At 44.0% G+C, this 144,179-nt stretch overlaps 1 protein-coding gene across 2 annotated transcripts; it reads left to right on the top strand.

The window, feature by feature from the left end:
- Positions 1-62,186: 62,186 nt before the first annotated feature.
- Positions 62,187-133,758, top strand: MALT1 (MALT1 paracaspase). Of its 2 annotated transcripts, XM_014594107.3 has the most exons (17): positions 62,187-62,377; positions 64,340-64,506; positions 76,686-76,807; positions 78,493-78,643; positions 89,753-89,931; positions 90,603-90,699; positions 91,082-91,114; positions 92,621-92,647; positions 93,888-93,920; positions 101,956-102,159; positions 117,508-117,685; positions 119,113-119,187; positions 121,783-121,910; positions 123,670-123,819; positions 125,507-125,664; positions 125,853-125,978; positions 130,022-133,758. In XM_014594107.3, exons 1-17 carry the CDS (start codon positions 62,217-62,219, stop codon positions 130,484-130,486), a joined length of 2,454 nt encoding a protein of 817 aa, XP_014449593.1. In that variant the 5' UTR covers positions 62,187-62,216; the 3' UTR covers positions 130,487-133,758. The 2 variants fall into 2 exon arrangements, with proteins under 2 accessions (XP_014449593.1, XP_019351653.1); XM_019496108.2 differs by lacking the exon at positions 91,082-91,114.
- Positions 133,759-144,179: the final 10,421 nt, after the last annotated feature.

Raw genomic sequence — 144,179 nt, 5'->3', positions numbered from 1 at the left:
TGCAGGGACAGCTACACAGGGGCCCAGAAAGCTGGCATGGGGAGCATGTCCAGCACATCATCCCTGTTGATCCCTGGCTCTGCCCACATGCTCATACCCATCCTGAGTGCCCAGGCCCCCAACTGGACCTGCAAGGAGATACATGACCTTGTGCCACTTTGGGGCACAGCTGACGTCCAGAGGCAGTTCGCACAGGGTGGACACTTGAATACGCACATTTATGAGGCCATTTAAGCTGGGATACATGTGTGAGGCCACTCCCAGATGGCCTGGAAGTGCCACATGAAGGTCAAGGTCTTGCAGGCACAGTGAGTGGTCATGACCGACTTCATGTGCCTGTAAAACCATGCTCATCCCAAGGGAGCAAGCAGGGCTGGGGGTCTTGTCCAGCTGTCACCTGGGCCCAGCCCTGCCTGGACAGCTTACTATGGTCCCTGGGCACCCGTGCACAGCTGACCTTCAATCTGAGGCCAGGTAGCGCAGGGCCCCTGGTGCAGAGCATATTATCTCTGCAGTGTTGCAAATTCACACAAAAGGTTTCTGTCTCTTGGGATGGAGGTGCGGCTTCTGAGGGGAATAAAGGTTTTCATTACAAACATGTACGTATCCTGAAATGGTGCTGGGGGGCAGGCAGGGGTAGGGGGTGTGTGGGTGGTGGGGCAGACAGGTGCTGGCAGAAACAGCTGGGAGCTTCTCTGTGTCCTGGTGCTCCAAGTGGGGCTGGAGCTGGCACAGCAGGTCTTCAAAGGTGGCCTGGCTCATCCAGAATGTGTCAAGTGGGAAGAATTCCCCTTCCTGCAGCACAATGCACTGCCACCAGTTCTGACTGGCACGGCGTGCCCAGAGATAGTGGTGATGGCAGTCCCAGCAGTGGCATCCTGGAGTCCATGGTCCCTGGGGCTGGCAAGAGCAGCTGTGCAGCAGTGGGGGCCCTGGAAGGCCGTGTACCAGTCATCCAGAAGGTGGTTGGAGCAGGTGGGAGAGTTAGGAAGTGCTAGGTGGCCAAGTACCAGGCGCACAGAATAGCGGTGGGTAAGCAGGACAGCTGTAGCTGCCCTGAGGAGTGGAGGACCCTGTCCTTGAGCACCAGGTCCAGGACCTGGGGCAGCCAGGGCTGGGAAATGCAGCTGCAGCAGGAGCAGAGCAGGCGCGTGCTGCCTGCGTCTCTGCCATGCTGCTGCTCTGACACCAGAAGCGTCAGTCCAGAGGTCACAATGCAGAGGGTGTGCTTTTGAAATGGCTGCCAAGTGCCAACAGTTGGCTCTGGCTTTAGCATGGCTGCCAAGTGCTGTAGCTCCCTCCAGTGGCCACAGAACTCCCTCCAGTGGCAGGGCTGGACTGACTTGGGACTAAAGTTAGTCCCAAGTCCCACCACATGTAGACACCTGCCAAAAAATGCTTAATGTGCATTAAGCTAATGTGCATTAAATTTAAACCTGCTTAAATTCACATGTAGTTTAAATTTGGCCCAGTTGGTTTAAACTTGGTGTCTGAAGACATAGAAGGAGCTAAATAAACCTATTCTTTTTCTCTCTGTCTGTTCATTTATTATTATTTGAGCTTGGATGCCATGCTCCAATAACTGACTTTGAAATGTGTAGCTCAGAAAATGTGTGTCCTGACACTCTTAGCCATGTCAAGATTTTGGTTGGCAGCCAGTAGAGTGTGGATGTTTGGCCATCCATGATTTATACCAACTCCTAGTTAACAGATTTGTTCCTTTATTACTACTAAAAATATTAATTACTTTGCTGATATAAATGGCACATGTGATTTTGGTAGGTTATGGTCATGAGCAGGGATCTTAGTTTTCTGTTTGCCACAGAAAACCACAGAAAATCGTGGATATTTATGTTTTTAAGTGGAGATTTTTTGCTTTTTCCCATGGAAAACTAGGATCCCTGGTCATGAATTGGATCGGGCTACCAACTGCTATGTATGTACTGGAATTCCATGGTTTGTCATTCTTGCCAGCCGGTTTAAATTATGAATTAAGAAACTTAATTTTTCCAGTGTCAAAGGAAATTATAACCTGGATAAAATTAAGGAGCAATTTTGAAGTCCAACAACATGATCTACTCTGAACATTTTGTTTTTCTTATGAAATAGTGCATACTACCTTGCAAGTTATTGCTTATTATATTTCCCAAGAATGAGCTGCAGCTTATGCATATCCATGCCAACTGCCTCCTTTAACAAGAGAAGGTAACATTTTCCCCATGATTTTGTAAGACTCTGCCCCTTTGTGGGCTTTTTATTAATATTACTGAAATAATTTTCTGGTTATTATAGGAGACAGGTTAGAAGTAAAACTTTCAGACTGGAATTTAAGATTCACCCGTATTCTGACATGAGTGAATTTGGGCTTTTTAGCTTTACTCCAGCCATGAACCAAAAGGAAGTCACAGTTCCTTCTGATGGCCCACTCCAACCCATAATCCAACTGGCTATTAGTAAACTTGTGATGAGTACATGAGTAGACCTGGGAACTATAGGTTCATAGTGGGGAGAGATTTGGGTGTTAGTGCTAAGAGAGAAATCCCAGGAAAGTAAGGCTGAAAGGGACCTCATGAGGTCATAAAGGGTGTGTGTACATGAGCCAGGAGGCTACTCTGACGCACTGTAATTACGGCACATTGGTGCAGACATGATTAATCGAGTCTGCTGGAGCATGGTAATCATCACACTCCAGCCAGCCTCTGCAGCTCATGTATCAGTGTCCCTGCACTTCAAAATGGCAGTGGGCACTTTAAGTAAAACTCATTTGATGATACACAAGACACTCTGGGCACTTTAATTATAGCAGCTCTCAGCACTTTAATTAAAGCGTCACCCTCCTCTCCCCCAAGCACGTATAAAAACACCACTAGTCCTTAAACCAGGTTCATCCTTGACTAAGCCATCCCTACCAAGTGTCTATCTAACCTGCTCTTGAAAATTTCCAAGAATAGATGTTTCCCAGTTTCTCTAGGTAGCCTATTCCAATGCTTGACCATTCTTATAGTCAGAAAGTTCATCCTAATCTCCAATCTAAATTTCCTTTGCTTAACTTTGAGGCCATTGCTCCTACTTTTGTCCCCTATAGCCACAAAGAAAGCACATTTCCATCCTCTCTATAATCACCCTTCAGGTGTTTGAAGACTATAAAATCCCCCCTCAGTCTTCTCCTCTCCAAACTAATGAACCCCAATTCTTCCAGCCTCATAAATCTTGCTTTCCAGCCCCCTAATCATTTTTGTTGCTTTGTGCTGGACTATCCAAACTGTCCACATCCTTCCTGAAGTGTGAGGGCCCAAAACTGGACATAGTACTCCAGATAAGGCCTCACCAGTGCTGAATACAGAAGAAGAATCACTTCCTTTGATCTGCATGTGACACTCCTGTTAAAACAACCCAGGATGCTGTTGACTTTTTTTGCAACAAGATCCCACTACTGGCTCATATCCAGCTTCTAATCTACTGTAACCCCCAGGTCCTTCTTTTCAGCCTATCCAGTCATTCCCCAGTCTGTATTTGTGCATGTGGTTATCCCATCCCAAATACAGGATTTTACACTTGCCTCTGTTGAATCTCAACTGTTTGATTACAGGCCATTTCTCCAGGTCATTCTGGATCCTAGTCCTACCCTCTGGAGTATCTGCAAGTCCACACAACTTGGTGTCATTTGCAAATCTTCTGAGTGTGCATGCCATCCCATCTTCCAAATAATTAATAAAGATATTAAACAATATTGGACTCACGACAGACCTCTGTGGAACTCCACTTGATACCTCCTCCCAACTAGACATTGAGCCATTGAAGACTACTTGCTGAGTATGATGATCCAATCAATTATGTATCTACCTTATGGAGACTGGTGTGGGAGACCGTGTCATGAGCCTTGCAAAAGTCAAGGTATATCTACTACTCTATCCCCATCCTCAGACCCTGTCATCTTATAGAAATCAGATTGGTCAGGCATGACTTGCTTTCAGTGAATCCATGCTGGTTGTTCTTGATCGCCTGGTTCTCCTCTAGGTTTTCGCAATGTATTCCTTGAGGGGCTGCTCCATATCTTTCCAAGTATCAAAGTCAGGCTGACTGGGTAGCTCCCCAGATCCTTCTTATTTCCTTTCTTAAAGATGACCACTATATTTGCCCTTTTCCTATCATCTGGGACCTCACCTGACCTTCATGAGTTCTCAGAGAAGATAGCCAATGACTGTTAAATTACCTCAACCAATTACTCCAGTAAATTCCTTTAGAGTTTTCTCTGCCATTTCAGTTTTACTTTCAGCCTTCATGTGAGCATGATATTTGTTTTCCTATCACTTACAGCCACTGCAGCCTAAACCACAGCTAACCTTTTACTAATACCTGTGGAGTTCTTGCCAAATAAGTCTGACATCATAAGATCAGGCAACCCAAACCTCCTTTTGGTGTGAAATTGTAGAGACAGCTGTCTCCTGGCCACCAGAAGCCTATAAAAAATTACAGATTATTTGGAGAATCTTGCTATCCCTCTGTCTTTTCCTTGCATCTATGTGGGTATCTGCCTGTCTGGAGAATTTAAAGACATCCAGGATTGTGGTTTCTACACACCAGCTTTACATAAGACTTCTAATTGCCAGCAAGTATTATCATCAAAAGAGACCTTGTAACTGAAACTTTTGTGTTGCTTTTAATAAAATTAGAAGACTTGAAAGTAAAATACTGATTACAATTTTAATTGATTTCTAATGTACTGGTTCCAAGGGCATCTGATTAGCAACTGTATATTTTTAGAGACCATATATTTTTAAGTCCAGTCTCATACCTTGTAAGCAATTTGGGAAAGCATTTAAGTTTTTACCTTCAGTATTTTCTTGGATAATGCTTGTTTCACTTAGCAAAGTCTTAGAATTCTTATTCTTGATTTTTTTTTTTGCAGGGGGAGATTTCTACAGGCTATTGCCTACAATACATTCTAACAATTGCTTCAATTACTGCACTGTCTGCTTGGCTCTAGAAATGCAAAGGAATGCTACCAAACAGCAAATTTTAATTATGTGAACTCTGTAGCACAAGTTATTTTTTGTGTGAGAGTTATACTGCCTGGTGTTTGATGGTGGATAAAAGAAATATGACAATTCTGTATTCAGACTCCTATATGAAATAGAGTCCTTGTGGATTCATTTAAAAATATGGAGTGATAAAAAATCCTGACAAATAGACAAGTCAATGAAATAATCATTAAACAAAAAAAATATGGATTCAGCCACCCTAGAACTACCTCCAAGGAGCTGACTTTAAGATCAGCATGAAAGTGGGCACCTGGCTTTCCTACCCTTTTGACAAAACACCTCTTATCCAAAAGCCAGACATAAACATTTAAATGAAAGGGGAAGAGGGCACAAGAATGCTTTGCTTACAATTGAATTAGGGAATGAGGCAGGGGAGACATGAAAAAATGTAGAAAGTTTTTAAAAAATTGCTGCTTTTTCAGTCCCAAAGACCTCTCATGATCTGCAAAACATGTATAGCACAGGCTACTTATCCTCAGTATCTATGCCTGTTATCCTTGGCTTTTCTCATCAGCATGTGCCACATTTTCCCCAATATGGGCCACATGTGGTTCTGAATGAGTCTGTCCTTCCTTTTTGTGTCCTTGTAACAAGTTATGTATCGGAATTTGTAGCTTTGTTGGAATCTGACAGGCTATGCCATGGGCACTTCTGCTATAGCTTTGAACTTGCAACCTCTGGGCTGTCAGCCATGCACCTTAGCACCCAAGTCACCCCCATCTGAATGGAGCTGAGACCCACATGCTTCTTTCATATTGGCTGAGAAGAGCAAGAGATGGCATTACCAGGGCTGGAGGCCAACCTCTGAGCTGGAAGAAAGGATATATACTGTACTTTGTTACTGAAGCCATCCAGTTTTCTATTAGTTCATGGTTTAAAAGGTATCATCTAGTCGGCCTTTCTGTTGCTGAGGTGAAGTTCCTGTAACTAAATACTACCATGTGGATGGAGTAGACGCTGCTTTCCTTTCCTAGAAAATGTAGTACCAGATCTGAAGGCAATATAGATGTCTACTGTGGGATTTAGACAAAATGCAGGTATGGAGGTCCAAAACTGATTATCTAACTCCCAAGATGTTGCCTCACTTTGAAGCTCTCTAAACTTTGTTGGCACCTCCATTTTTCACAGTAATGGACCCTAGGATGTTAAAGGTCTGCTTCTGCACAGGGCCAGTCTTGATAGAGCAGAGCACCTTGCTCCTAGTTCACACCTGTTTGGGCTCTGTAGACAAGGCTATCCTCCATCTAGTTCCCCTGTGGTGCTTGATCTAGGAGGTGTGCTCTGTGGTATCTTAACTTTCATCATGCACTTTCATAGGGAGACTGCACTGTTTGTTATTCCAGGGCTCTGCCTTCCCCTTGAATGACCAAAGCACCTAAAACTTAGGCATTACTGCACTCATCTGTGCGCACATCTACATGTTTATTAATGCACTGTAATTACAGGTACTGACTTAATGCACCATAATTGGCACTAGTGTGCATTAGCACCAGCACTTGCCTTTTTGTGATGCTAATGCACAGTAGACTCATTCTAGTGCACATTAGCATGGGTTTTGCCTGCTGTGCTAATGCACAGTAGAATTAATCTACTGCACCTTTAGCATCTCTCGTAGACGTGCCCTGCATTGCATTTTTTTGTCTAGGCCTTCAGTTGTTGTTGTCAAGGGAAGGAGTAGTATGGGAAAAACTACTCCATTCTTTCCTATTTTAAAGTATGGTGCCAGGAAGTGCCAGGAGGAAGTGCTGATGGAATCATGTTGGCATACACCAGTTCTATACTTCCTGAACAGTTAAGGAGTAAGACAACCCAGATCATAATCACCCAGGGGGAAAAGTCATGGAAAGAGAGAATGTGGTCTTCTCAGAGAGAATCTGTGATGTTACAAGAGGGCAGAATAGTTTACTGTCATCTGCTAGAATAAATGCTAAATTTGTCCTAAAGAAAATAAACAGGAAGGAACACAATCAGGTGTTTACTAAAAAAGTTCATAAAAGGAAGTTTAAAGATGTATCCTGAATAGCTTGCAGCCTGTGGCACTCACTGATTAGACAAAATCTGGATTAGATGGAATGAGAATGCTAACAATCCTGTGGCATGTGCATGCTTGTTTGCCTTGTTCTGAACACGTCTTTTAGACAAAGTGCTTCTGCAACCCAATAGGCAGTGCAAAGGCTGAGACAGCATGTTGTTTCTGAATTAGTACCAGAGACTTTCTGGAGTTTGACCAATAGAGTGCTGCTGCATTGTCAATGGTGAGCCCTTTTACACATGATGGGGGTTTTGTCTTTTAGGGTTGCATTCTGTGCCCCCTAAATTGAAACGGTGGGTTTTAATCTTCCATCACTAAATCTCATAAAATGCTCAGTGCATTATTCACAGTACATTACTGCTGGGGGCACAGCATAACAATCCACCCCACTAGTCTCTTCATACTAAATTACAGCAGGGGGTGCTGCACACTGCTAATCCCCACTATAGACCAGTGATGTCTATAGCTCATAGACGTAGCTCACTAATATGTACAGATGACTGAAAGTGGTGTGATTTCATTAATAGAATTAATTCAATTGTCACTACATCAATCAATTAATTAATTAATTAAATTAATTGACACATTAATTTACACATATTTAATTTTTTGAATTTTTTACAACGATATTTTTAATTATTCTTATTTTATTCTTATTCTTTTCATTCCTATCTTTATTTTTATTCTTATCTTATTTTTTATTTTTCCATTTCTGTGTCATCAAGTAAACTTTATTTTGTGTTTAAATCCGCTTTTTTTTTTAAATTTCACTCAAACAACCAACTCTACGAACAGGGCACTGAAATTCTCTGAGCACTTATAATATGAGCATAAATCTGTGCCCCATTAATTTATTATATATATCTTTGCACGCTTATTGGAGTATTGTGGTGCACTAATTGGATCTCTGATAATGCACTCCCTGTATTATGTCACAGGGTGTCCCAATCCCGGAAGATGCCTGGAACCCCCCCTTCTGCATCCACATTCCTGCACTGTTGGGGAAATTGTTTTGTTCAGTGTTTCCCTCCCATCCCCAGACACTACTCACCACATCTCTGTTCAAGTTTCTGTTTCCATAGCCCTCCTCCCCCAAATCCCAGTTTCTTTGGACTGTCCCTCATGCTCTGCTCTACCTACCAAATTCAAATACACATACCAACCATCCAAGCTCCCCCCAGCATGCTAACAAGAGACCCTGGCCTTCTGACTGGATATAAAAGAGACAGGAACAGATTGCCGCTTCATAATTACTGAACAGGGTGCTGAAATTCTCCATGCATTTATGTGGATTTCTTATTTCTTTGTGTGCATATTGGGCGTCCAGTTAAACTGGGACCAGCAGTAGGTAATGCATTTTAATGTCCTTGCTGCATTTCACCCTGTACACACAAAGCAAAGGAAAACCTGTAGACTTCAACCTTCTCTGGCCTCCCCTTCCCCTACCGTCACCACAGCCTGCCCCGCCACTACAGACAATGAACATATGAGACAGACAGAAGTGTTGCAACAATTTTTTTTTATTGTATTTATGAAAACACTCAACGGTAACTGCTGAATGGTTTAGCTCTCAGTGCTGATTGATCGGTGGCCGCAGAGCACCCTCTCCATCTGCAGCAGCCAGAATGTGTGCAGCCAGGCATTCCCACACAGTGGCTCCTCAACCAGCATGTTCATGCTGATCGTAGGGAGCACTGTGCCCTGCCTGCCCATGTCTCTGTCTGGCCACTGCCTCCTGCACTTCCTCAGATTAGGACTTGCTGAATACATCCCCCCGGTCTTGCAAATATTGTGGAGCACACAGGCTGCCACAGTGAATGCTGTTATGTTTTCTGGCTCCACCTTGAGTCTGTAGTTCAGTGGCCTCCACCATGCTTTCAGATGGCCAAAGGCTCATTCAACAGTCGTCCGGTTTGCTGAGGAAGTAGATGAATACTGTCTTTGCCAGTCAGTTACTTGTCCTCCAAACGGCTTCAGGAGCCTGGGCAGAAGGGAGTAAGCCACATCCGGTTATGATAGCCTCACTTATGATAAGTGAGGGCACAGCACCACTCCAGATCACTGCATAGGGGAGCCTGGGCAAATATTGTCCTTTGTCCATCATGCCAGGCAGCGGTGAGCTTCAAAAGACATGTGCATCATGCGGGCTGCCTGCCCAGCCAGTATAAATGTTACTGAAGTGTCCTTGCTGATCAACTACAGCCTGAAGGATCACCAAGGCAAATCCATTCCTGTTGGTGAATGACCAGCTCCCCTAGGTTGGGGATAGGATGGGATGTGTGTGCTGTCCAATGGGGCTAGGGGGGGTGGTGGTGGTACAAATCTTGGGATGTTTTTAAATACCAAAGGTGATCTCCTACTTAAAAAGGTTGGAGACCACTGCACTAAGAGGATTAAATAGGTAGGGCTGTTGAATAGGGTCATGGGTGACTGTTGCCACCTTAGTCAGGGGGGGGGCACATGCACCCCAAGTGACCAGTCAGCGAGTGGGTGCGGGGTCCCCCTGCGGCTGATCCCACTGACCAGGGGAGGTGTCCCCTAAGGCTGATCCTGAGGTGACCGATTGCTCTGGCCAATTGCTGCTCACTGCAGCCGCTTCTGAGAGTGGCTGCAGCCACTTCTGGGAGCACAACAGTGCTCCACTCCCTAGCCAGCACTTGCAGGGGGGCACCGGCACTCCCACCTGCCCATCACCTAAGCTGCGAGTGCAGCTGGTCAGGGGGTGCACCGGCACCCTCAGGGGATGCACGTGCACCCTCTACGCATTGCCACAGAATAGGGTCATTAGCATTATAACAGCCCTGCTCTTTTCATGTCATTTCCTACACACCTTAGGCTCCTGTAACTGCCCCTCCTCTAAAAACTTGGGTTGTCCAATGACCCCAGAAACTTGTGATCCACCCAGGGCTGCAGATAATAGCACTTAGCAGAACAATGAATAGACCTGCCATGAAGTATCACCCCAGCAAACATCCCAACCTGACGGAAGTTGGGGAAGAAATGGGGGTGCGAGGTCCCCGCACTCTACTTGAATAGGTTCCATTAGCACATGAGCTATGCCAGATATCAAAGCACCAGAACCACCAAGTAATATTGCAGTTACAAATGTCTGAAATCTCCCTACACCTAGTTTTCAATGAGATGCACTTAGCAGAAAAAAGGCAGGTGCTGAGCAGAACACTGAAATGGCCGAACCCTGAATTAAGGGTTGTTGATGAGGGACATTAGCATTAACAGCATTAACAGCCCTGCTCTTTACTTTTCAATTTCTACAGACCCCAGCTTCCTGTAACCACCCCTCCTCCAAAAACTTGAGATCTTAGGTTTTTGGGGGGATTACCCCTGAAATCCATCAAGCATTCAGCAGAAAAAAGGCAGGGCCTGAGCAGAGTGAATGGACAAACCCCAAATTGCACCCCCTCTCCCCCCCACCGACCAAATAGACCCCCCAAGAGCACCGCTGAGCGATTGATAGGTTGCACAGTGTTGCCAGACAGGGGAGGGGAGGTGTGCTTAAAGGAACAGCTGCAGTCTCTTCAAGCCGCATCGCAAGCTGCCAGGCAAAGAATTTTGGGGGGGTGTGGCAGTGAGCCATGAACAACTATCTTTCTGGACAGTGGGTGATTTGGGGAACAATTTGGGGGAGGCTATGGATTTCTCCTCACCAAAATTGCCTTTTTTTTAAGAAGCTTTAATTATACACTCTTCAATACCACACTTCATCTCATAGTAAAAATTAGATATTTGGCTAAGTATACAGTGGCCTTCAGAGTCTAACTAGGTACCTGAGTGTGTGTAACTCATCGGTGACTTTTACATGTCCCCATTTTGTACCCAGTCCACAGAACGCATGAGTCTATATGTCAGCCCAGATATGGCTCTTTAGCTCCTGCTTTAGTACCTCAGTTCAATCTCTGGGGGTCTGTCATTCAGACCCCCAGTATGTCAGCCAAAATGGTGGTAATCCTATTAATACAGTCTAGGCTGTTTTGGTTTTTTTACTGTGTTATACCATCACATTGAATGCCGTGTCTTCTTTTATTGCCCGTGTTTAAGTCAGGACAGAACTTTATTAATCAAAGGAATCCCTTGCTTTCTCGTGATACAATACACTACAGTATTTATGTTGGCAGGTAGTTTTGGGGTGCCTCTTTTGTTTTGGAAGGGCCTTTTTCATCCGTGGGGTTGGGGGTGGGGGGTTGTTTTGGTTTGGTTTGGCTTGGTTTTTTTTATTAAGTTCAACTGGATGCCTTTCTGCTTTGATATTTGGCTTGCCTCAGGCCTATGGCATTTCCTTTTGTGCCAGACCCTTTTTCTGAGTTCTGACTGGCTGCACAAGTGGGCTGGTTGCATTTTCATCTTGATTGCTTTGCAGTATGCTGAGTTTATGGAAAAAGGGCAATACTACCTTTCACTCACTAGTATTAAATAAATATGCAATGGCAAATACATATTTAAGAAAACATTTGCGGGCACTGATGTCAAGAAAATATTGTGTATGTGGGCTATGCTTCAGCAGTTATTTTGGAGTGCATCTACACAGAATGAATGCAGTATGAAAAGCAGATGGCATGATTAATGGTATATTAAGAATAATGCTGACAGGTACTCAAGTTCCAGATTTCTGCATATGTTACAATTGCCCCAGAGGAGACTTCAGTTACATGATTTATATAAGTAAACATCAGTCTGTTGCAGCATGTACTAGTTTTTTAAATATTAAATAGCAAATGCTATTGCTTATGAAAAGTGTTGAATTAACATCTTTGAGTTCTCTGTGACAAGCCAAGGGTGGCAGCAAGGAGATACATAATAAAGCCCCAGGTAATGGTTCTGCACAGGGCAGTGACATGACCTTGGCTGCAGTAGTGGCTATTTTTGTGCCTCCCCCACCACCCAAAGGTGGCCCCTGTGGCCACTGCCCTGGTCACTCCCTGCCCTTCGTTACTGCCCCCAAGAGAAGCCTTTGGAGGAATTACTTCTACGAGGGTCAGAGAATCTGTTTATTATTCGCCTACAGCCACCAGTATATGGTTTCTCTAATGAGAGTCCACACAAGGCTGCATAGAATAGCTAACAGATGATGGTAATAAAGATGCTATGAGAACATAAATAGAATTGGATGGGATTAGACCGAAAGTTGTTCGTTATTATGTAAATATCTGACTATTAAGAGCTTCCTTCAATTTATCCAGAGGGTTAGCTGACACTGGGGCTGCTGTAAGGGCCTGATTTTATTTAACTTCGTTATTAGTCTGGAAAAAGGCATAGGTAGCACATTTGTGACTATAAGAAGTGATATTATTTTGGGACCATTAGTGAAGCCAGAGTACTTATATAAAGGGACCCACAGAAAATAGAAATATGAACAAGAAATAATATGAGACTGAACCTGGAAAAATGCAGGCCAATTCTTTGAGAGAAAAACAATCTTGAACCCCTATAAGTAAGAGGAGAATGTACCTGAGAAAGTTACAATGCTGATATGGACCTGAAGGTATCAATGGAGAACAACCTAACCCCAAGTGTACAAGATAGCAAGGGAGACCAATACAACCTAAGGGCAGCATTCAGAGACAGGAGGGAGAGGTAGGACTTCCTGGTGTCACTGGGAGTGCCTACACATGCAATTAATGTAACGGTAAACTCTGGTACAACTTGAAGTACAGTAAGTTAATCCTGACATCACTGTCTACGTGTGTGTTTAAGCACGGTGATTTACTCCATTGTCAGACAGTGCCATTAGACACAGGTACTATCTGACAGCATTATAAATTAGTTTACACCATCCAGTTGCCACATATTTGTAGACAGCGATGTTTTACTGGCCACATCTACATGAGATGCTGACTGCACAGTAGCCCATGACTACTGTGCAACAGTGCTGCATGGCAGAAAGTGTGGCACAACACTACTGAGCAGTAGTCTTGGGCTACTGTCAGTGGTAACACAGGGGGTGCACGGGGTTGCACATGCACCCCCTGAAAGTGCTGGTGCACCCCCTGACCGGCTGCACTCGCTGCTTAGGTGATGGGCAGGGGGGGCAGGCGGGAGCACTGGTGCCCGTCCTGCAAGAGCCATCCAATCACTGTGATCACTGCAGCCGCTTCTGAGAGTGGCTGCAGCAATTGGCCAGCGCTTGCTCCCAGAAGTGGCTGCAGCCACTCCCGGAAGTGGCTGCAGTGATTGCAGTGATCGGCCATAGCAATCGGCTGCCAGAGACCAACCCCACTGGGACTGGTCGCCGGGAGGGGGCATGTGCCCCCCTGACTAAGGCAGCACCAGTCGCCCACAGCTACTATGCAGTCAGTGTCATAAAAAAGGTCTTTGGCAATGCTACTACACAGTAACTCCGGTTACTGGACTGTCAAGTACTACATGACTGCGCAGTAATGACTACACAGTCAACATCTTGTGTAGAAACAGCCACTGCGCGGTAAATTAGTCTACTATGCAGTAAAGCACGTGTAGGCACTCCCACAGAAAATCACTACACAGACGTAACTACATTAAGATGGCATGAAAACTGAAAGTACACATCAACATTACTGCTCTGATTTCAACTGAAACCAACTTTAAACATCCCAAACTTTTCTGCTAAACACAATCCACATTTTTTGGCTAGCTGTATTTATCAGTAATTCTGGTTGCAAAGGTACTGAAGTTATCCCCCAAACAGGCATTATAAACCTATTATTCACAATTAAGATGAAACTTACAAAAAATCTAAGTGTATTATATGGGAAGGCACAGTTAATTAAGGAAACCAAAAACCACAACTCTGCCCCATTATGACAAACAGGCAAGTAAACATACAGTTACGAATGATATATTTTTTGTGCTTGTGGTTTAGATCAAACTGATAGCTTAAAATACACTAGATTTTTCCGCTCATGGGGTCTCTTTAGGGCAGGTGAGGTTGTTTGGATCCCTTAACCTCTTAGCTTTGTGGGGTTTTTTCTTTAAAGAGCACCATAGTTTTTGAGTATTGATTTCTTTGAGCCTAATGGACCTTTTGTAAACTGTTAGGTGCAGATATTTATACCATGGCAGAGAACTGATGAGTACAATAGATTTTTAAAATGTGTCAAGTATTTTATGTTGCACAACTGTTTCATATTTTAATCAGAAAGGCATATGAGCACAAAAATCAGAATCAAAGTCAACTTTCCCCAAGCTTTAAAGGAGTTAGCATTAAGATGCCGGTTCAGCTGAATTATAAATCGTGTTGTCAATGGATAGGTTTGTACCAGGAAAACAATTTTAACAAAGTTTGGAAATATGCAGGCTTATTTCCAAAGTCAATTTGGGGGATAGTATAAAATAGCAATCAACTCATGCTATTGTAGACAATGAATAAAACAAGGTGTGTGCAATCCTTATCTAATTATAGCAACTGGGAGTTTTGCCACTGAATTTAGTGGGGCCAGAATTTCATTTGATATGTTTCTCTCAAGAGTCAGCTCAAAGGTCCTCCTAAACCTAATGATCCATTTAGCTAGTGTGGCGAAAGCACACCAGGTTCTGTAGCCACTGGCACACATAGAAGCAATGTGTTTAGCTTCACATCTGGCCACCTTTTGCTCCCTCACTCAAACAAACATTTATTCATTTACAGCTGGGTCAGCTGGGAACAGGTTTTCACATAAGTCAGGCATTGGGCTAAGATGAACACCTTCAGAGAGGTAGCAAAAGACTCAGACTGCTCTACCACAAAAGATCATCTGTTTCTCTTGCCTACAAAGTATAGGCCCAAACTCTCAAATGGGGGTCTAAAGTTAGATGAAGATACCCAAGCAATTTTCTGAGTTTCAGAGGTTTTGAACATGTGAGACTTAAGCTAAAGCCAAAGGAGAATGGAGGGAGCTCAACATTGTGCAAAGCAGCCTGGTTCTAGTTCGAAGTCGAAATACAGACTTAGGTGCCTGCCTTTGGAAAATGTAGGCCAGGGCTGTCCAGCTGACAGCCTCCAGGCTGCATGTCATCTGTTAGCAATTAATTCACAGCCTGTGGCTTCCTGTGGAGGTGCTACTCCCTGCCCTTTCACCTTGCTACTGCTGCAGCTGGGATCTCCTCCCTCTTCCAGCTTCTTCTTCCTGCTATATCCCCCTGCGGCTGGACAGCCCATGGGGTTGGAGGCCCTATGGCCCTTGCAGCAGTAGGATCCTGGAGCCTGTATGGTGGAGGAGTGTGGGGGCCCTGAGGCTTGCATGGCAGAGGAGACCCTGCAGTGCCTGGCACCTGCATGGCTTGAGTCCCATGTCATGTACGGCCTCTGGCCACCCCAAAGTTAGACAGTCCTCATGTAAGCCATTGTGTTCAATGGCACATTTTGTTATGTGATATAGCATGTCTCTTTGTCCCTGTTGTCTCTAGGTGGCTTATACCTAAAAGTTATAGTGAATTATCAAAGCGGCAGAGAAATAAGCAATGTTTTTGCGTCTTCAGTCAATCGGAACATCAATGGAAACCAGCCTATCCTCTTACAGATTTTTCTGTGCTTGCCACTTGACCTCACATGTCTGCAGAATGAATTTTTCCACTGTGTTGAAAACCCTGTGGAAAACACAGTGCAGGGCAGGGCTGATCTTAGCGACTGCTCTGTGAAAGTGATGCTAACGGATTTCCTCCAGATAAAAGGCATGTAGTCTGTTATAGTGTGGAAAAATCTGTGGATGTCAATAACTACAACTGTTTTAAAAATATTGTACTTAACTACTTCCCATAAATCTATGAGGAGATTTACCATGCAGATAGGATGTGTTCATATATGGATTTATAAATTCTAGTGGACTATGAGAGGCACTTTTAGTTTTCTGGGACTGTGAGTGATCAAATGGTGGATGTAGCCAGGACTCATGAATTCCAATGGCAACTCTAACACTCACGTTCAGCGTGAATAAGTAATTTAACTTTGTCGTGCTTTAGTATTTCCATTTGTAAAATGTATGTAATAATGCTTTCCTACCTCATATGGTTTTTTTCAGGATTAATTACTATTGGTAAAATACTCTGATAAAACCACAGATGGAAGGTGTTGTGCAAATATAAAGTTATATCCAGCAGAATCATTTTTCTCTCCTCATTTTTAATTCATAATGAGTGGAGCTGCTTAGTTTGGTCCTGGTTGAATCAGGTGAAATGTATCTTTTCCTTTAAACTCTGATTCTTCAAATTTTGTTGCTCTCTCAAAGTATCTGTAACTGGTAGATTCAAGAACATTTTAAATCAAGCCTTTGCTGTCAGAAAGGTTAGTGGCTGCAAATGGTCTGCAGTACTCAGAAGTGGCCTGGTACACCTGTTCACTGCTACCTGAATTCCCTGCATGTCATTCACCACACTATTTTCCTCCATATCTTTAAATATCACATCTATAATCTAAATATAAACTATCATGATATGGCTTGGCTTTAAGTTCCAAAGTGATGTAAAGTATGGTGTGCATTACATGATGGAAAATCTCTGTGAACTAGTGTAATGTACAGATCAAGGGTGTGGAAGGGCAGTGAGGAGAAGAAAAAAAGCAAAGGGAAGTGAGCAAAATATACTCTTCATGAGATTACGACATGGAGATTCACAAGATTAGTAGGGGATGATACAGCATGGAACAGCTGGCATCCACTCCTGCCCCCTGCCCCTCCCATGTAATCAAGAAGCCAGGCCCCATGGAGTGCCAACAGCAAAACTTTTAGGGACCTCACAGAGGGACCACACAAGGATGCTGCTGAGCTGTAGTGTGCTGCTGCCGACATCAGGCTTGAGAGATGTCCTGACTTTCTATGGGGCAGAGGAATACAGCTGTGAGAATTAGGGATTTCTTGAGGAGCAGGGCCAATAGGATACTACAGACTTGCAGGAGGCTGAGATAGCAATTTAACTTGATGAGTCTCTCCTAAATGGTCTCCTCCTAGCAGAAAATGGTTGTGGTGGAAGGGGAGGAGGGAGTTACTTCAGAAGGCACTAGAGACACAGTCCCAATCAAGGCCATTTACTGGCTGAAGGAGTAGGCAGTGCACCATTACTGCACCACCATGTTGCAACCACATTGGCACACAATACAGTCAGCATTCATCAGCTATAGCTCTGCTAATTCTTATCCTGCTGAGGTTCTGGCCTAATTTACACTGACTGCTGCTTGTCCCCCAGCCAAATGAAGCACTTTTGTCTGGGGAACGTATTCAGTCATCACTGGGATGCAGAGGACGTAATTGGTGTAACTTCTGTACTGTGGATGACTGCTCTTTTGAATCTCCCTCTTTTTCATGGACAGGCCTAAAAGAATAGAAATAATGAGCACAGAATCATTTGGCTTTGCATCTGCATCTGTGTCCTCCTCAAAGTTCACAGCTCTTTGGAGCCAGGTTTGGGTTCAGCCTCTTCTCTAGTAAAAGAGATATGTGTAAATAGAAAATGTCCACCTACTGCCATATCTTGGCATCCCTGCCTCATTCCCATTCTTGTTCAGTGCCACCCAAATTCCTGTTTCTTAAAATAAAACCCTGGTTTAAATGGCACACCTGTCTTGGATTAGTTACAATAACTTAGTATCTGTATTTATTTCAGCTGCTTAGACAGGTGAAGACGATGACAGCAGCTATATTTTATCTTGCAAGAGCTTGCTAAAATGCAGACTGAGGAATGAGAAAAAGACGCAGCAGAGAAGAGCTATAGCACTTCAAATAGAAGAAAGCACAGCTTTTTCACCTTAAAGAATGACTCACAGAGATTGCCAAGGGTGGGCCTGTGCTGTGAAGTACTGTATGTAGTACGTGATCTAAACTTTCCAAACGATGTGTTTCAGGTTCAGTACAGACTGGAGTTGGCTGTAACACTGGTGTGAAAAACAGAATGGTTAGGCCCTGGATTATCTTTCCTGTCCCCGGCCGTATGACATGCATTACCAAAGGTTATAGACTGTCATGTCAAATGTCTGGGGTCAGGACCACTATCTTCCTGGGCTATTGTGATTCCAGACACAAACCTTTTAAAGACCAAGAGCAGAGCTGGCTTGGAAAATATTTTCTCCCATAATTTTCTTAAGAAAATGGAATGTTTTAATCCTTTCAAGAAAAGTTTTAATTATAGATATGTCCATTTAATGAAAAAAAATCTATTTTGATGGGAAATGGTTGAAGGAAAATATTTATCAGTTTCTGGTGGGGAATGTTTGGATTTGTGGTTTTGCTTAGCACTGAGAAAATCATTGATATTTTGCTTTGGTGGCTGAAACAAAAAAAAATGTTCATTTCCATTTGACTTGAAAGCAACATTTTCAACTATTGAAAAATGTTCATTTCTGAGTCAAATGAAATGTTTTGTTGCACATTAAATAAATGTTTTCTTTCATATATGTATATTTCTGAAGGAAAGCAAAGGGATGGATTCACAAAACTAGGGAGGAGATCCTGGACCTAAGCCTGAACCCAGACCTCCTACTTCTGAGGATAATTTCCTGATCATTATATTATACAATTTTTATGACCCTTTTATGATTCGTAGAGGGGCTATAACCAACATTGCTTACCTCCTAGGTGAGTGCCCTGACTCCTTGACTCAACAGTTACTCTTATTATCTGCTCCAATAAATATTTAAGTATTTTATACAAAAAGGAACAGCTTCAACAGAATGTGCTATAGTTCAGTGATGAGGGCACTCTCTTGAGGTTGAAAACCTGTAATCAGATCTCTGCTTTGACTTGAATCATTTCAGAAATGCTGAAGCAAACATTTTGGTATTTTCAAATTTTTTTCTTTGCTTTTTTTATTTCCCACCAAAACTGAATTTGTGAATAGTGTTGGGTCAACCCAAACCACATTCAACACCGAACAGTGTATTCACTGAAATATATACTCAGCCCTAGTTTTGATTTGATCCCATCACTATTAGAAACTTCTTTTTAGGATCTCAAAAGAAAAAAATCAGTTCTATAAGGGTGGTTTAAGAACTCACGTGCCTGATTTCCACCTAGGCCTCAGTCTAGCAGAGCGGTATTGTACTTCTAAGTTACTGCACTTGCTCTTTTGCAATCTCAATGAACTGCAGACTGCCTGCACAAATGCACAGAAAATCGCCAGTTAATATTTAGCTGTCTATTAACAGGCATAAGTCTTCTAGTGTATTAATGGCACAAAAATGCAGCACAAGCATTTGCAGGTGTGAATTTTGAACACACAAAAGGAGAAAGCACCCCTGGGGGGAAAAAAACCCTAAAGGAGCTGAAACAATGACCTATTTCTTCAGTTCATGGGAATTGAACAGAGGCCTTCTTGTTTCTTCCTTCTGAATCAGTGTGGTGAAAGTCATGAGTCGAAAGCAGAGATAAGGGGTGTTTTCACATGTGCTCCAGAGGTGGGAGGGGACTTTTAATTAGAGCAGCTCCAAGAACTATTCTAATGAAGGGTCTCGTGTATCAGCGTCCCCGTGCTTCAAAATGGCGGTGGGGGCACTTTATCGAAATTGTATCAAACGAGTTTTAGTTAAAGCTCCCCGCTGCCATCTTGAAGCGCAGGAACACTGATACACAGGACATGGAGCCCGGCTGAAGCACAGTAATTACTATGCTCCTGCAGACTCGATTAATCTAGTCTGTTCCAACACACTGCAATTATAGTTTGTTGGAGTAGCCTTCGGGCTCATGTACAGGCACCTAATGTGTTTTTCCAAATGTTGATGATGAAACTAAAAATGGCCCCAGTCATCCAGTTTTGGATTTTGTTAAGAATCAGGACATATACAGTAGAATTACTAATTTACTCCTGACGGACATCAGACCCATCATTTTACTTTGGAACTAGATGAAATTAGTACCGTGTTTCTCAAAGTGACATTTAATGCTTTAACAAAGGTTTGCTTTGAATTGTTCAAGCTCCTACCTCAAAGTGTGTGGGGAAAGACCAGGTGTCAGTCCTCCCTGGTTTGAAGCCAAAGAAAATAATTATGTTGCCGCCATTCACTGCTATCTGCAGAACTGTAGTTGAGAGTGCATTTTGTTCTACTCTTCTGTTTTTCTCCTTCAAAAGTTGATTCCAAATTTTAACACTTCACAGGCTTTAATTCAGGCCACCAGTGGTATTTCTTCAAACAGAAAGGTCACAATAAGAACCAGTTTGGAATGAAGGAAAGTTGAGGCAGGAACAGGCAGCAAATTTGAGTCTCATTTTGAAAACAATAACCACAAAAACAACCAAATGACAGGAAGGGATTTTTTGTCCTTGAATTACCCCAAATATTCATTCTTGCCAGCAACTCTTTGCTCATATGAGGACAAGAGGAATAGACATGTTTCAATAAATTTTCAATTTAAAGTAAAATTACAGACTGATTGAAAATGGCATATTGACTGTGCACAGTAATTCTGGCTTATTATTGCTTTTGAACAGAAGTCTGTACTCATTTTGTTTTCAGAAACAGTGATTAAGAAGTTTCCATCTGGCAGCTGGTTGTTGACTGATGTGAAAACAATTGTTGGGCTTGGTCTGATTTTTAGTGGACAGGTGTCTCCATAAAGGCTAATAATAACACCCCTATAATCAGATTCCTCTCTCATTATCCCTTTCTGTCTAACTCAAATCTTTCCTCTCCTCTTTCTTTTCCACCCTTTCCCCACACCTTTCTTTTGCTTGTTTCTCCCCAGCACAGTGCTCGCTCTCTCCGCTCTTCCTTCCCTAGGACTGGAGAACAGCTCATGCGCTTGGCCAGTTCTACCAGCTTTGGTCAAAATACTCCTACCTTCACTGCACATCAGGGAGCAGGCTGATGATCCTAAGAAAAGCAACACACATGGGGGTAGCACCACGGGACTTTAGATAGCATCGACATAATCCCTCCAACATGGACATCTGCCAAATTTTATGGCAGCTGAGGCAGGAATCAAGACATGTCTTAAGCAGATTAATGTTCATCAGTCAATGTTTCCCAACTATGTTTGTTATGTGGCTCATCTCAAAGTCTCACTTATTGTAAATTATAGAAATTTGGGGAATTTAAGTGAGGCTAGTTGAGGCAACTATCACTGGGGTTATTCCAACCTTAGCTAGAGCAAAGTAATGAAATGGAGGTTCTTCTGGTATTATGAGCTGTGGCCCCAGTCAGTAGGAAAAGTACTCTTCAGATACACCCATAACCTATGTCATTTTTCCATGGAGTGCCTAAGGCACAAGGTTAAGTTTTGTGTTCCTGTCCCAGAAACTCTTTGAACCGAACAGTTGCAGCAGCATTTCAGTGACACTGCTGGCATTTGGCAGCCTCCAGAAAGGGGGGCTGCAATTTAGGAATGAAGCCAGGTTTACTCCAGGCTTGTCACGCTGACTGAACATTTGACAACCACTTGCTCTTGAATGCAAGTATGTTATGAACTTGAAGCCTCCTAGTTTTCAGTAGCATATGCAACATCATGCCACTGGCACAATTGGCTTTTATTATCCGTTACAAATTAAGCTGCACTGAAATATTTAATAAAACATTTCTCTGCAAGCTACATTTGAGGTAAAGCCTTTTATGGGAGCGGATAAGGAGTTCCCACTGTGACTGGCTAATGGAAGTAAAGCCAATCCAGAAAAGCAGGTACTGCACCAGAGAAAAGACAGGGAGACTGCTTCAGAGCTGTTCCAGTTCAGGGTCAGCTTGCCAAAAGGGGACTGGGAAGGACAAGACACAGGGGCAATCAGGGTCTGTTTCCACTACTTGCTAGCAGAACTGGCCAACCACTCATGGGCTAGGGACAGACATTACACATAAACTGGTTTAAATGATCAGAAACTGGTTTAAACCTGCAACAGAACAGATGTTCAGTGCACATAAACCAGTTTGAGAATGGCTGAAACTGGTTTGAGATAAACCTGGTTGAATGTAATACCAGATTTAACCGATTTGGTTCAAACCGGTTTATGCAATGTCTGTCCCAGACCCCTTGCTGGTTTAAGATAAACCAGAGACCCCCAGCATCCCGGCATGCTCTCTGGGCTGGGCTCTGTGCTCCAGCCCAGCCAGGCTGGCCTCTCCCCTCTGCTCCCCAGCCAGAGCAGGGGCAGGCAGGGGCAGGGGTCTAGCCAGGGAGCGGTTTAAGTCCCCTCTCTATTCTACTGGCAGGGACCTGAGCCAGGTCTGCCCACCCTCACTGCAGCTCTCCCTTCCCCTCGCAGGGGCCCTGCCTGGCTGTGCCCCCACCCTGCTACTGCAGAGGGAGGAGGCAGGGCCCTTGTTGGGGGCAGCAGCCCCTGTCATAATGTGGGGGAGCGAGCCCCTTCCTGGTGCGGGTGCTGCGCTGCATGGCCAGCAGAGCCCTGCAAGCCCCCTGCAGCGCTGCCATGCTCTCCACCAGCTCTGCCTGCCCCGCAGAGTGGTCCCCGCCAGGAAGGAGCTCACGCTTTGCGAGCAGTCACGGGCTGCTGCCCATCACCGTCACTTGCTCGCCGCTCCAGCTTCTGGGCAGACCCCTCTGGGCAGGAGGAGGCTTATTCAGCCACTGGCCCCGACCACAGGCCCAGCAGTGGGCAGGCCAGGCCAGGCAGACCCCAATACGGTGCCCGTGGCCAGCATCTGAAGCGTCCTCCTGCCTGGAGGGGGCTTGCCCCAAGCACAGAGTGGCCGCTGGCACCATAGCAGGGTCTGCCTGGCCCAGCCACAGCTGCCACTCTGTGCTCGGGCCAGCCCCCTCCCAGCAGGAGAACACTTATTCAGACGCTGGCCTGGAGCACAGAGCGGTGGCTGCAGCCATGCTGGGCAGACCCCGCTGCAATGCTGGTGGCTGCTCTGTGCTTGAGGCAAGCCCCATCTGGGAAGGAGGAGGCTCATTTGGACAGTGACTGCTGGCCACTGGCATCGCATTGGGGTCTTCCTGGCACAGCTACAGCCACTGCTCCGTGCTCTGGGTCAGTCTCCTCCTGGCAGGAGACTTATTCAGCCGCTGACCCCAAGCACATGCCAAGCGGCAGCTGCAGCTGTGCCGGGAAGACCCCAATGCGATACCAGGGGCTAGCATCCAAATAAGCCTCCTCCTGCCCAGAGCGGGCTTGCCTCAAGCACAGAGATGCCCACTCTGGACCCCAGTGCTGCTGCAGCGCTGCCACCCATGCAGCGCAGCACCCCCACCAGGAAGGGGCTCACTCCCTCACATTATGGCAGGGGATGCTGCCCCCATCAAGGGCCCTGCCCCCTCCCCTGCAGTAGCAGGGTGGGGGCACAGCAAGGCAGGGCCCCTGCAAGGGGGGAGGGAGAGCTGCAGCGAGGATGGACAGATCTGGCTTGGGTCCCTGCCAGTAGCTAGAGACAGGGAATTAAACCCCTCCCTGGCCAGTTCAGCCCAGACTGCCCACGCCTCCCTACACAGCTTCCCTGCAGCTGAGGACCTGCTCTAGCACCCCCCCCATCACCAGCCCTGAGCAACTGCGGGCATGTGCCTGCACTGCCTCAGTCCAGAGCAAATGTTTTATCCTGTTACAAACCGGTTCAGCCTAGGCAGGGTAGACTAACCTGCAAAGGTTGAATCAAGCCAGGCTCCAGCTTTTTGAATGTCTGTCCCTACCCACGGAGATTAAGAAGAGCTATGTGAAAGGGGGAAGTGCCTTATGATGCTCCTGCTGGGGCTCAGAAACTTTGCAGTGGCCCAAATGCAAGGCTATGCCAAAGTTAGCCCTAAGCAGATCAGGTTGTTCATAGTGCATCAGGCTGGTTCTTGATCTCCATCCTGACTTTGCACTGGAAAAATACCATGGTATCATTAAAGATCTCATGAAGGACAATCCAAGGGAGAATGCATTCCAGCCTAAATTTCCCCAGGTTGCAGTCTTTGAGGCTGAGGCTTGAATTTGACTCAGTATTCAGACAGCAATGAGCTGAAATTATGAATTTAGGTACAACCCAGATCCAAGTAATTCATACAAGAGCATCTAAATCAAGGATTTGGTTGATTCTCATCCCTACTCTCTTTCTGAACGTGTTTGTTTCAGATATATCTGCAATGAAGCTTTGAAACACACCTACAATATACACATATGTGCACACATACTTGTATATACATGCAAGAGAAGCATGGGATCAGTGTAGTTAGAATATATCTAGCTAATCTGATTAACCCACCATACCTGTTCATGGAAAAACATCCATGAAATTTTAATGGCTTCACTCTGAATGGACTGGGGTTTAATGTCTGATCCAAATCATGACAATGCGTAATATCATGATATTCTTAGTAGATTAACCTGGCCAAGGGATATTTTACAACATAAGGGTGGGAGGCACACTTAAAATATTGTGGCCCTTTTAATGGATATGTAAGGAAAGAAAACTGGAATGCAGGTGCTATGGGCACCTTTCCATATGAGGTACTTTGGTTGGTTTTGATTGTTTAAAAAATTCCAATGACTTAATTCAAAGTTAAAGGATCAGTTTGAAATGGGAGCTTTTTTAAGCTGGAAAGACATAACAGAAGAAAGCATGTGGACCTGAAAGTACAGGATGGGTATGTGTATGTGTGTGTGTGCCCACTTAGTGTGAGCCCACACATGCCCAAATGCAGCTAACATTGATAAATGGAAGCACTTAATTCCAGCAGTCGGGGGATATCAGAATGAGATATCAGGGCTCTCCTGGTGAACGCAAAGGAACTCTCAGAGCAACAGCAGAGCTGTCATAGGGACAGAGAAAAAGAGGGAGAGGGGAAACATAGTTAGTTAAAACCTGTATTCTGGGTCAAAATATTGTATAAATGCCATGATTCTTGAATGCCATCTGCATTCAAATGATGGGCTGTTTGGTTACTGCCCATGTAATGGCTTGCTGTCATGCCCCACTGTAACCCTAAAGATTAAGGTGAATTGTGCAGAGAGTTTTCCAGTGTTTCTGCACTGACCACACAAAATGTGGTATTGAATTGATAAATTACTCCTTGCATGATGTTTATATTTCAAAAGCCTATTATCAGGCAGTCATGCTCTGGGGTAAAGTTATTCAGATCCCTTCCAGGTTAATAGGCACATTTATACATCCTTATTCAGGATACACCCTTACTAGTTTTCTCAAATAGATTTTCTAGTTCATTGTCACATGCTTTAAAATCCTTTAGTAAGTGAGTGAGAAAGGAACAGGATCTGCCTGATCTTTTAGGCTTTTGTTTTTTCTTTGCTTTTTACTACATGAAATAAAAAAAAAATATGGCCCCATTCACCTGCTGATGAAAACTGATGTGACTCCATTTAATTCGACTGTAATGAATCTAGGTATCAGCTGGTTATCTAGCTAAGAATCTATAATACAGAGGCATGAAGAAAGGATCTGGGGTTTCACTATCTTCACAAAGAGAAAGAAACTATTTTTTGCTAGAACATTTACATCTTTTATGCTTTTATTAGGAAGAATGTAAAGTGTCTCAAAGTCTCATCTCAGTTACATGGAGGGAAATCCAGGTAAGTCTCAACTGCTTTCAGTTGATTTATTTCAGATTTGCAGAAAGACAGCTGAGATCACAAGTTGCAGTAAGGTAACTGAGATCACTTTAATCATAGCTGGAAAAGAAAATAATATAAAATAGTCTCTGCTCACAACAGTGGCTGGAGAAACTTTCTTGGGAAAGAGAGAGCTCGAGAAGGAAAGACTGCTTGGATAAGACACATGCAGTAGTTTAAATATCAGATTTCCCTACCCAGCTGTCCACAGTCCCATTAGTGCCTCTTACTATTATCAGTCTCCCTCTATAATTAGGACAGCTTCTGGTTTATCTGGGCCTTTTTTCAAAACCAGATTTCCTTCACAGCAGTAGCTGTCATTCACAAGTGCTTGACTAGTATCTTTTGAAGTAATTTACATTTTACATTATTTTGCCACAAATAAGAAGAGAGAGCATTCAAGTCAGTGAAAAAACCCTTTATATTAAATGAGAAAATGCTTTACTTACTCTGGATGAGATGCTTTCATTTGGCACCTGAGTTTTCTCAGACAGGGTCCTGCTCCACTCCCCATCCCCAGGGCAGTTATTATCTGCCTTCTCTGTAGGACATAAACCAGTCTGGATTTGCAGGCTGTCTATCTCTTGAGGTCTTTGTGTTGAAGTAACACCTTCTTGACCAGGAAACAGTACACTGGAATCCATAACCCCAACTACAGTTTGAGCAGATTCTCCTGTGACAGTTAGATATTTGCAGAGCTCTTTGGGGTTTAGCAGCTTCAAAAGGTCTCTTCTGAGTCTTTCTATCAGATTCAATACAACATCCTTAGATTTTTCCTCTGCCCGTTTTCTCTTCACTTCATCTAACTCCTGTGAGCTTTTATTTAGCATGCCTCCATCCAGGCTATTTGCTGTCATTGTCTTAGAAGCCTGATTTGTCAAAGAGCCACCTAAGCCAGAAGAGGCTGGCTCCATATCTGCAAGTACGTGATCCACATCCTGTGATCTGTCAGTGGGGAAATTTGCAGCTGAATAGTTACCTGTGGTATTTTCTTCTTCAATTCTAAGGCAATCATTTTCAATTGCTGTAAAAGCAATGGGAAGCATATACTTGATTTTGTCTTTCATTGTGGTAGTTTTATCTTGGTGGTGTCCAACAGTAAGGGTCATCCCTGTTCGCAAAGTTGACTGACTGTATGTAGAGAGATCTCTCCTTACAGCTACTTCTTTGGATTTTGACTGATGACCACAGAAGCCAATGGTGGTATCCATAGGCACAGTGTTATCTGACACTTGAAACACATGAGGCATTTCACTGAGGAAATAATCACACCCATAACAATCCTCACCCCGTTTTATATCTTCTTCATCATCACTTTCTAATAAAAATTGCAGTTTCTTTTCCCAGATTTCATTTTCATGAGCTGTCATCACATCAGAACATTCCAGGTACTCAAGTTTATTGTCAGAAAGTTCATCAACTGTGATCAGATTTGTGTCTGGATGAAGCTTAGTGTCACAGTTGTTAGAGGCATCTTCTACAAAGCAGTTATGTTTTCCTATAGGAATATTTGCTTGATCATCAGACAGTGTATTCTTGGCAAGGGGCTTATTGAGGATACTTTGTTCACATGCCTTGGCATCTTCAGGGGTCTGACAAGAAGTTAAGACATCAGCATAAAAACAATGGTTGTCGTTGTGATTAGTGATCAGATTGGTTGCTTTGGGATTTACATTGCTGTAGCATTTGCCTGCTTTTTCAGCAGTCTCATTAGCTACAGTGTTAACATAAACTGAGTCTCCTGTATTTTCTGACATGTACTTTGTGCAGCCGTGGTTGCCTTGAGGTTTAAGTGTGTTTGTGACATCCATATTGTCTTGCAGACTATTTATGTTTCTGTAATGATCTTCTAATAAGGATGATGCCTCTGCTTTTCCAGGTTCCTCAATAGACAAACCGCTGCTTTCTTTAGAGGCAGAATCTGTTGAAATTAAAGTGGAAATGTCCTTATAGGATTAATTGTTCTATGCTAAAGATTTCTCATTCTGCCCAGCTGGTTTTGAACTTTCCCACTGAGATGATGTGTCTGTTGTTTTTGCTAGCTCCGATATTGTTAGTCAGGTCAGAAAGTAACTTTTGGTGAGTTTGGGGTTTTGGTTCTGATCTCACTTCAACAATAGCCGAACACTGAATCACCCCAAAGCAACTTATAGCAACCGTCTGATAAAGTGTGGCATCTTGCTCTATGCACCTGTGAATAAAAAATTTGTAGTTAGAACAGATTTTTAAAAGGTTAAAGGCTTTATTTAATTCATAAATGCTGGGAGTTCTCACAATTATAGTATTTTATGTAGCTGTCAATGTTTTGTACTTTTTAGGGAAGCAGGGATATTCTTACAGGATTTGGAAAGACAGCAACTGCTAATTATAATGGCTAAAAACTTCTATAAACAGCTGATCAGTGACTTTTGATCAGTATGCACATTAGTTGCAGAAGTGCGCATAGTTTTAGCAGCACAATACTGTGCATGCCTGCATGTGATTTGGCTACATCCACTTGCTAACAGGGATCTGGATTTGGATGTGTAAACATTTCCTGGGGGAAATAAATCATCTGCTCTGTTGACTTTCTAATAATAGTTGTTCATTGATGTGGCAGTGCCAGGGTAGAAATCCCATGCCCTTGCATTGATCTAGGATTTTGAAAAGGGGGGTGGAGGTGCTGTGGCACTTTATCACACAAAGCACAACGCATTTTTTCTCCAGCTAAAGTGAAACTAGAAGCTCTAGTAATATGTCCATTTAAAATCAAAGCAAAAACAAATACAGCTATTGAAATGTGCACTACTTTGCTAGAGTACATACAAAGTTAAAAAAACCACAAGAAACTGGTAAAAAACTCAAAAGATATTGCATCATTAGTCCTGTAGTTATTATAGCTAAATGTGCATGTCTTATTCAGATTCATAAAGCAAAGTCTAGCCTTCTGGAGCATCCTGACAGTGGCCCTGTAAAAGAGGCACTGTACTTATGGCTCTGTTGATAACAAGAGAGCTATTCTTCAATCAAAATACTCCCTACTCAGCTTAAGATAAGGTGGCAGAGCTTCAGGTGAATGCAGTGGTCATGAAAGATGACAAATGAACAGCCCTGGAAGTATAAAGTCCTATATTTATTCCTAGAACAGGTGTGGGGAGCAACAGTAACATCTTTCTTGCACTATCTTGCTAACGACAACTTGATGGGATGAACCGCTCTAAAGCAGTAGGCTCTCTGTGAACCTTCTCTTTTAAATTATCATCCTTCCTCTTGCTAGCCCTTTGGTGCTGTTTCTCAAGCCTGTTCCTGTCCCTGCGTGCCAGGCCCCACCATTGCCCTTCCCAGCTGGCTGCTGCTTGTTCAGCTGCATTTACCTTGCTGCCGTCAGAACTCAAGCAGAGCAGTTACTTGCACGCTCAGCAGCACTCTGTTTGTCACAACTTACTTTAGGAACTGATCCAAGTCAGTCAGCATGATGAGACACGGGGAGCTAGATTAGCACTTTATGAGCATGTATTGGCTTGCTCAATCTGAATCTCTCTCATAAACAACCTGTCGCACCTCTGTTAGTTTCCTTTTCTCAGGGGAGATCCTGCCGCGTCTTCGTCAGAGGTGCCTTGAGCAGAGGAAATCCTAAGACTCCATTGCATCCCTTATAAGCCAAAGCCTGCTAGAATTTACTACATTGATCATTTTACTAAAGGACTTTTGATAATTTAATGGAGTATTACGCCACTGATTTAGAATTTGTATGGTAGAGTATAGCAGAGAATCTCATTCTCTAGGGAATTCTGTCTAGGGTTACCATACGTCCAGGTTTCCCAGACATGTCCTTTTTTTGGATCCTCAGATCTCTACCCAGGTGGGTTTTTTTAAATATGATCAAATGTCCAGGATTTTGGTCAGGCCAGCTTTGAAGTTTTTCTCAGCTTGACCTAGCAAGGAGCAGCTTGGGGCTGGGGGGAGCATGGGGAGGGCGATCGGAGGCAGGGCACAAACACACAGGGCCGGCATGCAGCCAAGGAGCGGGGTGGGAGCAGCCCCAGAGCTGCATAAAAGTAAGTCTGTGTGGGAGGGGGGTTGGAGGGCCAGGGCTTTGGGACTATCCATGGAGCTGGGGGTGGGGGTGCTCACACATGTGTGTGTATGTGTGAAAGGGGTGTGTGGAGGTGATGGGTGTGTGAGGGGTGCAGGTGCCTGCTGGCACTGGGGGAAGCTGTCCAGGCACCAGGGCTGTGGCAGGGCAGGGGGGGTGGAAGGGATGTGCCTGCCCCTCCAGCAGGGGAAGGGAGAGGGGGAAGGGGGCAGGGAGACCCTGCAGGGGCAGCAGGGAGTTGCATGGCCCAGACAGCAGCATTGAGTCCGGTGCATTTGCTTGCCAGGGCGGTGCAGCCAGGAGCTGCTGCAGGGCTGAGGGGGGCAGGGGGCTGTGGTTGGGGAGTGAGGGGCACCAGCAGGGCTGGGGTGGGCTGTGGCTTGGGAGTGAGTGGCACCAAAATGAGAAGGGGCAGGGCATTGGCATATTACTGCCCCCTACAATCATATACCTCCTTTCTCCCATGACAGGTGTTCTCTTTTTTAGACCTGGATATATGGCAACCCTAATCCTATCAGATTTTCCTAAAATTCTCAATAACCTCAAAAGAGACATAGTCTCTCTGAGTTTTCCATAGATTCATACAGAGGTCAAGTGTTTTAAGGCATTATTAAATGCTTATCAGATGCTAAGAAATTAGGGTGAAGACTTGGAATAGGAATCTGAATAGAATAGATATGCCCTACCTTGAATTTTGTTCCCTCTGAGGACACTTCTCAGCTGGCCCAGAGCAAAATCTTTTAGTCTCCTTAAACCCTAGGTTTCCTGTATAGTATCATAAAGTTTAATTATCCAGTTCTCATGTTATCCTAGCACTGCAGCGATATTCTTTCTCCTGCTTTATACTTATTCTTTGTATTAAGTTAGCATCTGAGAGCATGAGACAGGACCTCATTGTGCTAGGTGCTATATAAACACAGAACAAAGAGATACTCCCTGCCCCTAAGAGTTGCATTCTTAAAAAAGGACAATACATGGATACAGCCAGATAAGTAAGTAGAAGGAAACAGTGGAACTGTGCAGTTAATTCAACACATCCAACACACCTTAACCATTGACAATATTTTAGATGTCAGGAAAAGGATGTTCTAAGGTGGAGTCAGAGGTGTGATAGTACATTTGTTTTGTCAATAAGGAAGCTTCTTTAGGTGTGAGGGAAGCATTGGAGAAAGCAAGAAGGTGCTCATTTAAAAATTTTACAGGTGGGTAATGGAGGCTGGCATTGTGGTATGACTGGAGGTGGTATAAGCTGACATCTCAGTAATGACTGAGAAGTGAGATGTAAGAAGGGGATATGTGAGCATAAATAGATTATTCCTGGTGTGAGAGAGGAAAAGGCTTATGATGGAAATAGAAGGGGCAATCAAAGTGATAGGCAAGGCAAACAATCTTGGCAGCAGCATTCTGAATGGGTAACCATTTGACAAGATTGCATTTGTGTAGGCGAGACAAAAGAATATTGCAATAATTGTGACACCAGATGTGAATTTTGGAATCTGGATGTGAATTGTAGCAGTGTAGTTTGGAGCATATAAATTAGACACTTGAACAATACCTCAGGTGTTTTTTTTAAACTTCCACCAGGATAAGTGGTTGCCCCTGCTTCCACTAGCAGAGTTCACGTATAACAGTGCTATCCATACATCCACAGGCCAGACCTCCTTTTTCTCCAACTATGGATTCCATCCCTAGTTCCAGCCAGCACCACTTACCTTCCCACCGGTTCCTGCAGTGAATGACCTTATACTGTGCCTCCAACAAGTCCAGCAGGAACTAAAAGCTAGTCTAGACACTATCAAGAATGCATATAAAGACTAGGCAGACCAACACTACAGCCCAGCCCCACTACTTTGGTTGGCAACAAAGTCTGGCTTTCATCATAGAATATTAAGATCCAAAGACTATTGGCCAAACTGGATCATCAATACCTTAGCCCAGGTAATGAAACAAATTAACCCCATGGCTTTCAAGCTTCAGCTACTAAAGACATTGAGGATATACCCCATTCTTCATGTATCCTTACTCAAACCTTTAATTGAAAACCCTTTTCCTGACTGAATGAACCCCCCTCCCACTCCCTTTCCCCCCAACCTATGATAGTGGAATATCATGAAGAGTATATTGTTAAGCAGGTCTTAGATGTCAAACGTGTCTGAGGCAAGCTTCACTATTTGATCAATTGAGAGGGCTATGGTCCCAAAGAATGGTCCTGAAAACTGGCTGACTATGTTCATATCCCCAAATTAGTGCAAGACTTCTACCAGAGGTATCCAGAAAAGCCCAGTCCCAGGCCATCTGTAAGACAGCCCCATGGGGTTGTGGAGAGGGGGGTGGTATTGTCAGGGCCTCTGGCCAGTCAGGCATGGCTAGGCTGAGCTCTTGAGCTTGCACACCTGAGTTGATCCCTTCCAATATAGCTGCCCCAGTTCTCTGTAACTAGATTGATTGTTCAGAACACCATTCGGCCTTTCTAAGTACACCTGCAGCCTCAGGCTGTAGGCATGCCTTGACAGCAGACTCAGTCTGCTCTGGCAAGCCTGGTATTCGCTGCTGTCTCTGGTTCTCCTGGCTCTTGACTCGGCTTTGGCTGTCCCTGGCCCTGTTACTGGATTGTCCCTGGAACTCTGTACTGGCTCTCTGATTACTATGGCTCCTGATTTGGCTTCAGCTTTCCTGACCCAGCTCTTGGATCCTCCCCGGCACGTGGCACCCAGCTCTCTGATTCTCCTGGCTTTTGACCTTAGCTTGCACCCCTGACTATGTCTCTTGGATCTCCACTTCACTGACCCCAACCCTGCCCTGATACCTTGGTAACCTGCACCCCCATCCAGCTGACCTCTTGGTTGTACTTCAGGAGCCTATCTGCAAGTCTAGGCTAAACCCTCACAGTGAAAGCTGCCTAGTGAGAGTCAGGGACCCCAGGGGTAGAGCAGTGCACAAGCTGCCTAGAGGGGGTCAGGAACCTCAGGTGCTGCCGCAAGATACCAGGCCAGGGGCCCAGAGCGCAAGAGCACAAGACAGGGCTGGAGCCCAGAAGCTGAGGTCCAGGATAAATAGACCTGGGTTGGAGGCCCCAGCTAGAGGAAAGGGATTGAAAACAAGAAGGTGGACACCCCAACAAAGGTTCAAGGCTTGAAGGGCCAAGTGTGTACTCAGGGCCAGGCTCCCCCCTCTAAAATACTGAGATTGATATTTGCAAGGCACGGGCGTGTGACAGCACAACACTGAAAGTACAGCAGTCATGCCAGGTACAAAGTTGGCAATGAGAGGTAATGCATTAATCAGAATTATGAGTCAGCTGAAGGTTATGACTAAAACCCCTAGGGCAACCAAGGTCCTCTTAAAGCGGAGTACATCTGTGGAGAGAGAGGTAACAGGCACCAAGGAGTAGGCCATCCTGGCTTCCATAGATAGCTTCCTCTTTTATACATATTTAGTGGCAAGTCATTGCAGGTGAGAGAGAAGAGACGAAGGAGGTCAGGGAACATAGACAGGCCAGTAAAGGTGCCAGGCTCTGGGGAAGGAGATTATCTGAGTCTGTCACAAGGGGCAAACGGAGGGCTTAGAGGAGAAGAGGAGACAAGAATGTACCATATCTGGGATAGGGGAGAAAGGGAAAGGAGAAGGTGAGCTGTGGGGAGTGGGAAGTCCATGCGTCTGTGCACAGTGAGACAATGAGGCAGAAGGTTTATGCGGGCGTGTTGAGGAGAGAGACACATGTTCCAGAAAAGTGCACACGAGAGTATTCATGGGATTCAGTAGCCAGAAAAATTAAATCATTTAGTTTGGAATATATCAGAAGTGCAGGAGGAGAGGTACAAATTTACAGCAGACAACATCAGCCTGGACACAGCAGTTCTGCCAGAGACACTCTGTGGTGTGAGAGCAGGAGCTAAGGAAACAGGCATTTTGAGTAAAAGGCATTTCTGAGAATGACAGGTTGCTAATGGACACCTTGAATCAATCCCATGCAATAATCTGAAATAGGCATCTGGGGTGCAATCTTTCTCAGCCTGCCTCCCTTTGCTCTGAAGTGACCGCTTGAAAGGGTCAGAGCCCATTCAATTGCTGGACTTTGCTGAGAATGACAGCAAGGCATCAAGTAGTGCACATTGTAAATGGTATTTTTTTTTTAATGATGTAGGCACTTGTCTCCCAGGAATCAGGCCAATACCATACAGTCGCTTCACATAGGCCACTGAGCAGTAATGAGTTTTAGACACCAGCTACTTGGGCCATCTTTGAATTGATAACCAAGAGGGAAAATACTTCATATACTATTACCTGAAATCATTCAATCCTGGAGCCACATATTCCTTTCCATTTCCACTTTAGGAAGAGCAAAAACTCAGCAGGTAAAAATGGAGAGGAAAAGTTGAATCATACCTTCCTGTATTAATTACAATAGCCTGAACATGAAGATATCCCACCCACTCATCCATTCCCACTCTGTGCTGATTCTTCTTAAATTCCCCCACAGGATGTTTTTTCTATATGAATCTGTCTTTATCTTTTCTTTTAAAAAATCATCTGTATTGGATCTCTTTGAAGAGATTTAAGTTATTTAAAAAAACCAAAAAACAGTAATTATCCCAGATGAAAAACTGAGCCCTGGTAACTATTTTTGATGCAGAATAAACTCATGAATACCCTTTACTGAAAGCAACCTTACCATACAGTTATCATTATAATAGTTCAGCTGCATCTTGCTATCAAGTGGGGAAGAGCTGACAGATTTCTTGATATGAAAATAGGATTGGATTGCTGTACATTTTGGCAGATACCACAATGGGAGTTAAAGAAAAATACTTATCATTCAAAAAACTGCTATAAACTCTATTTTTCAAGCTGAAAAAACATAGCTCTCTTTTAGGGGGTAAAAAGGAATACATTAGATATGATCATAACTGAAATTATTACATCTAGATGTAGATTGGAAAAAAATAATAAAAAAATTTCTGCAGTCTTAGCTTCTTCAGGAAATATGTGGAACAGGGTGGGCAGTTATACATGAATCAAGGCCACTGAAATCATGATAATTTAGTTACCACTGACCATTAATAAATACTATTGTCCAAGTTGACATTATTAATTGGCTTTAATGTGGAACAGAGGAGAAAAATACTAACTCCATTAAAGCGTGAAGGGTTTTGTCATTTGAGGTGTCTTGGCTACTGCAATCTAAGGGTACCTATACACGTGCTGGATGTCTGCTCCGCCCCATGCTAGTTAGCATGGGTCAGAGCAGATTCACTTAATTAGCATGCTCCAGCAGCCTCTGTGTCGCATGCATTCAGCCACCCTACACTTCAAAATGGAGGTGGGGGCACTTTACCTAGAGGTCATTGAACAAGCTGTCCCCCCCACCATATTGAACCACAGGAAGTGTGAATACACATGATCCTGTGGGTGCTTTAATTAGACTGGCTCTTGGAGCTGCTCTAATTAAAGCACCCCCTCTCCTCCCCAGAACACGTGTAAAGACACCATTAATGTTTACTCTGAAAAACAACAAGGTTACTCAGGGAGTAGATAACTACTCTTTGGGTGTGTCTACACATGACACTACTGCCCAATAGCATAGTTTACTATGCAGTAAGTATGTGTGTCTATACGTGCACACACTTACTGCACAGTAAACCTCACTAATCATGAGTAAATTTGCTACCTACAAATGCAAGTAGAAAATTTACTTGCAAATACTTACTGTGCAGTAGTGCTCATATAGATGCGTGACCAGGAGCAAATCTGTTCCTGGTCAGCTGGCCACAAGGGGGACAGAAGGAGCTGCCTGCTTTCAGGAAGGGCTCTGCCACCAGAGCCCGGGCAGAGACTATGTCCCCCTGTGGTGGCAGCAGGGAGCTCCAAGCGCCCCCTTCCCCTGCGCTCCCAGGTCGCAATCGGGGAGCAGGGCTTAAGAGATCCTTATCTCCCAGTGCCAGCTCCATGACTGGGGAACTCAGGCTGGGAGGTGAGGATCTCCCAACACCAGCCCTGCGGTTGCGGAGCTGGGAGATAAGAATCATGTAGTGCTGGCCCTGTTGTCATGGAGTTGGTGCTGGGAGCTCTCTGTTGGTGGGGGCTGGGGGGCAATTGCAGAGCTGAGCAGAGAACAGGCTCTCTAGCCTCTGCCCCATGATCATGGAGCAGGGGTGGGAACTATCCCAGTCAGAGGCAGGTCCCAGCCCCATGCCTTAATTGGGTGATCAAGACACAGGGCTTGGAAAGTGCTGCAGGGGTGGGGTAGGTCCCAGCCACCTGTCCCCATCTGCCGCTGGGGCAGCTAGCAGTGAGCTAACTGCTAGTCATGGGTGACCGGTGCCACTTGAGTCAGGGGGGCACATGCCCCCACAGTGGCCAATCTCACTGACCTGGGAGCAACCGGGAGGGGGTCCCCCCATGGTCAATTGTGCTGACAGGGAAGCACAAGCAGTGCTCTCAGAAGTGCCAGCGGTGCTTCACCTGGTGCACCCATTACCTAGTCAGCGCTCGCAGCTGGGGCACCAGCGCTCCCACCTGTTCCCCCTGTCCGTCACCTAAGTGGGGAGTGCTGCCTGTCAGGGGGTGTACCACCACCCCCATGCACCCCCTATGCATCGCCACTGCTGCTAGCTGTCCCACCAGTGGATTTGAGGCAGGGGGCTGGGACCTGCCCCTCCCATGCAGTTCTTTCCAAGTGTCCCCCCACCCCCAGTCAGGGAGCCAGGGCCAGGATCTCCCTACTGCCAGGGCAGGAGGACATTCTCCCCACCCCAGCAGCAGGCAGCACCTTGGGGGCAGGGAGAGTGCTCCCTGCCAGCTCCTGGACTGGCACCTGGGGGAGCATAGAGCTCCCCCTGGTAGCAGCAGGAGCCCATTACAGCAAGCCCAGAAGCAAGAGCAGTTTGCTGCCATTAGCAGCATATCTGCTCCTGTATCCCTGCACATGTGGACGCCTGCCTGGGAGCATTTACTCGCAACTAGTTTACTACTCCAAAAATAATAAATCCTCCATTAAAATCCAATGTGTAGTCAGGGCTCAAGCAAGAAGACTTGGGGTGGTTGATTGCTTCGGTTGCTATAGTTGGAACGACTCGTAATTCTGATTAATGCATTACCTCTCATTGCCAACTTTGTACCTGACATGACTGCTGTACTTTCAGTGTCATGCTGTTGGCATTAAGTGCCAAAGCTGAATTTCATGGAGCTGAGGATAAGGAAAGATAGAGACTGGTGGTAAAATAAAAATGACAAACTGAGAAAAATAATTAGAAATGATTTGGGATAGGCATTTAGTATAGCTATGATGGACAGAGCTGGAATAATTGAAAGAGCAGAACAGCAATATGCAATCAGGTTTCTTAGGAATTCTCCAATAAAAATATTCTCAGTAGAAAAAGTTGATTTGCAGAAAACATTTTTGGCAACGGCAAGTTTCAACACATCTTCTAATCTGAAACCTTTAAAAAAGTATTTTTAAAATTGTTTAAATAGCCCATGTTGATATTTTCTGAATTAAAACAATGTTTTCCAGTTTGAAATGACATTGGTTTTCAACTGTTAGAGAATTTATAGTAAAAATAAATAAACAAATAAAAAATGAAGAGGTTTAATACATAAAAAGGTTGAAATCAAAATGAAATTATTTGAATTATAAGCATAAAACTATTCCGAATGTTTACACAGAATATTTGCCTGATACAGAATGTTCTTCAAATTTTCAGGTTGTGAAAATTATTCTTGTAGGTTTTGTATTTTGCTTCCCAATTTCAAATGGTGATAAAAGATCAAAAGTTCAAACTCCTGCATTATGAGAAAAGCATTTCCTGACCAACTTTAAAAAACAATCATTACAGTAAGAAGTTCAGTATTTGACAGTGATTTTAAACTGTCAAGGAACAGCTGAACAATAATATCACTTAAATCTATCAGCACAGAAACGTAGCCAAAGAGTTTCAGCTATCCCATAATTTTGGAATGGAAACCTGATTTGCTCCATCTACTCAGATGACAAAGGAAGCTTTTGTTATTGAAATTTGACTCTCTCTCTGTTTGTTCTTTGCCTCGCTCTCTCCCCAGGGGTGGTTTATTATTACCACATCAACATTTCAATATATCTAAACCAGTGGTGGATTGTGGAGCCTCTGCCAGTGGATCTGAGGCTGGGGGTGCTGAGCGCATACGCACATGAGCGTATGTGCCCCCCCACCTAACCCCCAGCCCAGAAGGTCAGTCTGTGGAGGAGGAAAGGGGCAGGGGTCAGATCAAGGTGAGGGAGGGAGTGCGGCACAGACAGGGGTAGGGGGATAAATGGGGTCCCAGCTGGGCCAGGCAGGGGGAGGATCGGAGCCTGGGCTGCTCATCCAGGGGCATGGGGGATTCCTGCCGCTATGCACACCTCAGCGGAGGCCTGGGGGGCACATGCCCCCACATCTGTGCATAGGGCATAGGCGGTTGCCACTGTTTGCTGCACTTTGCGCTTCAAGCCCCTCTGCAGCTGGCCTAGGAGTCACCCAACGCCACGTGCCACTGGGCTGAGCCTCAACCCCTGCTCACCTGGTGGTGGGACACATGACATTGGGCCCTAGCCCAACTGGAATCTGGGATCAGCTCATCCAGGGGCGTATGGAGGTGCTTCTGCCACTGTGCACACCCCAGTGGAAGCCCAGGGGCATGTGCCCCCCTTATCTGTATGTGGAGTGGAGACAGCTGCTGCTGCGCACTGCACTTTGCACCCTGAGCCCCACTGCAGCTGCCCCAGGAGCAGCGGGATGCACACGGCATCGCACCATCCCAGGCCAGCTGCAGTGGGGCTTGGGGCACAAAGCACAGTAGCAGCCACCTCCGCCCCGTGCACAGATCAGGAGGGCATGTGCTCCCCAGGCCTTTGCCGGGGTGCGCACAGCTGTGGGAGCGTTCCTGCACACCTGGATGAGCTACCTGGGCTCCAACCCTCCCACCACCCAGCCTGGCCAGGGCCCCACTCACCGCTGCCTCTGCCTCTACCCCTCTCTCTCCCTCACCACAGGGGCAGTGAGATCACTTTTTAAATTAAAGTGCAACCCAGGATCTAGTGTGTGCCACCCCGCCTACCTCTTTCCTTCCCCACAGACTGACCTGCTGGGCTGGGGGGAGGGGAGAGTGGTGCGCAGTAGATCCTAGGTTGCACTTTAATTTTAAAAGTGATTTCATATTTAAAAAGCTCAGAAACCACTGATCTAAACTCTTCATGAAAACTATCACCAGGGCCGCTTCAAATGACTAATTTTTTTTACAGAAAATTTATGGAACAATGTTCATTTCAGGAAAAAAAATTGTCATCATGAAATGGAACATTTCATTTAAAACAAGTGTTGAAATAACCTTTGGTTTTGAAATGTTCATTCAAGCTGAAAAGATGGTATTGAAATGACAATTTAAAGTAAAAAAATAATTTGAATATGTCTAACTTGTCAGAAAAATGTCACATTCCATTTCTGACAAAGACAACCAAGGGCAGATTCGGGGAGAGGGAGTGGGCAAGGGGGAGTTATCCACCAGTATTTCATATCTTGACATTTCCCTCAGTCCACTAATATTGTGCTGTTGTGGTTGTGGGTGTAGGAGATGGTGATGGAAACCCTGGTTGAGATTAGGGCTAGTCACTATAGACATGCATAATAAGACATGCAGACAGTCTCTGCCCCAAACACCGTACAAACTACGAAGAGAAGTTTGGGAGAAGGTATGATTATCCCTATTATATACGTCATACAATTGTATAATTATACTTATATACAATTATATATTATAATAATAACGTATTACACTACTTATTATTATAATTTAGTATGATATATCATTAAGATATTGTATATCACTTAAGTTATCATAATATTATATTTAGTATAATACATAGTTATATATAAATATCAAACTAATACAGTTAATATATACAGTAAAATCTCTGTTATCCAGCATGAGTGGGGAATGGGAGGTGCTGGTTATCTAAAAATTCCAGTTATCTGAAAGTTACACTCAAGGAAGATAGTGCCATACTCATAGTGCAAATTTCAAAGAATTAGTGTACAATACATTACAGTATAACATACTGTATAAAGAATAAAATAGTATACAGATGAAAATGTCATAATAGCCAGCCAACCCAAACTCCAGGGCAGCCTGGCCTGAGGCTGCTGCAGCAGGGGGGAGGGTCACACACACTGAGATACCTTGCGCGGGTATCCTCAAAGCGGTGCAGCAGGCCGCAAAGTGGCACAGCGTCGTGTGCATCCCACCACTGAAATTCTGGTTAATTAAGTATAAGGTAAGTTCAATATTATTGAAAATAATTAAGTATTTGGTAAGTTCAATAACCTACCAAATAACAGGATATATAACTCCAGATAACAGAGATTTTACTGTAATATAGTAATATAGTAGTATCATAGTAGTAATATAGTAGTACCATGGTACTAAGGGAAAAATGACACTAAGGGAAAAAAAAAATTAACATCTTGTAGACACCTAAATGGGACAGAATGAGATTTTAAGTCCCTTAATTCAAGAAAGTGATCCAGATTGGCTCTGTTCTAATAACCGCAAAACTCATTACATTTATTCAGTACTGTAATTTTGTACTGTAAAGATTTTAGTTGGTTCTGTAGGTGCCTACACTTAAGCAATGCAATGGCAACTAGTATTATGGCTCAGCCGAGTGATTCAGCCTGACCAGATCAGGTGGCTAGGTGTCAATGAATAGACCTGAATGCCTATAAAAGCAGTTCAGGTGCTTTTCACTCTGTACCAGAAGTATACCTGGGTGTACTTCTGCACCCTGGTGGCATGCTGATCAGTTTAGACATAGCCGGTGAGGGAATGAATGCTGACAAAACTCACCCACTATTCATAAAGCAGGTGTGCTTAACACTCATGATCGGGCTCACAAAACTCCACTATCGGATTTACGTAAAACCAGTGAGTGAATTAATGGCATTAGGGGGACAATTACAGCTCAGTCAGCTGAAAAGGGATGTTTTAGAGGTGCATGGTGGAGGAGTGCAGGGGTTCCTCACAGCTGTTGCTGGACAAAGTCTGGGAATTTTTGCTGTGTCCGCAAGACTTAGCCTCTGTTTCTGTTGCAAGTTTTGGTGCCAGTCAGTGGTATTCACCTGGCACATGCTGGCACCAGGCAGGGTCAAGGCAGGAAGGAGAGGCTCTGTCTGCACCAGTGGCAACTTTTTATGTCTTATGAGCATGCTTGTTCTGGACGTGTTTTAGCCCTGCTAGGTCATTTAGCCCTGTGTATGCCATGGCTCCAGCTATCTCTGAACTGTTGAGCAGTTCAGAGATAGCCAGTGAGGGAATGAATACTGACAGAACTCACCCGCAGGCACGCTTACTGTTCATGTGGGCTGGTCAGCTGCATTCACCAGGGCTCCCCCCTTGTGACCTAAAACATTAATTACACACAAATACATGCAAACTGTAATGACACAGTGGACAAAGGAGCTCACTACACATCATTCAGTGAATTACTATGTACATATGACAGATTAATGGCTGCACCTTTGCAAACTAAACTACATCGGGATGTGGATTAGTTTAGGACGACGCAACTCAATAAAAAGTGCCCAAAACTCACGTACATGTAAAGTGTGATACCATTAAGCCACACAAAAGGGTGGCTTAATTTTCATCACGTGTACTAGCACCCGATGTCACATGTATAAGTGCCCTGACTATCTATTTAGATCACCGCCCTTGGATTAGGTAACTATTTTTTAGACATTGCAGTCTCAAGTGCAGGTGCTAAAGTGTCCAATCTGACTTTTTTCTGGTTTGTACAGGAAGTCTGTGGCAGGCCTGGAAAATAAAATCAGGTCTCCTGAGTCCCGGTTCAGCATTTTAACTGCAGCCCACCTCTTGAGGGCAGGAAAGTGAGAAGAAATTGATGGGATTGTCACAATGAATTTCAGCAAGGCTCTATTTCATAGACTTCCTATGAAACATTTATGAAAAAAACAACTTTAAATGAAAAATTCAAAGGTACAAGAACATTATAGAAAATTTCACAGGCAATGTGCTTTTACAGTAATTGACACTACCTTATAACACCATTGCAGAATGCAGTCTTAACTCTGGAGTCATACCCAGTAACTCCTCTCTACCATTCTTTCATTGCCAATATAACTATGCCTATTAACTGAATGTTACACATGAAGCATTTATTATTAGCCATTCACTTATTGGGTTATTATAATCGTAGCTATACAAAATACAAATAAACTATCAAGTGAACTATTTTTGGCATGTAGAAAACATCATAAATAAAAATGTCAAGGTATTTAGGGAAATTCTCATTATGCTCATTCTATTACATGTCAAGAAGGGTTCACAGGATGGATCCTTCTTATAAGTTTGTTTGCATTTGATAGACTTGTTATTTGTGCAGCACTGAAATAGTGTATTGACAGTTATGGGCAAAATAAGCAAAATTTTGTACCACTGACTTTAGGTCCAAGGTAACTCTTTCCAGGAGCTTACAACCTAAATATGTTCTTTAAATTTATGCATGAGTAATCTTACTGACTTCAAAGTGACTGCTTGTGTATATGTATTTCACTGAATCACAGCCCAAGTTTAAATAATGAGAAAAGAGATTGAAGATTAGGGCATGCTTTAGGAACACCATTTTTCATGATAAAATTGCTGCATTGTTGATTTCTGATTAGGACTCATCATGTGGTGCAATGGGAGAAGAGGATACTAGCACCTTGAAGGAATCTATGAGCATGGTGCAAACTTGGAGCCTTGAATGTGCTTATTACTTCATAGTTAACGCTACAGTGAAAAGTTAGAATTTAGAGGCCTGATAAAAGAGGTTAATTTTAAGATTTTTTTAATAAAAAGTGGTCACTAGATTTACAGTATCTGGAAAGCTGTTTCAGTTACATGAAACAGAATGGAAGAAGGTAACTTTTATATTAGCTGAAGGAAAACATATGTAGCATGCTGTTTTAGTTGACACAGCACAGTTATTTGTGCACACAACTGAGGGTACACATTGGTATCTGTCAGAGCCAGCTCCCTGCTCTATTGAAGTGAATGGGAGTGTTTCCATTGACTTCCATGTATCGGGTCCTCACTCAGTTAATTATCTATCCTTTGGGTCTCAGTGACGGAACAACTAAATAACATCAATGCATTTATATTGTATGAATGCTTCTTTGAAAATGATATAACATTTTAAATATTACATTTAAAAACAGAACTTTTATTTAAATATTTTATATGCCACGGCACTGATGACAGTCTTAAAAGCAATAAAGAGTTCTACCTCCCAGTTCTACCTGTGGCTGCATCTACACAAGATGCTTTACTGTGCAGTAGAGCAGTTTACCTTGCAGTAAGCGAGCACATCTACATGTGAACACGCTTACTGCTCAGTAAACTGCTTTAATCACGAGTAAATTTGCTACCAGCGAATGCAAATAGCAAATTTACTTGTGATAGTTACTGCACAGTAGCGCTTGTATAGATGCCTGACCGGGAATAAATGTGCTCCTGGTCATCCAGGCAGCAGGGGTGGGAGATTACTCTGACCCGGGAGCTGCCTGCTGCTGGGGTGGGCTTTGCCAATGGAGCCTGGGCAGGGACAACGTCCCACTGCCCTGGAAGCAGGGAGCTTGGGCTGAGCTGAGCTAAGGATCTCCCAGCCCTCCCACTCCCCAATCATGGAGTTGGGGCTGGGAGCTCCCTGCTGGCAGGGGTTAGGGAGCCTGTTCCCTGCCCATATCTATGATCACAGAGCTGGGTAGAGCTGGGTAGAGAACAAACTCTCGAGCCCCTGCCCCACAATCGTGGAACAGGGGCTGGAAACTGTCCCAGTCAGGGGCAGGGGGACAGTGTCCCTGCCCCAGCAGCAGGCAGCCTCCCAGAGGCAGGGAGCAATGTCCCAGCCCAGGCCAAGAGACAGTTGTCTCCTGGCCCGGTACTCCCTGCCAGCTCCTGGGCTAGCACCCAGGGGGAGCGTAGAGCTGCCCCAGTGGGAGCAGGGGCCCATTGCCAGGCCCCAAGAAGCAGAAGCAGTTTTCTGCCATTAGCAGCAAATCTTCTCCTGTGCAGCAAATCTGATCTTGCTTCCCTGCACGTGTAGACACCTGCCTGGGAACATTTACTCACGAGTAGTTTACTCATGAGTAAACTGCTCCCAGATCTAATGCCCATGTAGATACACCCAGTATAACAGAGATGTGGATTAGTTCTTTCTATCACACTAGTTCTATCACATTTATTATTATAATAAACAATATTATGTAAGTAAATAGCAAAATTGGCTAAAAGAAAACCTTATTATTAATAGCCACATAATAAGTCATCTACTTTACATAAAGAAACAGTTTTACACAATTGCCAAAAAACCCTCTGATATATTTGTCTCTTCTCTATGCCTGGGTACAAAAGGCAGTCAGTACTGTTGAAAATGCCTTCATTACTCCTTTTAGAAACTTTTAAATTATCTAACCCTTTAAAAAACAAACTTACTTCTAACATCATAAATGCCTGAAAACTACAGAGTACCCTCAGGTTTTTTATTGCTTCTCACCCCAGGACACTACTCTCACCATATATCTGAGAGACTTACATGAAAAATTCATAGCAATAACAAAGTTCCTAATGGACGATGTAGAGTATCTGGCACTTTCCCTCATTTTAGAGTCAAAATTATTTTAAAGATAGGATTTCATATTTATTATTAATGATTTCCTTTTTTATTTTTGGTCATGCCTTAGGGATAGAAGAGAATGTCAATGCTGTATGCTGTTCTGGGGTGGAAAGCCTTTGGTTCTTTTTGGTGAAAAGGAAGATTTTACCTTAAATACTTAGCTGAACAGAAGCATATTGACCTACCTGGAACTTTGGGAAAGATTTTGTCACAGCCAGATGCAACATCTGCCCTTGTGTGCGTTGTATGTGTATGAATAATACAGCCTGTTCTTTATCGTGTGCAAGCCCCCCCAGCTGGCTAAAACCCAATGTATGCAGCTATATAGCATTTGCACAGAGATTTCATTGTTTGCCCTGAGTTGAAAGGCTACAGTGGTCACACCCTCCTTCCACCACCGCCATCACTGCCATCCCTGGCTGACCTGGGTGCAGGGGAAGCCCTAGAGCTGTTCTTGTCCCACTCCAGCCACAGATGGCAGTTTGGTGGGGTGCTGGGCTCAGCAGGGGATAGTGGCAGCAGTGGGCAAGTTGCCTCTTCCTGCACATGCTCCCTGCTGTCTTCCCCATGTCCCCCACTATCTGGGAGCAGGTGCTGGAAGGAGGATACAAGCTCTTAGGGTAGAGGCGATATTTTTTATTAGACCAGTGCCTGTTGCTGGCCAGTGGGGGAAACAAAGGGGAGAGGGGCCAGTAGGGAGCAGGCTCTGGAAGGAGGAGCCTGACACTGCCACTGTGCCTGGCAAGATTGGCTCTCCGCACAGCCTGTGTCTGGTCAAGCCCAGCTCCCCACACAACTACTTTCTGCATCTGGAGCAGAGCAGGAATGGCTCTGAGGATCCCCACATGCCTGTCAGCCCCGGGACAGCAGCAACATGCAGGCTACAGATCGCAGCTCTGCCCTGGCCCCAACCAAGCTGCCTCTGCCACAAGATCCCAGAGGCTCGGGAGCTGCCCCTTGCCCTGCCCTGCTGTGTGCCCTTCCAGCACAGCTGGGGCTGGTCTCCATGACAACCCCAGCCTTGCACTATCACAGCACAGCTGTGCCTGTGGTCTCCATGGAGCCTGGTCTCAGCCATGCGGGCAGGGGCTACTGGGAAATGGAGTCCACTGCCAGCCAGATCTGGCCCGTGAGTTGGATTTTGCTCACTCCTACTCTAGCACTTGCTATGAAACCCATTCCTGTAATAACCAAACTTTTAGCAATCAGCTGGTCATGCAATACCTTTTAGCAAACCTTTTTGTTACATTTACTTGACCACGGCTAGAGTTACATCACACTGAAGTTGGGAGATGTAACCATCCCCCTTCACACTCAGGAGGAATGCAAGAAAGAGAAAAGCTCGTTTTGTGGAAGAGGTATTAGAAACAATAGCAGTCACCACCCAAAGTACAGACCAGGATGGTCAGAAATCTGTGCTATGTGAGCAGAGGGATTGCTAAGTATTTTTTTGAGGGGGAAATATGGTGTGTGAAACAGAACAGCAGAAGAAACAAACTGAGAAACAGCTAGGGAGCCCAGATACACCTAGAGAAATACTAGTGGCACAATCCTGAGGAACACTGTTTTATGTGGTTTTTTTTCCAATAAAACAGATTGAATCACACTCTGTCCTCATTCCCCTCCTACTTTGCATTTTGGCTAATTATCCAGGTCATAAAGGGTCGCAGAGGGCATATAATGATTTTTTGTTGCCATAAAGTTGTTCCTTCTTTTCATAATTTTGACTCTCTATGGTTAAAGTACAGCTACTCCTCACTTAACATCGTAGTTACGTTGTTGAAAAATGCGGCTTTTAGCAAAATGATGTTAAGCGAATCCAATTACATCACAGTAGTTAGGTACTAGTAGGCGGCAGCCAAACAACGTTATGACCAAACATTGCACGACTTTAAACAAGTATGTTCTCTAATAGATCAGCGACGTAAAAACGAAACAACGTTAACCTGGACGACGTTAAGTGAGGAGTACCTGTATCTCATTAGGTATCTCACTGTATATCAATTAGTTCATCGAGGGCAGGCATTTTATCCTGCTTGTACCCTTTAGTCTAGTTCCACAGGTGGTAAAATCAGTCTGCAAAGCTGTGGGAGTAACAGATGGAAAATAAATGTAGTTGCAGAAAATATTTCTGTTCCCAGTTCTATACCATAAATAAAGAGTCAAATGTGTAACAGACAACTGGAATAGATTTAAAACATATACATCAACAGTAATACTAACAATCATTTTAGGTTAAAAAAAATTCCAAAAATAACCAAATAACATGACTTGCAATATTGCTTTTTCTTTCTTTTTTTTTTTTAATAAGCAAAAGATGCTTTAAGGCTGCTGTTGCATCTTTTTCTAGGAATTCTTTTGGAAACTATGTCCTAATATCCTTGCAAACTGCAAGTGGCCAGCACAATAACCCACATTTTTATATTAAATATAAACTTTCCTCCATCAAAGAGTTCTTCTCACCAACTTGCCTAGAGGCATTTTGCCAAGTGCTAGCAGACAGGTTCTTGAAACATAAGTATTGTATTATGCTTTCCCTTCTACGCAGTTCTGAACAAAAGAGCTGGGCAGAAATCTGATTTCTCACTTTGTGATAAATTCTACATTTTCAAAACTTTTCTTATGCTGAAATGAGACAAAAACAGATATTTGAAGCTGCCCAGGAAAAAAAATGTTATAGTCAACTGAAACATTTCACTGAGATAAAATATAAATATTTTCTTCCAATGTACATTTTTGAACATTCATTTACTGTTTTATGTGGAATCAATGAAATAATGGAGTCATATGGAATAAAACATCAAGCGCAAAATAACATAAAAATGGAAAATTCAAACTTTCCATTTCAGAAAGTGCTCTAGGAAATATTTTGACCTTACTGAACTGGGATCTTTTTTTTTTTCTTTTGAAGCAAATTTAACCAAAATCAATACATTTCTGACACATTTAGCTTTCAATGAATTGGCATTTTCCAGTGGAATAATCCTTTTATCAGATCATTTCCAATCCCTCAATTGTAAAGAAACATTTTTTGTCTTCAGAATGCAGGAGCATTAAAAAACTGATTGTGCCAGACATAAATAGAATACTTTACAAAAACTATTTTTATTAAAGCATAGATGATTTGGTGTTTTGTTTAGTGAACTGTCCAATGTAACATGTTCTTAGTGTAGATCGTTTTTATCTGGAAATGGTTACAATGCTTTTGTTTTTTATTTGTCCCATGCCTAGTGTAATTGGTCCTAGTCTCTAAGCACTAAAGTAATACAAATAATAAACTATAATATTATTTATACAAATAATAAACTAATAATATCATAAACATTTAAGGGGACTATAACCGAACTAAAAATCCACTGCAGTTTATTTTGAGGATGCTTAATAAAACTATATTAACAGGCTATATTAACAGGCAAGTCAATAACATGCATTCCAGACATCTGCTTTTAAATGGCTTTATGCTGTCACTAACATTTTTATCCTCCATTTTTTAAATTCTATTTATGTATATAACTGTGTTTCCAATAGATTATTATTCCTGTAGTTTAATTAATAATGTTTTAGTCAGAAAAATCATTTTCAACAGACCCTTATGCTGCACATACATTAAGCAAAATACTTGTACAAAGAAATCACTAGGACTCAGATTCATTCTTTGACCCTGACAAGAATAAACGATTGGCCATGCATACCTTTAATTAAAGAGCTTACGTAAAGTAATTAAAGTAAGGCATCACAACAGCGGCACTTAATGCTGATCCTGCCTTAATCTATTTTTATATGTTTGTCAAGTAATAGTATCTGACACTGTAAACATGCAATTTCTTGAGCCTAATTTTATAGATATTTATATGCTAACAAAAGGACTGTATTATTTTCTTGGAATTACAATGTAATGAGTAGGAATAAGGCTATGAACAAAAAATACAATATTTATTTAGAAAAAGGGTATCAAATAGCTCTTCACATCATGGGGCAGGAAATTTGTCCTTTCATGAAACTTGTAAAGTGTCTTTATCCCAGTGACACCAATAGAAATGCTACTTGAGTTAAGACTTCAGCATCTGGTCCAAAATAGTCCAATAAATGCAAAGTATAGCAATGTAGCAAGCCAAACAAAAATAATTAAATATTAACACAAGCAAATAACAAACAGTACCTATATGTAGGAATATGTACCACAGTATAAATACTTATGTAATGAAAAAAGCAAGCTCCACTTCACCATTTGTTTTCTCTTTTATGCCCATGCACCCTGTTCTCACAGAAGAGAAACAAGCAGCTAAGTTAACCTAAAAGTGTAAATAACCCAGGGTCTTAAAGATGTGTACTTACACGCGTTCTTTAAGGTTTGTTAGAGCAGGATCTTATGCTACCAGGCAGACTGACAAATAGAGTGTGTATTTGATTCCCAGTGCTCCAACGCTAGTTGAAAGTTTCAATGTCATTTCTCAGGCCTGATCATACTACTGCATGCCTTTTAAGAGAGACTATTTCATTACAAGCAGCTGATGCCTCTTCCCAGGAAAACCATGGTAAGACACTGTTGATATGTTTTTGTGATAAGAAGCCAGATTTTACTTGCATAGAAATCCATGGATCTCAGAGGGAGCAAGGGTTGCACTTAGGTTTTCATGCTAAGGCACTGGATTGCTATTAAAGCCCTTTAAACATATTTAAATGCTTTGCTAAGTATGCATGGAGGCCCTCAAATGCATATAGTTCAATAGAAATGATTTGCTGAACAAAGGCACTGATCCATAAAGAACCTATAGGGATTTTGATGTGATATCAATGAGAAAACTAGGCAAATGGGGCAGACAAAATGGAAACAGTCAATGGAAAAAACTCTGGTTTCTGTTATGACATGGATCACATGTGAGTGTTCATATAAAACTGAGAATCCTTATAGTCCGTCCTTACAGGTACGAATCTAAATGCATCTAGTGAGTTGTAATAAGCGATGTCTAACACTGCATTTTCTTCAAGGGAAACAATTAACAAATCCATCATTTTGTGAATCTGATCTCAATTTTTGGAAAGAGTTCCACATAGATAGATAGCTGTACTTGCAAAGAGGCTGGTTGTGTTTGATGGTGCTCCTCCTAGCCAAAAGGGGCACAAGGGCTTGACCAGTTAATTTCTGTGCCCATTTTATTCTTGACTTTTCCACTGAGACTACAGTTGCGTCTCTGATTACAGTGAGCTTTAACTCAGTCACTGAGATATGTAGCTACTTAATTAGTACTGTTTCAGTATGTTCTACACTTAGGCTCAAATCCAGCCTCTCCTTTAGCAGAGTTAAAGAGCTAACTTTAGCTGCATAAATGGCATTTTGGCCCATGTATAGATTTTAGATCCTCCTACTCCTGTGCAATTCACCTCTCCCTTCTGAGCATGGGAAGGGACCCACTCTGGCCACTTAAATGCTCTGTTGTGATCCTACTCCCCTAAGGTATGTCATTTGTATGTAAGTACCTGTTAATTACAGAGGCCAGGGCCAGGTGTCACCTTTGTGCCACCATAAAAATTGTTATGACAGCACAAAGACCAAGCAAATGGACGTCCATGCCCATTGTTGCTCCACAAATGCCCACAATTTCTGACTGTGACATAAATGGCATAAATTAGTGCTGCTTTTTTGTGGCAGATGTTGACTAGTGACCACAAGACGATTACGTTCAAGATCCTGAGGAAAGGAAGGATGGAGAGCAGCAAAGTAAGCACCCTGCATTTCAGAAAAGCAGACTTCAACTCACTCAAGGAACTCATGAGCAGGATCCCCTGGGAAGCCAGTCTGAAGGGGAGAGGAGCCCAGGAGAGCTGGCTGTACTTTAAAGAAGCCTTACTGAGAGTGCAGGAACAAACCATCCCGATACACAGAAAGACTAGCAAGTATGGCAGAAGACCAGCTTGGCTTAGCAGGAACTCTTCAGTAAACTAAATAACAAAAAAAAAGCTTATAAAAAGTAGAAAATTGGACAAATAACTAGGGAAGAATATAAGAACATTGCTTGGGCATGCAGGGATGAAGTCAGGAAGGCCAAAGCCCAATAGGAGTTGAAGTTAGAAAGGAATGTGAAGGGTAACGAGAAGGGTTTCTACAAGTATGTCAGTAGCAAGAAGAAGATCAGGGAAGGTGCGGGTCTCTTTCTGAATGGGGGAGGCAACCTAGTGACAGAGGATGCAGAAAAGGCTGAAGTGCTCAATGCCCTTTTCACCTCAGTCTTCACAGGCAAGGCCAGCTCCCAGACTGTTGGCTACAAATGTCAACTCGGGATCCTTAAAATTCTGGTTTATTAGGCGGATTGAAACACTGTAATGAGTTAAATCATAAACCTTGGGGCTGGTCCTTCCACACACACACACACACACACACACACACACACACACAGTAGCAAGCTACAAGAGTCAGGTATACTTATCCCACAGGCGCTGGAGTCTGCCGTTGAGGCTTCTTTCAGCGTGGTGTTATCTTCCAGAAGGGGGTCGCCAGCTGGTCCTTCTGGCTGGACAGGTCGGGTACTGGTCAAGTTGGAGATCAAGAAGGCACCACTGAGGGTCACTTTTCACTGCTTTTTATCTGTCCTTGGCAGACTTTGGTGACTCCCCAGTTTTCAGGTTTGTCCAATCCAGGGGTCGTTGACCCTTGTGGGATTTCCCCCCTCGGTGGCTACTGGATGGCATCTGTCAGCCCCAGGGGGTTGTCCACATGTACATGCAGGTTTGGGAGTCCATTGATGAATTTTGAATAGGGCTCTGGGAGCGGTCGATTTGGAGATATTCAGCCCTGGCATTGATTAACTCAGGCCAGGCCTTCTAGCCCTTGATCAGTGACATTTAGAGAAGTCCCAGTTGCTACATTGTCTTCTATTGAGTTCTTCCGTTGGTTGATCTGCAGTTTCCTTAGGTGTTAATTGCTGCCTGCTACCGTGTTACATATTCAATCACTGATTCACTCGCTCTTTCAGGGGCCAGCCTGATACAGGGAAGGGCAATTTGATTCCTGCCCTTGTTAACATTGTTACAATGTATAACTTACTTATGAAACTAAACATATTTAGTTGAAAGTTGAAAGGTGAGGAGTATAAAATATAAGCTACAAAAGTAATGCCATGGCACACAAATAGATAAAAATATCAAAATACAAGGGGAGATACAAAATGCGCACACACACATTTCAAAACACAATTCCTTATCTTAAAGTGAAAGAAAGAGGAAGGAAGAAAAGGTAGAAGAGGAAAAACATATCCAAGGAGGGGAGAGCAACTGCAGGCAAGAGGAAAAAGGGCTTTCTGCTATAAGACTACTGCACCAGGCAGCACAGTTTGGGGAGGAGGTGAACAGCCAACAGTGGCAAAAGAACAGGTTAGGGACTATTTAGAAAAGCTGTACGTATACAAGTCCATGGGGCCAGATGGGATGCACCCAAGGGTGCTGAGGGAGTTGGCTGATGAGATTGCAAAGCCACTGGCCATAATCTTTGAAAACTCATGGCTATCAGGAGAGGTCCCAGATGATTGGAAAAGGGCGAACATAGTGCCCATATTTTAAAAAGGGAAGAAGGAGGATCCAGGAAACTACAGACCAGTCAGCCTCACCTGGAAAAATCATGGAGCAGATCCTCAAAGAATCCATTTCTAAGCACTTGGAGGAGAAGAAGGTGATTAGGAACAGTCAGCATGGATTTACCAAGTGCAAGTTATGCTTGACCAACCTGACTGCCTTCTATGATGAGGTGATTCACTCTGTGGATGCAGGGAGACCAGCGGATGGTGGTGTACCTTGATTTTAGCAAGGTTTTTGATAGGGTCTCCCACAACATACTCGCAGGCAAGCTAAGGAAGTACGGGCTGGATGAGTGGACTGTAAGGTGGATAGAAAACTGGCTGGAGCATCGGGAACAGAGCTTAGTAATAAATGGCTCAATGTCTAGTTGGCAGCCGTTATCAAGTGGAGTGCCCCAGGGGTCAGTCCTGGGGCTGGTTGTGTTCAATATCTTCATTAATGATCTAGAAGATGGCATAAAGTGCACCCTCAGCAAGTTTGCAGATGACATCAAGGTGGGGGGAGCAGTAGATACACTGGAGGGTAGGGCTAGGATTCAGAGTGACCTAGACAAAGTGGAGGATTGGCCAAAAGGAATCTCATGAGGTTCAACAAGGGCAAGTGCAAAGTCCTGCACTTAGAATGGAAAATCCCATGCCTTAGTACAGGCTGGGGGCTTACTGGCTGGGAAGCAGCTCTGCAGAAAAGTACTTGGGGGTTACAGTGGACAATAAGCTGAACAGGAGCCAGCTGTATGTCCTTGTTGCCAAGAGGCTTACGGCATCCGGGGCTGCATTGGTAGGTGTGTTGCCAGCATGTCAAAGGAAGTGATTATTTCCCTCTATTCAGCACTGGTGAGACCACATCTGGAGTACTGTGTTCAGTTTTGGGCCCCCCACTACAGAAAGGATATGGACAAATTGGAGAGAGTACAGTGGAGGGCAACAAAAATTGTGAGAGGGCTGGGGCACATGACTTATGAGCAAAAATTGAGGGAACTAGGCTTATTTAGTTTGGAGAAGAGAAGACTGAGAGGGGATTTAATAGCAGCCTTCAACTACCTGAAGGGAAGTTTGAAAGAGGATGGAGATGGACTGTTCTTAGTGGTGGCAGATGACAGAACAAGGAGCAATGGTCTCAAGTTGCAGGAAGTGAAGTTGAGGTTAGATATTAGGAAGAATTTTCTCACGAGGAGGGTAGTAAAACACTGGAACAGGCTACCCAGAGAGGTGGTGGACTCTCCATCCCTGGAGGTTTTCAAGACCTGCTAGACAAAGCTTTGGCTGGGATGATCTAGTTGGGGATGGTCCTACTTTGAGCAGGCAATTGGACTAGATGACTTCCAGAAGTCCCTTTCAACCCTAATTTTCTATGATTCTGCTTTATAATGGGAGCCCATGGACAGCCTGCAGGGGCCCACATCCCTAGCTGCCCCTGGGCAGGTTCTCTTGGGGCTTTAGGGTCCTGATTCCTAGGACCTAGAATAGGAACTACTGGGGTGTTCAGGATTGGGTCCCTGAAGTCCTAGGAGTGCTTGCCCTATGTCCCCATTTGCAGAGGCATGCTCAGGGATTCTGACTTGTAGCATATCTGCAAATGAGGAAACCCCAGGTTTCCCCGCATGCAGAGGCACACCCAGGGATTCTGTCTTGGGGCACATCTCTGCTTCTGACTTGCAGAGTTTGCCAGGTCCAAAAAACTCATCCTTACCAGTATTTTAGAGGTAATAAATGTCTCAACCAAATTAAGTAGTGCCCATGTCACAAACAAGTAATAACCATTTAAAACAGTTTTTTCTGCACTAGGTTAACTAAGGGTTAACAATAATGATAGTAACCGCTTTTTTCTGCGCATGTCAAAAAGAAATTTATTGCTGCGCCACTAACAGAGATAAAAACTTTTGCCTTCTTTGCTTTATATAAATCATTATAATTGGTCAAAAAAACCAGGGAGTAACCCTATGATAACACCCTAGTGAAGACCGCTAGATAATTGGCGATTCTAATTAGATTTATGACGTGGCGAAAAACAATTGCCTATCATACAGACAAAACCCGCTTACATTTTTTGCAAAGTCGAAGACAACTCTGCCCACACCTTGGAGTAAATCTGACAATTTGATCAGTTGTCAGCGTCTTCCTGCCGCGACCTCCCTGGCGTACCCTTGCCCCGCATGCCCGATAAGCCGACCGCTGGCCCGTATATATATATATCTGCAGAATAACTAAACAACGATCTCTAACCTGTAACTAACTAAGTATCTCTAACCTCCGTCTTACACCACCTTGACGTGAGTAAACAATCTTGCTTTGCAACCGATAAGCATCTGCCTAATTAATTCCACTCCTCACGTCACAAGTACCCGCCTAACGGCCTTCTAAGGCCCCGGACCCTTATCTGCCCGGGTGGGAGTCAGGGAGAGCTGCTGGCCGGCTGCCCTGGGTCCCAACATGGCGTCACGAACAGGATCAAAAAAAAATGTAATAAAGGTGGAATTAATTAAAAACTGCCCCTGGTGTAGTGGGGGGCGCCGCGTAAATAACGCGGATAAATTATGGGCCCACATCGCTTATCACCAAGCGAGCGGAGCGAAGCCAGGGTGCGTCAGCGGCTACTTCTTGCTGAGAGAAAAGAAGAAAGTTGAAAAGGAGTGGGCAAACTCTGAGTAAAACAAAACAAAAAAAATTAATGTAGTGTCACTCCTACTGTGTGAAAACGCAAACTTAAAAACCCAGTTAGCTACAGTCAGCAAAGCTGCTGCGGAGATGGCAGCGTGCCAAAACCCTCCGTTGCCACCAAAAAATGGCACCAAAAAAAATATGAGCTGCCCGAAAAACCCGGAAAAGAAGGGCGGAGCCACAAAAAAATAGGCAAAACTCCACCCTGCTACCCTGCCCCAGGAGATAAATTCGCTCCCAACGGCCCCACCTCCGTCCCACAGGGAGGGGGCAACGAGCAAAAATCCGATCCTCCCATCAAACACAGTAACAACTACAGCTGCCGCTCATCCTGTAACAATAACCAAGCAAGTAACCAACCCAAAGGGTGCAACCACCACCACCACCCTTAACGTCATCAAAGCATGCATAAAAATTTATGAAAAAGAGGATACCATCAACCTTCGCCTTCTCCTCAACCTGCTCGTTACTCAGCCAGCAAAAAATCTTTTAAGTCAACTTTCACAACTGCAAGCCCTTATAAAGTCAGCAACCGCAAACTCAGCCATTGCCCTAAGCTATCTTACTGCATATCCAGTCAAACATCAAAAGCCAAAACATTCCCAATTCAACTTACGAAAGGAATCAAAACTGCCACCCCAGAGGACACCACAGAAAAAAGCCATGTTTGGGTTCCTCCTAAACCACTTCACGCTTACCAAACAACGGCTACACGTCCTAAAAAATGCGAAATAACAACAACTGGCACATATACTAGGCTACCAATCTCAACCGATCCTGCCAACTGGTCCAGGCCCCGGAGGCACCCACGCCTAACAGCACACTCCGGATAACACCGCAGCCTGCCCTAACAAAAAACTACTTGAAGGGGGCATCTATGAACTAGCGCTTCAAAAGCCCCAACCATAAAAGCCAAAGCTCACCCGTAAACACCACACCATCGTCAACCACATCCGCGAGTGCACAAAAAAGTCATCTGCAAACCCAAGCAGTATCCTGGCTCCTACTCTGTGCTCCTAAAAGGCGATCAAACTTGGTCGCTCATCATAGCTCATCACAACTGGCTAACTCGCCGCCATGCTGTTCACCGAGTATGGCCACCCTTTTCTTCGTTTGTTTGTCTGTTCGTCTGTTTTGTCCCCTTACAGGCCCAGCAAAAATGAAAAAGCAATCTGTAACTGCCTAATCGCAAAAATCACCAACCACCAACCTGCAACACACCCGGGTCAACGCCACAATGGCTGCCTGCTCATATGTCACAAAGCAGGGTCGTCGCTCTATTCCTGCAGTTACCAACAAATTTCTCGGCGAACAAAGCTAACTTCAAAACCTCCAACTCGGTCCTAAACCTTTTGTCATTGTAGGCCAAAAACACAAGTAACGATTCATTTTATGGTTTTTCTTTTCCTGTTAATAATCTTGTACATATTTGTTTTGTTTTAAAGCCTGTTCAAAACTTTATGCAGTGAAGCCAAGTCATAATGTTTTGAGTGGAAAGCTCTGAATTATTAAAAAAACCCAGCATTAATAATCTGAAGGTTTGGGGGATGTCGCAAAAAGGTCGAGTGTAAACAAAAGCATTAAATGAAAGAGAAAAAAAAATTTGCCTTTTTAGTTTGGTTTCTTAACTAAAACACGAGAGAGCACAAAAAACAAATGTAAAGGCTTATTATATGTCGTAGGTGGATGAAGGACAGGAAGTGTCAAATCGTTAAAAAAAAAGCAAGTAGTAATGTATAACAAGGTTAATGCGTTTCAACAGTCTTAAACAAAAAAATAAAAAAAATTGCAAAAAACGCCAAACCAACTCTCGGGTATAGGCCAAAGTTGGCTATCAAACCTCTTCCGTTGGTTTGGGTGTAACACGTGATCATGGTTCCTCAACTTGTTAATACCCTTCATTATGCTTTTGTTATCAATTGCTATATTTGTGTGTTTTAGCTGTTGAAATTTACAATATCTCAAAACAAAGTTAACCATGCTTTTTGCTTTTGTATACACCCGCTTGCCAAATACTAACAATGATAAACAAAATGGTCTGTACATAAACATGATGTTACTTGCTGTGCCATGGGCAAGAGGGCATGTCTCAACCAAATTAAGTAGTGCCCATGTCACAAACAAGTAATAACCATTTAAAAAAGTTTTTTCTGCACTAGGTTAACTAAGGGTTAACAATAATGATAGTAACCGCTTTTTTCTGCGCATGTCAAAAAGAAATTTATTGCTGCGCCACTAACAGAGAGAAAAACTTTTGCCTTCTTTGCTTTATATAAATCATTATAATTGGTCAAAGAAAACAAGGAGTAACCCTGTGAAAATAACACCCTAGCAAAGACCGCTAGATAATTGGCGATTCTAATTAGATTTATGACGTGGCGAAAAACAATTGGCTATCATACAAACAAAACCCGCTTACATTTTTCGCAAAGTCGAAAACAACTCTGCCCACACCTTGGAGTAAATCTGACAATTTGATCAGTTGTCAGCGTCTTCCCGCCGCGACCTCCCTGGCATACCCTTGCCCCGCATGCCCAATAAGCCGACCGCCGGCCCGTATATATATATCTGCAGAATAACTAAACAACGATCTCTAAGCTGTAACTAACTAAGTATCTCTAACCTCCGTCTTACATCACCTTGACGTAAGTAAACAATCTTGCTTTGCAACCGATAAGCGTCTGCCTAATTAATTCCACTCCACGCATCACAAGTACCCGCCTAACGGCCTTCTAAGGCCCCGAACCCTTATCTGCTCGGGTGGGAGTCAGGGAAAGCTGCTGGCCGGCTGCCCTGGGTCCCAACAATATACAATCCAAAACAATGTGATTACCCCCCAGGAGAGAATACAGTAACTAAATGGACTCTACTCCAACACTGAAGTGCTTTCAGTCCAGTATCAAAACACATAAGGTGCACATTTTCACAGGAGCTGACATGAGTGATCATGATCTTCTCATATTGCCAATAATGATCAAACTCAAGAGGAAACCCCAGCAAGAAATCCCAGGTTAAAAGCATGATCTGGGCAAGCTACAGGACAGTCTGACCCAGGGGTGGGCAAGATGCAGCCCGTGGGCCAGATGTGATCCACCAGGTGGTCCTCTCTGGCCCACAGGGCCCCTAAAAATTTCAGAAAATAAATATTTATCTGCCCCTGGCTGCCTGTCATGTGGCCCTCGATGGCTTGCCAAAACTCAGTAAGTGGCCCTCTGCCCAAAATAACTGCCTGTCCCTGGTCTGACCTGAGCCGAGTTTCTAGACAAATTAAGATAAGAGTTGCCTGTCTCGATGGTGGAAGATTTCAAGGAAACAACAGCTGGCTTCAGGTAATATCTAAACCAAATTGTGCAAGTTCTAGGAAGACCAGAGAAGACAAGGCAGCCATGGGGTATCCTCTAGATCTATGAGATTAGAGAAGGGAACTAAAACCTAAATGCTACTGTTGAAGAAAGGAAGCAGAGAATTAGAGCCTGACTAGCAATATCATACAAAAATTTTGCAGAGTAAAGGAAAACCGAATAAACAGATGGAGTCAAAACACTGAATACAACTGATTGAAAAACAACATTAACAGGGTACATGGTATAATAAACGAATAGACTATGAAACAGGAAAAAGCATCTGTGACTAAAGACAAAAATAGGCATCTTCAGACAGAGGCGAAAGTAGTTGCAGACAGATGGCAGGAGCACAGTGAGGACCTATACAGACACAGTCTACATATTGTTCCTAACATCTGCAACAGTCTAGCAAGTGAATAACACAGAGAAGAGGATTTGTCCATATTCAGAAAAGCCAAAGAAGTTTGAAATCTTAAAATGGTAAGTCAGGATGAATAGACACTATATCTGCTGAAATGCAAAAAAAGGGGAGAGATGCCATTGTTGTAAAATTGTTACAAATTTTTACAATTTTGTAAAATTGTTACAATATATGCAGCATGATCAGGCAGTCAGAGAGGTGACCAGTGGGCCACCTATGGAAATCATTCCATGTTCCCCAGGGAACCTTCAAATGTGAAAAAATACACTACAAACGTAGATGCCAAGTATTACCATGCATCCTTCTAAACAAGCTAGGTTTCAAGTAGAAATCTTACCTGGAGAACAATAAGCATGTTTCAGAGCTGAACAACAGGAAATATCTTCTCCTTAAGAGCACAGAGTGAAACATACGTAGAACACCATAGACTCCAAGAAGTATGGAGTCCATCCATAGCAAGGGGTATTATGGGTAAGAAGCAAAACATCAGCAAACGAATAGTGACAGCCCACTGCAACAATGCAGTCATTGCAGATTAGCACACCAAGTGACTGGTTCCATGCAACAGTTGGAATCAGACAGGGATTTTGCTTATTGCTATGTTTGTTCAACTCTGCCCAGAATGTATTGTGTCAGAAGTCATCAAAGAATTTGAAAGGGACAGCTAACAGTAGGAAGAAGATGTGTAACTTCAATTTTGCAAATGATGTTGATTTGATAAGAACAGAACTACAACTAGTAAAGCCAACAGGAAGCCTAGATAATCCTGCATGAAAGTTAGCACAGATGCAAGCTTCTTAATGTTTGTGGGAAATTCTATATTCAATCAGAAATTTACTCCAAAGGTAAGAAAATCAAACCAGTGGATGTATTCAAGTACATCAGAACTTCTATAACAAAAGATAGAAAATGGAAAGCGGAATTGCTGTTATGACTGTAGCACTAACAAAACTGAAAGAAAGCTTGAGAGACAAAAACATATGAAATGCATCTAGACAGAACTTCTTAAAATGACTGAGTTCTCAAAAGGATTGAAAACGTGGATTCTTACAGCAGCAACAGGATAATGAATTCAAGGTTTTGAATTCTGTTGTCTCCAAAGAGTTCTGTAGATACCATATAGCATATCTATGGACTAAGAACTCTATTAGAGAAGCAGCAATTCAATAATTGAATTATTTGAGCTCCTAGTTGCAACAGTAGGAAGACAGGACTGCTCTGGCCACACGACCAGAATAGCAGTCCTAGCAAACACAATTCTTCAGGGAACAACTGAAGAGGAAAGGAAGAGAGGTCACTCAGACATAACCGGGCACAAAAATATCACCTTCTAATGGGATTCACAGGCAAAGCCTCTCAAAGCCGTTGAAGAGTAGCTTGAGATTACAATTAGTGTTGTAGATTCATGCCCCACTGACCGAGTCACTCACAGGATAGAGAAGAAAGGTTGTCATTTCTCCTAACAGTAGGGGCCAGAGGTATAAATGCTTAATAGTGGTCTAAACCAGAGTTTCTCAACCTGTGGGTCGCGACATAAAAGTGGATTGCAATATATGAAAGGGTCACAGACAAACTTTAAAAATGGATTCTCCTTTAAAGGAGAAAAACATGGGAAACCATGGGTTTCCCCATGCAGGCTGGCAGAGTTCCAGCCTGCAAGGGACTGCTTTGGGCTGGGGGGAGTGAAAGGAGGGTGATCAGACAGGGGCATTATGTGCGTATGTGTGCACAGGCATGCACATGGGAGCCAGGCAGTGTGGAGAGCAGCTCCCGTAGCTTCCCACAGGTCAGTCTATGGGGCAGAGGGCAGGGGACGGGACATAGACGGCACATCGGGGAGACAGGGGGAGCAGAGGTGACACATAAGAGAGGCATGGGTGGGCACATGCTCTCCCCCCTGCCCCGGATTTGTACACCCACAACAGGCATGGGGCTGCAGACTTGCTGGACTGGCACAAGGAGAGCCACCTCTGTGGCCCAGTGGACAGGACCCAGAGTGGTGAAGCAGAGTGGGGTAGTGAGACTTGTTATTGCTGCCACCACTGCTGGGCCCCCCATACCAGCCATGCTGCCAGCAGCATAAGGACTAACAGACTTGGGGGCTGCACTGCCCTCACCTCCTCTCACTGCCAGCCGCTCGGGCGCCAGATCCTGGCTCTATCTTGCTGTCATGGCCTGGCCACTGCCACTGTGGCTCTACCCCGGAGGGGAAGTGGGGTGGTGGACAGCATGGGTGGCCTGAGGGAAGCTGCAGGAGCGGTGGTCAGGGCCTGGCAGCTGGGTAGAGTAGAGGCCCGGCCTGAGAGTGGGTGGTGGTGGGAGGAGGTGAGGTGTGTGTCCGTCCCATCCATTACTCCTTGCATTGCTTGTGCCATGACTGGTTCAGGAGTCCCGGTGGCAGTGGAGGCTTCAGTGAGTTTCACCATCCCACTCTGTTTTCCCACATAGAGTCCCACCAGGGCAGCTCCTGCCAATGCCAGTCTGGCCAGGCTGTAGCCCCATGCCTGCCGTGGGTGCACAAATCTGAGGAGAAATGTGCCCCCCCTGCCCCCCCTCCCCCACACACTGGGGAACTGGAGCCTGGGAGCAGTGGGTCAGGAGTGAGGGGCACCAGCAGGGCTGGGGCAGTGGGGGGGTGATGGACACTGGCAGGGCCAGGCAGTTGTTTTCTACTTAAACTATTTACTGAGTTGGGACTGGCCATCAATATTTACAAATGGGTCTCGATACAAGAAAGGTTGAGAACCACAGCTCTAAACCATAAAGTTAATTTTCCCTGGTTTATGTCCCCGAGATGACTCTGCCTTTCCTTTCTTTTTTGCAGGCCAAATGCTTGTCCCACATTTTAGATATTTCTATCGTCACAAAATGCACAAGAAATGCTATTATTTGCTCCAGGCCTATGCAAAGCAAGAGTGGCTGTTGTTTTTTCACTTCCATATATGCTTCTAAACTCCCTTTCTGTTTTACTGTGGGGATGCCACAAACCCTGTGAGTCTTATCAATTTCTTTTATTTTATTAGATTATTAACAGTTCCTCGACAGATTAAAATTCTGATATGCCTAACAGCAAAAACCTTTCAAATACATTTGCATGTCTGCCGTAGTCTTGGAGGGAAGCTGCAGTTCTAGAGTTTCGCATTTCTTTTTGAATGCAGTGCATTCTTCTTCAGGTCTCCTGCATTTGAAAGCTTGTCTCTCCCAACCATGCAGTTAGTCCAGTAAAACGTATCACCCACAAAAATCCTTGCCTCTGTGCCTGTCTGTATGCTTCATCTCCATGTCGGTGCTGCTCCTTGCTGGTAACCTAGGAGAGTTTTACAGCTCTGGAGCATGGCTGGAGTTTTACAGCTCTTCCTCCCCTAAATACCTGGGCCAGTGGCTGTCAACCTTCAAGGCTAGGTTGGAGACAGCCCTCAGAAGATGCTGGTTCTTCTTCCACTACAGAAAAGTAACAGAGCAGCGGTTCCCAAACTCACCACCCATTTAAAAGGATACAAAGTACCACCAGCAATTTTTTCAGTTCAATCTGAAGTACCACCAGCAAATGTTTGTCGTATGAAGTAATTATAATAAAGCTGTTAATATAATTATATGTTATAATATAATACCGCAGATGGGGAACCGCTGTACTTGTGCCATTCTATTGCAAAGCACTTAGAAAAAGCAGAATGTTTTTGGCACTGAAATCTCTCTGGCTTTCTCTTGTGAATCAGATCTGCCCGGCTCCCCTTGCCAACAGGCTGAGCACCCTTGACAGGATCTCCAGGCCCCGCAGGCGTCCCCTGCTCGGGTCTCAGCGCGCTAGGCGACGAGGGGCGGGGCTGGGGCGGGGCGGGCACACGTGGGGGCCTCCTCGGGCAATCCCCCCACGTTCCTTCCGGGTTCGGGCCCCGCCCCTCGCTTGTGACGTCACAGGAGTCCCAGGGCTCCGGCCGGGTGCGCTGCGATGTCGCTGCTGCCGGGCGCCGCGGCGGGGTCCCTGCCCCTCGGCCGCCTCGGGGAGCCGCTGCTGCGGCGGCTCAGCGCCCTGCTGGACCGCGCCGCGCCGGGCAAGGGCTGGAGGGACCTGGCGCAGCGGGCGGGGACCCACGGCAGGGTCCGGCTCAGGTGAGGCGCGGGCGGAGCGAGGGGCCACCTCGCCTCGTCCTCATTTCTGGTGGGCCAGCGAGCCCCAGGCGCTTCCGGCCCCCAGGGAGGGTTGTCTGGCTTGCGCTCTGAAACCCTCCAGGGGCTGAGGTCCGGCGGTGGTCCCTTTCCAGGGCTGCCTCCTTACAGGTTGTTTTCCTAACGTCTGACCTAACTCCCCCTTGCTGCCGATTCAGTTTCTTCCCCTCCTTCCTGGTAGCGGGCGTGGAGAGCAGCTGGTCTTTTACCTCTTGGATCATTGTTATCTTCCCCCGAAAGGGGACTCAGGGGGGCGTGGGGGGAAGGTTGTCCCTGCTCCTCACACTCCAGTCATGGGGGGATGGTTGTTGTCCCTCCCACATCTGCCCTTTTCTAGACTCCCCAACCCCAGTTCCTGCAGCCTCCCCCCATGGATCACGCTGTGTACTTCTTGTTACTCTCCTCCAGCTAGTTTCTTTATATCTTGCTTGCCTGGTGGTGCCCTCCAAAACAGGAGTCCTGGTGGCAGTGGAGGCTTCAATGAGTTTCACCATCCCACTCCAGGGTCAGCACAAAGTAAAGTGAACATGTCTCCTTTGAAGCATGTGCACATATGTTAAAGAGCCACAGCTTTGAGCTATAATTACTGTTCTCGAGTCTCCAGCCACAGTAGTGTGGTTGTACTGAAGGAAGCGCCTTATCTGTTAATGCACAAAAATGGAAATGAATTGTACTTGGGTAGAAGAACTTTCAGTGAAACTTTCTTGTGGTGACATGTGACTCGATATAATCTTTCCATCAATATGTTCCTCCTCTAGTTCTTTGTGTTTTGAAAATTGTTGTTACAGTCCTGTCTCTGATTAGAAAGAGCTCTGTGGGCCTAAAAACAAAGGTTAAATGTATGAGTCTCTTTACATCCGGCTTTACAGATTTACAGTAGGACGGAGTTGCATATTGGCAAGTGGCAAACATTGACTGAATTTACTCTTAAGCTATTGAACATCTTAAAGATCTTACCATCAGCACAGAAATGCAAAGTCTTCCTGGAACCATAGGTGAAATCCTGAGTGGGTGACTCATTCTTTACTTGTTTCTGAAGTAGGTGTGCCGTAAATGGAAAGGTAGTCTGTGATCACTTTTTAAATTCTCATCCGAAAAACTGAAGTCCTGCCTACATGTTTAGGAGCCTACCTGATGTATTTGGTTAGAATTTTAAGATACACAGATCCCTTGTGCTTTGTTAACTGGTTCATTTAGTTTCCACCTTCTACTTCAAGTGGTTTCATTTAAGCCACAGTATGTGATTTATACACAGATTACAACTGCTTTGAAATCCGATTGGGATTGGGATAAATCGGGGGCATTAGAGATATGGCTGGTGGGCTGGATCTGGTCTGCAGAGCCATATCATCCGGCCTGTAGGGCTCCTGGGAATTCAGGGGCATGGGGCCCACTGCTGAATTCCAGGGTATAGAGGTTTGTTGGGGACTCCTGTCAGTCGTGGTGGAGTGAGTGACAGCTAAATTAATCCCCGTACCTTCCTGAATTGACAGTCTTGCTTGCACAATGCCTCTATTGCTCGTCCAGTCACTAGAGATGAGTCCATGGTCTTCCTGCTTTACCTGTGGGTAGGTTAGGGTGTTATGTCTCATAGTTGGGCCAGGGCTGACTGTAGTTTTGCTCATGGGCTAGAGAATGAATTGTATAAAATGGCTTGGATGGGAATGATCTTGCTTCAAGCAGAGTATGAACTAGATGACATCTGGAGGTCCCTTCCAGCCTTACTTTTCTATGATTCACCTTGAAAGGAGCCCTGGGGCCCAGATGAATTTAACACCCCTGCTCAGCATGCTTCCAGAAGACGTAAATGATTTCCCAATGGGTTATAATTCACTTCTTAAAGAGGATTAGAAATGTACATTGAGAAGACCCTTTACGTAATTGGTTTCTTTTTCATGCTTGCAGTTCTCTGGATTTGGAACAATGCTCTCTCAAAGTCCTGGAGCCAGAAGGAAGCCCGAGCTGGAGTCTTCTGAGACTAATGGGTGAAAGGGGCTGCACTGTGCTGGAGTTGGTGGAATTCTTGCAGGCCCTGGAACACACAGAAGCTCTCCAGTGCCTTAATCCCCCAGGTCAGTTCTGGTTTTTCAATTCATCACTTGCCTTTGCTGGAAATCATCTTGAGATGTGTGTGTGTTCCTTGTGGGGAGTAGAAGAATTTCTAGTTAAACGTTGTAACAACTACAGATGAGTTTCTAGTTAAACACTACAAACATTTCTGATTTGGAAATCAAATCAGCTTCCATAATCAGTGTGTTTCATTCATTAAGTGTCTTTTGAAGTTATTTTTTAAATAGAAGATCCAGAGTGATTAACTTGCTTGGAACAGAGGAAGCAAAACAGGGTTGGAAAAAATCTGTTGTGAAGTGTGTGTGTGTGTGCACGTGCACGCACGTGCTTTGAGAGCAGAGATAGTCAGTTTGCTTACTTATTTATCTTAAAAGTTGGCTTTTACTACTGCAGTTAGAGCCACACACAGCTTTGGGAAGTTGGTTTCTTCTTGTGTTATATGAAGGAGATCCAACCTGGGTTGTAACGTCCTGCCCCCATGCACGTTGTTTTTGCTGGGGTGTATATGAGTTTTGAACCCAGACTTCCTTTTTTGAGTACTGTAAAATCAAGGACTCAGAAAAGAATATATACCCTAATGTAATTTCATTAATTCTGAATGCTGATCATAAGTTACACTGGAACTGGGAATGGCCAGGGGAGCAGCTGTTTTGGAATAGTTTACAGAGTAGGTGGCTGTAGCTGTGCCTTGGCACTGTATGGGGGAGCAAGCCCTGGCCTGCTGGCTTGTGTCAGATGGCTATCCTGTGATGCGCTTGGGTAGATGAAACCTAAGGTGGTGGTATTTACATTGATTCCTAGGTAAATGCTCACTGGGTTGGATGGCTCTTCTGTTTTAGGAGCTTGTCAGCTGTCTATTGTTGTTTTTTTCACACTTGTGTAACACTGATTACACTGCTTTAAATGTTTCATCTGCCTGTGCTCAGTCACTTACCACTTACTAAGTGGTATTTAATCTAGTTTTCTGTCTATGCTGCTGGCATGACCTTCTCATTGAATCATACCTTTGCCTTCTCAGGGTGAGAAGGTACTACTAAAATGTTTCATGCCTTCTACCTGCTTTCAGTTGCAGAAATGGATGTTGCTTTAATGTAGATGGCTGGAACAGGTCGTGATTCTGTGCTGTATCCATGCTTTGGCAACAGCTGGAACAGTAACTGTTGAAAAACATGAGAAGCATGCAGAGGCAGAATTACTTTTGTTAACTGAGTTTTTTAGGCTGAGGGTCTTTTCACGTAGACCCCTGGAAAAGCAGAAAAGTTGGCCAAAAATTTGCTGTGAAACAGTTAGTAGAGCAGCACAACTTGGTGCAATGCTAAGAACAAAGCAATCTTAGTGTCTACCCCATGTTAGAGCAGTACCAGTGTGAACATGCCTAAGTGGATATGACGTGGGAATACCTTAGCAGTGTAGATGCTCATGCCCTGCTTAGCTAAGTGAGGTGTCTGGGTTCAGGTGAAATCTGCAGTTACCCTAAGTTGCATGTAGATGGCCAGTGGTGTTTTCAAATAAGTGACTAAAAATAGGCAGTTGATTAGTCATGTGATCAGTCATGTTAGTCTGAAATTGGGCAGGGTGGCACCTGGGACTAACTGGTTCTGAGAGGCATGAGTTTTCCTAGGGAACAGCTACCTTGAGATGCTAGGAATTGTCCGTTTCCTCTAAGGTGCAGCCCTGCCCTGCCCTGCCCTAGCTTTTACCAGTTATTCGCTCAGTTATGCATTTAAATCAGCAGTGAGACAGGCTACGCCAGCAGTCAGCAACCTTTTAAGGCTGTGTGCTGGATTGATTTTGACACAGTTTGGACCAGAAGAGGCTGCTGATGCTTTTCCCAGTGGCAACAAGTGGAGAACAACTGCTGCCGAAGCCCTTATGTCCAGGGATCAAATGGCTCTGTTAACTGGATCCCATGGGCCATAGGCTTCCAACCCCTGGGTTAAGCTGAGGACAGTTTGAGGGAGTCGTCATTGCACACGTGAAACTGAATTCAGTGTTTGTGAAGAATCTTTGTGATCCTGGTGGTTTTTCTGACCTAGTGGCACACTGGTTGTTTGCTGGTGGCAGCTGAGAGGCTGCTGCTTTGAGCACAGCTGGCTTTACCATGTAAAGGGACTTGACTGTTCCTTCTGTCTTGAAAATGAAAAAGAGCTGTTGTACCATCCTTGGTTTCACTGAGGTCTGTGATTGTTTTGGGTTCTGCAATTCCTCTGATGGCTGCTATTAGCACCATCTAGCATTTCATCATTTTGTAATCTAGCAAGAACCCTCTACCCATCACAGCAGTTTAGGCTGCCTGTTGATCTACTGGGGCACTTGTACACATGATGGAGTTTAATCCTCATTAAATTAAATTAAATGGACTCTGGCACCTCTATTGTTGTGATGCATGGCAAATTCTCAGTGTTACCATTTATAAAGCTTTGCCACCATTTCCTCTTTTAAATTCATCTTTGGAACCTTCTCTGATGCCAGCAAATCATTCACGTCCAACCAGGACTTCTGCTTTCCTGCTAAATTATATCCTTTTGTTACCTCGTTTTACTAGTATATCTCTGCCCTGTTCATATGTTATGCCTGTTGTTTTCTGTGCGACCTGCAGATAATCTTGCTCCAGAGAACTCATGATCTTCATTGTATTGTAGATCTTGTACAGTAGGTAACAATGGGCTACTTACCGAGTCTCCATTTGTATTCCTAGGTGCTATAGAACTAATGGGCTTTTTGTGCTTTTAAAATAGGAAAATTAAGATGGAGGCTTAAATTGAGTCTATTGAATCCAACCGTATTTTATGGTATCGAGTACCAAATCATAGAATTAGCTACTTTACCACTGGGAAAAATAATATAATAGCAATAGTGAGGAAAATCAGAGGTGAACTTTTACCTTCTAACTTGTAAGGTAAAATGGGTTTTCTATAATACTTTTGAAAAATACTGGGCCCAGTTCTGTTTTCTTAGGTAAATTGGTCAGTTGTGTGTTGCCTTAATATCTCAAGTCCTTAAACATGAGAGAAACACTTGCACAAAGAATGATAATACTATCTAAATAAAAACGAATCTAATTGAATTACCCTGCGCTGCTGCTTAAATCGGCTGCAATGGAATAATTGTGACATAGTAGACTTACTGGCTGCTTACAGATGTAAAAAAACAAAACAAAATGGCCCTTTACTTTTAACTCGGCGTGCTCCTTCCCTGAGCCCAGCACACGCCCAGAAGGGGCATCACGTTAGTTGGACCTGGCTCACCCAACATCTGTATAGATCGGGCACTTCAGCAGGGCTTTGGTGGCACTTTTATCTAACAGCTGATTGAATCAGCTGTTAGATAAGTGCCACCAAAGCCCTGCTGAAGTGCCCGATCTATACAGATGCTGCGGGGCCGGGATCAAACTAACGTGCTGCTTTTTCTGGTAAAGTGCATTTTGGGGGGGTTTTTCACATCTGTCAGAAGCCACTGTGTGTAGGTTTTTACAACCTGTTTTATTTTTTGCCAACATATCTATTTTTAAAGCAGAACTACTTACTGTATCCAAAAGAAAGGTAAGGTGAAGTGTGTAAGAAGATAATTGAGTTTTCATAAGAGTTTAAAGGAATTTGGGGTGCTGAATGAACACACCAAAGTTTGGTTTATGCCAGAAATTGTCAGTGGACACCGCTCTGTAGTAATATTGTAGATTCCTGAAACTTTTCTGTGCTGGTAAAAAACCTTAATGTAAGTGCAATTGTAGTGGCACAAAAGTGCCTTTTAGTATTAATAATTTTGCTTATCAAACTGGTAAATGTCTTCTTACCAAATGCACTTTTTGGATGGTATAAGCTACTTTCACACTTGAAGGCTGTATTTATACCTGCAAATCTTTTCTGCTTAACCTCTGGACTGAGTGAAGGACAGTGTGAAGTAGTGAGTAGACAACAAAATGGGTGGTTTAATTTTTAAAGGAGAAGGAATATCAGTTCTGTGATTGTGGGAACAGACAATAAATTGTGGTCTGCTTATACTTAGGGGTCTGCTTAAGTCACAGAGAAACTAAACAATTTTTGCAGATTGGTCATGATATAAATAGTAAATTTCATGGATATTTCCTGGATGTGCTCATAAAAGATATACAACAAAATAAATTATATGTAGAATTGTATGAAAAGTTTAGAAATATTGATTTATGGTCCTGTCCTCCAAATTTATGCTCCCCCCGCCCCCGGGCAGGCTGTGAGGCTGTCCTCCAGTGACAGCCCGGACCTCTGGTTACCACTGGGACACCAGCATTTTATCTTTATTAATTTTTCTTTTTTTTTTAATTGATTTTTGTGGACAATCCCATTTTTTGCATTTTCTGCTGAATTGCAAATTGAGTAGACCCTTACTTCTATAAACTAAAACAGTTATATTAGGAACAAATTAATGTGCCTATAAGAGATGATTTTGCCTGTACATATTAGACAAAAGTAGGCATGTAAAGCTGCATTTGCTGCATTTCTTTCTCAGGATTACTGCTGCAAGGCCATGAGATGTTTGGTCATGAGTAGACATGAACGCTAAATAAACTTAAGTTTCTTAGGAATGTGCACTTAGGTAAGAATCATAAATCAGTAGCTTACCACATTGCCTGGGGTTTCCCAGCCTTATGGTCTCAGCCCCTTGTTTGTTCTCCTGTTTTTTTGCACAAGAAACAGTGGAGCAGGGCCCAGTTGTCGTTTCCAAGAGGTTCTGTTTGAAACGCACCATATCAAGAGTATACTTCTGGTACCGGAGCTAGGAAGCAACAAAAAATATGTGACCGATCCTGATGCTTTTGGATAGAAGTGAATGAAACCCCCCAAAAGACTCTCTCCTGTGTCTGCCCTGCCAGTTGAACCATTGCCCTGTCTGGCTGAAGAGGAGCTCGCTGGGGAGGAACTTGCAGACAGTGGTAAGATGCAGTCCAGCCCTCCCTGTCACCTCAGTAAGTCATACTGTTTGAAACAGCAAAGAGGTAGTTCCCCACTTCAAGACAGTTCCTTCTCCTTGGCAGTGTAAACAGCTGAGTTTGAACAATTTCAAAGCTGACTGCAGAAATGATTGAGGGAAGGTCCTATTTGAATGCATAACCCAAGTGCATAGAAGTCATTATGAGCAGACAAACACAGAAATTGTAAAATAGCAATTTTTGTCGTCAGAGTAAAAACCACTCTTTAATAAGACTTCTGCATTTCTTCTTTCAGAAAAGGTCACAGAAACACAGCTTTTTAAGCCAACCTGAAAATAGAACCAAAAGTTCTACAACTTGTATAATATGAGCATGAGAACAACCATCCTAATAAGCAGGGCAGTCAAACAATTAAGAAATGTGATCATGATTAGTTGCGTGGTTACAAAAATTAGTTGCAGTTAATCGTGATTTTAATCGCACAGGTAAAAAAATCAGAATTACTACTGCCACCGGTGGCCTGCTGAACAACCCCTGCAAAGCCAGCAGGCCAAGGCACTTAAGGGAGCCCACCCCTGCCCCAGCCCTGGTACAATCTGTGGGCAAGGCAAGAGCCCTCAAGGAGACTCTTGCCTGCCTGTACACAAATGCCAGGAGCTTGGGGAATAAGCAGGAGGAACTCGTCCTCCTGCTTAATGCAAATAATTACAACGTCATAGGGATAACAGAGAGCTGGTGGGACTCCACCCATGACTGAACCATGGGTATACATGGCTATACCCTGTACAGGAGCGATCGAGTAGATAAAAGGGGTGGGGGTATAACTCTCTATGTTAAGGAAAGCTATGCGTCCCTGCAAGCTGATGTCGGTGACCAGGGTGGATGACTGGAGATCCTCTGGGTTAAAATCCATGGGGAACACAGCACAGAGGACACAACGGTGGGAGTCTACTATAGACCTCCCACCCAAAGTCCTGAGCTTGACCAGGAGTTTGCCTGGGAACTGGCTGAGGCCGCATGCTCCAGGACCATGGGTGACTTCAACTACCCAGACATCTTGTGGGAGGATCACTCAGCAAAATCCGAGCAGTTGCAAAGCTTCCTCTCGTGCGTGGATGACCTCTACCTGACTCAAGAAGTCTACGGGCCAACAAGAGGTAAAGCGCTGCTCGACCTGGTACTGGCTACTGGGGATGACCTAATCGGTGACCTAGTGATTGATGGGAAACTGGGTGACAGCAACCACGAGCTGATCACCTTCACCATCCGCTATAAAGCTGGCAAGTCAGTCAGCAACACTGAAATCCTTGACTTCAGGAAAGCCGACTTTGACAAGCTCAGGAGGCTTGTCAGTGAGGTCCTAAGGGGCCATGACCCCAGGGGGAGGGGAGGGGAGTTCAGGAAGAGTGGTTGCTCCTCAAGGGAGCGATCCTCAATGCACAAGCTAATTCTATTCCATCTCGGAGGAAAGGCAGCAAGAGGGCGCAGCAGCCCCGTTGGCTTTCCAGGGATCTAACAGACCTCCTGTGGCTAAAAAGAAGGGCCTACAAAGGATGGAGGATGGGATTCGCCTCCAAGAAGGAATATTCTGCACTGGTCCGGTTCTGCAGGGATCGAACCAGGAAAGCCAGGGCTGCAACTGAACTCCAACTAGCTTCTAGTATCAATGACAATAAAAAGTCCTTTTTTAGATATGTGGGGAGCCGGAGGCAAAGCAAGGGCAACATTGGACCCCTACTGAACCAGATGGGATAGCTGACAGCTGATGCCCAGGAAAAAGCCAACCTATTAAATGGGTACTTTGCATTGCTCTTTCATCAGTCCTATGGCACGCCCATGCCCACTATGGGGCATGGAGGTCCGGGTGAGGGAGATCCCCTGCCCTCCATCAATGCTGACCTCATGAAGGAACACCTTGAGAGGCTGGATACCTTCAAGTCAGCCGGCCCTGACAATCTACACCCCAGGGTACTCAAGGAGCTGGCGAGTATCGTAGCCCAGCCTCTGGCATGGATCTTTGAAAACTCCTGGCACTCTGGTGTAGTGCCCGAAGACTAGAAGAAGGCCAATGTGGTGCCTATCTTCAAGAAAGAGAGGAAAGTGGATCCGGCAAACTATAAGCGTGTCAGCCTGACTTCTATCCTGGGGAAGATCTTAGAAAAGTTTATTAAAGAGGCCATCCTTAATGGACTGGCCGACGCCAACATCCTGAGGAATAGCCAGCATGGGTTTGTAGCGGGTAAGTCTTGCCTGACCAATCTCATTTCCTTCTATGACCTGGTGACCTATCACCTGGACAAAGGAGAAGAGATTGATGTCATATATCTTGACTTCAGAAAAGCCTTTGATCTGGTATCCCATGATCACCTCTTGGTGAAACTGACCAATTGTGGCCTTGGGTCCACCACGATCCTCTGGCTGGTAAATTAGCTCCGTGGTCAGACCCAGAGGGTAGTAATTGACGGAACTCAATCGTCATGGTGCCCTGTGACCAGTGGGGTCCCCCAAGGCTCTGTCCTTGAACCCATATTATTCAACATCTTCATTACTGATGTGGATATTGGAGTTGGAAGCGGACTGGCCAAGTTCGCTGATGACACCAAACTTTGGGGTAAAGCATCCACACCAGAAGACGGGGGCGATCCAGGCTGACAGCAAATGGGTGGATGAAAACCTGATGGTGTTTAACACTGAAAAATGCAAGGTTCTCCACCTTGGGAGGAAAAACCTGCAGCATCCTTATAGGCTTGGCAGTGCTACACTGGTTAGCACTACGGAAGAAAGAGACTTGGGGGTCATGATTGACCACAAGATGAACATGAGCCTGCAATGCGATGCTGCACCTAGTAAAGTGACCAACATGCTGACTTGCATCCATAGATGCTTCTCAAGCAAATCCCAGGATGTCATTCTCCCCTTGTACTCAGCCTTGGTGAGGCCACAGCTGGAGTACTGCATCCAGTTTTGGGCTCCACAATTCAAAAAGGATGTGGAGGAGCTTGAGAGAGTGCAGAGGAGAGCCACTGGCATGATCAGAGGTCAGGAAAGCAGACCTTACGACGACAGGCTGAGAGCCATGGGGCTCTTTAGCCTGGAAAAGTGCAGGCTCAGGGGTGATCTGATGGCCACCTATAAGTTTATCAGGGGTGACCACCAGTATCTGGGGGAATGTTTGTTCACCAGAGCGCCCCAAGGGATGATGAGGTCGAAAGGTTTTAAATTACTGCAAGGCTGTGTCAGGCTGGACATAAGGAAGATTTTCTTTACTGTCCGAGACCCCAAGGTTTGGAACAGCCTGCCATTGGAGGTGGTTCAAGCACCTACATTGAACACCTTCAAGAGTAAATTGGATGCTTATGTTGCTGGGATCCTATGACCACAGCTGACTTCCTGCCCTTGGGCAGGGGGCTGGACTCGATGATCTTCCGAGGTCCCTTCCAGCCCTAATGTCTATGAAAATCTATGAAAATTATGCACAGAAAAACTCAAAATTATGCAGGTACTTTGTAGGGTTGGGGAGTGGATGTGGGGTGGGTGTGGGGGGGAATTTGTGAAGGGGTGTGTGTGTGTGGGATTTGAAGGCTGGGGAGGGGGCAGTCCCCACAGTGGGGTCTAATGCTCAGTGTAGGGGGACCCCCATGTGCCCTGGCAGAATGTGGGGTACTATGGGTTAGGAGTGAGCAGAAGCAGCAGGGCTGGGAGGGCTGTGGCTTGGGAGTGAGGGGCAGGGACAGGGCATGAGCATATCACTGCTCCCCCCACAATTGAATTACACCCGCCCCCGCACCCCTGGATAAGCCTCCTTCAGCTCTGTCCCATGATCTGCCCCAGCCCCAGCCCCAGAGTCCCATTCACCCCTGCCTCACTGCCTCCATCAATGTGGGGACCTCAGTCTGCCCCCCACCATCCCTTCCCTCTCTCCCCATCACTTCCCCTTCCTCTCCACAGACTTACCTGTTGGCCATTGCTCTATACTGCATTCCTGGCTGCATGCATGATGTGGCTGTGTGCTTGCATTTGGCATCCTGATCTGGCACCATTATATTGGTGCCCCTCTAGAGAGAGTGTGCATCTGTGTGTGTTACCCCCTACCCCTCTGCCTTCCTGCTATAGTAGCCCGGAGCCAATGCCTGGGCTGCCCTGCAGATCCTCTGCACTGTCACTACTGCCCCGCAAGGTGGCCCAGCGGTGGCGGTGATTGCAGCGGAGCCCAAAATGTGTGATTAATTCATTAAAAAAATATTAATGTGTTAAGTGGTTGTTGCGTTAATAAAGCACGTTAAAGGTGATTGATAGCCTTATTAATTAGCCCATCCATGATGATGCTTATTTGTGTGCACCCACTGGCTCTTCAAGACAGCTATGCTGCATCCATCTTTGGGTCAGTGCATGCAGAGTGAGCATGCCTGGCTTTCCTGTAAGGTCTAGAACAGTTGTTTTCAACAATTTTTTAAAACTCTGGGGATACTGATAGACATGTAGGTCCCCACTGTAACTCATGGCATTTCACATAAAGTGCTATGAGTTAGAATGACCCTCCTCCCCCAAACCCAGTAGAAATTCGCTGTTGGGTCAGTGCAGGGAGGGGTGGAAATAAGCTTCACTTTGAAGCCAATCCAGCAGAGGACCCTGCCTGAATCCTCTCTCCCCTTGCCTCCCCTCTCCTCCTATCTCCCTCCCCCCCCCCCCCCCCCCCCAGCTCCAGCTCCAGTACTGTCTGCAGGAAGGGAGGGAGAGGGAGCTGCAGGCAGGGGGTTGCCTGACATGAGCTGGAAGAGGAAGGGGCTAGGGGAGGGATGTGTCGAGTGTTGGCTTAGAAACGGTATTTAAAGGCCTGTTTTTTGGGAATTGGCTTAGAGGTATAGATGTGTGCATTATAAGGGGTCAAGATGGGCAGTAGGGGTTAAATGGATTTCTAAAGAGCTTGGGAGATACAAACACAGCTTCTTAAGGCCCCGAAAGCAGATGGGTTGCCTAGCACAACAAGACCAATGGGTGGAGACACAGCCTGAGAATTTTGGGGGGCATGGCATAACACAAGATCACAGCCTTCAAGGTTACCTAACACAACAAGGACACGTAGCCTGGGAACCAACCAAGTATGTACCATACTGTCCCATAACACAAGATAAGTGACACCAGCAACAAGGCCTCAGATCAGGGGGGTCTAAGTCCCAGTTTTGGGGGAACAGACCAAATTAGGAGAAGGTCTGGAAGGCTACGTGGACCAGTGACCACAGAGCGATGACCAACCAGAGAGAGCCACAAGTGGCCTACGACTGACGAGTCGTTAGGAGTCATCAAGGGAGAAGAAGAATACAAAAGCAGAGACTTGAGATTAACAAAGGGTCCCACCCGTCCCTCCTCTTCCTCCCAGTCCCTCCCTTTGTCCCATCCCTCCCTGGTCCTTCTTGTCCCTCCTTCTCTTCCTCCCTGTTCCTCCCCAGTTTATTCCCTGAGAAGGGTCCCCATCCCTATCCCCGTCCCCTGGGAAGGGTCCCCAAGGCCACCATGGACGGAGGGCATACCAGCAGCCCATCTCATTCACCTCACTGGAGTGGGCCTAGGCACTCCCACCTGGCTGTGGGCCTTGGCATCCCACCTCTAGACTGCTGACATGACACGGCTACAACCTAAACCCCGGCAACATGACATACTGACATCTGACACCTAAGAGCGAGCCTCAGAGTGGAGCCTGCATCCTGACCAGCTGTACTTTGACTCTGATGACAGCTCTAGGATCGGTAGATATAGAATTGTTTGATTGATTGTTTTTATTGTTGGTTTTTTGTTATTACGCTGTATCAATAAATTTGTCTATTATCAACTGGCAGGTATTGTGGGCAGTCTGAGGGTTGTGCTTGCCTGGAACAAAGATATAGGGGCTGAGTTCCTAAAATCCAGTGTCAACAGTGAGGTGGGGGGCTCTAATCCCAGTGTGAATTGGGCAAACCCTAGCCTGCATCTTGCCCTCCCTTTTCCCCCTCCCATTCCTGCAGACAGCACCCGGGACTGACCCTAGGGAAGCCAAGTCCCTTAAGGTGCTCCACTTTGGATTGATTGTTGATTGTTCATTAGATGAGGGTTAATTCATTGTGTGATCTGCCTCTTAAAGTGCTCTGCAGCCATGTGCATGTGTCACAGCATGGCTATAGATCACTTTCAGAAGGCTGACTGTGCGACAAGTGTCACTTCTGTCAGCAAAATCCTTGTCAGACTCAAAGCACCTCTCCATAACTTTATGGAGCGTTTCATTTCAAAAACTTTTTTTTTTTAAATTACAGCTCTTATTTCCTTGTGGAGGGGGCAGACAAGTGGGGGTGGGGGAGCAGCTAGCCAGGCAAAACCTGAGCCTGTCCTTATCTGCCTATTTTCTCATACCTGAAGCCCGAGCCTTCCTTTATCTGCTTCTCACACTTTGCTTATCTCCTCACACTTTCTGTTGCACCCTTCCAATGATCTTAGGGCACTTCAGGATACCTCTCATCCTGGTTGAGAGTTTACTCATAAAGTTTACTCTTAAATATTTTACTGTGACCTGTGTGGCAAACTCACATGTAACTGTTTCTTAGCAGTCTCTACCCAGAGTGAAACTGCCTTGCACAAAAGAAAGTGATAGCCAAAGTGATAGTTGGCAAAAGAAAGTGATAGCCAAAAGAGGACAGCTGGGGACCTGGAAGGGCTTTTGTACATCCAGTTTACAACACTGTGACACAAGTGGCATTTTCCTCTTTGCCTTGTTACCTGCCTATCTGTTTTCTGTTGGAAGAAGAAACAGTATCAGTATAAGAGCAGTCTCTTACCATTGACTTCTTTCCAAAAGGAGACTTCTGATGCCTCTTAAAATTTGCTGTGTAAATAGAGAGCAGGAAGAGATAAAGGAGTCAGCTGAACTTACAGTGTTGTAGGTTGTTTCACCCAAAGCACCCAAGTTGATCTTAACGTTTAAATAAGTAAACTAAGACTAACTTTTTGTACACTAAGAAAGTCCTGCCTTTGGCAAGAGAGTCTTCACTTCAAGATTCTGTTAAACTTGTGGGTAACAAATACAGTAACTTTATGATATTTGATATCCAGAACCCTTATTTAATCCTCACAACATACCATTTATACCCAACGATAAGAGCTCTATGGAAAATAAAGTATTTGAACTATTGTGGAGGGCAATCTGTTCACTGCAAAACTATAATGAGATACATGAGTGTAAAAAAAGATAGTTTAACACAAATTGATTCTTCTAAGATGACTTATAACCTTTTCTTTTTTTTTCTTTAGGTATAAAGATTGTTGTACAACCAGACCCTATGGCAGTATTATCTGGCCAGATAGTTAAGCTGTGCTGTTGGGCAACTGGGCACCCATTTGTGCATTATCAGTGGTTCAAACAGGAAAAAGAGGTAAAGAAGTGCCAAAAAGTGGGTAAAAGAAATGTCGGCTTGCAGCATATCAGTATTTCTAACATTAAAGCAGTTAAAGAGAGTTCACCTTCTCTTTTCCAATGTCTTGAAGATATGCCTAAGGCTATTTGATTTGTTCTAGAAGTTTCCATATTGGCAATCTTAAATGTCCCACTCTTTAGTCATAGAAATAATAAAAATAAGTTATATTAAAGTTCTCTTATGTCTCATCAAAGTAGTTCAGTTGTAATTCATTTTACGTGGCCATAAAATATGAGGACTCTAATCCTGCAAGAATGGTGTCAGTCATGAGCACCTGGGATATCTTTTATTAAGGATTTGAGTAATTCCATTTTGCATGGAAGCAAAGGTCAGGATGTGCCCGTTGCTGTGGCACTAGGACCATCTACAGTTTGCCATAACTGCAATTGTTACATTGGCACAGCTTTGTCACAAATATCAGCAATGACCTAGGTGAGGGGTTGGCAACTTGTGGTATGCAGAACCATGGATTTTGGCTTGCAGATGCGTGTCTTTGGCTGCAGGCACTTGTGCCCATGTTGCCACAGGGGTGGGTCACTTTGGCCAGCATCTGTAAAAGTTTTCTTACCCCTATCCTAGACTGAAAGCAGATAAAAATTTATTCCAGTGGACTCTGGGTGGCATTCCCCAGGAAAATAATTTTGCCCTTCTGTACTTAGTTATCTTGGGGCATATTTCTGGTTTGGTTTGGTTTGGTTTGGTTTGGTTTGGTTTTGGTTTTTAATACACCTATATATGGTTAACAGTGGTATAAAAGGCCATATTAAAAAGTCATTTTAGATAATTGTTAGGCCTTGAGGGATGCATTGAATTAATTTGTCCCCATGTTTCTAAACTGAATGTAGTAATCTCTATATGATCAACCCATGTATTATTTCTAAATCTCCTCTTGGCTGTGGATCCAAAAAATGTAAATTATTTTCATGTGTAGCCTTTTCCTGCCACTCAGAATTAATTCTAACAGTTTCCTGTACATAGCTGAGTAAATCTGCTTATGGTAAAAACATGGGAGCTGGCTTGAATAATTCTTTGGGAATTGTTTCCAGTTGTTTGTGGGAAGGAGAAAGACTCTAAACTGAATTCCTGAAACAGCCCATACTCAAGAAAAGTGGCTTTAGAAATTGCTGCACAGAGCAATGCCAATTTGCACATGAACAAAAAATTACTTTTAAGCCATTAAATGCTTTTTCAGGCTTTTCTCTTTTGACAGTTTCAGATGGTCTAAAGCAGTGGTTCTCAACCTTTTTTGTACCAGGACCCATTTGTAAACATTGATGGGCAATCCCGACCCAGTGCCCCTCACTCCTAACCTGCTGCTTCCCACTCCCAGGCCCCAGACCCCCAGTGTGGCCCCAAGCAGCCCCTTGCAGGCTGGAACTCTGCCAGCCTGCAAGGGAAAACCCATGGTTTCCCACATTTTTCTCCTTTAAAGGAGAATCCATTTTTAAAGTTTGTTCACAACCTTTTCATTTATTCTTGTGACCTATTTTTGGGTCACAACTCATGGGTTGAGAAACGCTGCTCTAAAGAACTGAGAGCAAGATTCAGTATTCCTGGCTGTGAGTAATAAATCCACAAATGTTTATTGTAAACTAGAATCAATCAGTCAAAGTTCAGTTTTTTCTGTGGCTCTCATGACACAGGTTCCACGTGGGAATTCCCCTGAGCTGGTTTTTAATCCCGTGAATGCAAGTGATTCTGGGTTTTACATCTGTCGAGTGAACAGCGACACTTCCTTTGCATTCAGTCGGTGGGCACAGCTGGATGTCTGTGATCTCCAAGGAGCATCTTATGGTGAGTTGCAAATGTTTTCCACTACAGGCCCTTCTGTGCAGGTGTGGGGCTGGGAAAGGTGAGTGAGATTGGTTTGAGCTGCTTACAGTAAATACATCTCTAACAAATGCACATCTTTTGTGAGTGTCCCTCTTTGGCTTGTCATAATACTTAATTAACTACAGTTCATATGTGGCCATAACACTGTAAAGTAGTAAAGGGATGTATCACACTTCAGTGTTTTGTGCTGGCTAAATTGGGAAATTAGGAAGGAAAGTTGGCTCTGCAGAGCTCCTATAAGCAAGGTTTTCCATTTATCGTCTCCATTAGGTAGAAAAGAATGGAGAATGGGCATAGCCTTGACTCCATCCAGTGCTTTAAAGAGGGCCTCTGATTAAGAAAATGAAGTTTCTAAACAACAGGAGGGTTTTTGAGGTGTGTGCACACTTCCTGGGGACATAATCCCCTCTGGCTGCCTACTCCACTGTCTGAGCTTCAAGAGAGGAGGAGCCAATCAGGACTGGTCCCAGAGGCAAGTCTTTGCCCCTTTTGTGAGCAATAGATACAGCTTCTCTGCCCCATCCTATCCAAGCAATGCTCAGTCAGAGGAGGGAGAAGGGCGTGAAGAATCCCTGGAGCTTTCCTTTCCCTTTCTGTCCCTCCCTCTCCTCTTCTTAGCCTGGAGGGAGTAAAAAGGCACTTGTTCCACTTGGGTCTGGGAGATGAAGGTAGCTCTGCCTGGAGCCTCTGCAGGGATCCCATGGAAGCTTAATATACCTTGCAGAAGAAACAGTGCTTTAACAGGTACTGGAAAATGAATATGCCCTAGGTTCCTGGAGGGTTTGTACTATGGTTAAAATGTGTGCTAGCAAAGCCCATGCTGCCACATTTTCACTGCCGCATGGTTTGATTAAGGCAGCAGGCCACAGCAGGAGCACGCACAGCACAGCCCTGTCAGATTCCAGTGAATCTGCAAATTCTGCTGAATACCTTGTCACAAGGACATGAAGAATAACGGATTAAGGCAGTATGGTATAGACTCCAGTCACACCTTCTCTTTTTTTTGTGGGTATAGGTGTACCCATTGAGTTGCAAGCCTCCCTCTCTATTGCTCCACAGGCAGTACTGCCCCTTTGCTGTGGTTAAATTGTTAACTCATCACCTAGCCCTAATGTATAATAAGGGAGTGCTATTTCAGCTAATAAGGAGTTCATGTAGATCAACTTTTTTCTGCATCCATTCTTTTAAGCCAAGAAAAAGAAGCAACACTTCTTTTATTTATAAGTAAATGACTAGAGTGTAGTGACCTGTATTGGATAAGCTTTTGTGAGCGCAGAAAGAAAGAAATAAAATGGAAGGAGAAAATTAATATTTTAAAAGAGAACTTCAGTAGCCTTGCTAGCATTGACTCAGCTGCTTAGAAGAACTAGTAGTGTGCAGTAAATCTGCTATTTGTACTTTACTTGTGCCAACACCGTGCATTACTTCTAGTTTCTAAGGTTACGAGAAACAGTTTAATTTCTCTTAAGTGACTTGAAAGTTTATGAACTATTTTGCTGCCCTATTGATAGATAGATGAGATGGAATTCAAGAAGTTAAAAAGCAGCAAAATGATCTTCAGTCAAAAAAAAAAAAAAAAAAGCTTATTTTCCTGTACTGTGTAGCTCATTCAAGGCACTTCAATATAGGTTTATAAGCCGTTACAGTAGCATTTTGCTTCAGGCAAGAGAAGGGTACAAGGATACAACCCTTTTGCTAAAATTGCAAGGATGACTGCTATAGCAGTTTGAAATCTTTTTGCATCAGAAATTTAAAAAATTACTCGGTTTGATATTATCAGAACAATAATCCTGTCTTCCCCAATCTAATTTTATTCAGTGAATAGTAGCACTTCTAGAGCAATTGAATTCTTAAATCATCCTGATCTTGTCGTCATGTTCCCTGTGCTGACTGAATCATGAATGTTTTAAGACCTCACAGAGAAAGTATAAAGAATGTTTCATCTGATTCTCATGATTAAAGGGCATTTGGGATGCATCCAGATATAAAGCACCACACCTCATCACTGACAACAAAGCATCTCTGCACTGCCAGTAATAACAACTGTGTAATGCAGGGGCGGGAAATTATTTCGGGCAGAGGGCCGTTTACCCAGTTTTGGCAAGCTGTCGAGGGCTGCATGGGTAGCCCCGCCCCTTGACAGGTGCCCCGCCCCCTGGTTACCATCTTGGTAACAATGTCCCAATGTCTTGGGACCAATGTCTTGGGGCCAGCACTGGTGGGGCCTAGAGTGGGGCACAGGTTGGCAGGGGTCTGTGGAGCTGGGCTGGGCTGCACCAGCAGGGAGAGGGGGGAGCTGGCCCGGCTCTATAGAGCTGCTGCCAGCCGGGACCCTGTATCACTGCCATCCTGCTCTGGGCCCTGCTGGCGCTGGCCCCGGGACACCGGTGTGGGCCCCGTGCACCTGCTCACTCCCAGTACCCCCCAGCCCCACAGTACAGGTGGGGGGCAGCGTGCAGCCCCGACCCCCTGCTTGCCGGCAAGGAAGGAGCTGGTGCTGAGTGCGGAGAAAAGCAGCCCCCTCCCCTGCCCTGTGGCCGGCGCTCCCTGCTGCAGCTGCTCACAGCTGTCCTAAGCAGGCACAGGCAGCCCCAAGTGGGCTGCGAGTGGCTGCAGCGTGGGGTGCTGGCCATGGGGTGGGTGAGGGGCTGCTTTTTCCTTGCGCCCAGCACCAGCTTGTAACCCACCCCAGCTGCCAGCCTGGGCCCCGCACCAGCTCCAGGCTTGCCCATTGGGGCTGCACCACAACGGCAGCAGCTGCGGCCCCCCCATTTGCCATGCCAGGCAGTGTTTGCCACCATTGCCTCTGGGCTGCCCAGCGCGCAAGCTCCGGGTGGGCAGCAGCAAACACTGCCCAGTGCAGCAAGTGGGGGGACCGCAACTACTGCCGCTGCGGTGCAGCCCTGACAGGCGAGCCCAGAGCCGGCGCTGGGCCCAGGCTGGCAGCAGGGGTGGGTTACAAGCTGGTGCTAATTGCGGGGGAAAAGCGACCCCACCCCTGCCCCATGGCCAGCGCCCCGCACTGCAGCCACTCGCAGCCCGCATGGGGCTGCCTGTGCCTGCTCAGGACAGCCCTGCGTGGGCTGCCAGGGAGCACTGGCTAAGATAGCGGGGAGTGCTGGCCACAGGGCGGGGGAAGGGTCACTTTGCTCCAGGCTCCATCCCTGCCTGGAGTCCTCCCCTCCCCTGCCCTGCCCTGCCCTTCCCTCCCCTCCCCTTACCTGAGGTTCCCGCCCCGGGGCAGCCACATGGTCCCAAGCCAGAAGCCCCTGCTGGGGCTTCCAGGGGGGGAGGGAGGGCTGGGGGGGATGGGGTCCTTGCTGTTGTGGGAGCCTGCCGGGCTTCCCCTGGGTCCTACTGCCCCTGGTTCCTATAATTTTTTTTACAGGAACCAAAGACAGATAAATATTAACTTTCTAAAATTTTTAGGGGCACCGCAGACTGGATAGAATGGCTGCGTGGGCTGGATCCAGCCTGCAGGCCATATTTTGCCCACCTGTGGTCTAATTGGTCTTCCCTAATTGTGAACTCACTTGCATTAACTTATAACAATTAAGTTTAATGGAAGGCAGATGACAAGACTGAATACATCTACATAAAAATGTCTTAAGTTCTGTGTTTATATTATAATAGGTAAACAAGAGGAAAATAAAATGGGAAATAAATTAGTATGTTGACAATTAGACTGAGCTGGACAAAATTTTGAGATGGGGCTATGCCATGAATTATTCCTCCTTTTTTGGAGTCCTTAATAAACCATCTACATGACATGGTAACCAGCCCATGGTTCTGAGCATACATGTTAGTGAAGCCTCACAGCAAGCCCTCCTGGCATACATGATTGCAGTATTACTGTTTCTGCATTTGTCCATGTGTTTCTGGTGGAATATCTGATGGGTCTTTGTGCTGAGATGCTCTAGGTTTCTTTTTCCCATACAGTTGTGAGAGAACATGTATGACACTAAACTGTGAGAAGGGCACAGGAGAGCCATTAGAAGTGACCTTGCCTGCATCCTCACTGCAGAGAGGTCAAGTTCTGTGCTACCTAAAGTCGAACTCTGGCTTTAATTCATACCGCAGCCAGACAAGCAAGGTCAGGATCAAAGTGCAAATAAGCATGTATTTGAAGATATTGTGTGTAGATGGTGGTGTGGACAGGAGGTTGAACACCATATTCTTGCCAGGGAGCACTGGCTAAGATACCAGCATAGATGGTGTGTGACTTTCTCAACCATCTCATTCTATTGAAACCTACTCAGCATGTTTCTCAGCTCCTTCCCAATTAAAACTGTAGTGAAAACAGAAAGTGCCTCTAAGAAGAGGGAAGGATAAAGCTAGGGTGAAATGGGGGAGGTATGTTTTTGTCACATGTAAGCAGTAGTGTAACTAGGGTGGAGTGTCAGGGGCAACAGCCTGGGGCACTGGCATGTGTGACCACACTGGCAGCATGGCAGCAGCTGGAAGTTTCTGCTGCCCCCATGAATCCCTCTGCCCCAGGCACCCAGCTGCCTTGCTACACTTCTGGTAGTAAGGCTTAAGGAGTCAGTAAACTGAGCACTTGGTGATGGGGAGAAATGTATCTAGGGATCCTTTATAACTAATTAGAAGAGCAACATCGCAGAATTCAAGGGATCTTCTTTCAGCCTCTTTATCTAATGCTATGTGTGTACATAGTTTGTTACTCAGAACATAAACTGCTGAACTTAAACTTGCCAGCTGCAATTTTTTTTAAAGTCAGTTGGAGCTGGACATCAAACTTCCTTAGGTCTGTTTAAAAAAAATCACAGCTGCCAACATTAGATAAAAATGGCCTTCTACTTATCCCTAACCCTATTCCACTGAAGGCTAGAAAGTGCAAGCCTGGTACTGCTGCTGTTGTAAGCATGGGGAACTAATTAAATGCAAATAATGCAACCAAAGAAGAAAGTAGCAACTTTGAGATAACCTGGGGGAGGGTGGGGAGATTCACTGTTCTCCTGCTTCTTCTGTTGAATCATCAAGCAGGACAGAAGTGACACTAACCCCGCTGACAGTTAATTCTTTGGCTGGTTTGACAGGTTGTTTGACTGAGAATAGGATTCTTATGGCATTTCTGCAGCTGCAGTAATCCGGTGTCATGAGCACGATAAAATTACTTTACCTTGTGTCATCTACCCAAAGAGAGAGAGGATTTACAATCTGTATCAAGCTGAAGAATTTGCTAAAGTATAAACTTCTGAGAGGCCAAAAGTGACCATATTTTACCAAAAAAAAAAAAAAAAAAGTGTAAAAAACCAAAAGCTAGAAACTGGTTCTTTGTTTTTTGGCTTTTTTTGGTTCAGTTTCCTCATGAATGGGAGTGTAGCCAGGCAGTTCATTACTAATCTTGGCCCCAGGTTGAAATCTGGTTGTATTAGAGCTTCTGGATTTTTTTCAATGGCTCAATTTCTTTCTTTATGAAGCTCCAATGAGCCTTGCATGGAAATCTGCTAAACTACAGTAAGATGTGCAGAATAAGGGGAAACCAATCTTCCTCCACTGCGATTAAGAGTTATGTAGTGACAGATCTCATATATAGCCTATCACCAAGCAAGAAATTGGATGTGAGCAAGGGTTTCTCCAGCAGTTGTGCCCACCCAATAGATCGAGACAATAGTTCTGAGTTTCATAAGTGACCTGGAAAGAAGCTATAATTTAGATCTCCTTACCTCCTTTTTGCTTTTGCAAAGCAAAAATGGCTTGAAGATGTGTATAGATTAAAAGCTTTTGTACTGCATTTCAGAAATATCTATTCCTACATCCTCTGTTTTCCTGGACTTCTAAGTGGATCTGGACGTTTTCTCAACCCTTGAATATGTATTAGGGGTGTGTGAAACGGGCCCTATTCAGTTCGGATTCGCATTCAGGGACAGTGATTCAATCCATTGATTTGGATCACTGTCCCTGATTCGGTACGGCTGAATCCGAATCTGATGAGTCAGTGGACACAGGCACAGCTTTAAAAGATTTTTCTATATACCTTCAGGTAGCAGGCACGGTCCATGAATGCTGCGGTGCTGGGGCACGTGGAGTGTCCCACAGCAGCACAGGGGCCTCTTCAGCGTGCTCGGCAGCGAACCTGGACGTGGACTCTAAGTACTTCCAGTCCACGTCCGGGTCTGCTGAGGAGTGTGCGGGTGGGCTCCTCTGTGCCCTCCTGGACTGGCAGTCTGCTGCAGGGGGACTCTGGGTGCCTACCCAGACCCAGGAGGCACCAGTTACCAAGCCGGGGGATGGTGCGGGGCGGGGGGCCCCGGCACATTCCCTGGTGGATCTGGAAGTGCTTCTGGTCCACTTTTGGGTCTGCTGCCGAGCGTGCTGGGGAGTCCCCCGCGCTTCTGTGGCACCCTCCATCTGCCCCAGCACCGCAGCCTTCAGAGCCCCTGCTACCTAGAGGTATGTCAAAAAAACATATAAAGCTGTATCTATTTCTGAATCACTGAATCTGTCCAAATGTCTCCGAATCAATTCGGAGGGTTCTGAATCAATTCAGAGAAATTAAAGGGTCCTCTGATTTGATTCGGATTTGGAGATTTGGGCACTGAGTTGGGCCGAATCTCCACTGAATCTTATCAGGGACCGAAGCTTCACACAGTCCTAATATGTATGTCAAGCATCTGAGAAACTGCTTTTATGATTTTGTTCATCTAACTAGAAATATCTTCCCTGACAATTGTGTGGGATTCACCTCTTGTCAAAAAACAGAATTTCTACCCTGTGGGATATTCAAAGACTTCAGTGTGTTGTTTCATCCTAGATTTGGGAAGAAAATCAAGTGACACTATAAAAAAAGGCTAAAATTAAACATTTTCACCTTGAGTAAAATGAAATGTTTAATTAATTCCATATAAAAAATTTTAAGTGCTGCATTCTCGTAAAACATTTCTGTTTTGTCCAGTCAATTATATCTAATGTGGCACTGCTTTGTTGGGAAATTTTTAAGCCAGTGGTGTTGTCTTTGTACCATTTGAAATCATAATTCTACTTGCTCTGTAATTATTCAGAGGTGTAACTAGTTTTTGTTTTAGGGCAAGAAGAAATAGTTGCTGCTGCCAGGGGAGGTGTCAGCATGGCCAACAGCTATGCGTTAACACAGTATCCGCTGGGTATCTGAACCCTTTCTCACCCTCCTACTGCAGCCACTGCAATTCCTGTTCTGAGCAGCAGTGTGAAACACTGACTTTGATGGTGAGAAAAATGGCTGTGGAACATGCGAGAGGGCACTCAGAGGGGGCAAGCTTTGCTTTCCTCTGATGATCGCCTTTAAGGAACAAGGTTGGAGGGCCTGACTTAATCCCTCAAACATGCAGTTTAGTCAAAGCTTCCATTTTTATTTTTTTCTCTCACCCTATCTCTGTGGAACTGAGACAGACCTCATGTACTTGCAGGCATTACAACCTGCTGTACGTGCTGTGATGCTCGAATACTGGGGAAAGGGGGAGTCAGGATCAAAGGGAGACGAACATATTGCTGTCAGCCCTTAATCCTCACATCACTGACATCATTGACAGGCCCAATGCCAACATACATAACTGCATATTCTGGACCTTTAGTACCTACATGAGTGACTAATAGCCTAGCTGAAAGCTTTGTGCGATGTATACTTTCAAGGAAAGGCTGAACTTTATAGAGTATATTAATGGTACCACATATCCTATGAATGTTTTACATTTTTTCAATCAAGTAACTACCGTGTGTACACTAGGAATATTTTAGCCTAAATATTGTAGTTTTTGCATTATTGCAGCTTAATCCACTTGGGGATATGCATTAGTCATCTTTCAGAAATGCTGTCATGTCTAGCAGTTAGATGAAGAGGCAGTGACTGGTTACTATAAAGCATGTTTGGTTATATAGAAAATCTTTTCACTCTTTACATATATTAGGCATCACACTTCATTTTTGGAATTAGAGAAGCAGTGACTTTCTGTAGGGGAGTAAACAGAGTAGTGATAGGAAAACTAATGCATTCACACTCCTGAAGACAGGTCATGGGGCTACAGTGCAGTCTTCTACAGCCATGATTCTTAGTAGCTGTTGCTAGCTAGTTGGCCCCATTGCAGGAATTAGTATTTTGAAGCTGGTGCATGCGATGTCTGCCCCACCCTGTAGTCCAGCTGACAGGTGTAAGTGGTACAAAACAGACTTGTGTACTCTCTTCTGGGTTAACTTCCATTCGTACACTTGGTGAAAGAAGGAGGGGGAAAAAACCTGCTTGCTCAAAAATGGGAGGTTTAACTTTCATTGAAACCACTTTCTGCGTGTGTGCACATGTATGCGTGTACACATGTACCACTTCAATTAAACTTGTGATGACTAATTTTAGGAATGTACAATAAGAATGTGAAAAGGAATTCATTTTTATACGTCTTCCCAGAAAAGAACATTAAAATGGGTCATCTATGTACACTCATTTAAAAATGAGACATCTCATTTCAGCTGTGGATGGAGTAATATATCCAGTGGATTATATAATTAGCCAGAAAGCTTTTCAAATGATCTGAAAGGCTTAAGCCTCACTAGATCCCTGATTGTTGTTAGGCAGTAGCAGTGAACAGGATGATTCTTTGCTGCCTGATCAAGAGGTTGCACTTTCTTTTCTTAAATCCTGCTCTTACAGCAACAAGGGTAGGAATACGTGAGGTTGAGTGCCAAACACTCCATGGAGCTATCCCTCTCTAAACCATTTTGGAAACCGAAGATTTACTCTGAGTGTAATGGCACACAAGAATGATTACGCATCTGGCAGTGAGCACGTGTTGCAGAATCCTCTGACTACCTTTTTAAGTTTCAGTTGTAGGTCACAATTTTGGCTTGGACTTAACCCCCTAAATATCTTAATACTAGGCCTGTGCGAAGCGGCTAGGATTCGCTTCGGATTTGGCCAGTTCGGGGGACGGTGATTCAATTTGGTGATTTAAATCACTGTCCCAAATCTATTCAGCTGAATCTCCGAATCACAGATTCATAGATTCATAGATAGATTCATAGATGTTAGGGTCGGAAGGGACCTCAATAGATCATCGAGTCCAACCCCCTGCATAAGCAGGAAAGAGTGCTGGGTCTAGATGACCCCAGCTAGATACTCATCCAACCTCCTCTTGAAGACCCCCAGGGTAGGGGAGAGCACCACCTCCCTTGGGAGCCCGTTCCAGACCCTGGCCACTCTAACTGTGAAGAAGTTCTTCCTAATGTCTAGTCTAAATCTGCTCTCTGCTAGCTTGTGGCCATTGTTTCTTGTAACCCCCGGGGGCGCCTTGGTGAATAAATACTCACCAATTCCCTTCTGTGCCCCCGTGATGAACTTAAAGGCAGCCACAAGGTCGCCTCTCAACCTTCTCTTGCGGAGGCTGAAAAGGTCCAGTTTCTCTAGTCTCTCCTTGTAGGGCTTGGTCTGCAGGCCCTTGATCATACGAGTTGCCCTTCTCTGGACCCTCTCCAGGTTATCCGCATCCTTCTTGAAGTGTGGCGCCCAGAATTGCACGCAGTACTCCAACTGCGGTCTGACCAGCGCCCGATAGAGGGGAAGTATCACCTCCCTGGACCTATTCGTCATGCATCTGCTGATGCACGATAAAGTGCCATTGGCTTTTCTGATGGCTTCGTCACACTGCCGGCTCATGTTCATCTTGGAGTCCACTAGGACTCCAAGATCCCTTTCCACCTCTGTGCCACCCAGCAGGTCATTCCCTAGGCTGTAGGTGTGCTGGACATTTTTCCTCCCTAGGTGCAGCACTTTGCATTTCTCCTTGTTGAACTGCATCCTGTTGTTTTCTGCCCATTTGTCCAACCTATCCAGGTCTGCCTGCAGCTGTTCCCTGCCCTCCGGCATGTCCACTTCTCCCCATAGCTTTGTGTCATCTGCAAACTTGGACAGAATACATTTGACTCCCTCATCCAAGTCGCTGATGAAGACATTAAAGAGTATCGGTCCAAGGACTGAGCCCTGCGGGACCCCACTGCCCACACCCTTCCAGGTCGAGACCGACCCATCCACCACGACTCTTTGGGTGCGACCCTCTAGCCAATTCGCCACCCACCGGACTGTGCAGTCATCCACATCACAGCCTCTTAGCTTGCTCACCAGTATGGGGTGGGATACCGTATCGAAGGCCTTCCTGAAGTCTAAGTATACGACATCCACCCCTCCTCCTGTGTCCAGGCGTTTCATAACCTGGTCATAGAAAGAGACTAGGTTGGTCAGGCACGATCTGCCCGCCACAAACCCGTGCTGGTTTCCCCTCAGCATAATTTGCCCTGCTGGGCTCTCACAAATGTGAGCCTTGATAATTTTTTCAAAGACTTTACCAAGGATGGAGGTGAGACTGACATACAGGCCCATCCCCACTCCCCCACTGTCCCAGCTCCCCCTCCCCCCCCCCCATGGCTGCCCCACGTGCCCCAGCTCTGGCCCTTTAAGGAAAAAAAAAACCCAAACCCCCCTGGGCTCACCAGTTCCTGTCTGGGGGTGGGGGGTGATCCCTGTTGCCCTGCACCATGTGTGGGGGCTCTTCCATGAGCCCCGCAAAGCCCTGAGGCTGTTGCAAGAGCTGAGTCCCAAGGGGTTTTTGAGGTTTTTTTTCCTTAAAGGGCTAGAGCTGGCCTAGGCAGGGCAGCCATGAGGGTGGGGGGTGGGCTGGGAGAGCAGGTGGGGTCAGGGGGCTCATGCAGAGCCCCCCATGCAGTGGGGGGCAGCAGGGATCGCCCCCTCTACCGGGCATCAGTCACTGAGTCAGGGCTTTTCTTTAAAGCACTGGGAGCTGGGGTGGACGGGACAGCCATGGGGTGCCTAGGGGAGTGGGCAGGGGTTGTGGGGGGCTGGGGGAGAGGGGGTTCGGGGGGGGGGGTTGGCAGGTGTCTGACTGCATAGGTTTGTGTGTGTGTGTTTAATACTTTGGCAGTGTAGGATTCTTATGTTAAAATTGATTTCCTTGCCTTAACTTCATTGGTAGAATGCAGGATCAGAGAAAGATGATATGCAAGGAAGCAATGGAAAGCTCAGAGTTGCCTCAAACAATCTTGGCTAAATTCTCTTTCTCCCTCTAATTTAAGGAAGCTGGGTCGGTTTGCCTGAAAACAAGATCCACATCTGCATTCATCCTCAGTCACAAAGCCTGACAATGGGGGACACATTGGTTTTAGAGTGTGGTGCTATTGGAAAACCAATTCCTCGTTACCAGTGGTTCAGAAATGGTGATCCACTGACAAACGGGAACAAAAAAGTGTACACGGTAAGTTATTTTGAGCACTCTCCTTTGAAGCTAGTGCTACCAATTTCATAATGTCACATTTCTTTAAGGGAAATAATAATCATTGTCATCTTGAAATATCATCAAGGGTGTTTGTGTCCTTCAGTTTTCTGGTGTCCCCTTACTAATGTTTCATTACTGTGTAGGGTACAGACTGCTACAGTGAGTGGAATTGCTAGGACTTGTCTGGTATTAACTAGGTGAAGCTGTGGCAAAGGTTTTCAGTGTTGCTTTATTCTAGGATATGCACAATATAACAGTACAGAAAGGTAGGGAGCTATGAATATAATGATGTACATGATGCATTTATTAATTACATTACTCATGGACTTTTGCAGGAGCTTTCCTCTCTACCCCATGCCTGATAGTGTTTGCCTATGGCAAATATTTTTCCAGATGCCTATGGGTCCTTAGTGTTCAACATTTAATGCAGCTCCAACCAGAAAACTAGATTGCTAGTAAGATTCTTTGGCTTCAATCCAGCAGTGAGCTTTGCTCTGTCCCAGGGGTCTACTTACAGGAAGTCATTGTGGCATCGCAGTCTTTTGCATCTAAAACCTTGTGATGGATGTATGTACTTTTTTTTTTCTCACTTGTTCTTGGTTTAACTGGTTCACAAGTATTTTTGTTGGGGGTGGGTTGATGCATAATAGGTTTCTTGTGTGGACATAGATCATCGAGGGACTTATTGGTGCCGTGTATTTAATGACCAAGACAATCAAGAAAGCAAGAAGATAGACGTTGTAGTAGGTAAGAAATCGGTCAACTTCTTGTAGGCCACTTAGTTAAAACCAGGTGACTTATTAGAATCCCTACTAGAAGTTTCCAACTTAGGTGAGCCACTGAACCTCTCTGTACTTTGCTTTTACCCACTGGTAAAATATTGCACTTGCCACCCGTTCAGGGATTTTTAGAAATTTAATATTTGTAAAGTCTTTGAGATCTCCTCATAACATTTCTGCATACTTTACCAAGTTTCTAACTGTGTTGTTGGGTGTGGCGTGTCAGCAGAAGGTAGGGCAAGTACTTCACTTCCTATTTAGCAGTAACCTTTGTCTTCCCCTGTAAGTAATAACACTCATAACTGAGAACATAAATTATCCTCCATTTTTCCCCCCTCTTAAAACACAAGAAAGAAAAGCTATGCCTGTGGAGTGCACCGAAGGTAAAGTAAAACTTTGGTTGTCGGACAAGTGAAAAATAAATGCATTGGCATGCTGGGATTCAGTGGCTGAATGATCTATTATTAAAAGAGCATGTTCAATTTAGGGCTTTAGTTTAGTACTTTGCATGCCCTTTTGCTTCCTTGGGTCTAGCGCTATCCAAATAAACCAAACCCAGAGCTACTTTCTTTATCTTTTAAATCTGATGCACAGAAATTTGGGTTCTGCACCATTCCTACACGCATGAAAATTTACGGAGGAAGACATTTCTACAGATTTCTGTGAAGCATGAGGGTGATTTAGGTACCCCAGCTAGGATCAGAAGCAATAGCCTTGTAAGAAGCCAAGCTCTATACATGCCACTGGCAGCTGATTCAGACCCCAGTTTACATTAGCATTGCTGCAGGCCTTTTAACTTGCCCCAGCTGGTGAAGGGTTGAGCAGACGGAGACCCTTGGTACACAAGTAAGCCATCCATGGTGGTGATGGCATGGAACTGACAGTACTGGTTTTAAGCCTGTGTAAGGTATATTTCCAGCTGGCCTACTAGGTAGGCATCACTACTCCATGAAGTTGTACGCGAGCCAGACCTTGACTATTCCAGTTATATGTTCTTTAGGAGATGCTCTGTATAAAAGAACACTTAAATAAAAATGTAAGCCTGATTTTGCTTGAACCTTACCATTTGAATCACCAGCCTTAGCAATTTTAAAAAATACATATATTTGTGGCAAATCCCCGTGTATACAATACAGTATAATACAACATAATGCAATACAATATGTCTTACAGCACCCAAAGCAAAAGACCTCTAATGTTCCTGTAATGTTCTTCCCAGTGAAATACTTGAAATAAATGCCTGCAGAAGGGCACATGTGTCCAAACGCTTGCAAAGAAATATATTTTTTTTGCTGTTTTCTAGTTGATGTAATAAAAGGTATCACCTCTGAACCAAGAGTTTTAGAGTTTTGTATTCCTGAAATAAATGAGTGAGATAATCTGGCTCTTCAGCATCTTTTGAAAATTAGGATAGAAGGACTTTCCTTCCTTCATACATATGTACATATTTGGTTTTCTTTTGTGGATCTTGCCATTTTTTAACGTTCTTAAAAACAAATCACTTATTACAGCATGCGATTTTCCTATTTTTCTTTGTTTAAAACTGCTTGCATGACTCTGGGATTAGATGGCTGAAATATAGACTGTTCCCTCCTTTTGGTGTTTCTGTTTCTGTATTTTGATGTGAAAATTAATAGGGTTAGACACTAGTCTGATTTTTATTTTATTCTTTTTGTAATGGTGTGTTTTGGGGGAAATGGGAAGGGGATATATTTACTGAAATACTTTCTTCTTTTTTTTTTTTTTAATAACTTGCTTGGGTTTGAGGACTTACTATTTTAAACTCCAGCTTCTGTTAAATATAGCAGAGCTCTTTGTTATGAACTTTTCTTATTTTTGCTGGTTGTTTGTCAAATTTTGTAACTACTGTTTTTGTGCATTTCTTACAGAAGAACTAAGTGGTCTTGGAAAGCCTGGTAAGTAGTTTGCTTAAAAAAATGAATGGCTTTCTTTTCAGTTTTTTTTTTTTTTTTTTTTTTTTTTTTTTTTTTTAATAGGAGAAATCACTGAAAACTAAATAGGCCTGAGTTGTAAAATTTAAACTTGTGTGTCTATATTATCTGGGCATGCTTAGAGTTGGGGTTTGAGTTCGACACCTTGTTATAGTAAATGTTAACTGCTGAGCAAAGGGTATTTAAAATACAGTTTCAATTGCATTCATGTGAAGGTAATTTGAAAAACCACCATTTATATTGTTGCCAAATAGCCTGGTGCTACTTAAAAGTCCTTTTTTGGCTTTCTGTACTGGTTTTCATATTTGAAGTTTCATCATGATGCTAATTTCAGCTGGTTCTCTGCAGTTTGAATGACATCTTATCAAATTACAGTAAGGCTGCCAAGAGATTGCCATAATCATTGAGGTTATGATAGTTTGTAGAAATTAAAGTTGTGTGATACTTGTGTTGGAAGGCCATGTCTGGAATCCCCACTAGGAATTATTACAAACACTGTTTTCCAAAATGCCATATCACAAGGGTAATGCAATTTCTGTGCCAGGCGTCAAAGGCCATGCTTATTTTTGCCAAGGGTTGCTCTAGGCTCCAAAAGAATCAATCAGCAGAATTGTCTTAATTGATGGATGTTAATGGAAGTGGTGGGCATTTCATCCACCTGTTGTTTAGCACTGAATGTCTCCGTTAGCTCTGCCCTGCTACTGCTAGCAATGGAAAAAGAGTAAAACAATTCCTTACATGACAAATTTCCAGCTTTGAATATAGTGTATATTCCCCACTCATGTCTCTGGTTGATTCCTTGCAAATAGAGCTGATTAAAAAGGTCGTGTTTGGAAAGCATGGTACTAAAATGTAAGATCCAAAACTGCTATGACTTTCTATGGGCATTTAAATTACAGTGCAAATCCTACCAGTGTACAGGAGGACAGAGAGTTAGATAACAGCAGTAGTTCCTATTAAAAATGGGGAAGAATGGAAGTTCCTATTAAAAATGGATATTAAAAATGGGGAAGAATTCTTCAAAGTTGTGTTATAAATAACACACCAAGAAATCAGAGAGAGAACTGAAATAGGGCACTGCTTCAAGTTTAAAAGATTCTGCACAACTTGTTTAATGTTCACAATTATATTTTAAAGTGTTGATGATTGATTGGTACTTGATCGATCTCTCTCTCTCTCTCTCTCTCTCTCTCTCTCTCATTAGTTGTTCAAGAACCATCAGGTGGCAGGCCTTCTGGTGAGTAGTTTCATATTCATGATGAGTACATATTTCTCATCTGCAGCTCACTTATCTGTTGGTTAGTGAACTTTGGGAAGAGCACCAGTATTTCTGTGATTGGGTATAATGTCAGGTCATTCTTGTTCATAGTCCTTAATCCTTCTGTCTATGGTCTCAGTATGTACATAGGCAGAGCATGCAAATACTCTACCAATCTGAGATAGTGGCTGTAGTAAATAAAACCTTTGGTTGCTTTTCTTTTGTATGGGACATTGAGTTATAAATCTGGTTGCAAGCACCAGGTATCTTACTGTCTCTCCTATTGCTGCAATTTGGCATTATACAAGCAAGTTGTGGAGAGACAAATTAAGGTGTGATTTTTTTTTTTTATGAATGAACAAATGAATAACCAGCATATCAGTTACTCTGAAATGAAGGCCCATATGTCCATTCTTGCCCCAAAGTAGCTTGCCTCACTGGAACTGAGAGATTCAGTGCAGGTAAGAGCATGCACTTATTCAAGAGCAGTGGACATTTGCAAGCTGACATCTTAGTTCCCTAAGGTAAGTTTGTTTGTGTGCCAATGCATAAAAATCAGCATTTGTGTTTCAACATCATAATTGGAAAGAGACTTTTTGGATAAGCCGTGGAGCAATAAGAACAGGTGTTCCTCACTCAACACTGCTATAAATAATGCTTACTTATACTTAAAATGTAGTTATGTAGTAACATCTGAACATGCACTATGTTTGGAGTGTCATAGTATTTTGATACATTATTAAATGAGGGTTTTTTTCCCCCTCATACTGATAAAGGTTCAGTACATTTCCTAACTTTGTTGTGTGATTTACAGTCCTTGAATAGAAATTGTTCTACATGGTCTCTAGAGTAAGTACAAGAAACGAGACCCACACATTCATGGTTGTGTCTAGAGGCTCCTGAGTGCAAGGTGCTGTTAGTTCTGTAGCTCATACAGCTGGGACTTATAGGGCCCTGCTACACGTTTAAATTAAAGCTGGATAGAAACCAGCTATAAAGCCGTTTACACATTTTCAAGCACTAACTCTGTAGCTGGTTGTTTCTTTTTATAGCGGGATGAACATTTTTATGACATGATAATTACTTTGTATGCATGAACAGTCTAAATTAATTGTGCAATTAAATGCATGATAATTACTTTGCATGTGTGGCAGGTCTTAATTTACACGTATGGGCAGTCTAAATTCATTGTTTCATAGTTTCATAGTTTGTAGGGTCAGAAGGGACCTTGACAGATCATCAAGTCTGACCCCCTGCCATGGCAGGAAAGAGCACTGGGGTCAAACGACCCCAGCAAGGTGTTCATCTAGCCTCCTCTTAAAGACCCTCAGGGTAGGAGCCAGCACCACTTCTCTTGGAAGTTGGTTCCAGGTCCTAGCCGCCCTGACTGTGAAGTAGCACCTCCTGATATCTAGTCTGAATCTACCCTCTGCCAGCTTGTGACCGTTATTTCTAGTCACTCCTGGTAGTGCTCGGGGGAACAGGGACTCCCCCAATGCCTGCTGGTCCCCCCTGTTTAACCAATTCATTGTGTGATTTATGTAACATGTGGCAAGGGCCCTAAGTAGCACTCCTGGGCTTGCTCCAGAAGCCATATAGATGTAGCCTAACAGGAAAAATAAAGGGAGGGAGGAGAAAGACTCTATAACAGGATTCTTTATAATATTTACAGAACTAGTTGGCTGGCATGTCTTCTCTAAATTGAAACCATCCTCATAACTCATCTGTATTTCCATCTCTGGAGAATATTTGTCTTGTAATAGTGCCTTTTGGGCTTTGTTTGAGGGCTTTTTAATTTGGGCTGGAAATCTCTGGGCAACAAGGAAGAAGCCATTTCTTGAACTGCAAGTATTCCAAGTCGCATACCAGTGCAGGGGAGGGTAAAATACAGCCTGGGGGCTGGATCTGGCCCACCAGGCTATTCTGTCCAGTCTATGGGGCCCCTAAAGTATTTAGAAAATTAATTATTGTCTTCCTGTGGCTGCCTGTCAAAGATGACAAGGCACCAGCAGCAGCAGAACCCGGGAGGAGTCAGTGCAGGTCCCAGCAGCAGAAGCAGCAAGGCCCTCCCAGCCCTGCCCCAGCCCTCAACCAGAAACTTCTGGCTAGAGGCTTCTGGCCTGGCAACCAGGAGGCTGTTCCCCTGCCCTCCCTCCATCCAAGAGTGGAAACTCAGATAGGAACAGATGGAGGGTGGGTGGGAAAGGAGGATCACCAGCGCAGCAGGAGCCAGCGTGGCCCAGCCAGCACCATATGGTTACTGGCTGGCTCCTGCTGCGTTCTGCAGCTGGGTCCCACACACTGCGGAGTGGCTGGTGGGCTAGGAGGGGGAGCAGTGGCAGCAGGCAGGGTAGGAAGGCAGCGGAGAGGCAGTGAAGGCAGGTGGGATAGGGGAAAGTGGCAGCAAACAGACAGGTTGGGAGCAAGGGGCCTGGGGCAGGGCCAGTGGCAGCTGAAGACCACTGGGAACCGTGGGAGCTAGTCTAGTTCCTGCTGCATTCTGCAGTCCCAGCCATGCAGCTGGAACCTGCACGCTGCTGGGAAGTGCCCAGCTGGGCCAGCTGGCTCCATGCCATGCCACATGGATCCTGGCTGCAATGCTGGGACCCGCATGGAGCTGCCCTGGCCTGGCCCAGCCCAGCAGCACCAGGACCCTCATGACAGAGCTGGGCAGCAGCGCTCAGTTACCATGTCATTGAGCCAGGATGGGATGGGCCAGGCTGGCTCTGTGTGGGTCCCGGCATTGCAACCAGGATCTGTGCAACATGGCATGGAGCCAGGCATAGGGCACCTCCCTGAACCATGTGGTTCCCGGCAGTATGGCATGGAGCCAACTCGGCCCGGCCCAGCTTCTCCAGGCACAACGTGGTTCCTGGCTGCAACACCAACATTGAACCAGATTCTTCTGCTGCCTTGCATTAGTTTTGCCTCATACTCCTAGAAGCTAAGGCAAAACCAGCTGTGGAGGAGGAGTAGAATTTCCCTCTGTTCCCTGGGCTATTCCTGAGATTCACAGCAGCTAAGGAAAGGGGTTGGGGAGCAGAAGAATTCCCCTCAACTCCCTGGGGCTGCCCGGGGCTGAGGCACCCTGGGCTGGGGTGGGGGGAAGGCCCCCTACGTCGGGGCTCCCCAGTGCCCCCATACTGTGTTGCACAATCAGGCACCCAGCCTGGACGACGACGTCTCCCTGCCTCCTGTGGCAGCTGCTGAAGCAATCAGCAGCTGGGAATGGGGAGGAGAGGGATTCCTCTCAGCTCCCCAGGGCTGCTTGAGCTGGGGAACCCAGGCTGGGGGAAACCTCCTGAGGGCTAGGGTCCCCCAAGATGAGTTGTTTGACAAGCTTTAGTTCAAGCACCCCACCACCATTTTTAAGCACAGGGACACTAATATACAAAATATGGGAGGCTGCTGGAACACAATAATTGCGATGTTACAGCAGACTTAGTTAATTGAGTTTGCTCCCATGCACTATAATTACTAGGGCTGTGCGAAGCTTCGGTTGCTGATTCAATTCAGAGGAAATTTGGCAGCCGAATCTCTGAATCTGAATTGTCAGGAGACCCATTAATCTCTCCAAATTGAATCGGAAGCCTCTGATTTGATTCGGAGAAATTCAACAATTTGGACATAAACACAGCTTTATATGTTTTTTTCCTACATACCTCGAGGTACCAGGTGGCTCATGAATGCTGAGATGGTGGGGCAGATGAAGTGTCCCACAGGGGTGTGGCGGGGTCCCCAGCACACTCAGTGGTAGGTGGACCAGAAGCACCCCCCCCGCCCCCCCAGCTCAGCGACTGGTGCCTCCTGGGTCGGGGGGAGGGCACCCAGGGTCCCCTGCGGCTGATCGTTGAGCCGGGAAGGTGCTGGGGGGCCCCCCCCGTGTCCTCGGTAGCGAGCCCAGAAGTGAACCAGAAGTCCACTTCCGGGTCTGCTGCAGAGCACAAGGGTGGCCCCCTGCATTCCTGTGGGACTCTCCATCTGCCCCACCATCTCAGCCTTCTCGAGGTATGGGGAAAAAACATAAAGCTGTGTCTATGGCTGAATCGCTGATTCTCTGAATCAGAATCAAATCTTCAGATTCTGATTTGGCCAAATTGAATCGGGACAGTGATCTGAATCAGCGAATCAAATCACTGTCCCCTGAATCAGGCCAAATTCAAATTGAATACTACCTGCTTCACACACCCCTAGTAATTATAGTGTGTCAGAGCAGCCTCTGCGCTCATGTACAGGCACCCTCACGTTGGAGGTACTAAATTTAATGCACATTAGGAAAGGTGCATTAATGCACATGTAGAAGCGCCCTAAATTCCTAAAGTGTGTTGAGCAGTGCCTTTGAAGCTGAGTTTCATTTTGTTTTTTGTCACCCAAAAGGAATTTCTTATTCTACTGCTTAACTTCTAAGAGTTGACCTTTGTTTGAGACCATCTGAACCTGTACTGAAAGAATTTCACTAGGACTGATTCTTTCTTTAGCTATTAATCTTCTTTGTGAAAGGAATAAACATAGACCTCAACAATCAAAGGTCAAAACATGTTTGTAACACAACAAAGTGCAAGCTTTTGCATGGTGACAAGTTTCCCTGCCTTAGGAAAGGTCATTACAGGGAGAGGTCTGTTGCTGCTCTACCCTGAGCTAGTTATTTTATACAAAAGAGACCACATACTGAAAGTGGAATGTGTCTGACAGTCTGACTTCCAGAATGAGTTGAAACATATTACCTCATAAGTGGTATGCTTTTTCCTGTTAAGAAAATCTTAGGAACATAGTAGTCATAGTGGGCACAAATTCTTTTACATCATGTGGGGTTGAATGATTTCTGGCCAAGTGTGTTAGCCTTGCAGCTACAGTTCACTGTAGTGTGATTTATTTTGTTGAGGCTGTGGACACACACATACTCGTGACATTTATAAGTGAACTCCAGGAGTGCAGGGGGCTGGGCGCTTTAATTAAAGCAACTCCAAGAGCCACTGTCATTAAAGCAATTGGAGCATCACGTGTATCAGCATACCACACTGAAAGATGGCAGAGGGGGTGCTTTAGTTAAAACTTGTAAGAACTAGCTTTAGTTCAAGTGCCCTGCCGCCATTTTCCAGCAGAAGGATGCTGATACACGTGACGCTGGAGTCTGGAGTGTGGTAATTACCACGTTTCAGTAGACTTGATTAATCGTGCAATTACAGCGCATCGGAGCAGCCTCCCGACACGTGTATAAGTGCCCTCAGAGCCCTTTTAAAGTGGGAAATTCAAATGTAGTGTTAAATTTGGAGCAAGTTTGTTACATTTGATTCATTCTCAGTTTGTTCACACACAACAACTGGAACGTACCAGCCTTTTTTAAATGTAGACATCTTGAAAGGGCTCCAAGTGCTTGTGTGTCTACACCCTTAGAAATTAATTTGTGTTTACAGGTTCTAATTCAAGTGACCAATTTGCTAGCAATTAATTCAGTCACTTTTGTTCCAAAGTCTTTTATTGAAATCACAATAGCCTTCTTGACCTTAATTATCATGCAGTTTATGTGGATTTGCTCAAATATTCTTGTAGAAAAAATATTGAGAGCATGTCTAAAATGTTCCTAAACTGTCCTAGAAGAATAGAACAGATTTTTTTTTTCAGTGACAAACTTCTCTTATTGGAAAACAACAAATGGAAAGTGATCTAATGTATGTTTAAGCAATTTAATTAGACTTGACAGTGTGCAAGTGTTTTATTTGTTTGACTTTTGTGGCACAAAGTAAAAACAGCTCAAAGATATAGAGCTATTAACATAAATAATATATATGTTATTTAAGGATATAATATGGTACAAAAACATCTAAACAGGATGCTGGTGAAGACTTGAAAGTCGAGTCCTAGGGTTGAGAGGGACCTTGAATCATCTAGCCCAACCACCTGCACAAATGCAGGATTAATTCTTAAATAAAAACAGGAGGAAAACAAATATTATTCAGCCCTCTCTAAGATAGCAATGCAGAATTTCTCTCTTTGCCCATCCTCAGAAACAAGAGAGAGATCAGCTCTGTGTTACAGGAGTTCTTTGTTACTTGGCTGTGTTCAAGAAAAATCCATCCTTCGTCACATACAGTTATTGCTTTGTAAATCTTTCAAAAGCCTAGTCATGTTGTTCCATCTGACTAACATAATTGAAAAGTATCTTTCTCTTAAATTTAAATCATGATGTACTTTTGTTTTTACAATGGCTTTTGTCATACCTTAACTTGACTCATTACATTTCCTCTAAGCAACGACCCATTTATAGGTAACAAAGAATATATTATCTTTTGGGGAAAACAATTGATATATTGTACCTCCAGAGCAGATACCCACAGAACATGTTACTTTGATTGTCTTATTCTAGCATCTAAAAAGTCGATATTTATGTTTTAGAAATATGCTCAACAGATTTTGTGAAATTTAGTCCCAAAGGAACCCTTCCTTTGTGCTGTTTTGGAGCCTGCAAAAATGTGGAGGGTGTTCTGCTGGTAGATTAATGGTGACTGCTCTCTACCAATCTATATATCTTCAAAACCTTTGCGGGGGGGGGGGGGGGGGGGGAGGTTTTTTAAGCTGCAAAAAACATTTAAAAGAAAATAAGCAGAGGATCTTTTGGGGGAAGCAAAAGGATACAACTTATAAGCAGAGGTTGGATAGAACAAGACTTTGGTGCAAGACTTTGAGGTGCCTTCCAGGCCTATGGTCCTACATGCTTCTTTGTGCTGAATAGGCCTGCACACTGCATCATTGGCCTTGACGTTAAGAAGACTAAATGTTCCTAGGATCATAGACGAATGGAGCTGGAACATTGCAGAAGGTCAATTATTCCAACCCCTGGCTTAGTGTGGGATTATCTCTGTTGAAAACATCCCAGCCAATTGTTTCTCTAACTTGGCTTTGAAAACTTCCAAAGATGGAGATAGATTCTAATAACCTCCCTTTTAGTAACCCGTTCCAGTGCTCACCCACACTCATGGTGGGATAATTCTTTCTAGTATCCAACCTAATTTTCTCTTGATGTAATTCAAGGGTGCAGACAGAAGAGCAGCTCCCTGTTGCAACTTACAGCACTTTGCAGGAAGTGCTATGAGTTGCAACCATCCCCCGGACCTAACAGAAGTTTGCTGTCATGTCTGGGAGTTGGGGCTCCAGTTGCTTGCTGTGAGCCTGCAGCCCAGTCTTTATAGCAACGCCACTCCCCACTCCCAGCTGGGAAGCTTGTTCTTGTGGTTCCCCAGCCCAAGATAGGGGGGCTACAATCCACCCACTCCACCTTCCACTGCTGACTAAAAACCCCCCAAACCAAACTTCCTCTGTTCCCTTTCCCCACTTCTGTTCTGAAAACAGCAACAGCCTGGGAGCTCCACAGACACAAGTTACAGAATATATTCCATTTTGGTGTCGCCATCTACACGTGCGCCTGTATTAGGGTGCTGTAAATTAATTAACTGTCATAAGATAGTACTGTTGGGGACAGTCCCTGACAGTACCATCTTACAGCAAAGTACTCAACTGCTTAACTACATGCACATGGTGATAGGGGCTGGCTGGGGCACAGTGATGCTAAATTCTGGGTCTGCCTGCTGCCTAGCCCTGCACTTTAGCCCCCTTGTGCTCTAGCCAGCCCCTACACCACCGCTCACAGCCTGGGACTAATCCTTGGGGCCCCCTGGCATCCCAAGGTTGCTCCATCCCTGCTCAACTGCTGTGGTCCTGGCACATGTGTAGACGCTGCATTCAGTGTGCCCGAGTATATCATGTCACCTTAATGGCATGTGTGGATTCACCCACTGTATAGAAAGGAAATATTCCATGGATTCATAGAGATGAAAGAGATTGTTTGAGACATGCTGCCAGTCCTGTTTGTTTTCCCAAGTGATGGAAAATGAATAGTTTTTTTTTCAGTTGAAGAGAGTGTGTGTTTCAACTCTTAGTGCAAATATTTAAGGCTAAAAAAAGAAGATATGCATGCATCTGACCCAGAAATGTATAATTTTTTTCTTTGTCTTTTCAGCAATAGACAAGGTAGCACTGTTGATTGGAAATATGAGCTACTGGAATCACCCCCAGCTGAAGGCTCCAATGGTAGATGTATACGAATTGACCAACTTGCTAAGACAGCTGGATTTCAAGGTTGTTTCTCTGCTAGATCTTACTGAATCTGAGATGCGGAATGCAGTGAATGAATTTTTACTTCTGTTGGACAAAGGAGTGTATGGTAAGAGATCATGATACATCCAACTGAGTTGGTCAGCTTTGGGGCAGGGTGGTTTGTGGTGGGGTATATCTGTCATTTTTACAGTTTCCTCCCAGATCAGTAGTAACCCCATGTGGTATCTACAGTGATGCTAGCTTTAGTAATGTGCATGAAGAATGGAGAAAAGTAAGTTAGTAACACCCACCAACGCATTCCGTGGTTTTGACTAAAAAGTTATTGTCGCTTTAATTATGTGAACAGATAAAATCTTAGAGCCTCGTTTCTATAACCACACCTAAGAAAAAGTAAAGTACTTTTCTACATACTGCTAGATACTTTCATATTAGTTAAAAGTGGGGTGTTACTTCCTAAAATCTTCTGCACTGAGGTAGCATGTTTAAGCAGCACAATGTGCATACATTTGAAGATCTGGAACAAACGTGTAAGCAAGAGTCAGAATTGTCTTTTTTTTGTCTTGTTTCCCAGAATGCACTCATGCAAGCACAATGAGATAGGTAGAGGCAAATACGCAGACCTAGTTTCCAGGGCAGAAATGCTGTGAGGAAATAAAACTTTCCTTGAAACTGGCTGGATGTTTGGGAATGAGTTGGTGACAATATCATAGTCATAGTGAACATAAGCCCTTTGACATGCAAATACTACAAATGCATGCCATGTTTTTAAACTGGTACTCCTGTAGTTTATAAAGATCATGTAAAATGGGGAGGACTTTTTTTCCTTTTCCTAGATCTGCTACTGCTCCCAAATGTGTTAGACTTCCAAATTTAGTAGCTGGTAATAAAGAAACAAAATTCCTCCTCTTGACTGCTGGATTTCACTTCTGCTGTACATGTGATACTATTCATAATGTCTGTAATAGGGTGGGGGGAAAAGGCACTTTACATCTGAATTACCACTTTGAAAAACAAGCAGAAAAAATCTTTAAAAACAAACTCTTGCCAGGATTTTTAGTTTCATCTATATATTGCAAAGAAACAAAACCAGTGCAAACCCAGTTTGCTTCTTTGTGGAATTCAATGCAAGTCTGTAGAGGCAGAAGCTAGGAACTCAAGTAAAAGACCTGCCATGGGCTTCTGACGCTGTTGCTTTTCTGCAAGTGAGGGTGGCAAAGGCTTTGGTGAATAGTCTGTAGCTAGTGAAATAGAAGTGAAATAAAACTTACTGAACACCTCTGTGAGAAATTTCCTTTAGTGAAATCTTCAGGCTTTGTCCCTTCATATGTGGGGTAGGGTGCCCAATATGTGGTAATGCCATTTTAGAAAACAGTAATTATAATTTATTTCCAGACTAACATAATTAATTTGATATTTCATGAGTATTGACAGGTTAACTTACAATACAAGTACTGAATGATACAGTGAGATTAAACTTCTTCTTTCCCTCCGGGCAGACTAATTATATGTAGGAGTCTGCTCGTATTGTGGCTGATGAGTCCAAAATTTGTGGCCGGATCACACGACCACCTGCCATTTTTGCAGTCTTTTTGTGGTTCAGGGCCCCCCAACACTGTTGATTGGTCAAGGGGCCCTGGAGGTGCTGCCCCTCACTGCTGATTGGCTGAGGGGCAGGCACTGCATCATAATTACCCTGATAAGCCTATGGAAGCCTTTAATTGACACATTATTAAGTAATCTAAGCATTCAATTAAACTCTAAACTGAAATGTCTTATGAAATTAAAGCTATACATACCATGAATTGTAACTAATGTCATCACCATAATTTATTATTAAAGTTGTAAAAAGCGGATTTTAGCAATGCTCAGAGCTAATCTTGAGACAGGCAATTCATGTTAGCTGTTAAACACCAGCATGCAGCATCCACTGGCAGTTTCCACTGACATCCTCTGTCTCTGTGGGGTAGACACGTGTCCATAAACTGAGATCGCATGCTCAGTGTCCACTGAGTTGCTTGAAATAGCGAGGCAGTGTTTTGCCAGGTCAGAGAGATGCAGAAGCTGGTTAGAAACAGACTCCCAAAACATGGTCACAGTCACAGGCATCTGGCACTCTTTGTCAAAAAGTTTGTGTAAGTAGCATGTTCCTCGTCATGCTCTTTCTGCCATTCAGGGATTGATTTTTGGTAGCTGAGGATCAAAACTCAGAAAAGGCACCTGATTTGGGGTCAAAAACGTGAAAAGCACTAAGGAAGGAGACAACTGGTTGTTTGAGCTGCCGTGGTAGTGACAGGCTGTACTTGTAGTACTGGTTAAACTTCATGGCTATTGTCTAGGACAGGGCTCTTCTCTGCTGGTTTTAATGATGACAGCTTGATAGTCCTTGTGATGCCATTTCTTTGACCCAACTCATCAAATCCATCAGCTTGGTGTGTGCATGGTGGATCACAGCTTGTTGGCCTTCAAACCACGTTACCATGAACCAGTTGGCATTTTCTGCCACAAAATTCACTTGATCTTGAATGTCTCCTTGTTCCAGGAGATCATGTAACTTAAGCATGCACTGTGTGCCAGGTGGGTTTTCTTGGACACACATTGCTGTTAGTGCTGCATAGTCTTGTGGTAACAGACCACATTGAACCACAAATTCCACCTTGTGAGCACAGGCTCTGGTGGCAGGGACCATCACATGTGGGTCCCCACTTTGACTGGAAAGGGACTCCCTGTACCTGGAAAGTGCTTGAAGGCTGTCTTGAAGGAGGAAACCAGGCTATCCACATTGGGGAACTGCTTGCATCAGATGTCATTTACTAAAGACAGAGTGTCCACATTGCAGGTGACATGAACTGCATTGTGCTTCATTCCATGAGGCACATCAGAAAAAGTCTTCCACATATACATAGGCAGACAATGCTCTTTGTGTGAATCTGATATCTTTTGTTAGACCAACTTAAATAGCTGGGAAAAAATTTTAAGCGAGCTTTTGGGTTTAAAAACCATTTGTCAGGCTGAGGACGCCTCTGCGGTTAGTGTGTGCTCTTCCTGGATGGAATGAATAGTAAAGAAGCCAGAGGCTGGGCTGCATGCAAGAAAGGGCATCGGTGAAGATGTAACTTGGAGTCAGTGGGTGAGACAGACTGAGGGGGTGGAAAAGGGGAATGAATGTAGCAGTTAGACAGTGGAGAGGTGCCTGGGGAGTCAGATGTCAGGAAGGTTATAATGTGTCATAAATCCAATGTCTATATGTAGTCCATGATTTTTAGTATCCAGGAGGTTGATGAAGTGGAGTTTGTAGGCTCGTCTCTAGGAAGTGTTGTGTAAGTTTCCTTTGAGGATCAGGACTGAGAGATTGGAGGGAGAGTGGTTTTCTTGTCAGCCTGGCGAAGGGTTTTTAAACCTGAAAGCTTGCTTAAAATTTTTCTCCAACTATTTAAATTGGTCTAATAAAAGATTCACCCAAAGAACCTTGTCTGCCTACGTCCTTAGATTAACACAGGTACAACCTACACCCCTCCTCATATGCATGGCGCTGTCAGACAAATGCTGAGATCTTGTTAAATTCTGAGCTGTAGTTGACAACAGCCTTCGCTACGGCCTGAGCCACAGTAGAAAACTTGACAGACATGAGGTGGACCAGCTCCATTTGAAAAACAGGCAGGTCCCGGTCTGTCCAGCTCCCCAAATAAAATGTGCTGCACATAGTTATCTTGAGGGTCGGGGACTCCCATCAGCCACAATGGAGATGGATTGCTACACTGCCAATGCAGACTTTGTGGACTGTACATGCAAGTAATCACTGCTTGGAGATAGTCTTGCACATGGGAAACATTCAGCATTTGGCACATTTGTATAAGGTAGTCTCTTAACTTGGGGTGATCAGTTTTTTCCAGTGGGATATTTGCTGCTGTGAAAGCCTGCATAAGGGAAAATGTCGCCACTTGCCTTGCCAAACTGTTTTCCAAGGTCCTTTTAAAGAGCAAGGACATGCTTGCTTGTTTCTTGATCTGACCTTCAGCCTCTGCAGGAACCTTTTACTTCATATGCACCTCAGACTCTTAAGTGTCAATTGACCTATACTGTTTTTCCTTGTCACATCCAGAGTCACGTTGCAAGTAGTACAGAGCAATTTTTCTCCATCTGCTTGCAAGGCCCCTGAAGGGGATACTGCCTTACATGATCCAGAGCTGAAATAAATTTTGCTTCCTTGAAGGATTTCTTCTCGCTCTTCATCCTCCTCAAGCTGCAGCATGACTCTGGTTGCCTCAAAGGTGATGCTGCAGCCCTTTCGCTTCCCCACTGGCCCTGGACTGGCACCTGTACTGAGCCCGAGGCGCAGGTTCAGCCCCTCATTAACTCCCCCTCGCCCCATGTGCTCCAAGGCTGCAGGGCTCCCCGCTCTTTTCTTTGCTTGCTAGTAAGCTAGTTGTTTGTTTGTTTGTTTTTCTAAGTGATCCCACAAAAATCTCGGAGACCTGCCATTTTTCACGGAAGACCCTCGATTTAGTGTTTTCCGCGAAAAGTGTGAAATCGCTATTTCGGTAGGTTCCTAATTATATGCTAGTTTTTGCTGAGCTTTTGTCACGAAAACATGGTCTTAAGTGTGGGTCCTCACTCAGATCCAGAAGTGGAGTGCTTAAAAGTATTTGCAAGTTGCATGGCATTTTTCTTGAGAGGATTCTGGGACATGGAAAATGGATCTGCCCCTTCTAAGCCTCATCTTGAAGGGCCGGCTAGGGCTGAATGAATGAAATCAAGCAATTCAGCCAAAATCTTTACTTTTTTTTTATTGAGTACAGGGCATCCTGAATTGTCTAAAGGATCTACCACTGTGACTGGCTAGAATTTTTTGTTGTTAAATACTATCTCTGTATAAAATGACTTTTCTTTGTCCCTTCCATCCCACTTTACCCCTCACTACATCTCTCTCTCCTCCCCCTCTGCCCCCCCACAAAAAAAGCCCCTAGAGCATAGACTAGAATAGCCTATATAAAGCAATCAGAATATACCCTAAGGTAAATCTGTCCAAGAAAAAGCTTTAGCTGATGTCTACATGAACAGGTTTAAAGGTGAAATTTATTTCTTAATGTGGTTTTTATATTAGTGTGACACCTGACGCTTGCTACATGTAGGGCTGCCTGATCTGGTATTCAGCATGTCTTTCACCATTGATGTATCGGCACCAGGATTCACATTGACATGATTTATTATAGCAGTAAAGTTCACTAGATTTTTCTGATGGCAGCATTTTCATTTTCTTTCCATGTGAAGTAGATTTACCTTGTGTTGGGTGTTATGCATTTGAGTATGCTAAAGACTTTTATTCCTTTTTAGGGCTTCCTGTTTACTTTGTTTTTGACAGAAATTAAAAAAAAATAGTGATGAAGCTTTGCCATTCTCCCAGAGTCAGTGTGAGAGCTCTCACAAAGTGCATTTTACAGTTTAGCTTTTGTGTTGCCAGGTGTTTATCTGTATGAAAGACCAGTGTGCCATTTCCCCAGTAACATTTAGCATTAAACCTTCATAAACTAATTTGTCATTTAAATGGTCATTTTATTTACTTTAGATAGAGGCTATTAACATCTCAGAAACATATAAAAGATGCTGTCAGTCTGTAAATTGCTAGTGCTTTATTGCTTTTTAGCAGGCACAGCTCCAAACACAAGAGGCACAGCTGCTACTCCATTTTGTCCTTTTACACACATGCATGATACTTACCGTGACATTGCGTAATTACTACTTACTGCCAGGAAAGTGGCATTTCAGATACTGTTCCTTAAGAGAAGAACTGATAAACAAATTGATGACTGTCTCTATACTCTAGTTCCTTTAATGTAGACTGTTCAGTGCAGTGCAGAATTACTGCATTCACCATTTGCAAGTGAGATAAGAGATGTAGCAGCCTATCTTTTAAACACTGAAAGATAATCTGTCTGTTTTTGTAATAACTCAGAAGGTCATTTAAAACGTTAATTTCTATGAAGGACTTTAATCTTCTCAAAGGTACTTGTGATGGTACTTCTAATAAGGCATCCTGGATGTCTGTTATCAGATGTTGCATCCATATAGTTCACTTCTGACTTGGAGCTTAGTACATTTACTGGCTATTGCATTTTTAATACTTGATGCTGAGTGCTCATCACCTATCTAATTCAGTTGCTTGCGCTGTGACATTAAATCTGGTTGCCATTATAAATTGACCTACTTTGGTATTCTGACTCTTTTGATTATGTTTTTCTCAGTGGAAATCATATTCTGTAGTCATGTAATTAGAGGATGATAAAGTTGTTTGGGCATTTTGTAACTTTTGAGTGCTTGTCTTTACAGGTTTAACAGTCTTTATACATTGAAACTTTGTGTGCAATTATTTTTACAGCAGTACCTTTAAATAAATCAAACTCTCGGGGCCTATGAGCCCAAGTTTCCATACTACTAAGGAATAGTAAGATGGGTATTGGATACATTGTATAGAGTTTGTTCCTCCTGGCTCATGAGTTTTCTGTTGTCTGCATGGCAGTGTTATACATTCCAAATTGCATAGTGGCTTATTGCTCATAACAAGCTTATAAGGAATGAGGCTTTCAGGACAAGTACCTTAAGTATTGCTTCTATATATTATATGTTAGGTGGGAAAATATGTATATATGATTTAGTTAGGCCATAAAGGTGCAAATCTACCCTGCCTTCTGTCTGACTTCAGACCAACATGGCTAACTACCTCTCCTATATACTTACCATAGAGGAAAGTCCCTGTAAGCTCCTGAAGCCAGGACTACATGTCCATAGTTCATCAGGCTGGCAAGTTTTCTCCATCTAACTTTTACTGTAGAGTTGCTGGAACAGCTTTGGGCGTGATGCCTGGTATTCCTAAAAGACAGCCCAGTGAGAATGGAACTGTTGTCAGTTCTTGAACTACAGGCTTCCTGTGGCACCATGCAGTGAAAAGAGAGACTGGATAATTATAGCAATAAGTATATAATATCTAGTACTGTCCTAGTTGATGGTGACAATTTTGGAAGGAATATAAAGCCAATCTTTAATTATTAGAAACCAGGCTGAGGCTAATGAAGATGGCAGATTACCGCACATACGCCTACAGAGTTATGACACCTCTGGGGCCTTAGATAGAGTGCTGTAGCAATGAAGTTTGGCACCGGGGGTAAAGCCCGCAGTGGCAGCCTGCCCTCGTCCTGTGCACAGATCCTTGGGACACCCCCCCCCCCCTTCCCATGCTTGTCTAGGACTACATTCAGCAGCAGGAGCTGCCCTTCCCCTGTCCCTGTACCTCTTCCCCCGCAACGAGCTGCTCACGGCTCCGTCCCACACCCCACCCTGGCTGGGCAGCGCTTGTTGGCGCCCCTTTGCTTCAGTGCTTGGGGCGGTCACCCCACTGGCCCCCTCCCCTCCCTTGCTACAGCATTGCTTAGGTAATAGCCACTTTCAGAGACTGGGTACTCAAGTGGATGGACATTTATGTCTGATCCTGTTAAGCATTTTCTGCATGTGGAAAAGGGAGGCTGTAGAGGAAAGGAGAACTATGGTGGCAGAAATCAACTTGATTTTTAAGGAAAGATCTTTTTCCAAATCTGCTCATGGCCCATAATTACAGGAAGGTTTTTATGTGATTTTAGTGAATTCCTGCCTGCCCATTCAGTTATTAAGCCTGATCTTTTTCCTGTAGTAGAAAATAATTTCAGGTTTATCAGATTGCTGGCAGATGGGTGCTCTGGTGATCCTGATTGTTGGGTTGGTTTTTTTTTTAAGTTATTGGCAAATTTTTCGTGTCTTATAAAGATTGCAGTGAGAAGAAGAGTAGAAGAGGAAAAATAGAAAGAGTAGATAAGAAGAAGAGAGTGAAAAAGAAAAAAACTAGGGAATGAACAAGGCAAAGGAAAGAAGGGCAGTAAGGAGAATGGGAGAGAATATGAGTATGAGAAACTAGGGAAAGACTCGACAGGCAGTAAGAGAGGCTTCTTTGATTCTGAAAACCAAGGGCTTCGCAGTGGTGGAGCAAGGACGAGCAATTGAGGGGAGGGCAGAAAGAAAAAATTAAATAAAGAAAATAAGCTTAAAAAAACTAGAAAAGAGAGAGTCAAAAAGGGCGGGGGATAAAATTGCTAAGGATGGGGAAAGCATGTGCATTGAGGGAACAAAGTTCAGTATTTAGTAAATAAATGTTTGGATTTATACATGCTGCAGTCTTCTCATTGCTGTATTGAGTGGTGGCCTGAACTGCCTGGTCTGGTCTTGCCCTCTCCCCCTATAGTCCAGAGCTCCAGCTTCCAAAATGGAGAATGAACTTTGCTCTCTGCAGCCTGATCCCATATCCTTACACAACAGTGACTGCTGTTCCATACAGAGAGGGAAATGATGGGCAAAAGCAGGTGAGGTGCAAAAAGTGTATTAGGGTCACAAAGCCCAAGTGTAGATCAGTGAGAAAGGAACTTTGGACATAGAAAGCTGAGAGAGCGCACTGCTTGGAGTATTCTGGTGCCCTCGACCTTCATTCTAATTGGTGATTTTTTTATTTTTTTTTTCATCGCTTTGAAGGGAGTTGACAGATAATGGTCTGTCCTTGCTTCCTGGTTTCCAATTCCTGCCTGTTTTATGAAAGTAATGTAATTAAAGGTAAACTGGGAGCACTGGGAACTAACCCAAGAAACCAGAGATTAGTCAGTCCCAGAAGGGAAATTGCGGAGAAGAGCTTAAGGAACGTGGACAACATAGCTTAGTGCAGACACTGCTGGCCCTCAAGCACCTATCATGTATTGTTCACTTTTTCTCTTGGAAAAACTGATTAATATTAAAACACTGACACTGTACAAGACCAGAGCTCTTGAATACAGACCTGTGCACATGGTTATTTAGTCTGGACTTCATTCTAAACTGAACAAGGCCTTAATTTGGCCCAGAAATACGAAAGCCTAAAATGTTAACAAACAGAATCAGAGGACTGACTGAGTTTGCTGGAGCTGTTAGCATACTGAAAGTTGTATGTGATTTTAAATACCATGTTTGAAGCAAGGCCAGGGCTAATCAGTAGACATGAAATGGTGAACTGTTTGGCTTTGGTGTAGAGCCTGTCTAGTGAATTGGGTGACTCCCTCGCATCTAATGCCAGAAACAGAAAAGATTCGCTAAATGTAGGGGTTGTTCTCATTCACATCTTGGTATAGTTCCATCAGCTTCTGGAAGTTAATAGTGACTTGTTCTGCTGTAAATGACAGCAGAATCCTTTGATATTTTACAGTTACTTTTTATATTTTTGTGATATTTCAAGCAAGTATGTAATCACACATGTGCATGTGTGCACATCTACGTGTTCTGCTTCACTTAAAAATGTATCAGATGTTCAAATTCTATTGTGTCAGCTACTATATGCCTACTGCCATATTTACCCAAATCCAAAACTACTTTGAATTTAAGGCAACACTCCCAATTGTTACATTCTGGACATGGACATTTTATAAATTAGTTTTAATTTTCCATGTCTAGAAACTAGTTATTGGAGGGTCCTTTTAAATTCATCACCCTCCACCACTGCTGCAGGGAAAGCAGTGGCCCCTTGCCCCCTCCCCCACCCCATGCCTTCTTCCTTCTGCCTCTTGTCCCCCTCCTGTCCATGCTCTATTTCCCTGCTCTCACCCCCTACCACCCACTTTACCTTTGCAGCTATTCTGGCTCTGTCTCTGCCAGGAGCATGGAGCACTGGGCAGTAGTGATGGCACCAGCAACAGCTCCCCATTCTCCTCCCTGCTCTGTGCGCTTTTCCCCATGCTCCTGCTACACTGTGTACCCCTTCCTCATGCTCCCCCTTCTCCATGTACCCCCTTCCCCCATGTCCTTTCCCTGTACTCATCTTGCTCTGTGTGTCCCTTCCTCTGTGCTCCCTCAAGCACCACATGCCCCTTTACCTGCGCTCCTCCCAGCACCATGTGTCCTTTCCCTGTGCTCCCTTCTGCACTGCGTGCCCCACTCCATGTACCCTGTACTTGCTGCATGAACCACCCTGGCCCTGTTCAGAGCCCCAGAAGCTGCTTGCCTGGCCTGTACTCAAAACTAAGATTAGAGTTTCCCTCCCATGCTGAATGGAGGAAAATACCTTGTCTTAGATTCAAATAAATGTGGTAGTATCTGCTAAAAACAGGCCAGTCCAGTCCAAAAGAAACTGATCAATCAGTGGTGCAAGTACACATGATTTTTGGTCGTGAAGCTAGTTTGTAGATAATATGCATTATTGGCAATAACTCACTGCACTGAATACTGTGGTGATGATCTCATGACCATACTATATTTAGCTATGTGCAGGGAGAACATTTGCAGGTGGCTTGATACAGGTGATATTGAGATGCATTAAGGAAAAACATGCCTAATGTCACATCTGGCTGCCTTTGACTCCCCAAGCCCAGTGAACAGGATCCATTTACTTCTGGGTCAGCTGGCATCACAGGACAAATGGCACATGTTTCAGTGCAGATCCAGAGCGGGGTTTGAACTTGCTCACCTGGAGCTATAATGAAACCCCTTAACCACTCTGCTGTGCCACTTTAGATGTGGTCTCATACTCCCTGCAGTTGATGTGGTCTATCACCCTGCAAGTTTATGGCTGAGACCTCTTATGTCTTCTTTCCTGAATTTTGTTCAGTGTTCAACCCTGAATTTCATTAATCACATAACGTTTCTCCTTTTTCTGAGCCTGTGGGTGTGAAGGTAACTGTTGAATAACCGAAGAATGAGCAGCTAAGTCCTCATACATGCACCTCATTGGACACCAGAAGTTACAGCAAAAAATCTATGAAAGATTTTTATTTTAAATTGGACATAGGGGGTAGACAGGTGAATAATTGAAACACTTTGAAAACTGCTTTACAGTTTACACTGTAACGTTTAAACCTGTTCCACTTGGTCCAGTAAAATATATAATCAAAAAAACCCTTGCTCATTGAAGAGCGGACAGATATAAAAGGCTTGTATTGGTTCAGCTCCTGTGTGGTAAGTGTCCCTGCTCCCACAGCTTTCAGAGCAGTTAGCGTTATGTCTGTCCACAGTCCTAGGTGAGATGACAAAGACATGTTTCTACATTGTGCCATAACATCTAGGAACGCCATTCTCCCAAGGAATATTTTTCAGCTTTTCATTTAGTCCTGGCTAGGATGGGAGTGAATGTAAGAATGTACTTAAAACCTAGTGGGCCAGAAAAGGGTGTGGATACTTCAGGTGATCAAACAGCTTCAGACTCTGTTTCAGGAAGCACTTAAGCATGTACTTAACTGCAAACCTGTGCTTCAGTCCTATCAAAGTCAATACTAGGCTTTCAAATGAAGGTAAAGTCTATCTTGATTTGTTTGCCCTAAAGCATGTATTGGGGCATTGATAAGCTCCATTAAAAGGTTTTATTTATAGATATACAAGAGGATCTTTACCAGAGATGCAGCTTATGTTTGCAAATATTTCTTTTGCTGCTTGAATGGAATAAGGCATACCGCTGGTATAGCTGCATCTATACCAGGTCTTTTGTTGGCTTGGTTATTTTGGTTAGGAGTGAGATGTCTGTTGCTGCTTCTCCCCATCCCTCTCTTAACCAACTTAGCTGTGCTAGTGAAACTCTCTAGTGAAGCCCAGGCCTCCCGTGTATATGTGTAAAGCATTAGTAGCATTCTCAATATTGAAGTAATAGGCATGCAGCATTACAGAGGTTGTTTGTGTTTGGGGAAATTAAATACTGTAACCGTTTGCATCTTCAGTTAGATCTGATGTGTTCTTAATGAAGGTGACACATGAAGCTTGTTACTGAAGCCATGTGATGAGCTTTTGGAAATGTCCTCTTTCTATAGTATCATAAAATAACAGCATGTAGCTTTCTCACAATAGCTTGGATTTACTTCTATTACTGTCAAATTAATTAGTAAATCTATAAGATTGTTTTTCATTAATAAAACTTAAGATCTCTATCTTCATTTTTATAAATTTTAAGCAAGCTTAACATTTAATTTTGAAAATTAAATTGTATCAAATCTAAATGAAAGCAATAAGTGCCTTTTAATACAGGGAAATGTTCATCTTGACTAATTTTATTGTGTTTTTATTTTTATTGCAAATTAGTTTTTATCATTTAATAATGGTCCTTGTTAAATGTCAGCTAAGCCATATCCAATATTAAAACTTTAATAGTTTTAAAATTTCCTCTAATGACATTAATGTCAATTAGAATTGCTTTCCAAGAGACTGATAACTGTATTAAATCTTTACTCATGGGCACTGAGACTTGGAGCGGTATAATCTCGAGTATGTGCACCTACTAATTTAGCACTACACCTGAAGTCCACTGAAAAGTTTCCTTTAATTTCAACAGGCTGTGCATCAGGTGCAAGGGGCCTGTTGATAGGTGTTCGGCCCACACATGCCAGTCATATGTGAGAACTGGAATCTTGTATTTAATTTACTAATATTAGCTTATTGCTTAAATTGTTTTAATTAGATGTTGTAAAAATTGTATGCCCTTTCAAATCTTAACTTATTTGAGTGAAGCTACTGTCAGTCGCTTGAAGATTAGACAGCTTTTAATAGCATCAAGTGTTGTGCAAACAATTTTTTGGTCCCAAGTTGCTTTATACTTGCTTTTCATATGCTTATCTTTACTCTGAACTGTAGGTTTGGAGTCTTCCAGTAAGAGTTGTAAGCTGTGCTTATTGAATGGAGAGATTTTCAAGGTCTCAATAGAGATTTTAAGGAGATGTTATGAATAACTGAAATGGAGGGTTCAAAGTATCATGTCCAGTCTCTTGGTGTTGACCATGATAAAATGCACAGGACTGTAATTAAGTTGAAGTGTTGTTTTGTTTCTTTTTGTTTCAAGTAGATAAAATGAAGGTTTAGGTGCATCACAGTATAAAAGCTGGCTTTAAAATAGGGTATTTCAGTGTTTTAAATGCAGTCTATTGTAAGGCAATGGGTGATCAAATCTTAGGGTGAGAGATGTTTCAGAATTGCCTTTACTAGGGCAGGACCAGATCTCTGGCTAGCATAAGTTATCATATATCTTTTGACTTCAGTTCACTTGCACCAATTTACATCTCTGATTCATAGACTATGGGAATTTATGACTAAAGTTCCTCTTAAAACTGCATCCTTCAATAATAAAGTTAAGACAGTTCCAGGAACAAGAAGTGGGAAAGTTACTTGGTTATATAAACCTGTGATGCAAACATGCACAAGAACTGTCCAAGTTTGTTGATGACACTAAGATGTGGGGCGAGGTGGACACACTTGAAGGGAGAGAGAGGCTGCAACTAGATTTAGACAGACTACAAAAGTGGGCAGATGAGAATAGGATGGGGTTCAACGTAGACAAATGCAGGGTGCTGCACCTTGGGAGAAGGAATCCACAGCATACATACAGGCTGGGGAGTTCCCCTCTTGAAAGCACAGAGGTGGAAAAGGATCTTGGAGTCATTATTGACTCCAAGATGAACACGAGCCGCCAGTGCCAGACCGCAGCCAGCAAGGCCAGCCATACCTTGTCATGTATCCAAAGGTGCATCTCAAGCGGGTCCAGAGAGGTGATCCTCCCCCTCTGTGCGACTTTGGTCAGGCCGCAGTTGGAGTACTGCGTCCAGTACTGGGCGCCGCACTTCAAAAGGGATGTGGCCAGCCTGGAGAGGGTTCAGAGGAGGGTCACCCGCTTGGTGAGAGGGCAGCAGGACAGGCCCTACGAGGAGAGACTGAAGGACCTGAACCTATTCAGCCTCAGCAAGAGGAGGCTGAGAGGGGACCTGGTGGCTGCCTACAAGCTCATTGGGGGGATCAACAGCAAATAGGCAGAGCCCTTTTCTCCCCAGCACCACCTGGGGTGACAAGGAACAATGGTCATAAGCTGATGGAGAACAGGTTTAGGTTAGAGATCAGAAGGCAATATTTTACAGTTAGGGTGGCCAAAATCTGGAACCAACTTCCCAGGGAGGTGGTCCTCGCCCCTACCTTGGGCATATTCAAGAGGAGGTTGGACGATCACCTGTCTGGGGTCTTGTGAACCCAGCATTCAGTCCTGCCTGTGGCAGGGGGTCAGGCTAGATGATCTATTCAGGTCCCTCCTGACCCTAGCTACTATGAAGCTATAATTTAACTTACCACAAGGATTTTACAATAGGTGGAAATTGAAGTGACTGTCAATGTTCCTGTTTTAATGCTGAGATCATACCACCTTATTGCAAACTGACTTCACTGTCTTGTTAGTATTAGACACAAAGTATTTTATTCATAATAGACAAACTCAAAGGCTTAGACAGTAATTGCTATTTAAAGATCAGCAAACATTTTCTAAATCATATAGAGAAAAATTATTTTACTATACAAAACTGTCAAATGTTTGTAGAATTTTGTGAGCATGAAAGCATTGCAAATAATTGTTCACTAAATTTTATTCTAATCCTGTTTTAAGATGATATCCTGATATGTCTATGCAAGTATTCAATTTGAAACAAATTGTTTATTCAGCAGAACCATATAGCAGTGATGGATCTGAACTATAAAAAAAACCAAACCCAACCCTTGAGAGATGATCAATTGAAAAAAACAAACATTTATAAGTACTCTAAAAATAGCAACCTGTCCCTTATTCCTGCCAGTCCTTGTGATATATGATAGTATCTTTCTGTATCATAGAATAGTTCTTTCCCCTGTTTTTATAAGAAATGCCAACAAAAACAAATGGAACAATTGACTAATACATCAGAAACCATGAAACTGAAAATATGCAAATAACTGTCAAATTTAGGAATTGAAGAAACTGGAACAATAATTGGTTCTGGTGTTTTTGTTTTGTTAGTACAACCTTAGGATTACATTGGGCATTAATATGGAAATATTTTCAGACAAATATCATTTTTAAGCTGACTACCTCTTTCCTGCTAAACTGTTTGTAGTTGTAAGTGTAACACGTAATTCAGTGTTTTTCTTTACAGTCCAAGATTAAATCTGGATCAACTACTTGAAGCTCTGCAGGTGCATATATACAGGAACTGATTTTGCACATTAGTACAGCTGCTTGTCTGCATATGCCAAGTTTAACTCTTCATGTACAGCACGCTGCAGTTGTTAAAAGGATTTTTTGAAAGTATTTGTGTTTAGATTTTTGTATTCGCTGCTCATTATGTTAGTGAGTACCTTGTAAGTATAAAGTGATATTTCATGTGGACCTAGTGTCCTTTTAAAAGCTATTTTGTTCAACCAAACTCTTGATGTCATATTTACTTATAATAGAGCTGACAATTGCCTGCTCCTGTTTTGGCTTTCTTCCCAGTCATTCGTGATTTATGAATCAGAATAGTATCCGTGTCAGCAAAAATGTCTCAGTTTCTCCAAACGCATGCTGTAAACGTACTGTATGAAGTCCTAGCCCGGTGAAAGTACATAGTGGTCTTCCAGTATGTTCTCCATCATGTTGACTTTCATCTTTCAGGTTTATTATATTATGCTGGCCATGGCTATGAAAACTATGGGAACAGTTTCATGGTCCCTATTGATGCTCCAAATCCCTACCGGTCTGCCAACTGTTTGTGTGTACAGAATATCCTCAAACTGATGCAAGAAAAAGAGACTGGACTCAATGTGTTTTTACTGGATATGTGTCGTAAAAGGTAGGATTTCTGCTTCTTAATACATAGCCACAACTTCCAAGAAACATTTCATGAGTTTTTTTTTTTCTCCCATGATTGGGATAGGGAAAGTGAAAAGACGACAGACCTCATTGCTCTAAGCCAGGGGTAGGCAATGTTTTTTGGCCGGAGTGCTGAAAAACACCATAATGCCTACCTCGGAAGGTGTCGGAGAGCCGCCATGGCAGAAAACAAAATGAGGGCAAGGGGTACGTGGCAGGATGCCTTGCTTCTGCCCCTTGCCCCCCACCCAAAGCCTCTGCCCCCTAGCCCGAGCTCTGCGGCTGCCAGCAGCTACCCCGGCTCTGGGTAGCTGCTGGAGCCCGGGCTGCTCCGAGCAGGGCTTGCAGCTGCCTGCTGGGACCAGCCCGGGATCCCAGCTGGCAGCAGCTCCCCAGAGCCGGGGTGACTGCAGCTGGGAGACTCCAAACAGCTGTGCCGGGCTTTGGCACCAGCTCTGCATCGGCATGAGCAAGTGTGCCTCAGAGCAGGCGGTGGGGGCAGGGCCTGAGGCGGCACAGCCCCGCTCCTGGCACAAAGCTGATGAACCCGGCACAGCTGTTTGCAGCCTCCTGGCTACAGCCGACCCGGCTCTGGGGAGCTGCTGCCATCCGGGATCCCGGACTGCTCCAGTAGGCAGCTGGGACGCTGCAAGCCCTGGTGGGAGCAGCTCGGGCTCAGTCACTGGCAGCAGCTTCCCGGAGCCAGAGCTGGCCGCGGCGTGCCAAGCAAAATGGCCTCACGTGCCACACTCGGCACGTGTGCCAGGGGTTGCTGCCCCCTGCTCTAAGCTTAGCTGTTTTATAGCCACAAGTTTATGGGTGGGAAAAGAAGTGGGTTCACCTAGAAACCATCTCTGCTTTTGGAATGGGGAGGCAGCTAGAAACGCGTGTGAACATTAAAGCAATGAACATGGCCCATCGACCTTCTTTGCAAATGAAATACCAGTGGCTCAATTAAACTCCACGTTCCTCTGGCCAAGTGAGAAATATTCATCAAAATATTTGATTTGATTTTTCACATCTCAACCTGGCTGGAGCTATGTTTCTCAAGAGAACCCACGAATATTTCATTAGGTGAAATGACTGACAGTTTTACTGGGAATTGAAGACTCTTTTTGGTAGGCTTTTAGTCAAATTCAGTAGCAGTTAACATTATGTGCCTGTGAGTAGATGATGCATAACATTTGGCTCTTGTCTCTCTCAAGTACTGTTCATGTAAAGGTATTGCTTATATAAAAGCGCTGATGTAGTTAATTCTGTATCTATCAATGGTTTCATTCTGAGAGGTTGTAAAATGATTACCCTGTGTCTCTAACATATGCTGTTATCCGCTTGTATGACTGTGAAGTTATGTTGCTATTATTCTTTGTCAGCTTCACCTTCTCATTTGTCTGCTTCTCATTGTAGAAATGAATATGATGATACCATTCTGATCCTGGATGCCCTGAAGGTTACAGCTAATATTGTTTTTGGATATGCAACGTAAGGAACCTTCTCCTCCCCTCCCTCCCCCCCCCCCCCCAAAAAAAATTTAAAGCCAGAAGAAATTACTGAGGTCCTTTAAGTGTTCTTACTCTAACAGCACCTGTAACCTATTTCCTTTAGTATAAGGATAGCAGAGCAGTGGGGTGGGAGGAAAGGCATGGTGGTTAGGCTTTACTTGCCTTATTCAAATTGTCCTTGATTATTGCTTGGAAGTTTAGAAGTGTAATGATTATCATATGCATATTGCATGAGTTGAAGTCTGCCGTCCAGATTCAAGCTATTGCCATTAATATCAGTGAACTGTCCAGCCCATTTCCCTAACGTTGTTGAGGCACTTGCCTGAAGCTGTTTTAATAATTAACTCCAGGACTATCTGTATTTTGTTTCTAATAATTCCAAGGTATTAAAAGCTGTCATAAAAGCTAGCAAGCCTCATTCTGCAAGCCTGTAATGTTCCCTTCTTCTTTCAACGCTCTTTAGTTATTCCCTGTGTCTTTGCAATATATAAACTTCTTCTTATAGGAACATGTACATCAGTCAGAAAGGGTAATCTTTTTGGCAGATGTGCTACATATTAGCCCTCAATCCTCTCCCCTAGTGGCACTCTTCTCCCCTTCCTCTGCCTGACCTGCTGCTCTGCTTTCCGCTCCTTGTCTTATCTGCCACTCTGCTGCCAATCCCCTTCCTGATCTGCTGTGTGCCACAAAGAGGCTGCCCATGCCACCTGTGGCGTGTGTGCTATAGGTTGGCCACTCATGATGCCTATTACAGGGGAACTGAACAATTTGAGATCCAGAGGGATCCATTGACTCTAATCAGACCTCTGCCACCAGCATGCAAAACTAAGCTGCCAATATCTGAGAGGGGACAGGAAAAAATGCCAACTGCCCTGTTGCACATTCTTACTGAATGGCAAAAGAAACTTAATTTGCAAATAAACTCTATACATGCTTAACAATGAAATATATATGAAACCAGTTTTTTGTGTGTGTGTGTGTGTGTGTGTGTGTGTGTTATTTAAATAAATAAAATGAGGTCTGGCATCTTGAGTGGCCACAAGCTATTACTTCACAAACCACAGAGAACAAGGTAATTCCTGTATTTTCAAAAACCTTAAGAGGTTATTTAAAGTTTACATGATCAGCAGTTCCATGGTGGTATACCTAGCTATGGTGTTTTTCATGCGTTTAAATAAGAAGCTGTCAACAAGTAACTGTTTTCTGAGATGTTAGATTCTAATAAGACTTGGTTTGACTTCACCTCAGGCTTGTGATTCAGTATGTCTCACTCCACCTACTAGACATTTAGGGCACCTATACTTGCCGATGCTTGCTCCAGTGCACACTAATTAGCATGCATTGGAGCAGACTTGATTAAATGAGTCTGTTGGAGCATGCTAATTAGCACTACATTACAGCAGACTCAGCATCTTCAGTCCCCGCACTTCAAAATGGCAGTAGGGGTATCTTAACTACAGCTTATCGAACAAGCTTTAAATAAAGTGCCCCTGCCACCACTTTTAAGTGTGGGACACTGAATACATGAGATGATGCAGGCAATTTAATTAGAGCAGCTCCATGTCTTCTTAAAGATAATAATCCCCAGGGAAGCATATAGTTCTCCCAGTCTTTCATTGGACAGCATAGTGAACCTCCGGATGCAGATCCTGTTCCACTCTACAGAATCATTTTTCCATTCTGCATTAAATAGTCTTTAGATAAAGTGCAGCATTGGAGGCAGGTGGAGAGGTCAGAACCAGCATTCCCTCTAAGCTGCACAGGTGTGCTCATGCTGCACTGCCGGGTGTGCCTGTGTGGCCGTGTACATTGCACAGCTGAGAGGGACCACTGGTCAGAACCTAGGGCTTGCTCTATCTCAGGGCAGTACCCACCTCACAGGAGTGGTTCCCTCTTCCTTGGAGTTGTCCTCATCCTAAGAATCTTACTTTTGGCCCCAACTTCAACAGGAGGGGTGGAGGATGTTGTCAGTCCTGTCTAGGCCCTGGTCTGGGGGCTAGAGTACTGTCCAGAAAAGTGAGAGATGTGGATTCTACTGCCCTTAGGCTGCAAACTGAACCCAAGTCTCCTATGTTCTGGGCAAGTAGGTAGGCCACTAGGTGATTGAGGAAGGAAGAAGGTGGGCACCACAGTTAGAGCCATCCCACATGGGTTTTTTTCTCTGATCACAAATTTGGGTTATAACAGAGCATTGGTGGAGTTAGAGGTCTGTGTTGCTGTAATTGTTTCATTCTGCACATGCACAGTAAGCCAAATCTAGTCACCTAGGGACCTGTTCAGGCCAAATGTAGAAGGAATTTGGGCTGTTGCGCAGCGTAGAATAGGCTTGCATTTAGTTAGCACCCATTTGAAGACGGTGACAGAGAAGGATCTGGACCAAGATCTTCATAGAAGGGGTTTTGTAAATGTATTTCCTATCCACAAAGACCATAGTGGCTGTACACACTACCTAGCCTTCATATACTTCAGGTTCCTATTTTATATAGCATTCGTTACACCTTCAGGCAGGCCTTGTTACTTACCACCCATTGTTATTATGCTTTGTCTTTGCTCTGATATTTCTCATGTTTTAAAGATGCCAAGGAGCAGAAGCATTTGAAATTCAGCATTCTGGCTTGGCGAATGGGATTTTCATGAAGTTCTTGAAGGAGCGTTTGTTAGAAGACAAGAAGATTACTGTGCTACTTGATGAGGTTGCTGAAGGTGAATGCAAACCTACATTTTAACTATACTCCTAACTTCCAGTTTACAAAAGCTTCCTTTCTGCTTGCCTGTCAAACTTCTCTTTCATGGTGAGTGGTTTTCCTAACTGCATGCTGTTAAGGCAGACTGATGAAAATGTGTTTCTAAGCTTAAAACAATTCAGGAACAAAGCTCCTGTTTGTGGTTTGATGTAGAGGGGGAAAGGAGCAATAATTGTGTAAGTAGGCAAGGTATGAGTAGGCATGTTGCCTGTTTGATGCATAGTTAGCAATCATCTACAGTCAGTGGAGGTATGAGTTATATGGGCCACCAAAATTAATTGTTAGTTACTTTTCAATGACTGTTTCTTTGCTTCTATTGCTTTCTTCCACCTGGCTTACCTTTCTTTAACTAGATATCCAGAAATTATGTAACAGTAGGTAATTGTTTTAGCATCTGTTATTAAACTTCACAAAAAGGTTTGTGAATTGTTAGGCCACTTTCAAAGGAAAATCTTAACCCAAACAAACTCAATAGATAGCTATTACGGTAGAAGTAATGGTCTTAAAATCCAAGATGTAAGATGAATGTAGGCATGAATGTAAGATGAATGTAGGCATACAGATATGTCAGAAGGTGGGGGGGGGGAACACCCCTTCCAGTTCTGTTTCCAACAACTGCCCTTGTCAGCTCCAAGGGCTAACAAAGTGGTTAAAAAAAAAAAAAAAAGACTTCAGAGAAGGCAAAAAAGTGCACATTTGAAACAGAGTTTGGAGTCTCTCACAGACTCATGGAGGGAGTTCTCAATACAAGCAGAAGTCATAAGCTGTCACCGAGGGATTTCCCAAATCTTTCCAGCCCTAAGGGGAAAAGTATGAAGCTTGTAATTTCTGTTGAAAGATGTTTCGCTGAATCGTGACGTGACCCATGTGTTATCTGAACCAAAATGTGACATCATGCAGTATGATAGAGAACCATTAGTTATTAGCTTTTATGAGAGACTAGTTTCCAGATTGGATGTATTGATCACTTTGGCAAGAGCTATGTTCCAAAGAAACATTCAATATTATATGCAATGTTAAATCCCAAACTTGAATAGTCAACGGTATATGAATTCATGATTTAAGAAACTTTCACTACCTATACACGTGCACAGAGGCTACAGCAACATATTGTAATTACATTGCAGGGGAGCAGACTCGATTTAATCGCTCTGGGCGCTTTAATTAGAGCAGCTCTCACAGCCACTTTATTTAATTAAAGCTACCCCCCCCCGAGCATGTCTATAAACACCCCTTGATTTTAATTCAAATTAAGCTATAGGCTGTTGGGTTCAGCAAAACATCTAAAAATATCAAGCTTATAATTCATGGTTATTTCAGTTGAACTTAAAGGCCTCCAGTCATCCAGGTATTGAAGAACATAATTTACTTCAAGCTGCTTCAATGGCACTACTAGTATGCTTAATGTTGGCCACCTGCTATAGTACCTTGTGGAACCAGGTCCTTGAGACAAATGGAAAATATTTTTAATTAAATGTTGGATCAAGCTGAAAAATACCTAAGAAAATGTTCTCACAGGACATCTTTTGTGCTGTGCATTGGCCTGGAGTGAATTTGAGTAATCAAGCACTATGCGCCTTCTGAAAACGTAGGTTTATCATGGAAATGCTGACACAATCATAACCATAGTAACCTGATGTCATTGCAGTGATGTAACTGCTTTAATTAGAATTTCATCAGCTTTGATTCCTAGAAAACTATTTACATCTTGTCTTTAGATATGGGCAAGTGTCACCTTACCAAAGGCAAGCAGGCTTTGGAGATTCGCAGCAGTTTATCGGAGAAGAGAGCGTTAACCGATCCCATTCAGCAAACGGTGTCTTCTGCAGAGTCCCTGGCACGCAACCTCCAGTGGGCCAAAGCACATGGTATAGTAAAGAGTGTTTTCTAGCTCTCTTCATCTGGATGGAATTTCATAGCAGTATTTCTTCTTGCTTGAACTGGTTAAACAGTTTGGTTAAAAATACTTGGGGACATGCCAGTTTGCTAGCTATACTCAGTGCTCTTCCCTTCTTCACAGGTTGTGATTAACTGAATAGAAATGGGCCTGCAGCTCATAGTTCAGATCTACCTCTAATTTGTTACAAGTGTTCAGGTCTTGGAAGTTTTTGCTTGGATTTACTTCAGATAAGATGGTAAAGAAATGTGTGCGATTCTGACTTTTTTTCTCCTGTATGGTAACTTCATTAGCATACCAGACACTATAGCTGACTCTAATGAAACAGCATTCACGTATTTCTTTCTAAAAGGATAAGGCAGTGGCTGGCAACCTTTACAAGCCATGGCCAGAACAACCCAGCACCAGTCTGATCCAGGCCAGATGGCTTCCATGGCATATTAATGGTGGGGGGAGCTTTCCTTGTGCCAGGGCCAGGCAGCTGGGATCTGTCTGCTCCACTACCACTTCTCCCAGCTTCCCAGCTGTGGTGTGAGTGCAGCCTCCAGCCAGTGGGGAGCTGCACCAGAGCCAGAGAAAGCTGTGCTGCATCTGAGAGGCAGAGGTGGGAGAGGGAAGGGGGAAGGGAGTGGGGGAGAAAGGGGAAGTAGCAGCAGTGTGGACAGAGCTTCTAGCTGCATGGCCCCAACACAGCCCCCCACCAGCTGCAGCCGGGTGAAGGCTAGGGGATGGGGGGGAAGAAGCAGCAGCAGCAAGGATGCCTGGTTCTGGTGCAACTCCTTGCTGCTTAGTCACGGCATGGACATGGTATGGATGCTGGCATAGGGAAAGCCCTTAGGCTCTCTGCACTGGATCCATTGGCGCTATAGGCTGTCCAAAGGCCATATGTTGCTGGCCTCTGGGTTAGAAAGTAGTTGTGACACTTGTGAGCAGATGACTAGAAAAGAAACAGAAACTTTTCAAACTACTGCCTACTCTTTTTTGCAGTCACAAAGGCTTATTAGGTGCTTGGTCCATATAAGTATAAATATTGAGCACCTAACTTGTGTTTGTCTTTATAGTTTCCCTCCTGTATTTCAGTAGTTTAAGAATTTCATCCCAAGAATCTCAGTTCCATGCAGTGACTAAAAAAATTGACATGTGGCCTGATCATAGACTCAGGGTTTTTAGGTTCATAGTCGCTTATGCAGACTCCTATAGTCATGGTTTTCCTCTTATTGTAGGCCTCCTGCATCCATAGGAAAACAACTGTCAAAGATTTGCATCTGGCCTGGGGACAGCTTTGTACTGATACCAGTTGACTGGTATCAACAGAACTAAGGCAGTGCAATTTTTGTGTGTAGACAAACACTTAAGCTAATTGGCTGGCTCAAGCCATTGGAGGGTTGAAGCAAAAAAAGTTATTCCAGTTGCCGTAGATGTTGTTACTCTAGTAATGCTCGGTTTGGAATGAAGGCAAGGATGGATGACGAGGGCTGCCACTGTGTTTGCTATAGCACCAGCAAGTAAGGCCAAAGTAGAATATAAATGTTTACTGCTAATAATAAGCATGGAAGAAAATGCTGTGAGTTTAGGGTGAGGACTTGCTAAACTTTCCTGAAGGTTGGTTAGAGTGAGCTTTTCTTTTTAATGAATTTATCCAAAATATGTATTTGCAGAACTTCCAGAAAGCATGTACCTTGAATTTAAATGTGGCGTTCAAATTCAGCTGGGGTTTGCAGCAGAATTTTCCAATGTCATGATAATCTACACAAGGATAGTAAAGAAACCCCCTGAAATAATTGTTTGCAAAGCCTACGTTACAGACTTCCCACTTGTAAGTTTTTCCTGCGTATTTCAATGATTTCTCTGTATGTAAGTCTGGCGCTGCTGCTAATGCATATAAAATTGCATCCAGTGATCATATTGTTGAATCCCTGCTCCTTTACATCCTCTTACCCTTCCTCCTTCATCCTAACATAATGTTATGCTCACAATTTGATTCTCACCTGTTTATTTCCGCAGGACTTGGACGTGGATCCCAAAGAGGCAAATAAGGGAACTCCTGAGGAAACTGGCAGCTATTTAGTATCCAAAGACCTGCCTAAACACTGCCTTTACACTAGACTAAGTTCGCTGCAGAAACTAAAGGTTTCTATAATTTTCTTATTTCTCACATATTTACACCCTTTGCTTCACAACCACAAAGAGATCAATGTACATTATGCATAAAACATAAGTGCTGTGGCTACTTGGAAGATGTTTGCACCTATTAACATCTATTCTAGCTGCTTAAAGAACAAAAATGGCTGAGTGCCTTTCAGTGATTTGGTTCTGAGGCTGAAAACTGAAAATGTGGTCAAGTCAGAGCTGATGGTCATGAAATCATAATGTCATTACACAGGTCATTGTTCATTGCAACTCTAGAAAATGTTCTTTGCAGATTGAGGCTTGTATTTTTTTGGAGAAGTTGGCAGCATCTGTACATATCAGTGGATGTGTTGTCATGTTTTCTGGTTTACTAACAGTATTGCCTTAAGCAGAGCTGTATGTTATGAAGTCACTGGCAGGAAGTGAAAATATTAGAAATAATTTCCTAGTCAGCCTGCACCCTGGAGTCTCTAGATTTCTCAGGTGCTTTCGCATTGTGAAATGACAGCGCAGAATCATTGCCATTTCACAATGTGGTTGGTACTAGGGCTGGTTTTTTTCAATATCTTCATCAGTGACTAGAAGATGGGATGGAGTACACCAGCAAGATTGCTTGGTGTCATCTGCAGTCTTGTTTGCGGCGGTGTACTCCATCCTATCTTTCAGTCACTGATGAAGATATTGAACAAAACCAGCCCCAGAACCAACCACATTGTGAAATGGCAATGATTCTGTGCTGTCATGTCATAATGCGAGAGCACCTGAGAAATCTACCTGGGAGCAGTAGTAGATATGCTGAAGGGTAGGGCTAGGATTCAGAGACCTCAACAGATTGGAGGACTGGACCAGAAGAAATCTCATGAGGTTCAATAAGGAGAAGTGCAAAGCCCTGCTTTTAGGATGGAACAATCCCTTGTACTGCTGCAGGCTGGGGGCTGACTGGCTGGGCAGCAGCTCTGCAGAAAAGGACCCGGGGGTTGTGCGGGCCGGGCCCTGATTCCGCCCTCGTCGCCATGCGCGGTGGTGATTCCGATCCCATTCTGGCTGCCATGGGCAAGCCGGGGGCAAGCCGGGGTCGAACCGGACCCGTCTTCGGTGCACGCGGGCTGTGGCCAGCAGCCCGGGCACGCGGGGTGGGAGAGAACCGCGGGGCGGTTTAGCGCACGCGAGTTAGACTTAGTTACGGAGGCATAATGGTCGTTTGAAAAGATTGTTTACTTACACCCAAAGATGGTATTGGTGTAGGCTGGACAGGTTTCCAGGCACAGCTCCCGCTTGAACCCTCGTTGGACGACTCTGACAAATCGATTGCTCCCACGGAGTTTGCTAGGCTCCGCGGGTCCGGTTAAGTTGGGTTCGAAAAGTTTCCCCGGAGTTGCTTAGGCTCCGCGGGTCTGAAGTTACAGGAAAGGGATAAGTCTAGGATTGCGCTCGGCGACGGGGAGAGGCGAGAAGCGAAAGCTCCGTAGGTTCGGTTCTATCGCCTCTATTGCCTACTTAAGGGAGGTGCGCCGGGTCCGCAGCGCTTGGAGATCTTCACGCAGAATCTCTCTCGTCCTCCCTCCTCCGACTTGGGCGGAAACTACCCAAGCCTTATGTACGGCTAGCAAGCCAATCGCTAGCTGCCACGTGTGCCTATATTAGGAATGGGCCAATAACGTGGCGCGGATCCTAATACAAATGGCAGGAACTTCTTTACAGCGTGTATCACTACGATGCAAGAAAGAGATGCACACTGCAAAGAAGATACAATTTGGCAGGAAATCCCCCGTTGCACCAGAGTTCTCTCTTGCAGCAGAGAACTCTACCGTGCAAAGAAAGCGACAAATAGCGGGAAATAATTTAGCAGTGCCGAAGCGCGCACACAAACAAAAATCACAACTTTGGGTTGTGACAGGGGTTACATTGGACAATAAGCTGAATATGAGCCAACAGTGTGCCCTTGTTGCACAGAAGGCTAATGGCATACCGGGCCGCGTTAGGAGGAGCATTACCAGCAGATTGAAGGAAGTGATTATTCCCCTCTGTTTGCTACTGGTGAGGCCACATCTGGAGTAGTGTCCAGTTTTGGGTCCCCCACTGCAGAAATGATGTGGATAAATTGGTTAGGCAGCTAACAAACATGATATATGAGGAGAGGCTGAGGAATTGGGAATATGAGGAACTAGGCTTATTTAGTCTGCAGAAGAGAAGACTGAGAGGGGATTTAATTGCAGCCCTTAACTCCCTGAAGGAGGGTTCCAAAGAGGATGGAGCCGGACTGTTCTTAGATGACAGAACAAGGAGCAATGGTCTCAAGTTGCAGCAAGGGAAGTTTAGGTTAGATATTAGGAAAAACTTTCTTACCAGGAAGGTAGTGAAGCACTGGAACAGGTTACCTAGAGAGGTTGTGGATACTCCATCCTTGGAGGTTTTTAAAATGCAACTAAACAAAGCCTTGGCTAGGATGATCTAGTTGGGGATGGTCCTGCTTTGAGCAGGAGGTAGGACTAAATGACCTCCTGAGGTCCCTTCCAACCCTAATTTTCTATGATCAGAAGAAGACCGTGGCCCTTCTCTGCTGTACGTGATCTGCCATATCTTTCTTCCAGTGCTCGGTGCCACAAGAGAACTCGACTGCTTCCAGCATTTTCAAATGTCGCAGTGGGAGGGTGGGTGGGAGAGTGCTCAGCTTAAGAATGCCTTCTTACGCTACTACCAACAGGTGTATAAATTCAGTTCTCTGAGCTAGTTGGACATATCTATTTACTGCCTGGCTTAAATTGCAGTTTTGAATTTTTTGTGAAAATCACGAAATTAAGTGATTTTTCACAAAAAAAAATGTGATTTGCAAGTAAATACGACAATATGGCTGCTTGCTAAGGAGTTTCCCAGCAAGCGGCCATATCCATGGCATGAGGTTGCAGCAGTGGCGATGCTTGCCAGGTGGGCAGTGAGAGGGAAGTGCTGGCTACTGCCCCAGTGAGGCTCCTGTGTGTGGATCGGAGCTGGGGGCAGTGGAAGGCGAGGCTGAGGGGAGCGGCCCACCACATGCAAGCGATGCCGCCTGCGCTCCGGCCGTCCCTCCCCCCATCCCCTGGTCTCGCAACCCTTTATTACCCCTCCCCCCAGTCCCTGCCCCCAGCCTGCCACTGGGGACTGGGCTCAGCCAGCCAGACGGCCCTAAACCTGCCCCCTCAGCCAATCAGGAGGCATGGGGGGGTGCCGCAAAAATGGTGGCCCCCACCACGATCAGGCCATGACTTTCAGAGCTGGGCCTGTGACTTAAACCTAGCCCTATTTATATTCACTGAAACACTTCTGGAGCAGCCTTCTGAGAGGAGTAATGGAAACAAAATCCCTGCTGAGTTTTTAAAATGGCATCTGCTAAGTCTACGAATAAGATTTTAGCAACATGCTTGTCAACAAGAGAAGGGACTGGACTGAGTGATCTATGAGGCCACTTCCGGCCAGATGTTCCTGTTAAACTGTGCAAATTACATCTGTTGTTTTCTTTCTGCCAAAAAGTTGCTGCCTTGAATTACCCAGATGAAGTATGAAGGAGGAAGAGAGAAAAACAGGCCAATTGAATATGGCACGTGCCTAGTGACAGTATAGTTTCTTTGTTGGTTGACTGTCACCTAGAGAGTGACAGGAGAAGTGCCTTCTGGTAGCAAAGTATAGGATATAAGGTGCATAAGTGGAGGAAATATATCCTATTCCTGAGCTTTCCAGGATTTTTTAAAGTTATAGGGAATCTGGAAACATGAATGTGTTAAGCTTAGTTGTGTTTAAATACAGTATGAAGTGGGTGCATAGAATTTAACAGTTTCTCCCTTTCTTATCCCACTGATTTCAGTGAATGTGACCTGAATCTTAGATGTGTGCAGGGTATGGTCCTGGGTGGGTAGTGTTCATTTAACAGCAGTGGTCAACAATGATGCTGGTTATAGATCTCCTCTTACACCACCTAAAAATGTGTTAGTTCCACATCATATGAATGCTCGTGGTCTTATATGACAGTTTCTTTTGGGGGGGAATAACCTTATTTTTCCTATTCACAGGAACACTTGATCTTCACAGTTTGTCTGCACTACGAGTATCCAGGAATAGAAGACACAATGGATGAAAGGAAGGAGGTTAATGTTGGAAAACCTCTAATTGCTAAATTAGGCATTCATCATGGATTCAAGAAAAATAGCTGCCTGCAGACATGTTGCAAGGCAAATGATCCTTTCCATAACCAAGCAACCAGCACAGTTGCACCTGAATTCTACCTCTCTTCTAGTCACCATCATCCAAATTCCTACCCAGCTGTTTATCAGACAAACCCTGCTCGTCTGGACAGTGCTAATCACTTGGAGGCATGCGCTTGCAATGTATCTTTGAATATGCGAAAGCCAAGAAAAGAAATGGGGAATTACTTATCCCACTTAACAAATGGTAATGTGCCGGTAGAGACAACTGACGAAACAGTCGAACTGGGATTCCATTTCTCTAACAGTCTTGGGTTTGCTCAGCAGCACTAGCTACGGTCTTGGTAGAACATACAGGAGCAGTATTCCTGGCTTGGGGGTGCCAGTACTGCTTATATATTCCCTTGCATAGGTGAGACAAGAGATTGAAAGTTGGGTGTGGTTTATTTTATTCTCTCCCAGAAAACGTTTAAGATCCAGAGAGTCAAGTCTGACACACACACTCCCTTCTTCATTTCTGAATATTTCAGCAGCATGAAAGCCCGGTGTGGATGAATCCTGGGAAGCTGAGGGTGAGGACCCATAGGCACTAACTGGCAGGCCTACTGTGACTGGCTGAAACATGCCAGTGAGCAAAAGAACAGAGCAGCAAGCATGCTGCGGTTGGAGGATGCTGCGTGCTTCTGATATCAAAGGTTCTCTTTTGAACGCTGCAGGCATGGCTTTCCCTAGCTGTTCAATCCAACCTACAAGGATTGTCCTTATTAATAAAACTAAGCTCTGTATGTATACTTTATAAAATTAAAATGGTCTGTCAGTCACAAAGTGATAGTGGATGTTTCCATCCTGCAGCGTCAGGTGAGTTTGACATTCCAATTTCCTCCTTATTTGAAAAATGGGATATTTAATTTCATAAAATAAATACAAGCAGGGCATATAGGTATGCATCATCTTGTGGAACCTAGGATCTTTGGAGTAATTGATACCTAACATAAATGAGCTGAGGGAGAAGGGTGTTTCCATGGCAATGCGAGAACAGTAAATGATTTTGTATTCTTGTTCTAAAAATTCACAAGGAAGTCTGTATTTCATGGTCCCTTCTCATCTACATAAGTCCAGTCAATGTGAATGCGTGAGTTTCCCACACACTTGGGTGCCACTAATAAGTAGGTGTTACCTCAAGTGCACATTTTCTTTTCTGTTGAATCAGCCTGCCGTGTTAGCAAGATACATGCCCAGTGCCTGGTCGAAATTAGCAGAGGGTTGAAGAGCAGTCAGCCTAGGAAAGATAGAAGGCATGCTGGTAGGAGGAAAGGAATCACTAATTATTAAGAGCAGTGGGCCATAAAGTCTGTGAGACGGTGTGAAGCCGGAGGATCCTGCTGGTGCCTCATAACACACCATAAGAATGGTGAGAAGCTCTTCTTTCCCCTTTGGGTTTGATCTTTTGAAGCTCTCCCAAAGTGTTAAATTTATGTTGCTAAACTGAAGAGACCTTCTGTCCAGAAGGAGCACTAGATTTCAGTTTTCAAAATGATCATCACCCTCCTTATTGCTTTGAAGATGAGATGGGGCAAAATCTTAGGGCCTATTTTGTTCTGAATTTTTTGTCCTGAATGTGGTAGCATCACAATGGCCTCTATTGAATCTCACAGCTCGACCAGCCCAGTAAGTTATACAAGATGAATGATGGCTGCTTGAGGAACTTTGGGCTAACGTGTATGCAGGATGCTCCTTGGCATCAGGGTCCTGTTTTGGGATGCAGATGTGTTCTTGGTTAAAAAACGTGCCTCCTAGATTCCCTCCAGGCCAGACTGAGTTAATTTCTTACCCTTAACTGTGGAATTGCCTGACCCCAAAAAACAAGCAGATGAACTCAAGCTGCACTTGGCAATTGCAGTTGCTATTTCTAGTGATGCTCTTTGTAACATCTTACATTAGCTCCTGGTACAAAAATCAGCTATGCATCTATCTATCTCCATTCACTTTGTTGGCATGCATGTGGTAATGTTCCAGTAGAAGACCACCTGGAGAAGGCTCATCTATGCATCTGGGCCCTCAGTGTCATATGCGTTGCTGCAATAAAAACTGCTGTGACTCCCTCTTTGGAGGATGTGTGGCTGGAAACAGAGCTAGGCAAAATATTTAGGCAAATGGTTTATTTCCTGAAAAATGCAGGTTGGGCTCAGCTGATCTGTTTTGCAAATTCTGTGTAAATTCAATGAATAGTTTTGATCTGGAAAAAAGGGGGAAAGAGAATTTTGAAAAATTGAAAGCATTTTGTTTGTCTTTTTTTTAAATGAAATATTTCAATTTTTTGTTCCAGGCCAACGTTTTCTTCTGAAATTCAGCTATAATTTTTTTTTTTTTTTTTTTTTTGGGGTGGAGATTGGTTTTGTTTTGTTTCTGCTATTAAAATGGAAACATCAGTTGTTCACATAGCCGTTGCTGGAAACTTGCATTAGAGCAACTGGAAATATTTGTTGATGGTTTTAAGGTAATCTCGATGCTTTGAAAGTGAAAGTATAAAAATACATCTTACAGTTCAACGTTGTACAAGTTACATATGAATGTTTTCCCTCCCCAGTGACAATTACCAGGTTGAATAGCTGTGCGCCTAGTTTTTTTGCCACAGAGGGCATACATACAACTAAGCAATGAATTTTCTTTTGCTAAAATTATTTTTATTAAAGACTTTTTACATTAGGTGGCAAGGCAAGGAAAAATGAAGGCTGGATAATTGGTCTCTACTCCCATGTTTCTCACTGGTCTGTGGGAGATGCTAAATGAAAGCTGTTTCTGTTTTTAAAATGCTGCATGGATTATGTATATACCTATAATGCTGGAGGCTGCAAATGTGAGAGGAACAGTGGGGGGGGGGGAAAAAAACCCTGGTCATTCCCAGTTCACTATCCCTTTCAGCAATCACTATGCCAGTGTGTGACACAGGACACTGGGCAAGATGAACCTATGGTCTGACCCAGTAAATGGCAGTTCTTATGATCTTATGTATATTGAAGAAGAATGTAAAAGGAATGCGTTATAGGGTCCTATAATTCTAAAGCCCTATAATGAAACATTTTCTGGCAAGAGGTGTCATGTTTTCTAATATGTTAGCCAAAATATTGGGTGGACTTTTGTTTGTGGTCTTTCTGTGTAGTAATGGTAAAAGGAATGCTTATAATCCCACTTGAATGTGGTTAATAGCATTATTAAGTGGAGATAATTCATGGAAATGTGTTTATCTACTTGTGCTGAAAGTTGGACATTCCACAGTGGCAGAGATGCAAGTGTTATTTATTTACTGAGTGAAAATCAAGATTAACATATTTGAAAATGAGGTTGAGTTTTCAATCTGCTTCTCTGGAGTTTTCCATCTGCTTCTCTAATAGTGAAATATTTATTGATAATGATTGAATGTATCTGTATATTGATTTGTGTGTGTGTATATAAATGGATAGATATTGTTTATAAAATAATGTGTAGCTTGAGGTGTAGTTCAATACAGTAATATTTACCTTAACATTTGCCATATTTTGTTTTAAAATAATCTATTTTCTACTGTTGCAATAAAAAATCTAATTCATTAACGGATAGATAAAGTAGCTCTGTCCCTTTTCTTTCATTTTAAGTTCCAGTTAAAGGAAAAGTACATGACAGAAATGACAAAAGAAATAGATTGCTAACTAACGAAACTTAAACTTAGCAATATTAGCTAGGCAGTCTGTTGGGTACCACTGAAATACAGAGAAAGTTCTCTTTCTCCATGTCGTAGCTCAGTGCGTAGCTTGGGACCATAACGGCAAAGCTGGCATGGACTTTTAGGTGTCTTTGTTTCTCAGATAGTCAGGACCAAATTGTCTATAAACTGGGTATCAGAAGCCCTAATGTCTCCCTTTGGCTTCAGATACAGTTGTGATCAGTACCTCTGAAAATCAGCCCACCATGGGTTTCTCAGGTTAAGCACTCAAGATTTGAGAGTACTTCTTCATATTTGGGCTTTTACTGTCCCAGCTGCCTGCACAGGGTTCGGGATTGAGAATATGGTCAGGGGTAGAAAGGTAAGAAAGGTTTATTGACTTAACATACACACAACTATGTGTAAATAACAAAACAAAGACAGACGAGAATAATTCGCATTGGCAACTTATCGGCAGTCCCCTCTGATGCCTGATGTATGACAAGTTTCTGTTTCCACAAAGCTCAGCAAAGTCAGGCGTCCCCGATCAGCACTGTCTGAGGGGTACTGAGAAGGACCCTGGTATTTGGTCCCTTGGGCTCCTCGAGATCCACAGGCCCACTGAATCCAGGCCAGCAGCTAATCTTAATTAGGAGCTTTTTTTACAGAGCTGCATCTTCCTTCTAAATTATTTCCGGATGTGCCAGCCAATTTATAATTTCTGAGCTAAACTGATAACTTACAGCCATCCAGATTCTTCCATTATAATTATTCTTAAAACTGACCAATAGCAATACAATAGCCTTGCATTCTTCTGATAAGGTTCATTTTAACTACGCCACAGGGCCTACCATTACTTCTATAAGGCTTTGCTAAATTTACTAGGCCTTACTTCATACAAGGCCTTACTACATCTTTGACTTTAATTAGGCTCTTAGCAACAACATATAGCTTAATATCTGAACAAATGACAAAAAAATACTTGGTCTGATCTTCATAGAGCCTTCAGCAAGCACCTTTATTACACAGACATAATTTTTAGCTGACACATTTACCTGCTTTGCACCTGGATTTTCCTCTCACTGAAATGAGAATTGCATTTTTTTTTGACTGAGCGTGTCCAAGGTTATTTCCTTAATTCATAAGTGTTTGAAATATTGAGATAAAATGTGTAAAAGAAGGTCAAAATTTTATGTTTTATTTAATTACCATAATCCTTATGAAATTGGTCAGAGGAACCATAATTCTTATGAAATTGGTCAGAGGATGGCACAGTGTTCCCTGATGGTATGTGTACCCATTTGCAAAGCATGCTAACTAATGGAATGGGAAGGGTTTCCAGAAGCGAGAAGGGCAGGGCAGTCTCTTAGAGGAAGCTGGAACTGACTGTGGACACGTAGCCACAGGTAGAAGTTGTGAAAAGGAAGACCATTCACCATGGTGGAAGGAATGGATCCAGGAGTAGTTAGGTGGAGCTGTATTGAACATGCACCAAAGCAATGACTTTACATCCATTTTTGGGGGTAATGCACTTGGAACAGGTACTGTACTTTCCTGATTCCCCATTTAACATGGGGGGAAGACCCTGGTCTTAGAATCGAGTATGAGGGCAGTGGGGTGGGGAAAGCAGACAGTTACCAGGGTTGGAGCCATAACCACAACTGCTGCCTGCTCCCCCCTCACCACCACCTCTGAACCCCACCATTGCCTTGCAGCCTTTTCCCCGCCCTTACCCCCACCATGCAGCCTCTTCTCCCCCACCTGCCCCTCGTCTTTCCCCCCTTACTGTTGCTCCATGCCAGCAAGCTCTGTGTCCATTCTAACCTCGGGCTCTGAGCACAACCCCAACCCTGCCTCATAGCAGTGGCACGCAGCCCACAACCTGCTATGGGGGCTGGGCTGGGGCCATGCTCCATGGCCCTGACTAGGATAAGGATAAAGCCTGCCAGAGTGGAGAAAGAGTAAGGTGGGGAAGGAGGGAGAAGAGACTGTGGGGGTGGAGGGAGCAGAGGCTGGAAGGACAGGCAGGAGGGGGAGCCAGAGGCAGAGAGGGGGAAGGGGAGCCCAAGGCTGCAGGGAGTAGGGAACAGGTAGGGGGCAGGGGCAAGCTACTTGACCTCCCCACACTGCCTGTCACCCCACTGCCTGCCCCCCTGCAGCACTGGAGGGAATGAATTAAAGATGACCCTCCAGTAATTAAATTTTATACATGGAAACAACATGTTTATAGATTTTCCATGTTTAGAATCTAATTATTAGTTCAGCTTAAATTCAGGGTCATCTTAGATTTGGGTAAATGTGGTATGCTGCATTTCACTGCAGTACTACAGCACTCCCTGGTGTAGTCCAAAGGCAGTGTAGACCGGCACCCACAGTTTATGACCTTAATACAACTCATTGAAGTCTAGAGGAACCTTCCGTTAGACTTCAGTGGACATTACTGTGACCCTAAACGACCACCACTAGGCAATTCACTGTTGTTAGAACACTCCCCATTAATCCCACACTCAGCCTTGATTAAAAAGCAGAGGACTCGCAGAAAGGCCCTAGGGTGTCAACTCCTTCCCTGACCAAGGGAAACAGACTCTTCTTCCATTAGGATATGTTATGAAGGGCACAAATCATCTGAAATGTAGCCAAAAGAAAGCCTTTTAAACACTTGCTTAAGTTAAGGCTATAATTATGTCCTGTTGACTTCACTGAGATTAAAATGTACACTACAAACGAACTACAGGTTCTCCTAATTTAATGTCATCCTGGTTAATGTTTTGTTATTACATCGCTGATCTATTAGAGAACATACTCATTTAAAGCCGCGCAGTGTTCAATTATAACATTGTTTGGCCGCTGCCTGCCAGTAGGTGACTACTGTGATGTAACTGGATTCGCTTAACGTAGTTTTACTTAAAGTTGCATTTTTCAAGAACGTAACTACGATGTTAAGCGAGAAGTAGCTGTACAAGCTTAAACAGCTGTCTTGACTAGGGATGTCTTCCCTTGCCAGAGCCTCCCAACTTTCATTGCTGGCTTAAGGTTGCATGTGATTGAGAGAGCATTAAGTTTTGGCATGAATCCTTAGTAGAAGTTGATTTGTCTGGCCACTTTAGATACTTTTTTTTTGTCCTCCCCCACCCTCACTGTTCCCCCTAGTCTTTGTGTATATTCTGTATATTTGTGAAGGCCCATTTGCAAGAAGGTCTGTGAGAAAATCCATTTAAGTCCAGGCTTCTTGGGCAATGCCAGCAAAGTTCAAAAACTCTAACCCAATACCTCAAAGCATTTTTTCTGTTTTGTTTTGGTTTTTTTCCTCCTTTAACTGTAGGATAAGCCAGGGAAATCAGAATACAGAAAACTTAGGTTAATGTACCATGAAACTTCTGAGTTCATGCTCCCTTTTCTGGCAGGGATGGGGAATGAATAGCTTGAGAAGGTCATAAAGAGGCTTCTTTTAAATGGATGGCTGGTGATGTATGGGATTTGGGTTTTTAAGGGCTTACTGCTCCCCTAGCTTTGCTCAGAATGCAGGTCTAGCCCCTTTCTGATCCATTGGTTGAAGTAGTTGGACTTAGTTGGACTCTGCCGCAGATTTATTTCTGGGGTAAGTTTTCTCTTCCTGCACCTCTCTATGCAGCAACAAAGCAGCCAATGGAGTCTCATAGCAATTTACCATACAAAAAATGAATTGGTCATTTGCATATTATAAGTATTTTAAGGAATTCACACAGTCTGATGTATGCCTCTTTCTGGCATTCAAGTTCTTGTTTTGTTTTTCTAATTTAGGCAAGTACTCTAGGGATGTGTTTCTTTTGAAAAACCTTTCTGGAGTAGCCTATATGGCTAGGGAGAGATCTTCCTGTCCTCCACAAATCTGTCTAAAACTGTTTTAAACATTTATCATTCACTGTTCAGAATTCAAAACAGTTGTCATATAGCAAATCAATCAAATGTACAGAATGTTTGAATGGAACTCGACGACCACTTTTTTGAGTTGACTCCAGTAACAGGCACTAACAAATGTAATTCTCTAACCTCAATTTTGCCACTACAGAGACATGGAGGAGTCTTGAGTCAGGTCACTGGTACTGGAGTGTAGAACATGGACACAGAGGCACTAGCCATAGGTTTACATCAGAGATAATGGAAAACAGGTTGAAGTTTTGGGGAGAAAGTAGCACAGGCCACTGGTCCAATTTTTATCCTCTATTTAACTAATATAATCTTTTGTCAATTGTTGGGGAAGGATGCCTTGGATTTGACATCCTGATCCATAGAGGCCATTATGCCTCCTTCAAAAGCTGATGCTTCCAGCAGCACTGGAGCAGATAAAATAGATCCATTTTCCAAAACATTGATGCCCTTCCTTACAGCACCTATGTGTTACCATGAAGTTCACTAAAGTGCAGTTTCTGCTTAACTTGAGGCCTCTGGATCTCTGCAGAAACTGGTACGGCTGCATGCACATTTCATTTTTACTCTGTACAGTTCTCTGCTTATGCCATGCTGTTAATCAACTCCTGTCTTGAATATTGTCAGGCAGGAGTACAATGGTCTCTCGCTTTTAGGTAGCAGGCATCTCCATTTAAGCAATCACTGAACACTGGCTTAAAACGGGGTCACTGGATGTTATGCTGCTGATGTTATTGGTATTCATCTTGTGTCAGTCAGTAGCCATCTTCTTTGCTGCACACAGGGCCTTAGAACTACTTCTATTTTTTCAGAAATACTCAAATGCTCTGTGCATAATTTCTTTCAATATCAATAAATTCCCAGTTTTAAATAATACTCAATAAAGTCTATGTAGTACCTAAAATAGTGTTTTGAGATGTGTTGGTTTTTCTCTGAAAAATAATAAGGCACTAGGTTGGTTCATATATGTGAAATTAAATGACATAATATGGGATACACAATGAATATTTCATAAAATAAATATAGCAGTATGAATTTGAATATAATAATGTAGGTATGAATCACAATATAAATATCCACATTTATTATGAATGTATAATATAATCCTAATTATAATCCTTCTGTAACTATGGTGCTTGGTTTTTAATTGGGTTCACCAGCTATTTTAGTTTATTCACAGTGTATTGCAATGGTTGAAGTCAGCATGTCTCCACAGTAATTGCTTGAACAACTTTTATAATGTGTCACTGCTACAGTTTACCCTTACCAGGTTTAATTCACAGTTTATTAAAAAAGAAAAAAAAAAACTTTCCCATCACTTCTGTTGTCATGCACAGCCAAAACTGGAGACCACAATTAGCGTGGGGTTTGTGTTACCACAGCAACCAGTCTCCACACATACTTTTGTCACTCGGAAGAGCTGCAATGCCTGCAGAAGGAAATGACTGACTTCCTCTGCTGTTCTGAGGTAGATGTACTTTATTCATCATTAAGCAACTCTTCTTTTGGACAGCAATTGAACCGCATGAAAAGTTGCCAATTCAGCATGCAATGACTTTGCTACTTTGTGCAATGTGGCTGAGGCCCCAGGAGGGTGAGCAAGCAAAGAAGAGTCTATACCTCCTGTCCTGTGAGGAAGGTGCACCCCTGGGTGAGAGGGAGCGCTAGGTTTTGGCCCTTGCTATAATGCTGTTTATGCATTTCATCCACTGATGACTTAATATCATATGCATAAACAGGATTGGGGGCACACCCCAGGGCTCCCTCCTTCCCAGGGAAGTGCTCTCATGGGGCTCCTGTGTAAAGTTTCATCCCTCTTGCTCTTCTGCTTTTTCCTGACTCTGGTTTTTCATTTTTGTCCAGCAGCAAAAGCCCAGCTTCCTTTTTGCCCCATGGCCCAGCTTCAGACAGGGTAGAGGGTGCCCTCAGCTCTGTTTACCTGTCCAGGTGGTGGCTTGCAGGTCGCACGTGGCCTGTGATGGGTTAGCTTGTGGACCTGGGCTCTCACCTGGCCACCACCTCCCCACTGCTCCAGTGGCAGCGCTCGCTGGGGTCTCTGATCAGCCGCCCTGCTTTGGCTTCCTCTTCCTGCCCTCACTCCAGGAGCAAGGCAGTGCAGTACAGGCTGCAGTGTGGCCTCGAGCGCTCTTGTGGCATGGCTGTGGCTGGGCAGCTGAGGGTGAGGCTGGAGCACGTGTGTGCGTGATGTGTGGGGGGAGCTGTCCACGTGCATGGTGCATTGATGGGCAATGTCTGTGTAGCACATGGCCCGGGGCTCTGCAGTTCCTGCTGGTGCAGCCTGTGGGGCATGTGGCTTCTAACCTCTTAGAAGCTGGACAGCCTGGGTTTTTTAGCTTGTGACTTCCAGATTAGGGCACCTTCCTAGGTAGTGGGACATGTGAGTTCATACTCCTGAGCATGCCCACCACCCAGGCTTCCCACTTAGGAAGCAAATGTCCTAACAACCAAGCTATTATGCAAGGGGTGTGGGAGTAGAGGAGAGGAGACGGATAGTTCCTCACCTTACTTTGCTGCCTTGTGACAATTTGAATCCTGAGGTAATGGGGCAAGTAACTTGCAGACCCTTGAAAGGCAAGTGTGTAAAGTTATGCCTATGCCTCATATTTCCTATTGGCTGCCTTTCACTGCTTTAGATGCTCTGCAGGCGTATACGGCTGCCCATTGGAAAAATGAGTGCCTCCCGGAGAGCAAAGAGGATTATTCTACTAAGGTGAGATGCTCATTTGTGAAGGGAGAGAAGCTGCATACCCTTAGACCTTTTCTAGGTGGAACATGCTCTAAACCTAAGTATACATATGAACTAGTAGTAGTTGATTTAGAGTATCCTATATGGATGAAGAATAGTGTAAGTGAGAGATTGTTTTGAGGTCCAGTGTTAAAATCCCATTAGGCTTTGATGTGAGAGAGTCAATAGGATTGATGGAATAATAATTATAAATTCATAAAATTATAATCAATAAAAATCCCTTGGAACAGCACTGGGTTTATGGAAGAAGAGGGAGTGAGTCCAGTGCTCATAAGGTATCAGAAGGTACCAAAATTCTTGGGTTGCCTCCCTGGCTCTGACCATGACTTTGACTTTGTTCCCATGTAAATAGTTTTCTACCTTGCCTTGCAATTGCAAGAAGCTTGTGAAATGCTTTGAGATCCTCAGCTAAAAGATGCTGTCACAGTGCAATCTTCATTGTGGCTCTTAGTAATGCTGCAGTAACCCTAAGACCTTGGCACCAAAGAAAAGATTTGTTCTGATCCTTGGTGGGTATAAAATATTGCATCTTACATGGACTGATTGGACACCTATGCACTAGCACAGAGACTGCTTCGATGCATTGGAATTCCAGTGCGTTGGAGAAGACTCGATTTAATGGCAATTGCTGTGCTCCAGCAGCCTCCTGTGTCTCATGTTATCAGCATCCCCATCCTTAAAAATGGTAGCACGGGTGTTTTATCTAATGCTTGTTGAGCTTTAGTTCAAGTGCTCTGGACACCATTTTTAAGCACAGGGACACTGATACATGAGACACAGCGGTGCTTTAATTAGAGTGGCTCTCAAAGCTGCTCTAATTGAAGTTCTGCCCCCTTACCCTAGAGCATGTGTAAAAGTGCCTGTTGTGCTCAGTCCCTCAAATGAGGAACGCTATGACTGATTTTGTACCTCTGTTCTCAGTGTTGACAATGGGTCAAAATGGAAACTTTGGTGGGAAAGACATGCATGGGTGGGGTGTTATGTTTTTCTGAGATATTTCTGAACTAGTGAAAGCATAAAGCTTATTTATCTTGGGAAATCAGCATAAGCTATTCTGAGTAAAGCTCTTCTTTCACAATATAAGCTGCATCTGTACTAGGAGCACTTTGCTGGTATGCTGTGGTATGTTTTGCCAATAGTTATACTTGACAAAACTTCTCTAGCATAAGCAAGGCCTTAGGATCCCATCTGTATTTTTCTTAAACATTGCATTTGTGCCAGGGTCAGTTGTGCCTGTGTTTATCCTGCAACAGAAAAGTTCCGGGATTGGCGAGCATGCACAGCCCTTCTAATCAGGATTTAGTGAGTGGTGAATGCTGCTTTTCTGCCATTGATTCAATGATGCAATCCTAGGGCAAGCATTCAGATGCACTTTGCAATGTCCTGAGATAAACTGTTAGCAATTCTTATCCGGGATCCTTTTTAGGGTTTGTCCTGGGACAACAGATGTGAACATCTGAGCAATCACACTTGCCCTGGAAAAAAATGGTTTTCCTTGGGACAAATGTGATGTCTGCTTGTAGTCAACTTAGCCAGAAGGGCTGATGCGAGGTGACAAGAAGCATTGTTGTTTCCTGCTGCTATGTGCTTGATCTGTGTTCCCACTGCCTCAGAGGAAATTCAGTGTCTAAACGCTAGACAATGGACAGTGGATTTCAGTCTCTCTATGGCTTGTCTAGGACACCAGCAGGTGCTGGGTCTGATTAGTGAAGTCATGTGGTTAATAGGCACTGCAGTGCCTTCTACACACATCACTAAGCAGTAACTTAAGATGCATACAGGGTTGGGTGAGTTAGAAAGTGCTAGGCAAGGATTGAAACCTCGGGATTTTCCTCACAAGACTTTGCATGCTTTGTATCTGTTGTTTTATGCATGTTTTATTTGTTTAAAATCTTTCAGTAGCTTCATGCTTTGGGCCCAGATCTTTTTTTTTTTTATACCCATCTACCCAATGAAAGAAATGTGTTCTTTTGCATCTCACATAATTCTAGATTTTCAATTTGGAAAATGAACTTATGCTTTCATGAAATCATTATGGTCTTGTATTTTTGGCTTTCTTTAAAGACAGCTATGCTTTGACATGCTGAATGTCTTAAGTCTACATAGGAAACCTGCTTTCTTGACAAAATTGGACAAAAATGATTGTTCTATTTAAGAGAGATAAACATCCATTATTTTCCTGGGTTGTTTTTTTCCTGATGCATGCATGCATGTATGTATGTATATCTCCATTTTGTGGCTGTGGGAAGAAAGCCTGCCTATCAGAATGAAGAGGTGGAAAAATAATCAGGAAAACAATGGATGTTGTTTATATCTCTTAAAACGAACAATATTTTTTGTCCGATCTGTTGTGCATGCAACACTTGTTCAAATAAAATGTGGAAGCTGAATATTTAACCATGCAAACTAATGTTCTTCAAATTGAAGTCAGTGGAATATTGACACCATGTGAGGATTTAGTGTTGAGATTCTGGAGTATTGAAGTAAAACTTCATGCTGGATCAGATTGGCAAGGCCTGCAGCTTCTTCTAAGCACAGTGACTGCCTGCTTTACCCTTTGCACTTTGTCAAAGGTTCTGGATACTTTTGCATCCCAGAATATTTCCTATGGATACTAAGCCAAACCCAGCATGCAAGCCTCAAGTATCTTTCCTAGGATACCTTTCTGTATGGTGGGAACTTGGATGCTTTGCAAACTGGTATAGTATTTTTAAATTAAATGTTCTGGTTTTTAAGAATGAATTGGCTTTTCTTCTTTAGAGAGTTATAATAAAAAATATAAAAATATGCAAGAAAGTTCAAAATGAAAATGGATATTTTATATTGGCACAGATATCACCAACTTCTTCCAAGGGAAAATGAAGAAGGTACAGGAGTCTTTCCCCCCTCCTTGACTTGCCTATCTTTTCCCTTTCTCTCCCACAATGCTTTCCTTCCCATCAGAGATGCTGAGGCCCTGTCTGCTCTCCTCTAACTCCTTCAATTGCCCAGTAGGCCCATGCAAAATGGCTAGTATTCGCTCTGGACTCGGAGTCAACTGATTTGGGGGACAGTGATTCGATTTGGTGATTCGAATCACTGTCCTGATTCGATTCAGCTGAATCAGCCAGGCCAGGCCCATCCCCTGCCCCCGCCTCAGCCCCCGGCACTTGGGGGGGGACCCCAGCTCAGCAGGTGCTGCTGGGCAGGGGGTGATCCCCACTGCCCCCCGCTGCATGGGGGGCTCTGCACGAGCCCCCAAACCCCGCTCCCCCAGCCCCCTCACAGGAAAAAAAAAAAAAACCTGAAGAAACCCCAGGACTCACCACTGCTGCCAGCAGGGGGTGAGCCCCGCTGCCCCGCGCCACATGGGGGACTCTGCAGGAGCCCCCGAAGCCCTGAGGCTGCACCAGGAGCAGGGCTTTTCTCAACTATTTTTTTTTCCTTAAAGGGCCAAAGCCCTGGGGAGGGGTGGAGTTGGGGGCTGGCAGGGCCCCCCCCATGGTCCCCTCCCCTGCCCCTAGTACTTACCAGCTCGGAGTGGTTGCAGCTCCCTGCTGCAGCCATTGGGGACTGCCCAAATCATCAAAGCTCTCTGAATCTTTGCCGAAGATTCGAACAGCTTTGAATTGATTTGGACCTTTAAGTTGGTCCCCTGATTCGATTCGGATTTGGAGATTTGACCACTGAATCGG

The sequence above is a fragment of the Alligator mississippiensis genome, chromosome 3, assembly GCF_030867095.1.
Source record: "Alligator mississippiensis isolate rAllMis1 chromosome 3, rAllMis1, whole genome shotgun sequence".
NCBI classification, from domain to species: domain Eukaryota; kingdom Metazoa; phylum Chordata; order Crocodylia; family Alligatoridae; genus Alligator; species Alligator mississippiensis.
The sequence above is the reverse complement of the archived record's forward strand: the minus strand, read 5'-3'. Positions and strand labels throughout refer to the sequence as shown.

Excerpts from the sequence above, each read along its gene's own strand:
- MALT1 (XM_014594107.3), top strand. The coding sequence starts at position 62,217 with ATGTCGCTGCTGCCGGGCGCCGCGGCGGGGTCCCTGCCCCTCGGCCGC. Across the intron at positions 76,808-78,492 it reads GGTTCAAACAGGAAAAAGAG|GTTCCACGTGGGAATTCCCC; the intron begins GTAAAGAAGTGC and ends CTCATGACACAG. Across the intron at positions 89,932-90,602 it reads GGAACAAAAAAGTGTACACG|GTTTCTTGTGTGGACATAGA; the intron begins GTAAGTTATTTT and ends GATGCATAATAG.